At 44.9% G+C, this 121,975-nt stretch overlaps 2 protein-coding genes and 1 non-coding gene across 6 annotated transcripts; 2 read left to right on the forward strand and 1 right to left on the reverse strand.

The window, feature by feature from the left end:
* The first annotated feature begins 611 nt into the window (after positions 1 to 611).
* Positions 612 to 43,346, forward strand: RNF141 (ring finger protein 141). The gene is made up of 6 exons (XM_046637524.1): positions 612 to 749; positions 8,466 to 8,655; positions 11,779 to 11,887; positions 18,176 to 18,357; positions 23,305 to 23,412; positions 40,236 to 43,346. Exons 2-6 carry the CDS (start codon positions 8,513 to 8,515, stop codon positions 40,384 to 40,386), a joined length of 693 nt encoding a protein of 230 aa, XP_046493480.1. The 5' UTR covers positions 612 to 749; positions 8,466 to 8,512; the 3' UTR covers positions 40,387 to 43,346.
* On the forward strand, positions 11,964 to 12,145 carry LOC124225910 (U2 spliceosomal RNA). Its single transcript, XR_006885132.1, has one exon. It is a non-coding gene; the product is annotated as a U2 spliceosomal RNA (small nuclear RNA).
* A 1,837-nt stretch (positions 43,347 to 45,183) lies between the features above and the next one.
* Positions 45,184 to 89,316, reverse strand: AMPD3 (adenosine monophosphate deaminase 3). Of its 4 annotated transcripts, none has more exons than XM_046685501.1 (16): positions 89,182 to 89,316; positions 79,941 to 80,166; positions 70,414 to 70,618; positions 67,022 to 67,184; positions 64,365 to 64,584; positions 62,330 to 62,459; positions 58,271 to 58,465; positions 56,378 to 56,509; positions 55,756 to 55,919; positions 54,856 to 54,982; positions 51,934 to 52,097; positions 50,687 to 50,807; positions 50,183 to 50,296; positions 49,399 to 49,572; positions 47,676 to 47,786; positions 45,184 to 46,606 (listed from the first exon to the last, which is right to left on the reverse strand). In XM_046685501.1, exons 2-16 carry the CDS (start codon positions 80,159 to 80,161, stop codon positions 46,430 to 46,432), a joined length of 2,418 nt encoding a protein of 805 aa, XP_046541457.1. In that variant the 5' UTR covers positions 80,162 to 80,166; positions 89,182 to 89,316; the 3' UTR covers positions 45,184 to 46,429. The 4 variants fall into 4 exon arrangements, with proteins under 4 accessions (XP_046541457.1, XP_046541456.1, XP_046541455.1 ...); XM_046685500.1 differs by lacking the exon at positions 89,182 to 89,316 and adding an exon at positions 84,767 to 85,034; XM_046685499.1 differs by lacking the exon at positions 89,182 to 89,316 and adding an exon at positions 83,804 to 84,405.
* Between the last annotated feature and the right edge of the window lie 32,659 nt (positions 89,317 to 121,975).

A 121,975-nucleotide genomic window follows, 5' to 3' on the forward strand; every position in this document is an offset into this window, starting at 1 on the left:
TGAGCGAACTACTTAAACAAGAGCAAACTCAAGTGCCTTGCATCTTATCTGGCACACAACAGATGCTTAATGGATAAGCACTTATTGACTATGGACGTTCTGCAAAGCCATCATATCGCCAACATGTGTTCATAATAAGAGCTGCCATTTATCAGGGCTTACCATTTCGGACCCTGTGCTAGTTACTTTCCATATATTCTCTTTCATGCTTCTTAACCTAGCTTGGTGACCATAATCTGCCCCACTTCATGGTAAAGAAACGAGATGATCTCTACGTAGCTACGACCAGTGTGAGGTTGGAGGCCTAAGTGGCGGCTTGGAATCCAGCCCTTGACCAAACCGGGGCTCGCACTGGGTCCTTTGTCACCAGCTGGGCCCTGGACAGCCCGCTCGGGAGATGGCGCCAGGAGCCGGCAGTCGGCCAGGCTGTACCACCCCAGGCAGCCCCTGCCTCCAGGAGGTGCCAGGCGAGGCCTCTCCCGCCGCCACTTGGGCACGGCCCCCTCCTTCGCTCTCACGGGCCTGGGGGCTCCGGCCTCGAAGGTCTCCCGAGAAGCGGAGCCAGCGAGTCGAAGCAGAGCTCTGGGGAGGAAGGGTGGCACCGTCTCCCTGCAACGCGCTGGGGGCAGGGCTTCTGCGTCAGCGACGCGCGACCGGGGCGCCGACCGAGCCGCCGCCGCCGCCTGCAGGTCTGAGCTGCGGGCTGGGGCGGCGCCGCGGCCGCCGGAAGCGCGATGCCTTGAACTTGGGTGAGCTGCGCAGGCTGTCCTTCCGCCGCTTGTCTTCCTAGCTGCTCCACGACCCTCGGGCTGGAGCAGAAACGCCGGCCAGGCCTGACTGCCCGCCGGCCTTCAGTGGGGAGACGGGCCGGGCCCCGCCGCGCTCTCTAGGCCTCGGCTGAGGGAGCGGGGCTGGCTTGGGAGGCGTTTCCGTGGTCGCACCGTCCCCAGCCCGGTTTCCAGCGGCCGGGGGTGGAGGTGGCTGGTCCTGTCTAGGGGGTGGTTCTCGGGGCCGAGGAGAGAGTTTTTCCTCCTCGAGCCCGGAACCGCTTTTGAATGTTGCCGCCGGCGCAGTCAGGGGCCGCGGGCGCAGCTGTTGGTTCCAGGGCAGGTGCGCTCGAGGAGGGGCCGCGGCGGCGAGGGACGGCGAGCGCGAGGCCGGCCGGAGGGGGGCCCCGCTGCGCTTAGACACCCTGCGCGCCCCCGACCCCCCGGTTGGAAACCCTTTCATGGGGCCACAGCTCGGAAAAGGCCAAGTCGATCCACGTAGCCGGCCCTGCTTTTCTGAATTCGCTTGGGCTGCTCCCCTTCCCAGAGGCTTTGCCTTGTCGAACCAGCTGGCTCGAGACCCGGCTGCCACAGAACGTTTCCTTGCTAATCATTGTAGTAGTTATTCCTGGAAAGGAAACCTTCTGGGTTAGCTTTTGAAATGACTCCTCCTGTTATTTGTGTCGCGTTGCAAAATGTGGATTTACTATTATTAGTCAAGTTTATCCCCAGCCCTTTTGTTCAGTTGCAGCGTACATCCATATTCTGACCCCGTCCTATTTCACGGTGCCAAATGATTCTGTTCTTTCCTCTGGCGTGTTTATAAAGCTGCCGTAACACTTGCCATGGTTTATAATTGTTAGATCTTCTGCATAAAGTTACTCTTTTCCACTCCCCTCCGCCCATTCTTCTTGCTCTAAAATGAACTCCATCCATTCAAAATTTCATCTGGGGCGTGACGTGCCGCGAACCAACGATCTTAAATTAGTCACCTCTATATTGAAGTCATTTCTCTAAGAAGTGATGCTTTTTTAATTCAGAACTCAAAAATAGTATGGATTTTTCTCCTTTCCTTTGATGCTGACTGGCTGTCGTTTTTAAATATTTTCTTCCAGAATATGACTGTATGTTTCCAAAATGTGTTCTTTGTCATTTGATGTAAGTGAACTTTATATTTGATGTATGTAGCCGGGCCTTCTTAGATTACGTCTAAACACCCAACAGGCTTCCCCTTCTCCCAAAAAAGGCAGGGAAGGTCCAGAGAGAATTCTGACAAGTCTAGTTATGAAATGTATTTAGTAAACACACTGGTGCTGTCAGAAATCCATATTCTTAACCTTAATTCTTATCCTTTTGTGGTTTTTCTTTCTATAAAATTTTTTTCTGATTAGGATCTTTCATCCCAGAACAGGCACCCCAGACTCTCTAGTGACTCTGACTGGTCTAGTTGTTTCACTGTGTATCTGTTATATCTCCTGTTCATTTCTTGTCTTGCAGAACAGCTGATAATCTGTTTACAGATCTAGAGGTTGAGTAAGCAATGAGTAATAAAATAAATTATCCTTAGGGACCTCGTTTTTAGTACTTAGTTTTTATCACTGATGTTAAAGCTGACAGTGACGATAATTGATGATTATTTCAATTATAAATGTGTTTATGTAAGTAAAGAAGTTGATACAAAATTTCATGGAGAACAGGTTTCAGAGAGGTTTTCTAAATACTACAGTACTTGTGAGCTAGTCAACTTGTTCCCCTTTCAGGCTTTTCAACTTGCTTTAATCCTTTTATGAATGGATATGGTTTAAATTTTCACAGAAGTTTCTTTTTTTTTTTTTTTTTTGCTGATTACCCATGATGTAATTTTTATGTCTTTATAAAGACTATTTGAACTACAGCAATTCATTTGTTAGAAAAAGAAATAATCATGTGTATGTTACCACCCACTAGAGAATGTGGCATTTTTGGAATCCTTGATATGAGTTTCAAAATAACAATTGTTCTTTATTTAGAAAATCCTTCAAATGTTGCTTGAAAGCACATCATTATCCTTCTAGAAAGGACTGAATTATAGGTGGCACAATAGCATGAGAGCTGCTAGTTCTTTGAGAAATCTTGACCAGAGATTTATCTTTTGCTGAATTCTATGCCAGTGATTTGAAAATTGTGTTCCTATGCAATACTGCTATTCCATGATCTAGAGGGGAGTATGTTTCTAATATCAAATAGTGAATATTTCTCAATTTACTTAAACATTAATGATAAATTTTTACAATTTTGTATTTTTTATTTTAGGAATTTTTCTTAACTTCAGCTTCTCGCCAAGTTAGTACTAGTAGATGTCTGAACAAGTTAACGAGAGTCAAAAGAATACTAAGTGAATAATAAAACAATATTTACTGCATTACATAAACATTTATTGTATGCTTATGAATCTGCCAGAAAAGAGAACACAGCTGCTATGCTCAAAAAGCTTACAGAGGGGGATAGTCAAGTGACCTAACTGATGATATATGCTGTGATAGAAGAATGTGCAGAGTCACCAAAGAGGGACACTGAAAAAGCGGTGGCGAGTGACTAGAGCGTGGCCTAAACAGATTGTTTTTGTGAACACGCACTCTTGGTTGTGGTTTTATATTGCATATAGATCAGAGTCATATTTTTATGTTAAGGATTTAATATTTACCATTATTTTATGATATTCAAAATGAACTGTACATTCCAGGCTCTCGCCACTGAAGCAGGTTCAGAGCCACTGTTCCAGGCTCTGTTAGTAGTCCCTAGATAGTCTTCCCGTTTAATCCAAGGAGTTAGTGATCAGGTTTCCCAGATACCAAGTGCAACTGTAGGATAACAAGTTAATATGCTGCCTCAAATTATAAACCTTATCATTCAGTTAGGGCACCAGAACAAAACAATGCAGAAACAAAAGGGACCATTTTCTAACTCAATAATAAGCAACAAGGCTTCTTTTTAAATAACTGTTTGGTAAGCACACTGGTTAAATTATCATTGCATATTTTACACTAAATATTAAGACCATGTATTTCAAAGGTTTAATTTTTTTCTTTGTTAAGTTATGGAGGTGTAATTTACAGTTTTTGGTATGGTTGATTAGCATCTTTTATTGCATTTTGGTTGGACTGGTACAAGAAAGCTAGAGGAGATGTAAGTTTCTCCTTGGGAGTAAAATATTTGGTTAGAGGTTACCTACTAACTCCTCACCCAAGCAAAAATTCTTCTCTAAAATACTCATTGGGTGAACTACTCTTTGTTTAAATACCTCCACACTTACGATGAAAGCAAGCTCACCACATACATTATAAGACAGCCCTTAACACTTCTGGATAATTATGGATGTTGGAAATTCTTACATTGACCTGAAATCTGCCTAATTTACACTTAGTGGCCATTCTGTTTTCTGTAACTACATAAAATAAATCTTACTTCCTCTTCCACATGAAAGCTCTTCAAATGTTTGAACAAATCTATCATATTTCTTCGCATCGTTACTGAATGGTGATTATCTAGAATGAGTTGCTTTGTTTCCTTTTCTAGATCCTTAACATCTTGTGTGCTCTCCCAGATGTGTTCAGATGATGAATGCCCTTTCATCAAGTGCGACCGCGTGGAGCTGGTTACAGCGCTTCAATTGGGGGCCATTACAGAGTCAGCGGGATGGGGCTTTTGCTCTCGACGTCTGCTGCTAGCAAGAGTTTATTTTAGCATCTTTCTTGTCCCTATTTACTGTTGACCCTCTTTGACTGAAACCCTCAGACCTTTTATATTTTAACTGCTTTTAAGCCCATCTTACCCTTGTGTTTTTGTGCAGTTGGCTTTTCAAAACATATCCAAGATTTAACTTTTAGTCATGTTTGATATAGCATATTCTGTTTCAGAAGATCGGTACCTGTGTCAGTCTTGATTCTGATATTCAGTGGGCGTTATTCATTCATTTCCATGGTAGTCATCCGCAGATCGGGCAGCCTGCAGTCTTGTCTCAAAGTCATCAATAGAAATGGCAAACAGTCTATCTCGCTGCCAGTCTTTCTCCCTTCTGCCGCTCTGCTTTAGTCACTCTGCCCGGTTTTGTTAAATTAACTCAAAGGCAGCTTGCTCTCCTGTGTTAGGCACTTTCTGTTACCTCTGCCTGGAACGTCCTCCCGTCGCCATGCCTCTACCGCTCTTCTCTGGCTGACTCTGATCTCAAGTCAAATGTTTACCGCGGACTTCTTCCCTGACACGAGACTACGTCAAGTCCCCCTTTCATAGGCTTTCGTAGCAGCTTGTTTGGCTTAGTGCCTGTCATTTTGTAATTATATATTTATTGGTGTGATTGCTGCCTCTTCCCCACTGTCTCAGATGCTCCGTGGTGTCAAGAACCGTGTTTCTTTCACTCACTGTTGTATCCCCAGAACACATCAGAGCACCAGGCACGTGGTACTTGTTGAGAGTAATTTATAAAGAGGCATGTAACACAGTGGCTCCCTAACACCAGTCTGTAACCATGGGCTTCTGATGCTGCTTTCACACGTTTGGATTAGAACAAGAAAAATAAGGACAATGCTGTACATGGATGTATGCAGTCTATGTCAGTGTGAAGTTAATGCCTTCTTGGGAAAAACTTTTATTCTCATAATATATCCTTCTTTTCGGGTTACAAATTGTTCCTTTTTAAATTTCTGTTAAGTTTTGGGATTTTTAATTTATTTTTGGAAACTGTCCTTACTTACAATAAAAAAACACGGTTGCTTTGAGATTTTACTAGTCTGTGAAATCCAGAAATCACTAATGTTGAATACCCTAGAGACCGCCTCTAAGCTAAAATCTTTGTTTCTCTTTGGATACAGTTGCTATGAATCCATTTGACTATATTTAAGATATATAATTTTGCTTTCAGAGATTTTTTTTTAGTGGCCTGGATCTTGCTCAACCACTTTCATTTATCTCTGTAATATATTTATCATTGCCAAGTAGGCTCCAATTCAAAACAGTAATTGTTGAGTTTTTCTTTTTTAGTACAATAGTAGTTTTCGTGTATTTAATGTGACTAAAAGAATAAACCTCAAATACAGTACATAAAATTTTAATGCCCAAAGCAAATCTACATATTTATGGTTACTGAGAACTCTTATTATAAATGGTTTCATATTTTAAAGTTATATATTTTGTACTTTAGAATTATAGCTTTATTATTTTTTTGATTAAATGATGAGGCAGGTTTCCTGACAAAACTTTTCTCATAAAATTTTCACTATTTCACCTGCTTTATATGATATGAGTGTTAATTTGGTTGAGATAAAATGATAGTCCTTGATGCGTAAATAAAACGGAATTTCTTAAGTGGGAGGGATCATTTTTTTTTTAATTGTAATACATTTTTCTTTTTCTAACTTTGTTTTTTTTTAAACCGATTAGCTATGTGACTTTGTTACTTTAACCTCTCCGTGCTTGTTTCTTTAGCTATCCTGTTTCTTCATCTATAAAGTAGTTCTTATAGGGAGTTAAATGACTGAAATCGTGAATACATGTAAAGTGCTTATAAGAGTGTGTTACAAAATGGAAGTGATCAACAAATACTAGTTGCTTTTACTATTATTAGTAGTAGGGTTGGTGTTAAATAGGGATTTTCATACTCAGTTATAGAATACGTCAGCATAGATAAATACTAAAAATGTATATTATTTTCTATTCTAACCATATTCTCCATGCTTGATATTCTGATAAATCATTATTTACCAAAGGAAAACACTATCTAGAATAAACACATCCAACTCTTCTCTAGACACGATACATAGAATTATATCTTTCAAGACTTTAGAGTAAGTGGTTATTAAATAAATGTTTTGAGATTAAATTTTTAGGTCAATTCAGTAACATCGATTTATATTAATAGTAGATTATTAAAGTAGTGATCCAGCCTTTTAACTAAAATATCATCTTCATATTTAGAAAACAATTTACATAAATTTTAAGTTAACACCTAGAGGAGTTAAAAAGCACAAGAGCTGGCTTTTTTTTTTAAGCAGAAAATGTGAGGCGCTTAAATAATCTAACGTCATTTTCTTAGGTTTTTCAAACCAAAAATCTGCTTAATTTACATATATCTTACAATTAAAAATAAGTTACACATTTTTAAATAAAGTAATTCAACAACAAATATGGGTTTTTTTGTTTGTTTGTTTGTTTGTTTTGAGGAAGATTAGCCTGAGCTAACTACTGCCAATCGTCCTCTTTTTTCTGTGTCTCCCTGGAGGGAGAATTCTGTTTGACCTGGTCCCCGCTACCTCCATGCCTGGGTGCTGCCCTCTCAGGCAGCCTTCCTCTTGAATTTGCCTCCTGGACCTTGATGCCGGCTTGGGGAGCCCCTGCTGGACCCTAATGCTCAGTAACATCATCCCAGGGCTTCTATGCTCTGGATCTTGCGTACCTGGTGCCATTCCGGTCTCATCTGCAGAACTGAGCTGAGCCAGAACTCTAAAATGGCCAGATATCTGGGCAAAATTTCTAGAAGGAAGACAATGTCCCACACTGTTGTGTTAATGCCTGGTTACCCTTGCCCCTGGCACAGGCTGCCCCTCACCTGGCAGGAGTTGAGCTTCAGCAGCCAGGACTGCGTTTGTAAGTCATGCTCAGCCAGCCCCTGTCCCTGCCCGCTCCCGCGCTGTCTGCTCGAAGTCTCTCTCCCGGCTTTCATATCTCAGCCTGTTTGTTTCAGGCATGTCTCTACTTTTGGACCCTAGTTTACCTGCATCTCTGAACCCCATCCCACCATTTCAGCTCCAGGATTACAGCACGTCTATTCCCTCTTTATTTTATTTTATTTTTTAAAGAAAGATTAGCCCTGAGCTAACTGCTGCCAATCCTCCTCTTTTTGCTGAGGAAAATTGGCCCTGAGCTAACATGCATGCCCATCTTCCTCTACTTCATACGTGGGACGTTTGCCACAGCATGGCTTTTACAAGCGGTGCCATGTCCGCACCCGGGATCCGGGCCGCTGAATCGGAACGTGCGAACTTAACCGCTGCGCCACCGGGCCGGCCCCAACAACAAATGTTTTTCAGCTGGTGTAATCATATCATGATTATATATCATAGTATATCATAGTGGTTAAAAATATGAGCACCAGAATCTGAAAAACATGGGTTCAAAGTTCACTTCAACCACTTACCAACTGTTGAACTGTAGATAAATCACTTAGCTCTATCTCCTTATTTGTAAAATAGGAATATAATAAAGCCTACCTCTTAGGGCTGTTCTAAGAAATAAATGAGATAATATATGGAAAGCCCTTAGTCTGGAGTTTGACACATGGTAAGCAGTCAGGAAATGTTCTTAGAAAAATTATATAAGGTAAAGAAGCTTCCTGTTAAATACAGTCACTTAAATGCCTCCTTGTTTGTGCGCACGCACAGGCACATGATGGTTTCTGACTTGGCAAAATTAGAGAAGTTCGAGGTTCATCACTCTCCCAATAACATAAGTGAATCTTGTTTTCTCATTTAGCTGTGTAATCTTAAAAAATAGAAATATAAATCTTTACTTTAAAAGTATTGTTGTTTAAATAAATTCCACCTTAGGCTCGTGTAAGTCTACTGAGCTCTTAAAGATATTCCTAATTTTTCTTAATTTTCTTGAAGGGATGGGTGTATTGCTGTTTTTATATTACATATTAAAGTAACTTTTCTATGTATTTGACAGAAACTATGTGAAACAACACTCTGGATTTCAAAAGACATCATTTCATCATGGGACAGCAATTTTCAGATCAGACGCAGTTGGTTCTTAACAAGTTACCAGAAAAAGTAGCAAAACATGTCACATTGGTTCGAGAAAGTGGCTCCTTAACTTATGAAGAATTTCTTGGGAGAGTAGCTGAACTTAATGATGTGTAAGTCTTGCTATTTTTCATTTTGTTTTTCCCCCTGAAGTATGCCCCATACGTCATGACTGTCTGAGAGGTAACCAGAGGTTTTGATTGCTAAGACCATGTTTTCAGCAGCAGTTAGGAGATATTTATAGAGCGCCTACTATACGACTTTCTGTGTGGCTGTTTAGAAACATGTAATAGGAATAAAAGAGACGGAAGGAACTCAAAATTGAATTTTGAACATAGGCTTATAACTTTACTCCTTTTTGAAAGCACTAAAGGGATGCATAACAGAAGAGAATATGCCAATCAGTTGCTCTAGAGAAAGGATCCTAGGATAGTCAAAGGGCACTCAGGTTTCTGTACATCGACCGGTTCAGCTGGTTAATAAGGAAATCAGTCTTCTGGATCTGTTCACTGAGCCATTATTTTGCCAGAGAAATACATATATAGTAATATTTCATTTGTCATCACTGAAGAATAAAGTATTTTGTTTATTAATATTTTCTAATTAGCTAACATCTTTAAATCTCTACTTAATGCTTGAATAGATTTCTAAGATGGAATATGAATTTCTCAGCCATCTTACAGAGCACACCTAATAGAATTAGCGTTGTCTTTCTAAGTTTGTTCTTTATGATATCAATTGTAATACTGATCTGTGTAGAAGCTATTAAAACCCACAGGCCTGTGTCCCTGAATGACCCCAGATTGTTTGCTTTTAAAATCCTGCCTTGTTTGTGTGTTCTCCCCTGGTGACAGGTGAGCAGCTGTCACTTCTTTCTGTTAAGTCTCCGTCTAGCAGCACCCACACCCACCCCTCTCGCTGTCTTCCTGGGGGTATAATTATAGTTTATTCGCATTGCCTTTTAAATGAGACGTTAAAGCTTCTCTCTTTAGTCTATTCATTTTAGCTAACACTGAGGAAGGCACTCTGCTGAGGGTTGGACATTTTAACTGAGGCCTAAAATGCTTACCTAAGTATGGCAGATCCAGCTCTCCCTGAGTCTGGAGTTCTTTCCTCTATCCCACATTACCTCTCCTTAAACCCAGAAAAGGCCAAACAAAGTCACCTAGCAGTCTGGGACCACTTAGTATGTAAAAGCTTGTATTATAGTCACTATTAATAGTTTAGGGTAAGATACTCCCCAAGCTCTGTGGTGGCTGTATTGGATATGAGACATACTTGGCCATCTGGAACACGTTAGATAAAGAGAAGGAAATACAGTCTTTTTATGGACATGGCTCAGGTGTACTGTTATTAGCCAGTCATGAAGAATAAAGAATGTCTTATTATCTTAGAAGATCATTTCTTTTAAGAACACTGGATTTTGTTCATTAAAAACAAAACAAAACCCTGTATGGATATATGAACGGATCCTGTATGGATATAAATACATAAATGCATAGAAAATAAACCAGAAAGCTACACACTGGATCTCTGTGGAGTTGTTGGAAAAAGGGGGCAGTGAAAGGAGATTTTACATTTTACTATGTGTATTTGTGTACTGTCTGATCTTTTATAATAAAAATGTAGTCATGTGTTTTTAAAATTCTAGGATTTTACTTTTTTCTTTTTCTTAGATTGTCCAAATGGTAGTATTTGAAGCATTACTTCTGGGACCATATGCTTAAGGAATAAAATTGGATTGAGAATTTGATAGTATCACAAGCATGGAATGCTTTTTTGTGTTTATCGTTTCAACTCTTATGAAGAGTAAGCAATGACATTTGCTGTCCCTTTGGAGTCTTGGAACTTACATACATAAACCTAGTCTATTCTATAAAATTCGCCTCTTGGCCTAAAGTTATTGGATAAAATGTGCTCTATGAAAGCGTCCGCAAGCTAAGCTTACTGTGTAATACAGGGGTGATGATAAAGAGTATCTTCCTTTTGTTTATTTAGCACAGGACATTTCTGACTGGATTTGGTTCTTAAAACCAATTCCCATGGGTCAGATGTTGGGCATTTCACAAGTGCGGTGCTGTCTGAGAACCTTTTAAAGTTAAACCTATACAGAAGGAGCGTGGTTTGATAACTAGAAAACAGGACTGGAAACTGGCACAGCTGAGTGACTTTCACTGGCAGGCTTTGTTCCCCAGGGCTAGTAGCTTAATTTTCAATGGCTTCCATTTATTTAGCTGTAAGTCACTTAGCTGAACGTGATGTCCCCACTGGTGCTCGGAGAGAAAGGTGAATAATGATAAAAGGGAGCTGCAGTACTTAAATATGTCTTTGAACTGATTTAAATTGGCATTGATAGCATGATATTGAATTATCCTCTAAAAGTAGTATATTTTTATGTTAGAATCCTCTGGCTGTCTAAATTATAATTATTCTGCTAGGTATAGACAGTAAAGCTATATTTAAAGTGTCTCAAAATCATTTGCTTGATCCTGTCCCAAATTATCTATAAAACAGAAATTTTCAAAGAGATGTGTTAGTATTGTTGCTTAAATAAGGACTTAACCAAGAGCAAGATTTTTTTCACACTTTAAATACATCTGAGGCAATAGTCAAAATTTGGATAAGTAAAAGCAGCCATGCATTTTCTTTAAAAATCTGATTCCTCAGGGGGCTGGCCCCATGGCCGAGTGGTTAAGTTCACGCGCTCCGCTGCAGGCGGCTCAGTGTTTCGTTGGTTCTAATCCTGGGCGCGGACATGGCACCGCTTATTAAACCACGCTGAGGCAGCATCCCACATGCCACAACTAGAAGGACCCACAATGAAGAATATACAACTATGTACCGGGGGGCTTTGGGGAGAAAAAGGAAAAAAATAAAATCATAAAAAAAAAAAAAACAAATCTGATTCCTCAGGCATGTTTTTTCTAGATGTCTTTTTTAGAAATGTAATAACCATTGAGATATAAATATAACAAAAAGAGATTTATAAATATTATTGCACTATGCCATTGACTTTAAAAATCCTTGGAAATTAAATTGTATGTTTATAATCAAAACATTCTCTAGCCATGTGTTTCAAGAATCTAATTATTATAATCATTATTATTGTTGTCTTTGTGTGTCTTCTTCAAATTTCCTTCTCTGTTGTAAAGTGTTTCTCGAAATTGATTTCATAGCTCCATTATTTCATATGATGACTTTTCTTAAAATTAACAAATATATTTGTCTCTTTTCAGAACTGCTAAAGTAGCAGCTGGCCAGGAAAAACATCTTCTCTTTGAGGTACAGCCTGGATCTGATTCCTCTGCCTTTTGGAAAGTGGTTGTAAGAGTGGTCTGTACCAAGGTGAGAGTGGCAGAGACTTCCAGCTCTGAGCTTAAGCTATTTTGGTGTTAGAACCACATTTAATAGTGTAATATATATCACTTCTCGGCCTTTCCACTAAGATCAAGTGTAGTATCTTTTCTTATCAGTTTAATAATGTAATATAATATAGTGGAAATAAATGTTAATAATTTGGTTATCATTTATTTATAAAACTATGAAAAACATAGTTTTGATACTGTTACTGCCTTCCAGGTTAACTGTTTGAATCTCACTATTGTATAATTGCCATATAGCAGAGGTTTTAATAATTATGGAAGGTGGTACCAAACTCTCATCCTTGCCATCTCCTTCTCTTTTTGGATTTTAGCTGGCTATGGAATCTTAAGGTGACACACTATCTAGCTCTCAGATGACTCTTTAAAAAGTGAAGTTGTCTTAGGAGATCATTTCTTTAAGAACACTAGGTTTCGTTCATTTAATAAGAATTTTAAAAATCCATTAGAAAGTTTGGGTTATTTTGTTCTGTTTTAGTAATTTTTAGTCATGGAATGGATTTTTGACCATCAATGTACTGTGTCTCATAGTTCATCTTTTAATTTTGAATAATTAAATTTGTCAACACTGCTAAAAAATATAATAGCAGCTGCCGTAGAGTATTAGGAAGCCTCATCCAGCAGTGGGTAGATTAGAATAGGAGGTCCTTGACCTTTCTGAGGCCACAGACCTGGTAAAAAAGAAGGAACAAGTTTTCTTCGGCCTCCTCCTATCCCAGCCCCTGCTCTAAACAAACAAACAGTAAAATCATCCATATACACATAAACAATAAGTTGAACATTCATGAATGCCCTAAAGTCCATTCCTGATCAACCGTTGAGGACCTGGGTAAGGAGAATTTGTTACTTTGTGTTATGGACCTTGGGGGCTCCCCAATTAATAAGCCACATTTCCCCAGGGAGTTGATTACCACAACTCTAGTTTAAGTGTAGCAGGATTACTTATGGATAGCTGATTAAATTAGAAGTTATCATCAATTTAAGTAGTAAAGGAACTTTAAAGAGGATTAGAGGAGCAAAGACAGACGTTAATTCCAGACTTGACTAAGTGCTTGAAGTTGAATGGAGCTGCTTAAAGTTTACAGTTGATTTAGAGAAAATATATAATACAGCTTAATACCATTCAGCTGGGTCTGTTCACATCGAACATTTGCTTAGCTGATTTTTTTTAAAGTCCAAATGTTAGAGAGATAATAGCTGCCAGAGAACCATCATTCAAAAATTTTTTGCATTATTCATGACACAGGTAGCTAATGTGGTACTAGTATGGATAGCAGTGTAGCTTTGTATGATGTATAATGTGTTAGAAATCATAGTAATAGAAGACACATTGAAATACTGACAACTTGATCCAAGATCATGTTTTGTTATACTTCAATTCCTGGGATCAAAAATTGTACACTTATTTTTCCCGTTTTCTGTTTTTGTTGTTGTTGAGTTTATAGTATATTAAATTCATTAGGGATTTTTTACAGTGTTATAAATACACACACTCCCAAAAGAACTCTGGGAATCTGCAACTTTTGACTTTGCAAAGGAATAAAGTAAAGAAGAAGTGAAGAATTGGGCTAAAAAATGTAAAATCCATTCAAGTAGGCTCAGTATCTCCTATACTGCGCCATCCCACGGCTGCAAGTTTACCTGGCACATATTCTTTCAGAACTATTTGGAAGTCAACCTCAAGTGAATCATGGGTGGAATTTATAACAACTCTAATAAGAAAGGTCATTTCTGGAAAACATGCATTCTTTCTTCTTTTCTTGCCCTCTCCTCTACAGTAACCAGTAATCTGATCTTGTCATTTTACCTCTTACTAGGTTTTACTTCCAGTTTGTTCGTAAGACAAATTCCCTGCCCTCCAGGAGACTGTAACTACAGCTCAGGCCCCTCTTTCTTCTCATCCAGATTACCTTAGATTCTGTATTAATCTCCACACCTCCAGACTCTTCTATTTCTTTCTTTTTTTTCTTTTTTTGGCTGAGGAAGATTTGCCCTGAGCTAACATCCATGCCAGTCTTCCTCTATTTTGTATGTGGGTCACTACCATAGCATGGCTTGATGAGTGGTGTAGGTCCACAGCTGGGAACTGAACCTGGGGTACTGAAGCAGAGCACACTGAACTTAACCACTCGGCCACAGGGCCAGCCCCAGACTCTTGTATTTCTAATTAATGATGCTTTGAGATTAACCTTTCTCAAGCACAAGTCTCATCAGATCACCTCCCTGCTTAAAATTCTTCAACAGTTCCTCATTGGCTACAAAATAGTCCTGACTCCTTAACCTGGCAGTCAAGGTCCTCTACAATATGACGCTGAACTATCTTTTCTGCTTTATTCACTGCTATCCCCTTTTGCACTCCACAGTCTCTCACCAGGCTTAACTAATTTAAGGCGGTATAGCTGTTACCTTTCCCACCTTGGTGCCTCTGCTCTTTGAGTTCCCTCAACTAGAATGTCCATTCCTCTGTCATTTAAATTGCCATTAGCTACAAGTCACAGAAAACCCCTGTTCTGCCAATTTAAACAAAAACAGTATTTATTTTCTCACATCTCAAGAAATCTTGATATAAAGCAGCTCCTGGATTGGTTAATTCAAGGACCTAGCAGATCCCTCTTCCCAACTCGTTGGGTGAATATTAGCTCATGTCCCCTTCTTATGCCTACACTGACAGAGGGGATGTGATTACCGTAATTAAGATTAGACTAACCAGGATAGACTCCTGAGTCATTTCAGGTAGTGGTAGACACCAAAACAAAATCAGGGCTCTGCTGGCAATGAAAAGTAGGAATGACATTTGGGTAATCAACCAACGTTTTCTGCCACATCTTTTATTTCTCCGTAAACTTGATGTCTCTTTAAAGGCCCACCACAAATACCATCTCATCCATAAAGTCTTCCCTGACAGAAATTCTCTTGCCTCTTCTAAATTCTAGCAGCACTTTATTCGTACTTCATAATTAAATTCTATGTTAAGTATAAAGTTATTCATTTAGGTTCTTAGCTCCACTACTAGCTAGTAAGCTCCCGAGGGCAGGAACTCTGTCTAGATTCATCCTTGTATCTCTTACAGCCTATAGTGCTTTGCACCTCGTAGGAACTGAATATATTTTGAGTGAACAAAAATCTGTTGAAGAAATACTCTCATTCTAAATGACTGGGATGGGTTGAAACTTTCCTTCTTTATTGATACAGTGTAGTATCTAAATTACATTCCCTCTGTCTTTATTTCATAAAGGACTCAGCTCACATCGAAGAGGCCAGTATGCATTGTAGAAAGCTGTGAGGATATGAACATATCAGGTTTCTGATCCCTTAGTTTTCTGTTGCTCCTCTTTGGCAAACACAGAATTAATGTTTAATTTTACGATTAGTCAAACTCCTTTTTGCCTCAGTGTCTCTAACCATTGCATATGGTATGTGATTAAACATCTTCCTTAAAATAAGATCCTAAATAGAAAAACAGAAGACATATTGAAGACATAACCAATCAGATCTTTCATTTGTGTAATTGTTCTTGATTTTAGATTAGTCTAAAGAAGTGTTTCTATTTGCATTCCTTAAGTCTTTTTTGAAAGAATATGGTAAGTCAGTGTTTACATTAGGAAAAGAGTTGAAGGCCAATATGAAAAACTGATAGGAGACTGAAATTTCATATTTCTTAATCTTAAGAAACTTAAAAACAATGGTGCTGTACCCTTCTGTATTTACAATATGACCTCATCTTGACCATCTGCCATCTGTTATGATGATTATCCTCAACATTTAATTCATTATAAAAAATAATCTAAATGATGTTTAAATGGAATATTTTATAGGAACAAAGTTAGAAAAATTAATAGATTAATTAAAAAGTATGGGCTAAGGTGGCTGTTAAGAAACCTGATGAGTTACATTATCTTCATTCGTCTTGTTACTTAGACCAAAACCTTGGAGTGATCCTCAACTTCTTTTTTTCTCTTCTCTTCTCCCCACAGTCAACCCATAAGTAAATCCTGTCAGTTTTCTCTTCAAAATATATTCGGAACCTGGCCAGTTCTCACCATCTCCACTACTACCACCCTATTGCTGGCGACTGTCGTCTCTCACCAGGAATGTTCCAGTGGCCTCCTGACTGGTCTCCCTGCTTCTGTTCCTGCCCCCATTCTGTCTAGCCGAAGCATGACAGCCAGTCTTTGCCACTCTTAATCTGAAATGAAATCAGATCATATCACTCCTTGGCTCAAAACCCTCCAGTGACTTCCCATGCACTTGGAATAAATGCCAAAGTCATTACCATGATCAGCAAAGTCCTGTGCGTTCTGTTCCTGCCTCACCCTCTAACATTATCTTCTACCACTCTTTCCTCTCTCATTCTTTTCCAACCGCTCTGGGCTCCCTGCTGCACTCATTGTGCTCCTTGCCAGGTACACTTCTGCCTCACAGTCTTTGCACATCCTATTCGCTCAGCCTGGAATGATCTTTCCCCAGAGATCCATGACTCATTCCTGCACCTCTTCCCATTCTTAAATGTCACCTTCTCTCTTAGGCCTTCTCTACAGCCCGTCAACAGTTCCTCTCCTCCATTTAATCTTCTCTGTAACACTTATTTCCATCTTACCTAATCTATGTTTTATTTGTCTGTCTCTCCTATCTATAGTGTAGGATTTTTGTCTGTTTTATACACGCTATGTCACCAGTGCCTAGACTGGTGCACATAGTACCTGTACCATCCACATAATAGATACTCAATAAATATTTGTTGCAGGAATCCTATGATTATAATAGTTGTAGTTTGATAAATTTGCTGTTAAACACTAAGTTTATATAAATTATTTCCTAATTTCTTCTGCACTATGCAGTTCCAAAGGAAGACTGCCTCAGTTTCCTCAGCTCTGAAAGTCTATTTTGTAAGCCTGTATAAATTCCTATGACCTTTAATTCTGTTTATTTGTTCTCCCTCCCATGTATAATCTTTTATTACAAAGAATATTACATATTTTCAATTCTATATAGATCTTACCTTCCCAGAATTTAATCAATTTTCTGATTATTAGAGATAGTTGTACCATCTTTTTAGTATGGAATCTTGATTCATGCTTGACGCTCAATTTTTCTCTCACTGCCTTCTCAAATTGTAAACAATTAATAAATATTGGTTACAACTATTATTATATTCATTCCAAATATTGAAATGCTGCTATAGTAATGTTTTTTCAATATGTAACTTAACTACCTCACTTTCTCATATCCCCATTTCCATCAATATGTTTCCAAACCTTCTTCATTCACAATTTTAAGGCCTTCTATCTATATCTCTCCCTGCACTCTTCATTTCTTTCTAAATATTTTCTAATTTTGTTGTTCCATTTACTTTTATATGAACTTAATAGATTTCATCGCTTCCTCTGTTCCCACAGTTTTCCATTACCATCTCCTGTGCTGAAAGGAAGTCTTTCACTTCTCTAATCTGTCTCTGATTGGCTCAGGTTCTTCATCCAACAATATTACGCCCTCATCCTACTAGCTTTGGTCATTTCAAAAGAGAATGTATGCCCCACTCTATGATTTCTCAAATCTTATGAAAGCAATATTATCTCTCCTTACCTATTACCCAACACTTGCCACAAATATCTCCTCATACTAAGAATGTAAGCTAGAGTGGGGAGAGGTACAGCTTCTAGGCCACTGGTTCCACTTCACGTTAAACGAGTTTTTTGCTAAAGCTCAAAATGACCTTCTGGGAAAAATTCAACCACTTTTTGTTAGGATTAACTTTCATGTAATTTTTTTTTTGCTTTAATCTGGAAGTTTTGGTGTAAAGTAGAACTTAAGATATTAAAGAAAGCAAGCTGTTGTTTCAGTTATAGTAGAATGGCATGTGGTTGTTAGATTCGAATAAATCCTTTAAGAAATTCTTTAATTAAAAAATTAAAATGAAACGAATTGTCAATACTGATCTCTAAAATTCATTTCTTAAGTCTGGGAAAGTCACCTAACCTCATCAGCTCTAAACAGGATAATGCCTAACCAACCCTACAGAGTTGTTTTGAGAATCAAATGAGACAAATTTGTGTAAAAGTACTTTGAACCCTACAAATGTAGGGGACATGATAATATTCATTTGTTCAGATTCTTGCTGTCTTGTTAGGTAATTTGCAAATCTTGAAAACTTCTATTTCCTAGGATGTTTGACTAAATATTTGTTCCCCCTTTTTAGGAAAAATCCATCAGAGAAATAATCGACTTTTTTTTTTCATTTTCTTTGTATTTTTAGATTAACAAAAGCAGTGGCATTGTGGAAGCATCACGAATCATGAATTTGTACCAGTTTCTTCAGCTTTATAAAGACATCACAAGTCAAGCAGCAGGAGTATTGGCCCAGAGCTCCACCTCTGAAGACGCTGATGAAAACTCATCATCTGTCACATCCTGTCAGGCTAGTCTTTGGATGGGAAGGTAGACAAGGCATCATTACCGTGTTTCACTTATTTTCCAATATGCGAGCTACTGAAATCTCGTTAGTATGTTTGCTGGTGCTCTTTGTGATGTCTTAAATCACATTACTTTTTGTCTCAGTTGGTAATATATCCCAGATCAGTTTTTGGATTGTTCTGTGCTTCAGGACATCGTTAGAGTGCCAAATTAAAGAAAAACTGAAGTGACTCACACCAGGGAATGTTTTTGTCAACCCGGTTTCCATGAGTCCACTCTCCACTCTATGTATTTGCATTTAATGACAAAGAAGATAGTGCCTCTTTTATAGTTGATATTTAGCTTCTTAGGCAATCAAAGCCCTTCAGGGAATTAGGCTCAAGAATCTGGCAAAACCATCCCAGTTTTTCTTAAAAGTACCTGACTAATTGGAGCATTAAAATGTTAAATATTGGCTCCTGGACTTGGCAGCCCATTCAGGAACAAACAAGTATTTGGTGCACATATTGCGTATACTGAGCTACCAGAAGGAAATGAAGTCAGCCAGAGTTTTCTGTGATGGTACTTGTTTACTCAGGCCTAATATATTATTGTTCTATCTAAACGTTCTTTTCCTTCTCTATAATGCTTTTGGCATGTGAAAGCTGCCACCTGTTGCCATTTGACAACTATGACCATAATTTAAACTTGTAAATGCCTCATTGGAAAAAGTCTTATGTGTGTCCAGACCTGTTGACATCCTGTCTTATTGTCCTACTGGGCAGACAGCAGAAGTCTGTATTGACAGTGTCTTTTACCTTACAGATAAGAATATGCTTAACCAGAATTTCTCTTTTATTGCCCCATTTACAGTTGCATTTTCTGGTCCATTCTTAAACAACCGGTTTCCAAATACCATCTTGTAGTAAAATTGTATTTTCCATTTATCATTTCCTGTTTATCTTTAAAAGGATGATTTGGTTTTCCAGGTTTGGGCTGTAAAAGTGTTACTGAAATGCCAAATGAGTTTTAGAACATTATAGGCAGTGTTTAGGCTTATCTTTTCTGTATTTTGTAAAGTTAATCTTTCAAAGACAGGTGTCTGGTTTTCTGCTTTTTTTCCTCTCCCTCTTCAGAATGATGATTTTTTTTCCCTGAGGAAGAGTTTCCCTGAGCTAACATCTGTTGCCGATCTTCCTCTTTTTGCTTGAGGAAGATTCGCCCTGAGCTGATACTCATGCCGGTCTTGCTCTGTTTTGTATGTGGGTCACTGCCACAGCATGGCCACTGCTGAGTGGTATAAGTCCCTGCTTGGGAACCAAACCCAGGCCACCAAAGCAGAGCATGCCAAACTTAACCACTATGCCATGGGGCTGGCCCCAGGATGATGGCTTTTTTTAAAGTATTTTAAAAGCTGAGAATGGCATTTACCAGTGTATTTAAGCTCTGTGGTAGCAAATGAAAAGAAAGTAAAACTTTTTTCTTGTTGCAGTCATCTTAATGAAGAAGGTAAGTGTGTTATCCCTTTTCATGTTCCCTTGAGACTGGGAAACTTGATACCTGATTGGTAGGTTAGGGGTGCTTCTTGCCTTTGTGTTTTTTGGATTTTAGTTATACCCTGATAGAATAGTTCATAGGAAAACAGACTTTTCAGGATGAAAGGAATCTTAAGGGGTGCTTATTTGGTTCAAACTTACATCTGATGCATATTTCTACTAGTGGTTTATATTTCTTTAGTACTTACAGGGTATTAGGCATTGTGGTAAGTGCTTTTATGTATAAACTCATTGAATCCTCACAGCACCTCCATGGGAATTCACTTGTTGGCCCATTTCAGATGAAGAAACTGAGTTTAGACAAAGAAGTGACATGGCTAGAAATTGGCCTAGCTGAGACTCACATTCAGGGCTGTCTGCAATACAGCCGTGCTCTTAAGGTCTGCTTTGTCACCCTCTCGTGCATAAAGATCCTGTACTACAGCATGGGCTACAAGTGGTAGTCCAGCTCGTACTTGAACACCTGCAGTTGTGTGGGACTCACTGCCTCAGAGGAGCAAGCCTTTCCATATGCAGATGCCCTCATCACCATGGAATTTTCCCGTTTGCTTTAATATTCCTCGGAGTAGCCAAAATCCGGCCTTCTTGAGGCAGCATAGCCCAGACTGTAGAAGCAAATTGCCTGTGTTCAAATCCTGGCTCTACTGCTAACTGTATAACTTCGGACAAGTTATTAAATTCTCTTTCCTCAGTTTCCTCATCTTTTAAAAGAGGATGGTAGCAATAGTATCTGCTTCACAGGACTGTTGAGAGAGCTGAGTTAGTATATGTAAAATGCTTACAAGAGCGCTTGGCACATAATAATATGTCTGTAAGAGTTAACTATCATTATTATTAGATTATTACTGTATTCTACTTATTGCTTTCAGTGGCTGTGCCCTCTGGAATTCCACCAAACAGGTCTGCTATCTCTTCTAGCCCTTCAAATATTTGAAAAAAAATCTCCCCGAGCCTTTGTTCATATGAATCTCCTCCACATCCCAGAGCTGTCCTGGGTGATCCTTTATCTGTCGGTATATTTTTCAGAGTAGTGGACATAGAACGAACTACTCCACTCTACAAGTGGTCAAACAAGGACAAACAGAGCAAGACTCTTTCTCCTTTCTTCTTCTGATCATTGTGCTGCTAGGAAGGGAGCAAAACATCAAGTGAACATTGTACAGGTTCCACTGGCCGCTTCTGTGTCTCCTGCTCTTTCTTTAACCTCTATCCAGAATGCTGTTCTTCTTTGTAGCCCTGTGCTCCTCACTTTTAAGCTCTAATCTTCAGAATTCTGTCATTCTTCATGGATTCAGTTATATTCTCTGCTACTGCCACCCAAGTCTACATTCTTAGACATAAAATGTAAGCTCCTCAAAAGCAGAGATCCTAATTCATCTGGGTCTGGCACAGTATATGGCACCTAAAAGACACTTAAACGTTGAAGTGAATATATATAGAAAAAATCAAATACATTAGATCCATATCCACCTAGGTTTTCATTCAGTTTCCCCATTTCAATTCAGTGGCTGCCTTCTTTTGTGTATTACTAAAGCATAACATTTAATCTATTACCACATCCTGATGATTTGTCTTTTGTAATGCCCCTTACACAGGCCCTAATTGTCTCCCAGGTAAATTGCTGAAATGTGGATCTGATTGTTTCTCCTCCCTCTAGACTGCCCCTCTTACTGCACTCCCAATTAATCTTCCTAAAATACTGTTTCAGTGTGGGTTCACTTTCCCCTGGATCAAATTCTGATTCTAATTTGCCTGTCAGAACAAGTTTAAACTTACTATTTTGACATTCAGGGATCAGATTATCTCTACTATATTTAAGCAACCTTTTCTCTCAGTTTTCTCCCCAGAGCATCATGTCAGGCTCCTTGTTACACACACACATGCACACACGCACACACACATACACACACACACACACACACACACACAGCCACAGCCTTTTTTCTGCCTCCACAGCTTTGTTTATTCACCGAGAATGTCCTCTGTCTGTCGAAATCCTATCATTTTCTACCTCATCTTTCCAACATGTTTGAAATGTACTTTTATTCCTTCTCTACTTAGCCTGTAATACATGTAATACACATTTGACATTTTCTTATGTTCTATGTTCAAATCGACAAATTTTAAAGTGCTATTTCAATGTCTTATATACAGTGCTGTGGACACAGTAGGGAATAAAAACAAGTTAGAGATAGCTCCTACCCTTAAGAAGCTTACAGTCTAGTGTGTATACTTTGAAACATTCAATTTTTATGTAATTATAAAAGTAATACATGTGTGATGAAAAAAACCTAAAAATTACAGCATAGCACAAAGGATAAAAGCAAATTAAAATCACTTTAAGAAGTGTTTATTGAGAACCTAGACGAACTCCCTATATTCAGAGAGTTTATAGTGTATGGATAGACCAGCCAACAAACAGCCAGTTAAATGCAATGTTTAAGTCCTTAATTGAGGCAAATGTTGGTTTTGAGAACAGAGAGATGACATCTTGAGCCGAGTTGCTGCAGTTGGAGTTTACCAAACTCGCAAGGTGTCCCATGAAAGGGGAACACACAGGCAAAGGCACTTGGCTCATTCAGGGACTCTCTAAATTGTGGCTGGACTAAAAGATTCAGCCTCTCTTTTCCTCCCAAGATGAAAGGAAGAACTCCTTGAGGACAGAGACTTTGCTTTCTCTCTCTTTTGTATTTCCCATAGCACCTAATACTTAAGACCAAGCCATTCTTTCATTTACATGCCCATTATCAGCATCAGCCGAGGAAGACCCTGATGGCAAGGCCCGAGTTTTTGAGAGCTTTGTATCCTATGTGGCGAATAAATCATATATTGGTTGAATTTGTTTATGTAAATTCAGTATGATTCAAATGGACTAAGTTATTTTTAGAATGACCTGAATATTTCTAGTTTTTGTCTGTATTTTCTTTTTAACCATCACAGAATTTCTCTCTTATCCAATCTTTCTTTATAAAATTTGCCCCTCTTAGGACTTCCTTCCATAATATGTTTGCTATCCCTAAAATAGATATTCATTCAGTCTGATTTTGCATGAGTCATGTTGTGCTTTATACTGAGGGCACATAGATTTTTGTGTTTTTGTTTTTTTGTTCTTTTTAAAGATTTTATTTTTCCTTTTTCTCCCCAAAGCCCCCCGTTACATAGTTGTGTATTTTTAGTTGTGAGTCCTTCTAGTCGTGGCATGTGGGATGCCACCTCAGCATGGCTTGATGACCAGTGCCATGTCCTTGCCCAGGATTCGAACTGACGGAACCCTGGGCCGCCAAAGCAGAGTGCATGAACTTAACCGCTCAGCCATGGGGCCGGCCCCAGAGGGCACATAGGTGTTTGATAATGCTCTTTAAGGCAATGGAAACAAAGTTTAAAGCATAATGACAGTAGAGCATATCATTGCTCCAACTCAGTTTTCACATTGCAGAGTGAAGCAGCTGACTGATGAAGAGGAGTGTTGCATCTGTATGGATGGTCGAGTTGACCTCATCCTGCCTTGTGCCCACAGCTTCTGTCAGAAGTGTATTGATAAATGGTAAGTTGTCTGCTGCCTTCATGGGAGAGGCAGAGGTCAAATGAGAGAGTGTATATGAATAAACTTCAAAACATACAAGAATATTCTAGTTAAATGTAAGAAAGTTTGTTCTTTAGTGCCTTGAATTTTATGACATGCCTCCTACTGATTAAAAATATTTTTATTTTTCTACCTAAAGTTTATAAAATGTGGGGATATATCTTAGTTTTGACAGTTTACTTTTGTTCTAAGGAGATGTGTGCCTAACAAGTCTAGAATCAAACACTTCCCCTTTTCTTCCATTTTTCTCTTCATTTTTTTCTCTATATATGATTAGAAGGAATAATATGAATCCTTGAATATTGAGTATTGGACCTAGAAGGAACTTTAGAGATCAGCTAGTCAAGCTCATTATTTTACAAAATAAGAATCAAGCATTTAGGAGAATTTGTAATTGACGTAAAATAAACTACATATATTTAAAGTAGAATTTGATGTGTTTTGACATATACACACACCTGTAAAAACTGTCATCACAATCCAGATAGTAAACAAATCCATCACCCCCACAAGTTTCCTTGTGCCCCATTGTGCAGTCTCCTTCCCGCCCCCAGACAACTACTAATCCGCTTTCAGTCACTATAAAATAATTTTGATTTCCTAGGATTTTTATAAATGGAATTATACAGCATGTACTCTTTTTTCCTCTGGTTCTTTCATTCCTTATAATTACTTCGAGATTTATCCATGTTGTAGCATGTATCAGTAGTTCCTTCCTTTTTATTGCTGAGTAGTAGTCATTATATGGATATACCACAGCTTATTTATCCATTCGTCTGTCGATGGACATTGGGTTTTTTCCAATTTTTGTCTATTACAGATAAAGCTGCTGTATACATTTGTGGACAAGTCTTTTTATGGATGTATATTTTGTTTTGTTCTTGGGTAAATACCTTGAAGTGGAATGCTAGATGACATGGTAGATATGTTTAACTTTTTAAGAAACTGCCAGCTGTCTTCCAAAGTGGTTGTCCCTTTACACTCCCACCAGCAGTGGATGAGAGTTCCAGTTGCTCCGTATCCTAGCCAATACTTGGTGTGGTCAATCCTTTTAATTTTAGCCATTCTAAGAGATGTGTAGTGGTATCTCATTGTGGTTTTAATTTGCATTTCCCTGCTGGCTGATGATGTTGAGCATCTTTTCATATGCTAATTTACCATCTGTTTGTCTTCTTTGGGTATCCATTCAAATCTTTTGCCCTTTTCTTCTTTGGATTGTTTTCATGTTAAGTTTGGAAGTTCTTTGTATATTATGGATACATGTCCTTTATCAGGTATATGATTTGCAAATATTTTCTCTCACTTTGTGATTTGTCTTTTCATTCTCTTAAGATTGTCTTTTGAAGAGTAGGATTTTGATTTTGATGAGGTCCAATTTATCAGATAGTGATTTTTTAGGGTCATATCTAAGAAATCTTTGTCTAACCAAAGTCTCAAAGATTTTCTTCCGAAAGTTTTGTAGTTTTTAGGGTTTATATTTAGGTCTTTATTTTTGTATATGATGTGAGGTATGGATCAAAATGTTTTTTCTTTTTTGTGTGTGTATAGCTGTCCAGTTGCTCCAGTATAATTTGTTGAAAAGACTATGTTTTCTTCACTAAATTGTCTCTGCACCTTTATTGAAAATCAGTTGTTCAAATATGTGCATCTATTTCTGGACTCTCTTCTGTTCCCTTGATCTGTTTATCTATTTCACATCAATAGTGCATGACCTTGATTAATAAGCTTTGTAAGTCTTAAAATCAGGGAGTGTTAGTCCTGCAACTTTGTTCTTCCTTTTCTAAGTTGGTTTGGCTGTTCTAGGTCTTTTGTATTTCTGTATGAGGTTAGGATCAACTTGTCAATTTCTACAAAAAAACTAAGGATTTTGATTGGGATCGTGTCAGATAAATAGATTAATTTGGAAAGTATTAACTTCTAAACAATATTGAGTCTTCCAACCCACCAACATAGTATATTTCTCCATTAATTTAGGTCTTATTTCATTTTCTTTCATCAATTTTTGTAGCTTTCAGTGTTGCGTGTCTTTGACAGATTTAGCCCTAATAAGTATTTTATATTTTATGCTATTTTAAATATTTTTCATTTCAATTTCTGTTTGTTGCTAGTATATAGAAATACAATAGATTTTTGTGTATTAATCTTGTATCCTGAAACCTTACTAAATTCATTTATTAGTTCTAATACCTTTTCTGTAGATTCCATGGGATTTTCTTGAATGTCTAACATCATTTTTGAAAGATATATTTTCTGGATGTAGAATTCTAGACTAATAGTATTTTTTTTTCCAGTTACTTTAACGATGTTGCTCCACCCTCATCTTGCTTACATTGTTTCCTATGAGAAGTCTGCTCTCATCCTTATCTTTTTCCCTATGTAAGTAATATGCCTCTTTTTCTCTGGTTGCTTTTAAGGTGTGTTTTTTTTTTTTAATCTTTTCTTTTGAACAATTTGATTATGATGTACCTTAGAGTAGTTTTCTTCTTATTCCTTGTGCTTTAGCTTCATTGATCTCCTTGGATTTGTGGGTTTGTAGTATCATCAATTTTGGAAATTTTTCAACCATTCTTTTCTCAAATATTTTTTCTGTTCTCTTTCCCTCTCCTTCTGGGACTCCAGTTACACAAATATTAGACCACCTGAAGTTGTCCCACAGCTCACCGATGCCATTTTCCTTTTTCGTTTTCTTTTTTGAGTAATTTTTTCTGTGTTTCATTTTGGATAGTTAATATTCTATGTCTTTTCAAATTCACTAGTATTTTTTTCTGCAATGTCTAACTTGCCATTAATTCCACTTAGTGTGTTTTTTACTTCAGATATTGTAGTTTTCATCTCTAGAAGTTTGATTTGAGTTCTTTAATATCTTCCATGTCTCTATTTAATATATTTCGTCTTTCCTCTAGTTTTTTTAATGTATAGAATACAGTTATCATAACCTTTAATTTTCTTGTCTGCTAATTTTAACATCTGTGTCAGTTCCAGGTTGTTGTTTTTTTAATAGTATATTTTTTGTCCTTTTTTTGAGGTATAATTGACATAGGATATTATATTAGTTTCAGGCATACAACATAGTGATTCAATATTTTTATATGTTGCCAAATGATCACCACCATATGTCTAGTTACCATCTGTCACCATGCAAAGTTATTACAATATCATTGACTGTATTCCCTTTGTTGTACATTATGTCCTTGTGACTTACTCATTTTATGATTGGAAGTTTGTACTTTTTGATCCCTCTCACCTATTTCACTCCTCCCCTGACCCACCTTTCCTCTAGTGACCACCAATCTGTTCTCTGTATCTGTGAGTCTGTTTGTTTTATTTTGTTTTTTTAGATTCCACGTGTAAGTGAAATCATACAGTATTTGTCTTTGTCTGTTTGACTTATTTCACTTAGCATAATACCCTCTAGGTCCATCTGTATTGTCATGAATGGCAAGATTTCATTCTTTTTTATGACTGTGTAATATTCTATTGTGTATATTTACCACATCTTCTTTATCCATTCCTCTATCAATGAACACTTAATTTGTTTCCATATCTTAGCTATTGTAAGTAATGCTGCAGGAAACATAGGAGTTCATATCTTTTTGAATTAGTGTTTTCATTTTCTTCGGATATATACCCAGAAGTGGAGTTGCTGGATTGTATGGTAGTTCTATTTTTAATTTTTTGAGGAATCGCCATACTGTTTTCCATAGTGGCTGCACCAATTTGCATTCCCACCAACACTGCACAAGGGTTCCCTTTTCTCCACGTCCTCTTCAACACTTGTTATTTGTTGTCTTTTTGATAATAGCCATTCTGACAGGTGTGAGGTGATATCTCACTGTGGTTTTGATTTGCATTTCTCTGATGATTAGTGATGTTGAGGATCTTTTCATGTGCCTGTTGGCCATATGTATGTCATCTTTGAAAAAATGTCTATCCACATCCTCTGCCCATTTTTTAATAGATTGTTTGTTTTTTTCTATTGAGTTCTTTATATATTTTGGATGTTAACCCCTTATTGTATGTATCATTTGCATAAATATCTTCTTCCATTCAGTAGCTTCTCTTTTCATTTCATTGATGGTTTCCTTCACTGTGCAAAAGCTTTTGAGTTTGATGTAGTCCCATTTATTATTTTTGCTTTTTTTGCCCTTACCTAAGGAGTCATATTGAAAAAAATATTGCTAAGAGCAATGTCACAGAATTTCCTCCCTGTATTTTCTTCTAGGAGTTTTATGATTTCAGGTCTTACATTCAAATCTTTAATCCATTTTGAGTTTAGTTTTGTATATTGTGTATGATAGTGGTTCAGTTTCATTCTTCTTCATGTAGCTTTCTAGTTTTCCCGGCACCGTTTATTGAAGAGACCATCTTTTCCCCACTGTATATTCTTGCCTCCTTTGTTGTAGACTGATTGACCACATAAGCCTGGGTTTATTTCTGGGCTCTCTATTTTGTTCCATTGGTCTATGTATCTGTTTTGTGCCAGTACCATACTGTTTTGATTACTATAGCTTTGTAGTATAGTGTGAAATCAGGGAGTGTGATACTTCCAGCGTTGTTCTTCTTTCTCAAGATTGGTGTGGCTATTTGGGGTCTTTTGTTGTTCCATACAAATTTTAGATTATTTTTTCTAGTTTTGTGAAAAATACCATTGGTATTTTGATAGGGATTGAATCTGTAGATTGCTTTGGATAGTATGGACATTTTAACAATATTAATTCTCCCAATCCATGAGCACAGTATATCTTTCCATTTGTGTCATCTTCAGTTTGTTTCATCAGTGTCTTATGGTTTTCAGAGTACAAGTCTTTCACCTTCTTAGTTAAGTTTATTCCTAGGTATTTTATTCTTTTTGGTGCAATTATAAATGGGGTTCTTTTCTTAATTTCTCTTTCTGATAGTTCATTATTACTGTCTGGAAATGCAAAGATTTCTGTATAATAATTTTGTATCCTGCAAGTTTGCTGAATTCATTTCTTAATTCTAGTAGTTTTTTGGTGGAGTCTTTAGAGTTTTCTATATACAGTCATGCATCGTGTAAGAATGGGGATGTGTTCTGAGAAATATGTTGTTAGGCGATTTTGTCACTGTGCAAACATCATAGAGTGTACTTATGATGGTGTAGCCTACTGCACACCTAGACCATATGGTACTAATCTTATGGGACCACCATTGTATATGCAGTCCATTGCTGGTTGAAATGTTACACAGCATGTGACTGTATAGTATCATGTCATCTGCAAATGTTGGCAGTTTTACTTCTTCCTTTCCCGTTTGGATGCGTATTTCTTTTTCTTGGCTAATTGCTGTGGCTGGGACTTCCAATACTATGTTGAATAAAAGTAGCAAGAGTGAGCATCCTTGTCTTGTTCCTGATCTCAGAGGAAAAGCTTTCAGCTTTTCACCTTTGAGTATGATGTTAGCTGTGGGTTTGTCATATATGGCCTTTGTTAGGTTGAGGTACATTGCCTCTATACCCACTTTGCTAAGAATTTTTATCATAAAGGGATGTTGAATTTTGTCAAATGCTTTTTCTGCATCTATTAGATTATCCTATGATTTTTATCCTTTGTGGTTTTTTTTTTTAAGATTTTATTTTTCCTTTTTCTCCCCAAAGCACCCCAGTACATAATTGTGCATTTTTAGTTGTGGGTCCTTCTAGTTGTGGCATGTGGGATGCCGCCTCAGCATGGGTTGACGAGCAGTGCCATGTCCTTGCCCAGGATTTGAACTGGCGAAACCCTGGGCCACCGAAGCGGAGCTCTCGGACTTAACCACTCGGCCATGGGGCTGGCCCTATATCCTTTGTTTCGTTAACGTGCTCTATCACGTTGATTGATTTGCAGATGTCGAACCATCCTTGCATCCCTGGGAAAAAATCCCACTTCATCATGGTGTATGATCCTTTTAATGTGTTGTTGGATTCGGTTTGCTAATATTTTGTTGAGGATTTTTGCACCTATGTTCAACAGGGATATTGGCCTGTAGTTTTCTTTTTTGTAGTGTCTTTGGTTTTGTTATCAGGGTAATGCTGGGCTTATAAAATGAGTTTGTAAGTTCCCTCATCTTCTATTTTTTGGAGGAGTTTGAGAAGGATTGGTATTCTTTCTTTAAGTTTTGTACTAAGATTTCATCAGTGAGGCCATCTGGTCCTGAATTTTTATTTGTTGGTGGATTTTTTATTACTTATTCAATCTCCTTACTACTAATCGATCTGTTTAAATTTTCTATTTCTTCATGATTTCAGTCTTGGTAGGTTGTATGTTTCTAGGAATTTATGCATTTCTTCTAGGTTGTGAAAGACAGGCTAGGTCTTATACAGATATATACTAAGGTATATGTGTGCTAGTTGATATATTTTGGTGATGCTGGTGCACAGAATATCCATATTAGGTTCTATAAACTACATTAAAAACTGATAGCTCCTCTCTGTTCCAGGATCTTGGTCTTAATGTATTTTGATGCTCCTATATTGGGTGTGTATATATATTTATAAATGAATTTACTCCATTAACATTTAAAGTAATTATTGATAGGTATGTGCTTATTGCCATTTTGTTCATTGTTTTCTGGCTGTTTTTGTAGTTGCTCTCTGTTCCTTTCTTCTTCTCTGATGGTTTTCTTTGGTGGTATGTTTAGATTCCTTTCTCATTTTCTTTTATATATTTACTATAAGTTTTTTCTTTGTGGTTACTGTAACATTCACATAAAACATCCTATGTGTGCAACAGTCTCTTTTAAGTTAATAGCAACTTAAATTTCAACACATTCCAAAGTATAACATTTTTACTACTTCCCTGTTTTGGTTTTTTTTTTCTTCTTTATTGAGTTCATAATAGTTTACATCATTGTGAAATTTCAGTTGTATGTTATTTCTTGCCCGTCACCATATAAGTGCTCCCCTTCACCCCCTTTGCCAACCCTCCGTCCCCCCTTCCCCTGGTAACTGCTGAACAATTTTCTTTGTCCATGTGTTTGTTTATATTCCACATATCAGTGAAATCATATGGTGTTTGACTTTCTCAGTCTGGCTTATTTTGCTTAGTGTAATACCCTCCAGGTCCATCCATGTTGTTGCAAATGGGACGATTTTGTCTTTTGGTTTTGGATGATTTTGGCTGAGTAGTATTCCATTGTATATATATACACCACATCTTCTTTATCCAATCATTGGTCGATGGGCACTTGGATTGCTTCCATGTCTTGGCTATTGTGAATAGTGCTATGATGAGCATAGGTGTACATATGTCACTTTGGATTGTTGATTTCAAGTTGTTTGGGTAGATACCCAGTAGTGGGATAGCTGGGTCATATGGTATTTCTATTTTAAGTTCTTTGAGGAATCTCCATACGGTTTTCCATAGTGGCTGCACCAGTTTACATTCCCATCAGCAGTGTATGAGGGCTCCCTTTTCTCACACCCTCTCCAACATTTGTTGTTTTTAGTCTTAGTGATTATAACCATTTTGACAAGTGTAAGGTGGTATCTTAGCGTAGTTTTGATTTGCATTTCCCTGATAATTAGTCATGTTGAACATCTTTTCATGTGTGTATTGGCCATCTGTATATCTTCTTTGGAAAAAAGTCTGTTCATATCCTCTGCCCATTTTTTGATCGGCCTGTTTGTCTTTTTGTTGTTCGGTTGTGTGAGTTCCTTATATTTTATGAAGGTTAACCCTTTGTTGGATATATGATTTGCAAATATTTTCTCCCAATTGATGGATTGTCTTTTGGTTTTGATCCTAGTTTCTTTTGCATTGCAGAAGCTCTTTAGTCTGAAGTCCCACCTGTTTGTTTTTTCTTTTGTTTCCCTTGTCTGAGAAGACATGGTTTTCGAAAAGATACTTTTTAAGTTCAAGGTCAAAGAGTGTACTACCTATATTATCTTCTAGGAGTTTTATGGTTTCAGGACTTATCTTCAAGTCTTTGATCCATTTTAAGTTTATTTTTGTGTATGGCATGAGATAATGGTCTACTTTCACTCTTTTGCAAGTGGTTGTCCAGATTTCCCAACACCATTTATTGAAGAGACTGTCTTTTCTCCATTTTATTTTCTTGGCAGCTTTGTCAAAGATTAGCTGTCCATAGGTGTGCGGTTTTATTTATAGGCTTTCAGTTCTGATCCATTGATCTATGTGGCTGTTTTTGTACCAGTACCATGCTGTTTTGATTACTATGGCTTTGTAGTACATTTTGAAGTCAGGGATTGTGATGCCTTCAGCTTTGTTCTTCTCAAGATTGCTTTAGCAATTCGGGGTCTTTGGTTGCCCCATATGAATTTTAGGATTCTTTGTTCTGTTTCTGTGAAGATTGTCATTGGGATTCTGATTGGGATTGCATTGAATCTGTAGATTGCTTTGGGTAGTATGGACATTTTAACTATGTTTATTCTTCCAATCCGTGCACATGGAATCTCTTTCCATCTCCTTATATCATCATCTCTTTGTTTCAATAATATCTTATAGTTTCATTGTATAAGTCCTTCACCTCCTTGGTTAAATTTATTCCTAGATATTTTATTCGTTTTGTTGCAAGTAAATGGAATTGTATTCTAGAGTTCTTTTTCTGTAAGTTCATTATTAGAGTATAGAAATGCAACTGATTTTTGTAAGTTGATTTTGTACCCTGCAACTTTACTGTAGTTGTTAATTATTTCTAATGGTTTTCCAATGGATTCTTTAGGGTTTTCTATATATAAGATCATGTTGTCTGCAGACAGCAGGAGTTTCACTTCTTCGCTACTTGTTTGGATTCCTGTTATTCCTTTCTCTTGCCTAATAGGTCTGGCTAAAACCTCCAGTACTATATTGGAGTGAGAGTGTAATAGTGGGCATCCTTGTCTTGTTCCTGTTCTCAGAGCAATGGCGTTCAGTTTTTCCTTATTGAGTATGATGTTGGCTGTGGGTTTATCATACATAGCCTTTATTATGTTAAGGTAATTTCCTTCTATCCCCGTTTTTTTAAGCGTTTTTATCATAAATGGCTGTTAGATCTTGTCAAATGCTTTCTCTGTGTCTATTGAGATGATCATGTGGTTTTTATTCCTCATTTTGTTAATGTGGTGTATCACATTGATTGATTTGTGGATGTTGAACCATCCCTGTGTCCCTGGTATAAATCCCACTTGATCATGATGTATGATCTTTTTGATGTATTGCTGTATTCAGGTTGTCAATATCTTGTTGAGGATTTTTGCATCTATGTTCATCAGTGATATTGGCCTGTAATTTTCCTTTTTTGTCTTGTCCTTGTCAGGCTTTGGTATCAGAGTGATGATTGCCTCATGGAATGTGTTAGGAAGCATTCCATCTTCCCTAATTTTTTGGAACAGCTTGAGAAGGACAGGTATTAAATCTTCTCTGAAAGTTTGGTAGAATTCTCCAGGGAAGCCATCTGGTCCTGAGCTTTTATTTTTTGGGATGCTTTTGATTACTGATTCAATGTCTTCACTTGTGATTGGTCTGTTCGGATTATCTATTTCTTCTTGATTCAGCTTTGGGAGGTTGTAAGCGTCTAAGAATTTATCCATTTCTTCTAGATTGTCCATTTTGTTGGCATATAGCTTTTCATAGTATTCTCTTATGATCCTTTGTATTTCTGTGGTATATTGTTATTCCTTCTCTTTCATTTCTAATTTTATTTATCTGAGCTTCCTCTCTTTTTTTCTTTGTAAGTCTGGCAAGGGGTTTATCAATTTTTTTTATCTTCTCAAAGAACCAGCTCTTTGTTTCATTCATCCTTTCACTGCCTTTTTTGTTTCAATAGCATTTATTTCTGCTGTGATTTTTATTATTTCTCTCCTTCTGCTGACTTTGGGCTTTGTTTGTTCTTTTTCTAATTCAGTTAGGTATAATTTGAGATTACTTATTTGGGATTTTTCTTATTTGTTAAGGTGAGCCTGTATTGCAATGAATTTCCCTCTTAGTACTGCTTTTGCCACATCCCGTATGAGTTGGTATGGTACATTTTCATTTTCATTTGGCTCCAGATTTTTTTTATTTCTCCTTTAATTTCTTCAATGATCCATTGGTTGTTCAATAGCATGTTGTTTAGTCTCCACATCTTTGTGCCTTTCTCAGCTTTTTTCTTGTAATTAATTTCTAGCTTCATAGTGTTGTGATTGGAAAAGATGTTTATTATTTCAATCTTCTTAAATTTACTGAGGCTTGCCTTGTTTCCCAACATATCCTTGAGAATGTTCCGTACACACTTGAGAAGAATGTGTATTCTGCTGTTTTTGGATGGAGTGTTATATATATGTCTATTAGGTCCAACTGGTCTAGCTTTTCATTTAATTCCACTGTTTCCTTGTTAATTTTCTGTCTGGATGATCCATCCACTGATGTGAGTGGAGTGTTGAGGTCCCCTGCTATTATTGTGTTATTATTAATATCTCCTTTAAGGTTTGTTAGTAGTTGCTTTATGTACTTTGGTGATCCTGTGTTGGGTGCATAGGTATTTGTAAGTGTTATGTCTTCTTGGTGGAATGTCCCTTTGATCATTGTATATTACCCCTCTTTGTCTCTCTTTACCTGTCTTATCTTGAAGTCTACTTTTTCTGCTATAAGTACTGCAACACCTACTTTCTTTTGTTTGCCATTAGCTTGGAGTATCATCTTCCATCCCTTTACTCTGAGCCTGTGTTTGTCGTTGGAGCTGAGATGGGTTTCCTGGAGGCAGCATATTGTTGGGTCTTGTTCTTTAATCCATCTCGCCACTCTGTGTCTTTTTATCAGAGAATTCAATCCATTTACATTTAGGGTGATTATCAATATATAAGGGATAATTGCTGTCATTTTATCACTCATTTTCCGGTTCTCCTGTATTTCCTTTGTTTCTTGTGTTTCGATCTACCAATTGAGTTATGTAGTTTTTTTTATGTTGGGTTTCTTTGTTTTCTCCTTATATATTATTTGTGTTTCTGTTCTGCTTTTTTGCTTAGTGGTTACCATGGGGTTTCTATGCAAAATATCTTAGATAAGATAGTCCGTTTCTGATGCCTCTTATTTCCTTAGACCAAACCGATTCAGTGCCCTTCCTCTTCCCCTTCTATGTTGTTTTTGTCACATTTATTCCCTCTTGTGTTGTGAGTTTGTGGTTAAAATGACAAGATTATATTTGTTTTTGGTGTTTTCCTTCCCTTTATCTTTAATATTATACTCTAGTATTTGCTAACCTGTTCTGATGTATATCTACAATTTTCTCATTTTATCTATTTATGTTCTTACTCCGTGCTTTCTAACCCCTTTCTCCTTTTTTTTTTCAGGTATGAGGGCCTTCTTGAGGATTTCTTGGGGGGTGGGCAATCTTGTGGCTACAAACTCCCTTAACTTCTGTTTATCTGGGAAAGTTTTTATTCCTCCATCATATCTAAAGGATACTTTCGCTGGGTAGAGTATTCTTAGCTGAAAGTTTTTGTCCTTCAAAGATGTGGATATGTCATTCTGGTCTCTCCTAGCCTGTAAGGTTTCTGCAGAGAAATCCATTGAAAGCCTGATAGGGGTTCCTTTGTAGGTTATTTTCTTCTGCCTTGCTGCCCTTAGTGTTTTTTCTTTGTCATTCACTTTTCCAGTTTCACTACTATATGCCTTGCAGTAGGTCTTTTTACATTGAGATATTTAGGAGATCTACTGGCCTATTTCACGTGGATTTCCATCTCCTTCCCCAGGTTCAGGAAGTTCTCCGCTATTATTTCTTTGAACAAGCTTTCTGCTCCATTCTCCTCTTCTCCATTGGGAATACCTATAATTTTTATGTTGCATTTCCTAATTGAGTCAGATATTTCTGAGACTTTCTGCATTTCATTTTAGTCTTAGTTCTCTCTCCTTCTCTATCTGCAGCATTTCAATACGTCTGTCCTCTGTTATGCTGATTCACTCCTCTATGATGTCCACTCAAGCATTCAGGAAATCCATATTTTGTTTTATCTCTTCCATTGTATCTTTCATCTCCAATATTTCTTACTGGTTCTTCTTTTAGTTTCCATCTCTTTTGTGAAGTAGCTCGTAAACTCATTGATTTGTTTCTCTACATTCTCTTTTTAACTCGTTGAGTTTTTTGATGATAGCTATTTTTAATTCTCTGTCATTTAGATTACATATTTCTGTGACTTCAGGACTGATTTCTGGGTACTTGTCATTTTCCCTCTGGTCTGGAGATTTAATATAATTTTTGATACTGCTTTAGGGCATGGCTCTGTTTTTCTGCATCCTGGTATTGTTGATTGACATTACTACATATCGCCCACTGGGTGTGGGTCAAGAGATGCGTATTCTGAGCCCTCTGTGTTCCACGAGGATCCCAGGTCCTGGAGCCAGTGCTGGGAGTGAGGGTGGGGATGCTTTCTTCTGTGTGCTCTTGTGGGCTTACTTGTTCTGCCCTCACTATCTGCCCTCCTGGGGTGTTGGCTTGATGAAGTCACCCCCACAATAGCTATCACCTCAGTAGGAGGCTTTTCACTAGGCTGTGAGGGACCTCAGGGATCTTTGATGTTCCTGCTAACTAGCACTCCCTCTTCCCTTCCTTCCCTCTCAGAGGCCACCTGCAGTCCTGGATTGCAGTCTTTTCGGGAGGGAGCAAATGTTTTCTCTGACCCCATCCACCTCCTCCAAGGGGGGCTCCAGCCTCTCTGCCCTCCAACATATAGCTGCTTGGGTCTCACAGACGTCTTTTGAGTTGCATGGATGTCCTCTGTTGGAGTATGAATGTCTTTTTCGTTGTATCGTGGAGGGGAGAGATCACGTGAGAACTCACTCTGCCATGATGCTGACATCTGCCCCCATTTTGTTTTCGATGGCACATTTTACATCTTTTTATTTTATGCGTCCCTTAACTAATTATTGTAATTTTACTACTTTTGACCTTCATACTTGCTTTATAAGTGACTGATCCACTACCTTTAGTATAAATTTACCTTTTCCAGTAAGATTATTACTTTTGTATGTTTTCTTATTATGAGTTAGTCTTTCAGCTTAGAGAAGCCCCTTTAACATTTCTTGTAAGGCCAGTTTAGTGTTAATGAACTCCTTTAGCTTTTGCTTCTCTGGGAAACTCTTAATCTCTCCTTCAATTCTGAATGATAGCCTTGCTGGGTAGAGAATTTTTGGTTGGAAATTTTTTCCTTTCAGCAATTTGAACATGTCATGTCACTTCCTTCTGGCTTGTAAAGTTTCTGCTGAAAAATCTGCTAATAGCCTTATGGGGTTTCCCTTGTACATAATAAATTGCTTTCCTCTAGCTGCTTTTAAGATTCTCTTTATTCTTAACTTTTACCGTTTTAATTATAATGTGTCTTGGTGTGGGTCTCTTTGGGTTCATATATTTGAAGCCTGTGCTTCCTGGATCTGGATGTCTGTTTCTTTCCCCAGATTTGAGAAGTTTTCAGCCACTGTTTCTTCAGTACTTTTTCTGACCTTTTCTCTCTCTCTTCTCTTTCTGAGGCTGCTATAATGTGAATATTATTCCACTTGATGTTGTCCAAGAGATTCCTTAAGTATCCTCACTTTTTTAATTCTCTTTTCATTTTGCTGCTGTGCCTGGGTGAGATCCGTTGCCTTGTCTTCCAGTTCACTGATTCCTGATTCGACTTCATCCATTCTGTTGTTGAACCCCTCTAGTGTGTTTTTCAGTTCATTTATACCTTCTGATTAGTACGTTCCTATATTTTCTGTCTCTTTGTTGAAGTTCTCACTGTGTTCATCCATTCTTTTCCTGAGTTCAGTGAGCATCTTTACAACCATTGCTTTGAATTCTTTGTCAGGTGAGTTGCTTATCTCCATTTCGTTAAGGTCTTTTTCTGGGGATCTGTCTTGTTTTTTGGTTTGGAACACATTCTTTTGTCTCCTTATTTTGCCTGACTCTCTGTATTTGTCTATATGTAATAGGCAAAACAGCTACCTCTCCCAGTCTTGAAGGATTGGTTTTGTGTAGGAGATGATCCATGGGGCCCAGAAGTGCAATCTCCCCTGGCCTCCAGAGCCAGGCTCTTAAGGGGTGTCCCTCATGCAGCCTGTGTGCAGGGTTGTGGCTGCTGCACAGTGAGGGCAGGACGCAAAGCACTCATCTGCTGTGGTTGTGGTGTGGCTGCAGTGTGGGGTGGGCAGGGCTCAGGGCACTTGCCCTGCCTGGTTGTAGCACAGCTGCCACATGTGAGAGCTGGGTGCAAGCTATTCCCCCAGCCCCGTTGTGGCCCATTACTGCACAGAGTTGGCAGGGTGCAGGGCTCTTGGCCAGTCTGGTTGCTGGGAGGTTAGGCATGGTACACTCACGCATCCCGGTTGTGGCAGAGCTGCTGTGTGGGCTGGATGGGGCACAGAGCACACCCACCGGTGCTTGCAAGCTAGAGGGAAGGCACCTGCCAGTGTTTCCATCCCCAGAGAACTATAGGTTCCTGCCTCTCCAGCAGCCATTTTAGTATTAGTAAGTGGGTCTCTCTCTTATGGTCTTGGCACTTTGCAAACTGTTGCTTTTGCACTGAATCTTAGGACAAGTAGGTCTACATGCAAGCCCTTTAAGAGTGAGTTCTCCACTCCCTACATTTCCATATTTACCCTGGACTTAATCCCTGTTGATTTTCAAAACCAGACATTTGAGGGGCTCATCTTTCTGGCGTCAGACCTGGGGGTTGAGGTGCCTGATACATGGCACAGTCCCTTCTTTCCTTGGGAGAAAGTTCATATTTTGTGGAGATCCCTTCCCGATTGTGGGACACCACACCCGGGGTGGGGTGCTGAGCAAGACTGAGTCTCTGTCTCTCCTACCCTTCTCTATGTGTCTCTTTTATTCTTTTGAGAGGCACTGTTGTCCAGTTCTTGGGTCCTTTTCAGAGGAAAATTATTCCATATGTAGCTGTAAATTTCTTGTCTCCATGGGAAGAGGTGAGTTCAGAGTCTTTCTATGCCACCACCTTGAACTCCTCTCAGTTCTGGGTTGGTTTTCATTGATTTTTCTCTTCATTTTGGGTTGTATTTTTCTGCTTCTTTGTATGCCTGGTAGTTCCTGATTGGGTGCCAATTGTGATTTTTACCTTTTTGGGTACTGGATATTTTTGTATTCCTATAAATATTCTTGAGCTTTGTTCTGGAATATAGTTACTTGGAGACAGTTTGATCCTTTTGAGTCTTGGTTTTATGGTTTGTTAGACAGGACCAGGGCTGTGTTTAGTTTAGACCTAATTATGCCCTGCTAATGAGGCAAGACCCTTCAGAGTACTCTACTCAATGCTCTGCGAATTATGAGGTTTTCTAGTCTGGCTGGTTGGAACAGGCAATATCCCAGGCCCTGTGTGAGCTTTAGGTACTGTTCCCTCAAATCCTTTTGGATCATTCCTCAGCCTCCAGTGTTTCCTCATATGCATGCACTGGCCATTACTCTGCTGAATATACTCTGGGGGACTTTCAGTAGATTCCAGAATTCTCCGTATGTGCAGCTTTCTCCTCTCCATTAGTCTGCCCTGTGAACTCTAGCTGCCTTGGCCTCCTGAGAGTCTCAGCTCTCTGTCTCTTCAGGTCAGGGTGTCTGCCAGGCTTCATCTAGGTTTCCCCTGCTTGCTCTGCAGCCTGGAAATTCTCAAGGCAGAAGGCTGGGGCAATTTTAGGACTAACCTTCTTTTGCTTCTCATCTCTCAAGGATTATTGTCCTTTGTCATCTGATGTCCAGTGTTGAAAACCATTGTTTCATATACAATCATTCATCACTTAACAACAGGGCTACATTCTGAGAAACGCGTTGTTAAGTGATTTTGTCATGTGGACATCATGGACTGTACTTACACAACCCTAGACAGTACAGCCTGCTCCACCCCTAATATGCTAATCACATAGTGCTAATCTTATGGGACCACTGTTGTGCATGTGGTCTGTCATTGGCTAAAATGTCGTTATGTGGCACCTGACTATATTTTGTCCTGCATTTTAGTTGTTTTAAGTGGGAAGATAAATTTGGTTCCTGTTGGCCAGAAGCAGAAGTTGACTGTTTTAAAATTGTGACTTTTGTACACAGAAGAGCACACATAATTATCTTGTAAAATAGCTTGAGGAACCAGAAATGAACCTGAATAATATGTGCCAGCTCTAGCTTTCATATTTAGTTTATGGAACAGATTTCTAAATTTTTGCACAAAAGCCAAAGAGCAATTGATATAATTTAATTACTTTGGTCTCAGATTTCACTGAGAGATGAAGAGAAAAATATTTTCCCTGTATGACATGTTTCTGGCTCAAATATGGTATTTTTGAAATTTCCCAAAATAATGTTTGACAAGACCAAAAATCCCTTTGGAAAACATAGCCTTACTTAAGCTACAATATGTAAGTTCTTTGCCTGTCACAAAAATTATCTGTATGTAAAGTTCATCCTTTATTTGAAACCTTGAATGCTTCCATTCTGTTGTTTGTAGCAGCAAAAGACGGGAAAAACCTAAATGGCCATCTATGGGAGACTGGTTAAGTGAATCATGGCGTGTCCACACAGTGGATGCTTAAAAAGACTAGACAGTTCTAACGTAATGTCCTACAAGATACATGGACAAGTAAAAAGAGCAGCGATGTAAATCCGCACACCAGCTTGATCATGCTTTAATCTGTGTGTAGAATATGTGAGAAACTGGTAACAGTTGTTACCCTGGGGATAAGAATTAAAGATTGAGTGGGAGGGAGAGATTTATTTTCACTGTATACTTTTATGCTGTTTACGTTTTAAAACAAATATGTACATGTATTACTTTTTAAACAAACCAGTTTTTTAAAAAGAAGAAAAAGAAACAAACTGTTCTTTGACTTCTCTAATAGGAGTGATCGACACAGGAATTGCCCTATTTGTCGCCTACAGATGACTGGAGCAAATGAATCTTGGGTAGTGTCAGATGCACCCACTGAAGATGATATGGCTAACTATATTCTTAACATGGCTGATGAGGCAGGCCAGCCCCACAGGCCATGACCTTGGGGTGAAGCGTTCTGCTGCTACTGTGGGCTGTAAACACTCTGGTCGCGAGGGAAGAACACAGGGATGTTGTGGCACAGACAAAGAAATCAATTTTCCCCACTCTTATTTTCGCTCTTCTGAAAATTTCCCCCCTTTCTTTTGATAAACTTTCTATGTCTTCCATTTATGGTCAACTAAAATTTGCTACTATTTTAGGCCATATTTTTCTGTTATTTATCTGTTCTAATATATATTAGAACTAATTGCTCTTGAATCCTTCGCTGAGGTAACAGCAACATTTCCAGAGGCTTCTGAAATGCTAATATTTTTCAGGCCAGGAGTATTCTGGAATCTATTTAGTTAGGTTTAAAATAAACCTTGAATGTTAAAAAATTGTAGCCATCTGAGAGAAAATTTTAAATGACTGAAAATGTAGAATATATCAACGTGCATGTTACTACTTAAATTAGTCTTTCTGCTGGAATCGAAGGAGTATGTATGCCCCCTTGTGGTTAGTTATTGCTCCTTTAATAATTTTTACTTGAAATGATCCATAATTATTTCATAACTTTAGCAATGTGTTTTGGAACTACATGTTTTTTTACTTAAAACTCTTTTTTTTTCATGTTGTATAATTTTGGTAAGGACTATAAAGTTGGGCGTGACTTTGTCTTGTAAATAGATATCTACTGGGGAATCTTCTCGGCTGTTCTGGAAATGCTTTCCCACAGCTGGGAAATTGTTCTAAATAGCTTTTGATAATACTCATGCATCTTGGAGTTTCAGAAGGAAATTTTTCTCAATCACAGATCATAAATTTCATATTTCCAAATTATAAATCATTCAATATTGGTTTATGGTGCTTTTCTTTTCTTAACTTGAAGGCATCTTTCCGAAGTCTCAAAGTCCTCAAATTTCTTAGATTAAGAGAGAAGAAAATAGGATGTAGCCTTTTAACCATATGTTCATAAAACACCTTTGAAAATTAGGAGATAATTTGACTTTCTTACTGTTTCACTGTACTTCCTTTGAAATACTCTGAAAGAGTATAGTTATAATGGAATTAGATGTTCAGTTGGCTCTTGAACCATTTTTTTAAAATTTTGCTTACAATGTAAAATTTTTGTTTTATGCTAAACATTAACATTTCAGTATATAATAAAACTAGGGCCTGATGTCTCCTTTAAAAAGTATGTTAACATTCCATGTCACTTTTCTGACTTATTATTGGTAAGTTGCAAATACTACTATTTCCCAAAGTACCAAAGTACACCATTTAACTTGTTGCTTATTGGTGGCAGAACTTTTGGATACTAGAATTTTAATAGGCATGCAAATTAAGTAATTCATTTCTAGGAGAAATGTCTGACCAAAGGTAGCTTGATTTTACCCCCAAAACACTGATAACTAATTGGTTGACATTCATGATGGGGGCAGCTCAGTAGCAAATAGCTAAACACTCACTGTGGTGGTTTGTGCAAGCAGAGTACTGGGGGCTCCATCAGGTTGTGTGACCTTGAGAAAGTCCCTTTCTCTGGTTTGTAGGTTCCTGCTTCAGAAACTGAGTCTTTACCTATGGTTTTCACACTTTATTTCAGCAGTAGAACCTTTTTCTTTTTCAAGTAAAATCTTACTCAGAATCCCTACACACACACCCTATCCCACTATATAAAAGTCATATTTCATTAACACAAACTTCTTTATATAAAGTTTATATACTGTAATAACTAAATATTATAAAGTCAACCAATGAAAATATGTATTAATGCATTGATGATAATCCAGTATAATATAATTTGGTCAGTAACACAAGTTGTATGATGGGACCTTTTCTAAATTATTTGTTTTTCAAAATAAAAATTTTTTTAATTAAACAAGTCAAACGTCCAGAACCCTGAATCTCCTCCGTGGCTTCTTAGTCTTCCATGGAATATATTTGGAAAACCTTGTGATAGGTGATCCTCTGAGATCTTTTCCAGCTCCAAGATTTTTAAGTGTCTTTTTGGATTAGACTTGCTGAGTCTAATTCAGATTGCCTAATTTAAGAATGTCTCTGAAAATGAACAAAGTTGCTTTACAGATTTTGGGATCTTTCCAGGTAGAACCAATGATTTTATTCCCCAGAATCCTTCACCTTTCAAGGAATTATTTAACAGTGAGCCCAGTGACGTGATATTGCCCAAACCTTCTTATTTTCCAGTATGAACTCCAAGATACTAACTGATCTACTGTGAAATATGGAACGTTTTTATTAGCCTTCTCAAATAAATGAGCACAGTTTTTTGCTCACTCCATTAAACTGAGCGATAATTCTTTAGATGTGAATGTTAGGAATGTTCTACTGTAACAACTAATTATAAAAGTTGTAAATTTGTTTAATGGATGAAATGTACACTTTTTGTATTCTGTACAGCTTTATCTTTTTTTAATATGAAGTACTTAAATGAACTTACTATGATAGGAAATATAATGTGTGCCTTCTAGGATTTGTGAAATGGTTTCATGAACTCTAAGGAATTTGTTTTATAAGTTATAAAGTTTTCCCTATCCTAACTCAGTAACAAAGGATTTATAATGCTATATAGAACTTTAGTTTGAGAAAATGGATTTGACTATGTACTGAATTTAGAAGTTGAGAATAATAGTATCTGTTTTATTCTTAGGACAAACTGATATATTGTGCAATAAATAATCTTTAGCAAGTAAATTTTAGCTAATTGAAGAGATTTCTTTCTTATCGTGTAGTTTCACATTCTTATCTACTAAATGTTTACATTCCTTGAAGGACTATTTTGTATTGTGCTCTGGGGGTTGTGATGTTTGTGTGCTATGTTTTAAAATTCATTTCAAATTGGATCGATTTCCTGGCACCTAATATATGTCTGGGAAATAAGTCTGCTTAAAAATATCTCCCGGTTCAGTGATTTTTAACATTGGCAAGTTGGATCCATTAAAAGGCAGTCCGAAGAATTTAACTGGTTTTTTCTTCATTAAGTCAAGCTTACTTTGTCTATCTAGAAATAAGAAAACTACTTGGAGATTAGGGAAATCAGCGAGTCACCCGCATTTACGATAGGCAACACAATGACAATATAATAGAAACAAGCGACAACAGACTTTCATCTGTTTTCATGTCTTTTTACCCTAATGGACAGTAAAAATAATCGATAAAATACTCCAATCAGTAAAATAATCGATAAAAAGTAGTTTTGATGTTTGCTTTATAAAATCATTTCCATTAAAAGAATATAATTAGGGAAGCATGTTAGAGACTAGTGCTGAGAAGAGGAAAGCCATTCATAAGGAGTGGCAGTTTGTCATTCAATTTACTGATGTGTGTCATCGTGGAGAAATACCCATTTTGGTATCAAAGGACATAGAAGCCTCCTCAGAGATGTATTTTGATACTTGAGGCTGTTTATAGTCCTACTCTCTGGCATCCTCTCTCTTTCTAATAAAATATTTATTTAGAGGTTGAGGGTATAAAAATTTCCAGGGAACTGTATTTGTCTACTTAGCGTTCCTTTTACTGCAGGTAGTTACACTTGGTCTTTCTATCAGTCATAGTTTCAGGTATAGAATACTCAGGGGTATTACCAACATAGCACCTTCAGTTGAGTCTTCAAACCCAGAAAAGGATGAGCATTGCTTCCCCAATTCAGCACTCAAACAAGTAAAGAGAAAGCCAGAGGGATATGCTTTCACCCAAGGTAAGAGGAAGTGAAGACCCGAGACAGGCTTGGTGAGCACCAACCCAGGAGCTGTGACTTGGTTTCCTGTGGCAGAGAGCAGTGACATTGATCGTTCCGCAGTGCAGTGTGAAGGAACACATACCGTGAACTTGAGCCTTTTAGAGTAAGGGATAACATGCCTCAAGAACCGTTCTCTTAGAAATGCAGGCCAGTATACAATTGCCTTTGACTCCAACTGCAAACACAAAAGAAAGTAGGGAGGGATTCACCCCCCCGAAAAGGCCAATTAGGTACAATGATGTAATCAAAGTGCAGAGTGCTATAGAAAAAGGTGTCTGAAAAGTTTGCAGGACAGGTAAAATCCAGCAAGGGTGGGCTGAACAGACTAGAGTAGCGCCCATGGAATAGGAAATGAATGTGTATGGCTTGCTCACGAACTGTAACGGGGCAGAGGGAAGGGGAAAAGATAGCAAAGGTTCACTTTCAGGCTCTGGTGAGCTCCAGTTTGAAAATTTTGAGTTTTCCTAGTGAATGTCATTCATGTCTGAGTCTTAGTAAAAGATAAATTACAAGTTATTATTGATAGCTCTTCAGGATGCCCAATCTTTTCTTAATGTAAAAAACTTAAACACTTGCTTTAAATAGTATTACTTTGAAATCATTGAGTCACAGTCCTAACAGACTTTATTTAATAATTAAAAACGAATACTTGATACAGATAAAATGACAATGAAAAACTATGATACTTGCTATGTTAGGACAAATGTATACAAATAGTGGCTTTTCAAAAATAATGAATGCCTAAGATAAATGCTGGGTTTTCATTCAATTTCATGATTAGCTGTAAGATAGCATGTATGTTTGCCTAGTAAAAAGACATTTATTGTTCCATATGCTGAGTTGACCAGTGGAGGGAACGAGCATTATAAAGTCATAGGACAAGACAATCTAAAGTCAGATAAGCATTTTCACAGGCAAAAATAGGGTTCTTCTAACTCTAATGATTCAGAAGGACTTCCCATAGTCTCATTTGCCCACAGAAATAGACAGGAAGGTCCTTGAGCAGCTTGTTAAGTACTAGGAGTACATATCCTTAAAAAGTTGCCAAAAGAGAAATTCCTTCAGTTATTCAATATACATTTATTGAGCACCTACTATGTACCAGGCACTAGTCACACAGATGAAGAGTACATTGGTAAAACTTAAATTCAGATCGATCTTAAAAAATGCTTTCTACCTGGCTTCTGGGACCACTTATATCTTCTGAAGAAGTCTGCGTGTTAGGTAAGGGAGAGATTTCACCTTAAAAAAAAATGCACTAGGTTACAGTGATAAAAATTCTACCATTTGTGAGGCCTAATGGAAGAGTGGGGCAAGGCCTGGATTAGCAGTAGAGAAACCTGGTTCTAGTCCTATTACTTATTAGCTGTGTGACCTTAAGCACGTTTACGTTTCACTTCTCTGGCCCTGGGTCTTCATAAGTGAAGTAATAATTGGGCTGCCGTCATAGAATATTTGAGCCAAGAGGAACACGGATCATCTAGTCCTGTGCTTTTCCAAGTCCTTAGTTCAAAGGAAAATATGTAGAAACTCCAATGTCAAACTGATGAAACAAAGTCGCTTTGAGGAAGCACCCAGAACCTCACTCCCCACAGCCCGCCCTCCCCGACCCTAAAGTGGTCCTGGAGGGGCGTTGACAGAACATTGTTCGAAAACCACTCGTCTAGTCCCAACCCTCACTTTTCAGATGAGGAAACAAAGACAAAGATAGGAGTGATTGTTTCAATGTGCACATTTGGCTTCCTAAATAGAAAGGAGGGAGGAGGGCTAAATAAAACTTTAAGAAAGTCATAAAAAACACAAATTGTCAAGAAGGAAGTTTTCTATTTTAATTCTCTCAAAGTAGCTCCTTTATGAAAGGGAGCTCTGAAATTGATTTTGTTTAAGGCAACCAGCCAGCCAGAGGCTGAAATAAACAACTACCAACTAGCCTGCAGGGCCAATGGAGGACTATGGCAGAAAACCACACAGACCTCACGTCAGTGGGCATTGGACCATGGAAGATCCTGGCCCCAAGGATGCAAGCACTAGCGGTTTCAAGAGAAATATTTGGAAAATCAGGAAGGAGTACAGACAAGTGTCCAGCTCCCAGATCTCCAAGGAGGAGTCACCGTCTATTACTCAGAAATATCAACAGAAGTGGGCACGTTATATCTTAAAGTGAACAGTGCAACCAAAATCACTAGTTGGAAAGTTCTTCAGAGGCGTCCTCTCCGTGGGAAGTCCTAATTTGGTATCTTGACCACTGTTAATCACAGCAGACTTGGAATTAAACCAGAAGCTAAATTGCATGTCCAGTGCTGGACCTATTTGGTCAGGGCTGTGATCTCTTCTGATTTCATGGCATCAGACAGGAAGCTGAGTTCATTGCATAAGGTCTCGTATCGGAACGCCATCCGGATCTGAGCAACATTTGTCTTTCGAATATCATTTCCTTCAGGTCCTTCTTTATAATAATTTTGTCCCAGAAACCTTTGCTTTTCCTGCAGACCAAGAGAAAGACAAATGAAACCATATACCTTAGATTCACTTTCTATATCCGCACGTCATCTTTGATATTAGCCACACCAAATCAGAATACTCCCCCCTGAAGCTGATGTGTATCTTTCCCCACAAGGCTCTCATAAGATCCTCCTGGCCTCCGTGTCCTCAAGGATGTCACCCTGACAGCCCCATTCATTCCCGACATTTCTGACTGTGCTTTTCTTGATCAGAAAGGAAAGATAAGAACTGCAAGAGCTGCTGGCAATGAGGAAGGCAAAGTGGAGGCCTCGAGACTCAAAGAAGTCCCTCCAGAGAGCTACCCAGGGCACACAGGTGTTTCGGGGGAGGGCCAGTCCAAAGTTTGCACAAATTGAATCTCGAGCCTGTAACTCTTCTCTGCATCAGCACCCAACAAGAGTAGCACTGATGCAGCCCTCTTCCTGTACCAATGACAGCCCCCAGGGGAGGCACCCAGGGACCTAAGACACCATCTAAAGCAATGGTTCTCAACTCTGGCTCAATCAGAATCAACTAGGGAACTGTAAAAAAAAAAAAAAAGACTGATATCCAGGTCCCATCCCTAGAGTATTTTAATTCAGTCTCGGTACTATTCACCTATTCAAGAAATAGTGAGTGCCTGCTGTGTGCCAGGGACTATTCTAGGCATAGTGCTGAACAAAACAATCTCTACCCTTACATTCTAGAAGAAAAGACAGGAAAATGCATAACTACATATCACAGTGTCAGTGGTAATAAACGTTATGAAGAAAAACAAGGGATGGAGAATGATGGCAAGTGTGTGTCTAGTGTAGAATGGGTGATCAGGGAAGGCCTCTCTGAGGAGGTGACATTTGAGCAGAGGTTTGAAAAGGGTGACAGAGCAGCCATGAGGATTCAAGAGTCTCCCCAGGATCCTCCCCTAGAATATGAGTTTCAGTGTGACAGAGACCCTGCTTGTTCTGTTCATCACTGATCCCAGTGCCTAGAAAGTGCCTGGCACACAGCAGGCATTCACCGTACACATGCTGAAAGCACGGGGGAAGGAGGGCAGCGCCGTCACACACGTACCTGATGCGAGAGGCCGCTCTGCAGCACGCTGTTCCTGGCAATTTCGCAGAGGTCACACGTGCTCAGCTTCCACACTTGGGCTGCAATTGCATATTCTTCCATAAGTGCTTCCTAGATTCCCCCAAAAGTAAACATATTAGATGGCAGAATAGCCATTTCAAGTCTTCACATATTTCCAAAGCTAGAAACATCGGACAGGCATTGCAGATTTCATTCATCTTTACTGTCTGGCACCTGGGTAACCAAAACAACATCCCCCCTTAAATTATGAACTCCTAAGATGTTTTTTGTGTGCAATCTTAGATTTCCACAGAGAGATGTATCAAAGAAGACCTACACATTTATTTGTTGACCCGCACACGTTCGAAACCCTGTGCCAGGCATGGGGATGCCAGCCTCTGCTCTCCTGTGGCAATCTTGCAGGTCTTGCACATTTTTAGTACCTTCTCTATAGCTTCGCTTTTCATGTAACACATCATTTTCTTAAGATTGTCCAAAAATAAAAGGGAATCTGAGTAAAGTACTAAGAGCAGAGGCGGAACATTAAATAAGAATGAGAATGATCAAGTGTAAGACAGTTTAACCCTACGAGGATCTGGGTTTGAGCTGCGCTTCACTGTGTCTTCTGGGATGTGAATTGTCCGACATGACTCGCAAGCCCTTCCGTTAGCTCTTCTGCACCCATCGCCTCGGTGCCCTAGAGCAGCGGTTCTCACACTGGTCCAAAGACCCCTGGGCGTCCGCAAGGCCTTTTGAAAGGTCATCCCTTTCCGACGATGCGTCTTTGTGAGGCAAGAGTTTCTTCATACACTTTAATAAAATAATCTATCACAGACTGACTGCAGGAGCAGAGAGGAGAATCCAGCTTTTTTCTATTAAACCAGACACTAAAGAGATTTGCAAAAATTTAAAACAATGCCATTTTTGTTTGGGGGAATATGGTTATTTTTCAGAAAAACCACTTATGTTAACATTTAATAGGTTTATTAATGTTATTTTTAAACGAGTTAATATTTTTCAGTTTCTCATTAGTTTCTAACACAGTGAAATATCAGTAGATATAACCCATGTAAACAACTACACTCTCAGTGCCTCCAGTAAAAGGGGTCCTGGGACCAAAAGCTTGGAGAATTTGCTCTAGAAGCCTCTGGCATTTCTATTGTTACTAATCAGTGGCTGGTCTTAGCAATACCACCAAAATGTGCTAGGCAGAAAGATGGCTAGTCCCCACACAATGATCTCGCTTTTCCCTTCTCTTTTTCCCCAGAGATCCAAAGTCTAAGAGTAATGACAGTATTAATAAAAATGGCAGCTAACATTTTGAATACATGCTATATGCAGACACTATATTCGACTCTTTGATTCATTATCTTAATAAATCCCACAATGTAGATGTAGAGACAATTTTATCCCTATTTTACACATGAAGAGGAATAAGATACAGAGAGGTCAAGTAACTTTACCAACATCACAGAGCTAGTAAATGTCAAAGAAAGGGAAAATAGGGAAAAGCAAAGAAATGAAATGGTGGCCTCAAGCATTCAAGGGCCCCAAAGACAGGGCTCCTGGAAAGAACACTTTTCCCTCACCAGGAGCTTCTTGTCTTCACTAGGCCACCAACCTCCCCCTCCCCGCCCCTCCCCCTGTGAAAGCAGAACCGAGCCACGCGCTCACTGAGAGGAGAGGCCAGGACTGGTGGCTGCTGGGGCACCTGAGTCCTCACCTTCGTGTAATGGAACTGCATGGGGTCATCAGTGGAGAGAGAGACATGCAGGCCCTTGTGCAGGAATTCCCTCAGGGGGTTTTTGGAATATTCGAGAAACAGACTGTTGTTGCTAAGAGGAGACATGGCAATGGGGATCTGAGCCAGATAGTAGAGATACTGCAACACGGGACTCTGCAAAACAAACACCAATCTCAGGTGACAGGTGCCAGAGATGGGAGGGAGGGGAGGAGAAGCAGTCATCAGTGGAAAGCAACCTCTGGGCAGTGTCTGTGCCAGTCGCTAACCAAACCCGAGTCCCCCAAAGCCAGGACGCCCGACCCACCCCGCCTTCCCCACCTCTACGTCCACCGCATCCCCACCTCACACGCCCGTCCCTCCTGCCCACTGTAGGCAGTGCTCCCTCTTGGCTCCAGGCTCAGGGCACAGCTCAGGGTGGGAAGGGCAGCTGCAAGGCCCTGGGCTGACCCCCAGCCTATGTACTCAGCTCCCCTCCCCGACGCTGACCCCCAACTCGTCAGTCCAGGTTTGCTGTTTTGTTGCTTTGACTGCAAACATTCAGGTTGAGGTTGTAAACACCCCGGCTCCTAGGAGATGGGAAGGGGCAGACCTGACTGGGCTGGAGTGGTTTTCTGATGTAGCACCCGCCCTACACAGAAATGTGTCACAGATTAGACGTCACAGGGACCAGGACAGGAGGAGTTTGACCAAACACCGTTCCTATGGAAGCGATCCAAACTATGGAGAAGACCGAATGCACCAAGCTCATGGTAGCATTATTTACACGAGTGAAAAGTTCGATGGAGTCTGTCCAACAAGTGGAGATTGGCTGAATCAATTCAGACCATCCAAGTGGCGGGCCGCCTTCCAACAGCCTTTCCAACGAGGAGCACAGACACTGTATTACGTTACAGCACAGAAAAATGGATGTTATGGAAAGTTAAGGGACAAAGCAGCCACCAAGAATCTGTGGTCATTATGGTAATAAGCCCATTAGAAATATGCTCTGGTAAAAAAGAGAATTATAAATACTAAAATGCTAATAATGGCTGTTTCTATTAATATCAGTAGGGTTTTTTTTTTCCCATTTCTCCAGTTTTGAAAAATCCAAATTGTGTTGTGTTTGATTACATTGCTTTCATAATTAAATATGAAACCAAGATGACTACAGACAGGCCAGCCCAGAAAAAGGTCCTGATGCTTTTAGCATCACTGGCCAGAGGGGTGGACAGGCGATCTCATTTCTCCCCAGGGGAGCCCCGGGCAGGGCCATGAGGGGCCTGGTTACCTTCTTGAGGAGCAGCCCATGGGAAATGTTGTCAGCAGTCAGGAACGCAGACACCAGGTGGGTTATGGAGCCAGCCTCCCCACAGTGCGGCCGGAACAGGAAGGTGCTCAGGCCTCGTTCCCTGCAGGAGAAGCGAGGCTCTGGTCAGCAAGGACCCCTGGTCCACCCTGCCCAGGGCCCGCAGGCCTAAGGCCTGCACTCCCAGCTCAGGCCTACTCCAGGGGAGACAGTCACCCACAACAGGGTCAGCACAGCTGACACAGGGCACCCTGGAAACTACCCCTCCAAAATGCAGAGGCCCAGGCCCAGAGCTCCTCAGCACCAAGAGCCACCATCTCTGGGGAACAGAGAGGGGGCGAGTGGTAGAAAGAGAGCCTGCCCTGTCCTCCGTTGACTCCCGTCCCTCCCCTCTGCACCAGGCCTTGTGGCCCAGACTCACAGACCTTCAGAGCAGGGAAAGCCGTGAGAAACCATCAAGTCCAACCTCTGTTACAAAAATGGGCAAACCCAGCGAGTGGAGTCAGACGTTAGAATCCACTGCGCAGGTCAGTGGCAGAGCCAGAACTAGAGCCCCCATCTCCCTGCTCAGCCCAGGACTGCCCCCACCCCCACCCCAACACCAGGCCCTCTTCTTGCCATCATGGCCCATTCAAAACCTCCACTCCCACAAACCAGCGTTGGCGGAGGCTGAGCTATGAGGCCCACCCAGGCCCAGCAGGGGCGGGAGGTATGCTAGAGGCACAAGCAGGGGAGCGAAAGGCTCAGCGTCCTGCCACCCGGGGCCCTGACACCTGCCATGTGTGTCACATGTGTGTGTGCTTTGGTGGAAGCCTGTGCATGTGACACTATGGGATGTAGTTCCATGAGGGCACAGATTTGTTTTGTTCCCTATTATATGCCCAGTGCCTCGGACAGTGCCTGTCACACAGCAGGTGCAGTAATTTGTTGCACGAATAAATGCACGTGTGAACACTGTGAGTGTGGTGGTGAACACGCGTGTGTGTTGGCACAGCCCGTCTGTATCAGCAGGGATGGACAGGTACGCATGTAGGTGTTGGTGGGTGTGTGTGGACACGTGTGTGGTCAGGCATGGGGTTTGGCTGCACTGTATGTAGGATGGTGCTGTGTTGTAGAGGACATGCCTGCATGTGTATGTGGCCCTGTGGACACGGGCCCTGTGCCGTGCGCTGGGCTGTATCCCTGGGTTTGAGGTGTGCGGCGTGGGGGAGGGTGGCGAGCTCACGCACCTGCGGAGGTTGTTGAGCACCATGATGTTGGCATACATGTAGTAGAGGTAGTAGCTGTAGGGCGGGTTCTGCTCACTGGTCCAGACGTCTGGGCTGGGGCTCTTTTCCGAGAACATGTGCTCGCTGTGCTTGGACTCGTCATCCACGCTGTCGAACCCCGTCACCTGGGCGGGAGGAGGGGTCCTGCATCAAGTCAAGGCAGATGAGCTGCCAAAGGCCTTGGAGTCTCAGCTTCACACCTCAGCTGGGGACCCCGTGGTCTGCTGAGGCCACATTCCTCCAGGGATGGGGAGTGGGCACGATGCCACAGCCTGTCCTTCCAGGGCTCCTGAAGGTACCCAGGAGGCCAGACAGGAGAGTGTCAAGCCCCTGCATGGGAGTGGCGATGGTGAGGGGACACTCAGACCGGGCCAGGTGAACAGTGAGGCGGCCATACCCACCACCCATCCCTCTGCTGCACCAGAAAGGAGGCCAGCATGGCAAGGGAGCCAGCAGCCACTGCCATTAACAGCAGTAGTAACAGATGTGAGGGGGAAAGGGCCAGGCATTTCCCAGCACCTACTGTAGTCAGACCCTGCCTGAAGCACTGACCACACAATTTAATACTTAGAGTGACCCTGAGAGGGAGGGGTTGGCTGTGAGCAAACCAAGGCCAACGCCGTTAAGGAGTTGCCCAAGTGAGATATCCGGGCTCTGACACTAAATGGGCTCAGGGTAGGGCCTCTCTGGGGCTGTAGGTGGAGGATGCCCCAGGGCATGCCCCAGGGCATGTCCCAGGTGTGGTCACGAGAAACCAGCCCGGATGCCTCACAAACAGGCCAAGGCAAGCCCCATCCAAGAGGGTCCCTTGGAAGGCTGAGCCCTGATTCCCAGGAGGGAGGCACCTTTGCTCCCTGCCTCTTCCCTGGTCAGAGGAGCTCAGGAGACTCGCACCCTTCCACTGCAGTGACAACTCAGCTGGGGCGCAGTCCACGCCCCCAGGGGCCCCACCCTAGTCACAGGCTTCCCAGTCACCTGCTCCCAGGGGTCAGGCCCTGACCACGAATGTACCGACAAAGGACACAGCCTCTCAGCCAAGCACGTGGGGGCAGTTTTGCAAACACATCTCCCTCCTGTTACTCAGCCACAGCAGTGCTTTGGGAGGGGCCTCTGAAACACTGTCCACCTCGCTCCACGCTGGCCCAAACTGGGGGGCTCCAGCCCAAGCCTAGGCCCTGGCCGGGTCTGCCAGTCTCTCCCATTCCTATATGGGCAGTAAGGGCCCAGAGGAGCAAGGGACCAAGGGTCTTGACAGTCTTCCCTGTCACAGAGCCATATGTGTCAAAGGAAACAACAGGGTGGTCACCACAGCTCTCAGCACAGCCTGGATGGGGCTGGGGGGCTTGGGGAGACCTGAGCTCTGCTCTGCGCTCACTAGCTCCTGCCTCACCTGGACCCTCGGGGCCTTGGCCTGGGGGTAATGTCAGCCCCTCTCCTGAGCTCTGTATCCAGCTGACGCAGGGCCTCAAACTGGACCTCTCACTGGCCTCGAGCACAAAATATGGCCAAACACCAACTCTCCCTCCTCCCCAAGTCTGCTCGTCCCCTGCTTGCTGTTGGCAGTGACCTCTGCAGGGTGCGCCATCCGCTCTCTGCGGTGCTGGGGGGCAGCCTGCTCTCTTCCTTCTTGCTCCCTGTCAGGGTCCGCCCAGGCCCCGCCATGCCACACCCACCACGCCCAGAGTCCCTGGCCTGCCAGGTGTATACTTCTCACTTTTCTTACTTGGGAAGCAGTATAGTGTGACGACAATGACCCCTGCTCTGGAGTCAGGCTGCCTGAGTATGAATTCCAGTTCTGCCACTCTTTAGCTTTGTGAGCTCTCAGTTTTAATTTCCTCGTGTGTAAATTGGAGCTAGTCACTTCATAGTGCTCTGTGAGGATTAAATGCGACACTCCATGGGGACCGCTGAACACAGGGCCTAACACACAGCAAGCACATAATAATTCTGCTTATTATGAACACCAACCAAACGGTGTGAAGTGGGGTGACTGTGAGGCTGAAGGAGAGCATGTCACGGCGTGGCTCATTGGGGCTGGCAGCAAACGCTCAAATAAATGTGAGCTGTTCCTGCTGCATCATCCATCTCCATCGCTGGAGCAGGAGCTCTGACTCTCACCCTGCCCCTATCCCCCACCTCCAGCTACCTCTGTTTCAGGCCTTTCTCCACACAACAGCCAGAATGGTGTTTGTCTAGAACATAAATTCAGTGGTGTCCCTTGGCCCATCCAAACACTTTCCTGGCAGCCCCCAAACACACACACAGACTCAATCAGCCCATCCCCACACCCCTAGCCTTCTGGAATCTTCCCTGCCTCCCCCCTGTCAGAAATTGTCCCCATAACCTCCACGGGGAACTGGACTTGCTTCTCCCTGTCTGCAGCCCCCTGTATTCCGGGCACCCAGAGGGAGGAACCACCACCTGCCCCGACCCCATGCCCTTTCTGGTTAAGTCCTCCACCCCTTCTCTCCCTCTCCCATAACTAACCAGATAAATATATTTTGTGGGGCTTGTCTACTTAACCAAAAAAGGTGTGAGGACCATTGCTTCTAGGCAAAAGCAGGAGCGCTGGCATGTCTGCATTTCTGAAGACCCGAGGCTGCTCGGCGTCGCTGAGAGCCAGACCCAGGCTTTCGGGCCCCGCCTGGCCCGGAGCTGGCTGCTCCGTCTTTCCCACTGCTGCCTTACCAACACCCTGCCCAACTGGGACGCCCCCTCCTAGAGCCAGCTCACTCTTGCAGAAATTCGGCTTCTTGGGGCTAGCACCCCAAGCCCGGGGCACACAAGTGACAGGATCTGAGAAGGGAAGCCAGACCAAGCCACATGGAACTCCCTCCCCGCTCCACCACTGTGCCCATCGCCGCAGGCGCCACCCACGCTTACATATTTGAGGAAGAGGTGAAGCTCTCGGTGATCTTGGGGGTTGATTGTGGCCTCGAAAAGGGGCAGGAAGATGTTCTCCAGCATCTTCCCAAAGCTTGGCAGCAGGTTCTTTGATCTAAATATGTCACTGGGGGAAAGCAAACACTCTGATTAAGGTGGGCCCAGGAGCCCCCTTGGCCTGTCAGAGACCCGCCCCAGCCCCTTCCTCAGACAGCTCGTGATCACATGTAAACCCCCAGGGAAGAGTCCAAGATGTGGCTAGAACACAGATCCCTCCCCTCCTCTCCAACCCCCGGCAAGTTCCATGATACTAGGCCTTGGTTTGCAACCTCAACAGCCACCCCTGCCCATCTGAGAGCTTTCTCAAGCTGGAGGCCATGCTGGGAGTGCGGTGCTGGGATTCAGGCTGACCAAGGGTCTGAAGGATGAGTCCTCAAATGTTTCAGTGATCCAAACTCTCTCCCACTCAGCTCAGTTCCCGACTAAAGCACACATCCCAGCCCATCCATGAGCCATGAGCCCACACCGGCCAGGCTGGAGAGGACAATGGTGGTCTGAGTCATATCCAGGGAGAGGACCAGCAATGTAGACCACCACCAGGTCACTCATACCCCAGGGCTCACCCAAAAGGATAATTCATCTTCAAACCCCAGTGAGAAGAAGATGGGCTGTGGTTCCCTCCAGGCCTTTGTACACATATGTTCTTCAAAAAACAAGAGACTAAGTGTCATGAGGCCAGCTTTGCCAATCACCCCTCCCTGTAGGAAAATCCCTGGGGAGGAGAGGCCTAAGCTGACACTGGACCAGGCCCCACCCCTAAATAGTGCAGACTCAGCAGCCCATGCAGGACAGGTTGGCATCCCCAGAGGGCACGGGCAGACAGCAGGCCGCCCCACTTACTAGATCCGGGGCACCTGGATGATCCAGCGCATGTTGGGAGAGTAGACCTTGTGCTGGATGAACCAGCGGGCCAGGCTGAGCCACTCCTCGGCACTGCGGCCATAGATGGAGAGTCGCGGCTCTGAGTACTGGTACTTGCTCTCCTCTAGCTCCCGGGCCACTTCCTGGAAGCAAGAAGAGCCAGGTCAGCCCAAAAGCGCCCCAGCTGCTGGATCCTGCAGCTCCCTCAACCACCTGCCCCAGGGCTGAGAAGGCCTGATCTACACCCCCTTGCTGTCCTGTAAGCACTCGCTCTGCCTCAGCGGCGGCTCCTTCCTGGAGAGGAAGGCCTGGGGTCTGACAGTCACAGGCATAACCAGGCCAGGCAGCAGAAGCATCTCCAAATGGAGCTAACCTGCAACCAGCCAAGTTCAGGCCACAAACAGGGCAGCAAGCCTGGACGCTGTGACCGCTGCCACGATAGACAGCCTCCCCCACCTCTGGGCCTTGCCTGAGCTGGATGATGGATGCACGGGGATTCAGGGAGGGAAAGGAGGGAGGGGGTCGTGCCGGGCCCCCACTTTTGAAGGCGGATGCTGCCAGGTATCTGAGGAGAGCTTGGAGAGGTCAAGAGCTCACTCACCTTGACCATCCGAGCAAGGTACTCGCCTCCCAGGTAGTTTTCAGTTTTCAAATACAGGTCACGCAGCTCACTGGCCCCCACAGGGTTGTATTTGGAGTTGAACTTGTCAAAGCGATGGAATGTCTGCCGGCCCTGGAGAGAGGAGACCGCCAATGAGATCACCACATTGTTCTACAGCCCCCACACACATGCCCCTCTCCAGGCCTTTTCAAGGTGGCCTTACGTGCGGCCACACGGAAGGATGTCTTCCATGTCAGTTCTTACATGAAATCTTGGAAAGTCCTGGGGCCAGGACCATGTGTCCTCACTTGGTCAGCCTTGGGGTCCTTCTGCGAGGCCCTCTGTGAAGGGGCCTCATGCTCCCAGGTATCATGGCTAGGAGCATGGCTGGCTGAGTGAGCAGAGAATACTAACCTATCAAACAATCGATAATAAAGTATGTCCTAGTCCTGCTTAGGGCCAGTCCTCGTGGACTAGTAGTTAAGATTTGGCACTCTCACCACTGCGGCCTGGGTTCGTTTCCCAGTCAGGGAACCACACCACCCATCTGGCAGTTGTCATACTCTGGTGGCTGTGTGTTGCTGTGATGCTGAAAGCTGTGCCATGGGTATGTCAAATACCAGCAGGGTCACCCATGGTGGACAGGTGTCAGCGGAGCTTCCAGACTAGACAGACTAGGAAGAAGGACCTGGCCACCACTTCCCAAAAACTTAGCCATGAAAACTCTATGATACAGCGCTGGAAGGTGACAGGACAGCACAAGAAGACCGGGCAGGGTTCCGCTCTGCAGTACACAGGGTCACTAGGAGTCTGAAGTAACTCAATGGCAGTAACAACAACAAATTACTGCTTAGACATCATAACGCACTTTCTCCACATTATCTCATTCAGTGTTTTGTTTGTTTTTAACTGAGATTTTTTTTTTATTGTGGTAAAATATACATAACACAAAATTAACCACCTTAACCATTTTAAGTGTACAGTTCAGTGGTGTTAAATACATTCATTATGCTGTGCAACCATCACCACCATCCACCTCAATCCTTTCCATCTTGAAAATGGCAACTCCATACCCATTAAATGGTCACTGCCCTCCCCCAGCCCCTGGTAGCCTCCATTCTCCTTTCGGTCTCTGTGAAGTTGCCTAGTCTAGGTACCTCATACAAGTGGAATCATCCAGTATTTGTCCTTTTGTGTCTGGCTTCTTCGACTTAGCATACTGTTTTCAAGGTTCATCCATGTTGTAGCAGGTATCACTACTTTATTCCTTCTTCTAAGGCTGAATAATATTCCATTGTATGGACACCCACAGTTTGTGTATCCAGTCACCCACTGATGGACACTTGGGTTGCTTCCACCTTTCGGCCATTGTAAATAATGCTGCTAGAAGCATTGACATGTAGGTATCTGTTTTAGTCCCTGCTTTCAATTCTTCAGGGCATCAGGTGTATACCCAAAAGTAGAATTGTTGGAACATATGGTAATTCTGTGTTTCACTTTTTGAGGAAACTCCATATGTTTTCTATAGCAGCTGCACCATCACTTAGTATTTTAATAACTTTGCCACATCAATAAGGCACGTGGCATTCACCATTTTATAAGCAAGGAAATAAAAGCTTAAGTGAGTTGCTTAAGGGCATACAACTCCTAAGTGGCAGAAGTGGAATTAGAACTGGGACCTGTCAGACTCCAAGTTATGCATCTTTTCCCCCGTCCCATGGCTGCTCCAGCTCTGTGACTCTCTGAGACCAAATTCCCTCTCACAGTCTCCGTGACGAGAAAAGACAGAGCTGCCTACACAGCCTCCTCTCTGCAAGCACAGCCACGGCTGCTTCCCAGGGCGCTGAGTCCCCGGCCAGGACTGCTCAAGGCCCCAGGCAGAAGCTCACTCACCGCGTGGACGTCCAGCGAGTCCACAGTGAGGTAGTACGGGTCCATGTGCAGGCTGTCGAACACCTGCCTCAGGGTGATCTTCCGGCCCCGCTTCTCGGCCACAATCCTGTCAGGCTCTGTCTGGTACGTGTGCTTGATGAAGCGCAGCAAGTGCTTCTGGTTCATGCAGGCAGCCACGTGGATGTGCGTGTCCACCTGTAACACAGTGTCCCTCAGCCCAGGAGCCAGGCCGCCTCCCCCGGCAACAAGAGTTAGGACACCCAACCTCAATGAGGAGCGCAGAGCCCCAGCACCTCACGGCCACGGAGCCAGCACCAACCAATGCCTGGATCCCCCTCCACATTTCTGCTCTAGACTTTGGAACTGGTCTTCCTCCCTCTAACCTTGCTGCCCAATCCACCTCCTTACAGCATCAAGAGACCTTTTCAAAGCGTAGAATGGATTCAGCCACTCCCCTGTTAACAAAGCATCCATGGCCCCCAAGTCTTCATGATAAAGCCCAAGCCCCCAGCTGGGGATTCAAGGCTTACTTCAAACCCTGACTCTCACCTTGCCACTGCCCTGCTCTACGCTCCAGCCACCAACCACTTATAGGTGCCCGAGGCACCATGCTATTCCACACTGTGTCACTTGGCCCATGCATTTCCTCACCCTGGCATGCCTTCCTTCCTCCTCACCAGTCTCATCCACCTGGAAATGTCCTACGACTTCCTCCGCTTAGAAGCCAATCCTTACACCCCAAGCACAATGGAGCAGTTTTTCCCTTGCCCAACTGGGAACCTAGCAGAGCCACTCCCATTACTGTACATGTCCTCCTGATCCACTCTAATAATTTTCTGCTACGCTGTCATTAGACTGGGAGCTCAGTCCTCAAAGACAGGGACCACAGCTGATGCACCTAAGTCTCCAGCACCCATGCCACAGCCTGGTATGACGTGTCAGTTGAATCAATGGATGAACGGATGAACAAATGAGCAGGTGTGGTAGGTTCCAACAGTTTCAGTAATATCCACATCCTCATCTAACCCTGAGGGCCCACCAAATGCCCCGTGAAATCCCACTCTTGCCATTGACCTGTCTTGGAATCCCCAGAACCTTCCTTTTAGCCACCAGTCCTAAAGAAATGGAGCCCTGGGTAAGCTGAGGGATGGCCTGAAGTGGGCATCCTGACTCCCCTTCCATGAGCCCAAGGGACCTACAGGAGGTCCCCAGGGAGGGTGGCAGCAGCCTCACAGGCCAGACTGCACTCTGCCGTTACTGCTGTGGCCAGTAGGGCACTCTGCCAGGGCTGGGGTGAGGAGGTGCCTGACCTCCGGCCAGGGAATGCTGTCCACAGCTGGCCAGGCATCTCCAGGTCATGCCAGACCAGACATTTGATCTACATTAGACCAGCCAGCCCATGTCGTTGACCACAACACTCACTCATCAGGGCCATTAATCCTGCCAATCCCACCAGAAAAACAGACCGCTAGACATCAGAGAAATGAAACAATTCAAAGGACCAAAAGCTAAAACATCACCCAAAGCACAGTGAAAAGACTCAGGTACCTCAGGGACAGGCTGGTCTCATGTGGGACACACAGAGAAGGTCAGCCAGCTTAGCTCTGCCGGACACAGCTGGGCTCAACCACCTCAGCATGACTTAGCACATTCTGGGCTTTCTGGTTGTGTCCTCCAGCATACCAATGACACACCACAGGGGGTGCAGCCTGTCCTGACCCCCATGAGTCACAAGATGAGGGAGCAAAACAACTGGACAATCCAGGAGGCATCTGATCCAAACTTCAGAATCTCCAAGGTGATTATTTTAGGAACAAGTGAAAGAGCCTGGCATTGGATACCAGTGTTTTCAACTCACCAGAAGATCCGAGCACACTTCTCACTCTCACCTAAGACGCAATTCTAAACAAACAGCAGTTTCCAAATAAGGCTGGCCAACACCTGGCCCCTAAGCCACCGCTGACCATGTCCATACCCAGGGCAGACATCAATAATCGATTACAGCACTCATTTCACTAAGCTTTGAGAGAAGCCTCAGGTAGCCACTCCTAAGTGGTCAAGTTTGGCACTGAAGATGAAACCTATTTGTTATCCCTGACACAACATTTAAACCAAAGTAGATAAAGCTTAACCCTACCCATCCCAAGCAGCAAACAGAAAACAAGTGTTCCAGTTACACAGTCCTGCTGGTTAGGTCCCATGGTGTCATAACCCACGACCTGCTGTGAAGCTGCAGGTGCTTTCACAAATGCCACCCACACAGACCCATGGCCAGGCACAGCTCCTGCCTCAGAGCAGGCCCTGCTTGGCCCAGGAACCGTCACTGGGGCCCCGCCTCAGGAGCAAACAGTGTCAGAGCCAGTGCAGTCAACAAGGACCCCTCGGCCCCAGGCAGCAAGAAGCAGTCAGGCCCAGAGCATTAACGTACGCAGAGGCCAGGGCTGTGCTGGGCTAGGCAAGGAGTTTCTTTGGAAGCCCATCTAGGCACTTGCTGGGGATGTAGGGTGCGCTCAGGCAGGGCTGAGGGGAGCTGCCACAGTGACCGAGGCACCCACCTGTCTGAACACCCAAGGCTCACACAGAAGGAACACACGGTACTTGAAGGTGAAAATACCAGATAGGCAGTGTCTAAAACACATCCTTTCACCCCTGTCTAGCAATCCCCAAGACACTTCCTCAAGTCTCACAGCCCAGGAGCAGGAGCCAAACTTTCACTCTTAAGGGTCTTGATCCCACCAGGTGGGAATCCATGTCTGACCTCATGACACTTAAAAGAGGTGATCCTGGAATCTCCCTGGAGGGGGCCTCCCTTCGAGCATTGCTGAGTGCTCCCAGCAGGAGGACAGGGAGGCCTGAGCTGGGCTTCCCTGGAGAAGACACATCCTCCCCTGTTCTACGCTCCCTTATCAAAGCTGACCCCAGGGAGGGGCAGTCCTCAAGTTCTGAGACAGAGGCCCCTCTGAAGATGAGGACCCCACCGTGACTCAGCTCAGGTTTGGCCATCCCTCCTCCGGGCACAGCCTAGTCCCCACCCTTCCCCCACGAGCTTCCCTCCCAGCTCACTACCATACCCCGGCCCGCCTCTCCACTTCCTCTGAGAAACCCCCGGGCCCCAGCATGATCCAGAACCTCACCTACTCTGCAGCCTCACCCTCCCCACAGCCCACACTGCCCTCTCCCCAAGCCCTGAGCTCCAGCCACACTGCACTGCTGGCAGTTATGTCAGAGCACTGCTCAGTCTCTCTCCTGTCACACACTCTCTCTCCCGTGGTATTTGCATATGCTGTTCCTTTGCCTGGAATGCCGTCACTTCCACTCCCCTACCCCACCCTCTGCCTGGCTAACTCCTAATCTCGCTTTAAGTCAGCTCAGTTCTGGCCTCTTCCTGAAAGCCACCTCTGTCACAACACATCACTCTAATAGTAATATGCTGGGAACTCCTTGTGGACAGGAAGTGACTTTTGTTCAACGCCAAATGCCACATGCTTAGCACTGATCCCATGCCTCACGATATGTTAGTGAAATGGAAGAAAATGTAAAAGCTGGAGGCCATGATCACTTAACACCCACATCTGCCCCGGGAGCAGCCCCTGCAGGCTGCGGGCCCCTGAGCCCAGGCCATGGCTGCTCGTCCGCGCCGGACCCAGAAGGAGGCAAGACCACAGACTCCCAAGTCCAAAGACTTCTTAACAACTTTTTCTCTCCATGATGAATTTAATACATCCTCTACCTTAAAAGCAGCCTGGCCTCAACTCTTACGACCAGTTAACGGTCATGCCTTATTTTCTGAGGAAGAGGGCACATTCCAACAGAAACGCAACATGGACAAAGGTTTCCACCTAGAGCCATACCAGTCACTCCAGGCACCATCTGAGGCACAGCCTGACACACGGAAGGCAACTCGCCGGGCTTCCTTCTGCACATACACAACCTACTCCTCTGGCCAAGGAAGGCCGCATGGGGGACTAGCCCCAGACTGGCTCAGGGCAGCCCAGTGGGTTGGGAATGGGACTGGGGGTGGGGGTGGGGCTGGCTCTGAACACCGGTCCACTGACGCACCTTTCTCACGTTATAGAAGTCTCGGTGGGGGTTGCTCTTCAACTCTTTGAACTCGGACATTTCATTTAACATCTCGTGAAGGCTGAACTTGGATTCCAGAAAGTTCAGTCGCCGGTGACAATACGTCTTCCTGCAGGTTGGGAAGGGGGAGAAACCACAGTTAAAGAGAAATCACATCAAGCTCTCCAGTTTGGAGACCTCCAGTGTCTGCGGGGACCGACTCTCGAGTGGACGGTCAGGGTAGGGCAGGGAGGGCTGAGGAGGTCCCAGCTTTCTATACACCCCGTTGAACTGTGTAACCATGTCCACGTGCCCTATGAAATGGTGGAGAGTCAAGACATGGGGCAGCAGAGTGCTGACTTTGCAACCTTTGACTTCTGGCTTCATGTGCTTAGGCAATTGACCTGAGCCTCTGTTTGCCATAAACAAAGATGGCGATAGTAATGCCCAAGGTTGAAGTAAGGGTTAAACTGGCTTATGCCAGAGGTGAAGGACCTACCTCTGCGTATAGTGGACACTTAATAAAAGTCTCCCTCCTCCATCCCGTCCTTCTTTCTATCCTCCCATCTATCCTCAGCCACCTTTGATTCCTTGAAAGGAGTCTAACTTCTGCCCAGATGATCGGCAGTACTACCAAACTATAAGGTGTGACCTGCCCAGCTTGGTGTGCAGAGGAACCACCCTCTGACCAAGTGACATACCCCAAACCCCAAGACCCAAGGACCTCCCAACTCTGAGATTTCAGGACAAAAGGAGGATGTTTTGCACTGTGGGCAGATTCAAAATGCAGGGGTGTTTGTCACTAGGACAGAAATCTCTACAAGGACTGATGCCCCCCCAGCCGGCAAAGGCTGTTGGAGGCGGGAGTGCTCACTGCTCTCCACCAGCCGCCAGCCACACCCAGCCCAGGTGCCTGGCCACGCGCCTGTGTCCACAGCCACACGGAACCTTCAACCGCAGTGCATGCTACCCTACTTCCTTGGGCCCCCACACAAACAGCAGCTCCCTTGGCATCCAATCCCTCTGACTTTCCTATGGAGCGGCTGCCGCCCCTGGAACAGCACCATCACCTGTCTGCTGAGAGAAGCCCCAGAGCGGAGCACAGGAGTCTCAGAGACACTCCCCTCGACAGCCTCTGGAACAAGACAGTCACTGCTCACACCCCCTCTTTCCCTCCCTCCCAAGGCTTCCCCTTGCAGCTCCTCCTCACATTGACTGTAGTGAGCCTCCCGGAACTGCCCCGTCCCCTCCTAGGTCTCAGCTCTGCCCTCGGAACAGCGAGGACCAAGACCCATGCTGCCCATCCCCCTGGCACCCACTCTCCTCCCTTGGAGACTGCCATCGCACCCATTCTCGGCAAAACCCAAAAGACAGGGTAAGAGAGAAGTTCCTGAGCCATGACCTCCCTCCTCCCCCTCCCCTAGACTCCCAGTCCTGCCTGGGCACTCCCAGCACAGCCACTTGGAGGCTCAGGGTCCTGGCATCCTGAACCCCCATCACAGATGAGCTTAAGTGCCCCCCAAGAAGTGAGAGGCCAAATTCAGGAGGAAGACTGCCTACCACGTTGGTTCAAGCCAAGCCCACGAGCATCAGGGGCGTCATGGCACGAAGCTCCCAGACCCCCTGCACTCTCCCCTCCAGAAACACAGAAAACCCAACATCTGAAGAACAGCCTTCATCACTCCTCCACCATCTACAATAATGCCCCAGACTGGCAACTCTCTGCAAGGCTGCCGTCCTGCCTGGGGACAGGAGTGACAGCCATTTTACAGCGCCCCAGTGGCCACCGCCAAACAGAAGCTCCACATTACACATGCAGAAGGGACAGGAAGCACCACCTCTAGGAACATGCCAGCCTATGATGGAAAATTGTTGCACTGGGAAAAGGGGAAGCCACGCTTTTTCTAGGATGGTTTAAACTTGGGAAAGCCCAGAGCAAAGGGGTGACCTGGCCGGCCTTTCCCAGCTTCCTCCTATCCATGCACCCACCCAGCACTCATGCAAAAAGAGGCAGACTCAGGGAATGCTGGCTTACGTGGGGCCATCAGTGATGAGAGCCAGGATGTGGCTCATGTCCACCGTATAGGTCACCAGGTCAGGGTAGGGCAGGCTGTGGGGCTCCTGGCACTCCAGCATCTTCTGGTTATCGTACACGAAGAGGATGCCCCCCTGCATGCGGACCAGGTAGCCCAGGTTGGGGGGAGCATCATCCAGGCGATACGGGTCTTCCGGGGGCTCTGGAGGAGGGTGGAAGTCTGCAAAACAGGATTGACTGACAGCAAAGAACCCTTCACCTTGTGATCTTGCGTGGACTCAAAAGTCACATTCTCCGTGTGGCCTGCCCTGGTCATTCTGTCTAAAACCCAACCGCCCCCCAGCCCCCACCAGCCCCGACATCTCACACCCTCCTCCCTGCTTCCTTTTGTCTCCTTAGCACTTACCGCTATGTAAAATAATTTCCCCTATTGATCTTGGGACATGTATGTCTGTCTGTTCATCGCTGCAGCCACACTGCCTAGAACAGTCCTGGCACACGGCTGGTACTTCATTACATTTTGTTTTTTAAAGATTTTATTTTTCTTTTTTCTCCCCAAAGCCCCCCGGTACATAGTTGTATATTCTTCGTTGTGGGTCCTTCTAGTTCTGGCATGTAGGACGCTGCCTCAGCGTGGTTTGATGAGCAGTGCCATGTCCGCGCCCAGGATGCGAACCAACGAAACACTGGGCCGCCTGCAGCGGAGCGCGCGAACTTAACCACTCAACCACGGGGCCAGCCCCCTTCACTACATTTTTTTAATTTAACTGAAATGAGCTTCAGCCTCCTGGACCCTTCAGGGACGCCAGGCATATCAAAGAGGGCAGCTGAGTCTTCTCCTAATGAGAGAATAGACAGTACCTGGGACTGCCCAGAGGGAATAATTGTCCCTGTCCTCCCACAGCTTCTGGAGCCCAGGACAGCGAAGGGGCTAGATGAAGAAGCCAGCCCCCGAATCACACCCCGCAGTGAGCAGAGAATAGGGAGCTGGTCTCCCACCGATCAGGGAATGCCAACGACAGAGCTGTCTGTCCCCATGGCTGCAGGCTGAGTTAGGCCACGGGAGGAGAAAACATCTCTTTCCTGTTTCCCAGCTGTGAGATCTTGAGCAAACCACTTTACCTCTCTGATTCTGGCTGCTCATCTGAGGACAACACCCGCCGCCTTAAGGGGCTGTTGTGAGGGCTGCAATATTGGGTACAGGAAAACGCTTTGTAAACAGTAATGCCCGACACATAATTATAGGGCACTATTCTCACTACTCTCATAATGACTTTTCCTGACTCTCCATAAGCTCTGTCTCTGGACAAGGAATAGGTTATTGCTAAATAGCAGAACCGGGGGCTTCAATTCTGAACACCAGCCAACCCCACATACGGTCGAGCTGCCCAGCAGCCTGCCCAGCAGCCAGCCCAGGCAGGAGGAGACCCTGGCATCCTCATCAAAGGATGCAACTAAGGCGGGGTGACCCACCTGGGAGCCCCCATCAGTGCTTGGAACAGGCTGCCCCTGGAGCAGATGTGAGGCGTCACAGGGGCCAAGGCAGAGCAGGGCTGGGGACTGATGTCCTCCCGACAGGCAGAGCCCAGGCCAGCTCAGGAGTCCCTGAAGTGTGCCAGTGGCCTGTGGCATGCAGGCAGTACAAGGCCTGGGTGAAGCCACGGCCTCCACCTCACCACACTCGGCCTAGGACCCCTGGGTACTCTATTTTGCACAAAGTACACATTTGGTCGTTCCTGTCTGTCTTTGCCAAAATGGGGTGGGTGGGATTAACTTCCCTCACACAGACAGGGAAACGGGCCCAGAAAGGCTGCGATTTGCCCAGTGCCCCAGGTGGCAACAGATGCTCAAAGTCCAGGTCTCAGAGCTTCAAGGAAGCCAGAGACAGGAGCCATGTTGGCACCAACTACACCCAGGAGGCAGCCAGGGTCCTGGGCACTGGCACAGAATACCAGGCCCTCATCTGATCCCCCACCACCAACTTTCAAGATCAAGGTTTCCTGTTGTCTTCATTCATATCACTTACAGCATCTACTGCTGCTGGGTCCTTCGCAGGCCAAACAGGCTCCCCCAGAAACCATCCTGCCCTCTCTGATCTCCCCTCACCCCAACTCCACAGCATAAACGTAGCTGCCGTGTACTGAGCACATGAGGTGCCAGCACTGCACTAAGTCCCTCACATGCATTCTCCCATTTACTCCTCACAACAGGCCCAGGGGAGAGATACTATTAGTATTCCCATTTTACAGACTGAGAAACTGAGGTTTGGAGAAATGCCCAAGAAAATGGCAGAGCTTAGATCAGAATGCAGACATGTTTGATTCCAGAACCTGCTTTTGATTCGACGTTTACTGTCTGATCGTGTTGCTTTAAGGATCCAGCATGGGACTGACCAATTCCCTAGGGAACTCCCAAGATCAGGGCCTCTCCTTCATCTCTCTCGCTTAGCTTCTACAGCTCAGCTCTCCCCAAGGCAAGGCCCACAGTGCCTCAAATCAATCCGTGGGGAAGCCAGCAAACATCAGTGTAGGAGAAGCCAGTACAAGGGCTCTGCCCTTAAAACATCCTCTGGGGGAAATACATCCAGTCAGCAAAAAGTGCTGAACAGCTCGGGGCCGTGCCCCACTCGGGACCCCACCGTGGCCACAGCACCATACCTGGGAGGCCCTCTTCCAGAGGGGTGGTGTCTGCCCACGGCTGACCCAGGTACTGGGCAGTGGTCCGTGGGAAGCGGTGATAGGCGAGCCGGGCATACTTCTCGCGGATCATCAGGGCCTTGGCCAGGCTCTTGGCAGCCTGCTCATAGTCCTCCACTGTGATCTGAAGAAGGGAGTGCGCAGAAAAGCGTTCACACAGCAGACCTGGGACCCCGTCCTTAGCAAGATCTGCTGCAACGCTGGCCCTTGGCTGGCAGTTGGAAACTTGCGGGTTTTTTCAGGAGCATTCCCACCATCCCCTGACTAATCAGAGTCACTCGCTGGGCCTAACCTGTTCGTACAAACCCTATGGTTTATGCTGAACACCTGATTCCTTCTGAGAGTCTGGGATTTGGGGATGTGCTCTGCAGAGGTGGGACCAGCCCCAGTAAAAACCTTGGATGCTGAGTCTCTAGTGAGCTCCATGGTAGATGGCACTTGACACACGTCACAATTCGATGCTGAAGGAATTAGGTGTGTTCTGGACTCCACTGGGCAAGGGCCTTGTGAAGCTCACGGCTGGCCCCCTGCAGACCCCGCCCCACGTACCCTTCCCTGTGCTGGCTTTGCTCTGCATCCTTTCACTGTAATAAATTCTAGTCATGAGTACAGCCATGTGCTGAGTCCTAGGAGTCCTCCTAGCAAATCACTGAACCCCAGGGGTGGCCTTGGGGACCCTCGACACCGGAGACTTAACGGCTGCAGGGAGAGAGGCGGTACTCGGCCTGCACACCCTAAGGCCAGCCTCGAGTGCTGCCGGCCAAACCACAAACCTGCTGTTGCACCCGGCACACGGAGGCAAAGCCTTGACCACAACCCTAACGAGGGTGAGGACCATCATTTTCAGCTGAGAAAATACAAGGGTCCTTCGGAGGTAAAAATAAAAGCTTCCGCGTGCTCGGTTTGCTGTTTTGCCAACCCCAGGCTTCCGATCCATCTGGTATCACCCCAATTCCCGCAATCAAAAACCACTTATTGACAAGTGTCACGCGCCAGACCCTTGCTGTAGATTTCATTCCAGTCCTCGCTGCAACCCATCTTACAAATGGGGAAACCGAGACCAGGGAGGATAAATCACTCGCCGGGAAGTTACCAAGTCAAACTTCAGACCCTGAACTGATCGATTCCCAAAGCCTCAGGATGTTCTGCTTTCCCAGCGCTGCCTCGGACTCAAAGATGAATGAGATAAATTCCCACCTTCCAGCAGCCTCGTTAATCTTTGTTGGGGAAGGATGTCTGTGGCAGAAATCCAAACGTGCCTAGGGAGGCAAGCAGCTAACCAGCAGTCATAACAGGGACACGTGACACAGCGGAGGGAGGTACAGGATGCTGGGAGGGCTGGGGCCTGGAAGTGTCCTTCTCTGCTTTAATTAAACAATCATGTTTTGTTTTGACATATTTTAAACAAACAGACAAGCACTGAAGAGAATATGACAGACACCCATGAATCTACCTTCCAGGGCTAAGAATTTCAATATTTTTCATCATTGTTTCAGATCTCTTATATGCTTAAAAAAATAAACCATCACAGATACAGCTAAAACTCTTCCCTCCCCCCTCCTCCACGCGACTCCATCCTCAGAGGAAGGGAGCTGGTCTATATCTTTCCCACGCATGCTTTTATACGTTTACTAAATGTTACTCTTTGCTTTTGGGTAAGGAAGTAGCTTCTCTTTCCTGATTCCAAGCCTCCCCCGTGAGGGTGTGTTAATTCCTTTTTGCACCTTCCCGTGGATGGCTTCTGAGAGCGGCAGGAGTCGGGAGCAGATGCAAACACCCTGCCCACGACAAAGCCAAACACTGTGTGCAGAACTGACGGACTCAGCATGGCAAGGGACCCAGGCCACAGCGGAAGATATCAGAGAGGGTACTTAGGATCCCAGTGAACCAGCAGCCACCAGCCAACTTGTAGGCACTGCAGGCCGCATGCCCGGTAGCAGACCACTAGGGGCCAAGGTAACCTGTAAGGTCCTCCTGCATCTCATGGACTTGGAGCTCTCTGCGGACCAATTGGCCAGTTCAGGGGCTCTGGGTCCTACTACATACCAGCCCGGAGACTGACTGAAAGGAGCTAGTTAATGCACCAGGCTGAGGTCCTCCGGTTCAGCTGGCTGTCAGCCCACCTCTACTCTCCCTTCCTACCAGCTAGGTGGACACCAAGGCTCCTGGTCAGGATGCTGCATCTTCATACAAGGCCTGCATTGTTTCCAATCCAACCAAAACTCCCATCCCTAGGAACTTAAATAAAATAAAGTACGGTACATCCACATGGCAGAATACCACCCACTTGTAAAAAATAACAATGAAGTTCTTTACATATTGATATGGCATTATCTCCAAGATACACGGTTAAGTGAAAAAAACTGGGCTCAGTATAATGTGTGTCGTAAATTTTCATTTGTGTACAAATAAATAAATTATGTGTGCATAACTAATTTTAAGTACATAGGCCATCTATGTGAGAACACACAAGAAACTGAAGCCAAGGGTTGCCTCTGAGGAGGGGAATTGGGTGGCTGGAGGACTGACATAATTTTTGTACCTTTTAAATTGTATACCGTATACAAGGGTTCTCTACTGCACAGAATTTTTTTAAAACTAGGAGAAAATTTATAGGGAGAGTAGTAAACCACTTTTCTTTCTCAGATCTACTATATATTCCAAAACTACTGTTAAGAAGAAGAGAGAATAACAAGGCCAACTGAGGCGTGGGCAGTTGAGGGCCAGGGAGATCGAACCAGACTTCACGTCGGCACCATGGGGTACTTCTCTTCAAGAAATAAGCAATAAAAATGCATCATCCACCAGGGCAAATTAGCACATTTTCAGTGACTGAGTGAACTGACTTGGTGTAAACCAAGCTTGTTCACTTTCTCCTCAAGGCCCACTCTTCCAGGTTGGGAGGGTCCAGCCTGCATTTAAGGATGCTAAGTCTAAGCACTTAGGAAGAGCTGAGTCAGCAATAACTGACTAACACAAATCAGTCAACACCAGGATTTGGCGGGAGCTGGCACCTTCCTCAATGGGCTACAGGGACAGACAGCAGCATTTGGGCCCAGAGAACATACGGAACGTACAGGCCACAGCCACAGTGTGCCAGCCTGCAGCCCTAGGTCCTCCTCACAGGGATGAGCAGTGCCCTAGACACACCCACGCTCCACAACCTTGCCTACGACCCTCCTTCTCTTCAGACTCCTCTGCCTCCTGCCCGCCACCTCCCAGACGCTCACAAACCAGGCCAGGTTTCAGGGCTGAGCGTGACCCCAGTGGCCCAAGGGCCCCAGCCTCTGCACAAAGCACAGACATCCCAGCCCCAGGAGCCCACGGAGAGCAGGGCGGGAGAGGCTCCTTACCCCGGCACAGTAATCTCCGCTGATGGTGACCCGCTGGAACTCAGGCATGGCATAGGGCGCTGGCATGAGCTGGGACGTGGCCCCAGGGAGCACAGGGGTTGTGGGAGATATGGCCGGACTGATTGTCGGGAGCCCCTTCCAATCTTGCGGCGTCGGTATTTGCAGAGACAGGGACTGGGACCGAATCATCTTGAAACTTTTCTTTCTAAAAGCCAAGGACAAGGAAAAGTGGGAGACATCAGCAGCTAACCGGGGCTAGTAAGAAAAAGTCTTTGTTATGTACATGGAAGAATTGTGCTCTGATTAATTACTGGTGCTGGCCCTACCATGAAGAAGTTTCTGATTATCTATGCCCTCCTCTTAACACAGGTCTCTGTGCATGAGGTAGAGAACAACCCTCCAGACACCCCTCCATGAGGCCACTAGGAACTGCCGTGGGCTGTGCCTGCACAGCACAGAGCACTGACGTGGGCAAACATCCCAGAAGATAGAGGACAGACCACGCTGCGGGGCAGGGAAAGTGCGGACGATGTCAAACCAACCAGCACGCTATCTTAACCCCACACTAAGGCCCAGCACGTGAGCAGTCTCAGGAAGGACTATGAACAGGATCACAGAGAGACAATCTCACTGTATTCTAGAGTTAGAAATTTGGGGTGTTGGAGCCAATGCCACAGAGAGATCGTGACGATCAACTAGTCCCACCTCCTTTTTTCATAAAGAAGGAGTCAGGGGCTCAGAGATGGAAAAGGGCTTACACAAAGACACATGGCAAAGTGGGAGCTGGCCCTTAGCCTCCCACCTCCCTGGTACTCGCTCTACCCTGTCACCCCAGCTGCTCCTTCCTCAAGCCTTCCATGTGCCATCCTGGCTGCTGCTGCTGCTGGGGCAGGCACAGATCTGTATCCTGTTATGGGAAAGGGCTTGATCAGCATCAATTTCAGGTCCCTCTGGACCTGTTACCTTAGCACCAAAAGACAACTTCACTAACTCTTGGGGAGGTGCGCACAAGGTTGGGTTAAAATGCCACAGGCTCAGGCTGATCTGCAATGCTGATTTGGGAACACTCACCTTCTTCATTAAGTAAATAGTAGCACTTCCAGTGGCACCGCCCCAAGTCCTAGAATCCCCAGGAAGGGAGTTAACCAGCAGTGAGGGGAGGCCATCCGCATTCCCCTCCCCCAAGTCTCCTTCTGCCTCCAAGGGAGCCGAGCCCAGCATCACCACCCAGAGGTGTCCAATGCCAGAAACTAGCTGACCACCTGCCCTATCTTGTGCCAGAGGGCCCAGCAGCCTCCTGGGTACTTATCCCATCACAATCACGGCCAACAGCCAGCAGCAAAGGACTCAGTGACAATCACAACCCACCAGAGCCCAGCAGACCCCTCCTCTTCAGGGACACCTGTAAGGGGTGGAGAAATCGGTTGATCCCCAAACAGACCTATGACTCATCCGGAAGCAGTTGTGTTCCTCCTGGTTCTCGGCCAGGTCTCCTTCTCATAGACCCACTGCCGATTTTTCAGGAACCACAGTTCCCTCCCCTATCTATACACCCACCTCTTGCCATGGCTCTCTGGTCTGTCCATGACATTATCACCTGTTTGGGGACAAGGCTGTTTACACCTAGAAAATGGAGGTGGCCCCTTTTCAGGAGTCTTTGCCCTGCCCCTGGCCCTGCATAACAGAAGCATCGGGTTCAGGAAACTCAGCCTGAGCTCCAGGAGCCTCCGGCCCAGGCTTTCCCCAGCCTGGCATCCACCCATCACACGGAGTTGAGCCAAGCATCCTGCCCCAAGGAAGATGCCAGCTCTAGCCAGTCAATCATTCCTCAGAGGCAGATTCACCTTGAGCAATGAGGTTCTCACTTTGGCATCTTTTGGATGTTCATACCTAGAGGAAGAGCCATTACTTGTCACATTCTGACAGGTTCAGCCAGGTCCCATGAGACACTGGCCTCTGTGTCACTCACATACCTGCCAGGTCATTGTTTTAATCTCTGTGCCAACTTCACCCTCACATCCTCAGCCAATGCTGCCTAAGGGCCAGTCCTGCCGGGATGACATCTAAGGTGAGCAACAGGTAAGAAAGGAAAAAAACCCCACCACAATCATAAATCTGGAAGGCTGCCTAAGCCAAGAGTCTACCAGGCTTGTCCTAGGAATGTCCCTATTCTTGTGCCCCAGTGAGGAAGCCAATACCCACCAGCTAGTGCCCAGAGAATTCTCCTTGAAGACATACATTGTGGCTCCAGGCTGGTCTTCAGGTGACCTCCAGATTGTCATCCGTGGGATGGCAGCCCAGACTTTGCAGGCACAAGGGACGGGTTTAACAACAGATGGAGTAACTCCTCAAGGCCCACTCACCGTGGGCAAGAGCTTGGAATAAGCAGTACTAACCACTGAGCTTGTATCTAAGAAATTGGAAAAGCTAAATGGAGCCCAAGAAAAGGGCCCCGTGTTCATTTTCTATGGCTGCATAACAAATTCCCACAAGCCTGACGGCTTCAAACAATACCCATGTACTGGCTCACAGTTCTGTGGGTGAGAAGTCTGCGTGGCCTTGGCTGGGCTCTATGCTTAGGGTATCAAAAGGCCAAAATCAAGATATTGGCCACACTGGGCTCTTATGTGGAAAGAATCCACTTCCAAGCTCATTCAGGTTGTTGGCAGAATTCAGTTCCCTGTGGCCATAGACCAAGGTCTCGGGTCCCTTGCTGGTTACTGGGCAGGGGTCACTCTCTGATTCTTGCACACAGCCCCACCATCTTCAAAGCCAGGCATGGCGCATGGTTCTCGTGCTCTGAATCTCTTTGACTTTCCCCTCTACTATCAGCCTGAGAAAGCTCTCTGCTCTAAGGGCTCACACGATTAGGTCAGGTCCATCCTAGTCACTTCCCTATCTTCAAGTCCACTGTGCCACATACCACAGCATAAGCTCGGGAGTGACGTCTCATCATATTCAAAGGGGCTGGAGATTAGGCAGGGGAGATATTCTAGAAATTGTCCCTTCCATAGGCCCATATCCAGTATCCATTCTATACAACTGAGGCTCAGCCAACAAAGGTGGAGAACGGCAGCTAAGTGACTCTGTGTGTGTGTGTCCACACACTCCTGTCCTTCTTTCCCTCTCAAGGCTATCTGAAGCCCCACATGTGTCATAATAATAAAAGAAGTTCTCATAAGCTTTATCTGAATTATATAACCATAGGGTGTCCTGGCTGGAACGAACTTTAAAGTCTACACACCCCAATCCTCTAAGACAGCCTTTGCTTGAATACCTCCAGTGACAAAGAGCTCACTACATTTCTGAACAAGACATCAGCATTCAATGATTTATTCAAAAAACATTTACCAAGCACCTACTCTGGGCCAGGCCAGTGCTAAGCACACAAACAAGATGAACAAAACATGATCTGTTGCCACTGCTAGAAAGCATTTCCTTATGATGGGCCAAGATCTGTCTGTCCACAGTCCCACCTGTGGCACCTCGTGCTAACCCTTGGGGCACCAGAGTAAGCCAGCTCGCTCTGCCACTGCTGGCATGCCTCCCTCCCCCACCCACATGTCCACCTGGCAGAAACTCACTCCTGCCAAAGAGCTGGCAGCATGTGCGGCTGTGAGGACACCAGCTCCAGGCCAAGCCTGAGGGCCTGCAGGGCGGAGAGCAGCTCCATCATCCCTGAAGTGGACAGTCCTCTTGGCCACAGGGACCCTCTTGCCCGAGCAGGCCAGCAACACAGGGCGGGAACTGGTCACGTGGGCTGTTGTTACAGCATCTCTCAGCACCTGTCTGGTACCTCCACCCACTCTGTGGCCCTTGGCTGCTCCTGCCATTCACTGTGTCCCCATCCTTATCCCGAGCCACTTCTGGCCCTCCTCAGCTCCCAGGCACCCCCCCAGAGCCTTCCCGTTACAACACTGATTCAAATGCTAAACCCGAGTTAAGAGCTCCAGGCTCCAGAGAAGAGCCAGCCTCTTCCCAGCGGCCTTCTGAAGCCCACCGGCCTCTGTAGTCCGTCCAGAGGACTTCACGCCACAACAAACCTTTCACCAAAGACCCTCACCTGAGTACAGCGAGGCAGGGGGGCCACATGTGTATCCCATTTTATTCAGTAAACTACTCTGTGCCAGGCCCGGGGGTGTATGGTAGGTAAAACATACCCCCCGACTCCAGGGGCTGACTGGTGAAAGCCCAGATGACTGGACAGTTCAACAGATTGTCATCACACACTGTGGTCGGTGTGTTGAGACACCCCGGATACTTGGGGATCCCAGAGGAGACACCTAATCCAGACCGGGGGTGGGAGCAGTGGAGCATCAGAGTCAGAGAGGGCTCCTGCATCACTCCCAGAGTGAGAGGGGAACATTCCAGAATGGGGAGGCCTGTTTGAACCCCTCCCCACACACACACTCAGATCATTCTGGCAGCCCCTACTCCTCCAGAGGAGAACTACCCCTCCAAAGGTGGGAGGGAGGCAGGAGTCACGAACCAGCGTGGCGTTTTATTAACAGTCTGAACCTGAACGCAGCGGGCATTCACCTGCCCCCACCCGCCTCCCGTTCCCGAGTCCTTCCCAGCTGCCCTTCCCCTCGAAGACCCCCGGGGTCAAAATGAGGTATGCTCTTTACTACCGTTTAAATTAACTTTCAAACTCTCTATTCTTAACTTTAAAAGCAGAGGAATTGAACTGTTTCAAAGGAAGCTCCTTTGTCAATGGCCCGGAATTTAAAAATGTTACCTTCCTCTGATTTAAGAAGCTTCATAAAACAAAATAATTTAACCACACTCTAGCTATGCTATGATCATTCATAACAAATATCTGCTTATCTATTCTACTCCTGGAAGCAGCTGTTCCAAGGAGCTAAGCTTTTCAGATAAAGTCCCCTTTCCATCCTAATTTAAAAAAAAAAAAAAGCCTCAGTGTGGCTTTTTAAAATGAAATTATAACTCCTGTATCTTAACCAGAGCACACCAATCATAATTTAATTTAAAGCTGTCCCGATGACTCAGGGTCATCACTGCATTAGCCAGTGCCCATCTTAGAGGTATTCTGTCCCAGGCTGCTGTGCTGCGCATTCTTCTGTCTGCTTTTCATAACTATCCTGTTTCCTCCCTCACTACTGACCGTCAAATAATAACAAACACAGGCACACTAATGAGGTCCCAAGCTCAGGGCTAAGCAGTCATGATTATTAGCTCATCTCATTCTGAGAAGGTAGGTCCTCTCATTAGCCTCATTTTGCAGATCAGGAAACAGTTAAGAGCCTGCCCAAGGCCATCAGTGAGAGATAGGGCTGCCTCTGAAGCCGGAGCCCAGGCTCAGCGCACGACACGCTCATGACTCCGCCTGCTGACAGCCCTCTCCCCACTTCTTGTTGGCTTCCTTACGTCTGTCCCAGGATAGGAAACAAGAGGACCAAGCTTACCCGAATTCTGTGTAAAGTAGGAATAAACAGGAGATGAGATGGGAACATGGGAGGACGACAGCTAAAAGGTACAGGGTTTCTTTGGGGAATGATAAAAGTGACTCTGCAAACATCATAAAAAGCATTGACTTGTGCACTTTAAGTGGGTGGATTGTACGCTATGTGAATTATATCTCAATAAAACAGTTTAAACAGAAGAAGAAATAGGAGAGCTAGGGGGAGCACTAATGTGCATTTTGGTTGCTGAGAAATTTTCACCTTGTCGTCAGCGTTGGCCAAGTTCCAGCTGGGTGCTTTTGTAGACAGGCAAACTCTAGCTTGGCAACATGATAAGATTCAAAGCGAATAAAAGACAGCTTCTGGCTACCACCAGGGGTTTCCTATCTTCTCGTCTGTGCCTCCTCACTTGATTCCATAGATAGCACCCCCTCCCTCTCACCGTGACCCAGCCTGGGTCCCAGTAGAGACCGGGCCAATGTCAGCTTCCTAAGGAGCCAGCGCCTGTGGCAAGCTGTCCCCGCTGGCCTCCTGACTGGGGCCTGGCCTGCAAAATGAGAGCTTCTCTGAGCAGCCTGGGGCACTGGCTCCCTGGAGTCGGCCCCAATCCCAGAAAGGTTATGTCTGAACCCAGCTCAGCTCTGACAGCTGCTCCCAGGCTTTAGGTGCTCATCTTTCTTACAGCCCCAGTTTTTCGTCTTTTTGTAGGAAGCTGTTTCACTTCCTGGTTTTAGTTTGTGCCTTTACATTAGACTTAGAATAGTCTGTTTTTTTCCAATAAGAGAGAAGAAGACAATGGTTATAAAGAAAAGCCTTGTCCAAGGGCCAGGAATATTCAGGCTTGTCAGAGGAGCCAGGGCGAGGGAGGGCTTTTTCAAACTGGAAACCCCATCTTACGTCACAGTTTGAAACCCAACCCACAGACTCTGGGTATCTGGAGACCTGCTGCTGCCTCCAGGCCTGTGGGCTCCTCACAAGAAGGCTCCAGATCACCATTTCTGCTCCAGAATGTCAGCGAGGAGCCAGAGACAGAGGGGAAGCTGGGGAGAGGGCTCCTCCCGAAACTGTTCGCTTCTGAATATTTGCATAATGAAGCCTCTACTGAGCAGTGAAGCTGAAAGACAAAACTGGGGGTGCACAGTCCAGAGGACACTGGGACATCTGAGGGGTAGTCCAGGGATGGGGCCGCCCTTTGGCAGAAAAGAAGCCAGTGGGCAGGGGGGAGCTTTGGCCTCGCTTCCCTCCATTTCATTCAGAAGCTGGCAACTATATCCTGGGGAGAGGCACCCAAAGCCCCCCCCCGACTGGAGACAGCCTTGTGACCAAATGTGGGGTTCTTGATTCAAAAGATGTGGGTTTCAGTTCCTGCTCTGTCACTCACTCGCTATGTGTCCTTGTGCAAGTTAATTTACCTTCTCTGAGCCTTAGTGCCCTCATCTGCAAAACTGAGATCATAGACATCCACCAGGTAAGTGTGGTGTGGGGATTAAAGAACGGGGGTGAGCTGCACAGCCCCGCACTTGGGCCACCGTACGCAGAGCTGCTATTGCTGCCCGTCTCCACAGCAGGAAGGTGGATAAAGAGTTTACATTTACAGGGGGCTCACTGTGACCCAAGCACTGTCCTAAGCCTTTCACATATGTTAATTCCCTCATTCCTCACAACACCCCATGAAAGTAGATCCTACTACCATCCCCACTTTATAAACAAGGAAGAAACTGGGACACAGAGAGGTTTCCTAATCTGCCCAAGGTCACGGAGGGTACTAGTGAGCGGCAGAACCCAGTGATCAAGGGAGCTGCGGCCACCCTGATGTGGTATCTGTGGTGGCAGTGGAGAAACAGGACATCTTTCCTCTGCCACATATCCACAGCTCACCAACACAGGCTGAGTCCTGGGCTGGATCCCGGGGAGGCAGTAGGAGCCAGGTACAGTCCTCCAGGAGCAGCCGGCCAAAAGGGGCAGGGATGCAAACCGAGACCACCACATCTAGTAAGTAGGGACAGGATCAAATTTCTGGAGAGGAGTTCGCAGAGGAATTTCTGGAAACCCTGGAGCACAGCTGGACTCCCAGTGAGAAGGCTTCCATCTTGCCGTGAGACTGGGCACTGACAGGAGGAAAACAGTCTCCTCCTGCAGACGTCAGGCCGTGTCACTCTGTAACAGACACTGGCCTCAGAAACCTATTATTCCCAGTAATAAAAAAATGCCAGGACTCCTTCTGTTCTTATTATGACGGGTCTAAAATGCTCAGTTCATCAGACACAGAAGGTCCTGCAGACCGCTCAGTTCATCGTCAGCCCTGTTAAGCTCAGGCAGCACGGACAAGATCTCTGCAGTCACGCTCTGCTTCACCCTCAGGGGTGACCATGCTGGGCCTGGGGCCACCACCACACCTCACCCGACACGAGGCTGGCACTTGAGCTGGCTGATGGCACCAATGCCCCCCCTTCAGGGGCACAGCGCCTCGGAGGAAGGAAAGCACTTATTTTAACGATGGTGAGGCTCTGTTCTTGCTTTTATACCAGTACTCCACTTTTTACTTCTTTACCAAAAAAGTTAAGGAAACAGTGCAATTCCATATTCCCAAGAAAGGAAAGGACTTGCCTTTAAAAATAAGGAGGTAGCTTAGGAAGGCCCTGATGGCTGACCAGGTCTCAGAGAGGGCTCATGTCCCACTGCGTTAGCCGTTGAGGTCTGCAGTGTGCTGGCCAAGCAGGCGCCAGCTACAGCTCCACTGGACGCTTCCTCAAAGCTTTCTATTCTTTAATTCTGCTGTCCCAGGTAAGATAAACTGTGAAAGGGTGAGGGCTTCCCCACTGCGCTTGGACTAAGATGCAAACTCCTTATCAGGGTGCACAAGGCCAGTGGATCTGGGCCCTGCCCACCCCTCCAGCCTCAGGTCAGGGCACTGCCCCCCGGACCACACCTCTGCCTACAGGGCTCCTTGAAGACACTTGAGGGCCTTTGTCCTGGCTCCTCCAACCCAGCTCTGTGCATAGCCAGCTCCTCTGCACCCTTTAAGTATCAGCTACCATGTCACCTTGAGAGTCCTTCCCCAACTAGCTAATGGGAAAAAGGACTCTCACACCCCTCATTCCCCCCCACCCCCTTCTCTCTCCACTCCCTATTCATCTCCTTCCTAGCACCTCTGCTGGGCCTGGGCCTGTTTGTCCTCAGATCCTCTCTCGTCCTCCCCTGTGTTTACAGCTATCTGTCAGCTGGCTTCCGGCCAGGTTTGGCTAATGGTAACAACTGGGGGAAATTGGAAGGCGGCAGAAGGATTAAAGCCAGGTGACTTCTGCCTCCATCACTGCCTTGGGAGGCGTCTCTGCAGCTGTTGCCTCTCCTTGGCTCCAGTTTCCATTGGAAAGGCCCCCACAGTTCCAACCTCTCCACCCTGGGCTCCGGCCACACCACCTCTTTCCATTGTCTCTCCAGCCTAGGCGGGTAGCTGCTTCCTGCTGTGTCTAATCTCTGGGCTGCTCCCCTCACCTGCTCGTCTCCTCAGTTCTCCACCTCTGTAACCAATTCCCTGTATTCAAATCCTATTTCCATTGCTCAACTGGTTTCTGTATTTCTAGTTAGACACTGACTGACACAGCATTTATGATAACTCAGCATTTTTAAATTAATTTGTCCAGTTAATTACTGTCTGGACCAACTGTAAGCTCTACAGGGCGGGGACGGTATCTACCCTGTTCATTGGTGCACCCCAGTGCCCACCTGGCAAATGCTGAGCTGAGTTAATCAATAAGGCAAAGTACTTGTCAGGGGAAGAAGGAAGTAAAATCGATGTTTCCCAAGAAATCCTCAAATTTCCAAAAGGAAAATGGAAATGTCTTTTAGAAAGGGTGTGTATTTATGATTTGCTACTAAAGCAGCAGCAGAGAGATAGCGGTTTTTGACCTTTTCAACCAAACAGAGCCACCAAAATGTCCTTCAAAAAATAAGTGATGAATTAAGCAGCCTCGGTTAAGAAATCATGCAGCTCTCGGGCATAGGCCAGTCCCCAGGAGGGGCCTCACCTCAGGATGCACACCCACAGCCTGCCTGGATCTCACAACCGTGCACCCGGGAGCTGAGTCGTGGGAAGGAACAAACCTTTTTGCAGTCTCCACAGACTTCTGCTCTGCCAGCTCCTTCTGCAGCTCCCTCTCCTTGGCCTCCTTCTGCCCGATGGGGCAGTCCTCGGGGACGGTGAACAGGGACAGAGCATCTTTGCTGTCCTCTTCTCGGAGCACTTTAGCAAACACCTTCTCGGCCAGGAGCCGGACTTGCTCATCCACCTCAGAGATGTTCAGCTTGGGGAACTGGCGCGGCATCTCGGCTGGCGGGAAAAGAACAAGCATTGAGCTTCACGAGTTACGGGATGGCGTGAACCACGGGGGGGGGAGGAGGAGAATGTCCTGAAACGAGGGCCCGGCCCCCCTGGTCCTTGGGGTCCGCTGTCTACTCAGGAATTCCCCAGACCAAACCCAGCCCGCCAACTTTAAAAACTAGCTCAATGAGTCGCTCGGATGTCAAGAGTGTGGGGTCACTTATATTTCAGGAGGAAACAAAGGATCGGAAGGCCAAGAGGAGCTGTCCAACCAAGTGTGCCTCCATTTTCCCGAACTCGGGGAAGCCGCCGCACGCTGGCAGCCCTACCTTTCTCGACTTTGTTTCCACGATGGAAAAGGGAGAGAAGAGTTCAGAACTGGCCTCCTGCAGACCGTTCCGGGAGGCCGTTCCAGTGCAACAATGACCAAACCTTGCTCCCACTGCACAGAGGGGAAGACCGAGGCCCAAGGAGTCTAAGGATAACTTGAGGTCCCAGAGATGACAGCGGATCCCTGGGGAACCCAAAGCTGCCTTCTTCATTTCATAAATGGGGACCTTTGCTGAAAAAAAAGAATCTGCAAATACAGTTCCCCCATCTCCCAAACCCCCCAGAACTTCTTACAAGACACAGCAAATAAGACAAAGGTTTGAGACAAGGACACCCTCGACTTTCACAACGCAGCTGAAGACTCACTTCCTCAAGAAAGCCTGCCCTCAGCCACCTCTCTGATTGGTTCCTTACTGTCAGCAGCTGGCCTAGCCACCTGGTTGGTTCCTTTCTTTTCTTTCTGTCTGTCTTTCTTTCAACAGTTATATAGCACCTACGTACACCCTGCCAAGCCCTTCATACTTATGAACTCAGTTAGTCTTATTATTCCCACTTTACAGATGAGAAAATGAAGGCACAGAGAGTTATCTTGCCAAGGGCACACCTTCAATAGGTGGCAGAGACCAGTGCTGTCCTCAGCCTTTGGCTCCCCAGTCACGTTCCTCTCTGAGGCCCTGCTCAGGGATTTGAACCCTGGCACCTGGTTCCAGCACCTGTATTCTTAACCACTACGCTGTGCTGCTTCTCTTTGTCCATTTGGGTGTCCGGGCAGGTCTCCTCGCTGTCCCCAGCCTCACACGTGTGGAACAGGTGAATACCACATCTTTTCGACAAGCCGCCTCCACCAGGAGCAGCTCTGGAAGAGGAGCTTCCTGTCCCCCTACTACCATAATTTCTTTAAGGAAGGTTCAAAGAGAGAAGTGTTGGGTTTTGTCAGCCCGACAGATGAGGAAGAAGGTAAGACCAGGCCCAGCTGCTGTCTGGCAGGGAGAGGAAGCAATGGCAGGTCAGGAGGGACACACTGAGCAGCCTTGGGACAGTCATTCTCTGCTCCTCACAATTCTCTCACCTGTGGGATGAAGGAATTGGACTAAATGGGCTCCAAGGCCCACTTAAGTGGTGGAATTCTCGATACCAGACAGGTTTCGGTGCCACGGAGGCCTGCTGCCCTGGTCATCTCTCATTCATGACACAGACAGGAAGGAGGAAGCCGGGCTGGTAACGGGCAGTCAAAGCACATCTCCGGGCCCCTTGGCTCTGACACCAATTTCCTCCTTCCCTCCACACCCAGGGCCGTGCCTTTCCTGGGCCTCCTCACCCTCAGGGGGAGGGGGAGGGAGCTGATGAGGACAGTGGCACCTCGGCACCAAATGTACTGGTCTGTGCAGCAGAGGCCAGGACGGCAAAGGCCTGTCCTGCAAAGAGGAAGAGGAGCCGCACTGACCGTGGAGATTTCCACGTCCCGATAGGAGAGAGAAGGGGAAGCTGGAAACCATCAGAGGAGACACTGGGAGAAGAAAGTGACAGAGGAGAGAAAGACAAAGAACTGGACCCAGGAGGAGCTGTGAGGCCAGAACAAAGCTGGACCCCCACCCCCAAGTCGCAGGCCAAGGTCAAGTGCGGCATTCCAAAACCTCACATGGCACCTCAGAAGTAGACAGCAGACAGGCCCAGGCGAGGTGCAGCCAATACCGGCAAGCACCCACCCCATCTGACAGAGTAAACTCGCTTCTAGAAACTGCTTCTAAGAAAAGAATCTGAAGGAAGGAAAAAGCACAACGATGTTTGCCTGCACTCTTTACATAAATAGTTAAAAACGTCCAAATAAAAGCACACTCGCTTGAAAGAAAAGTTAAGCAAGCAAAATTATAATTATGAGGACAGTGCAATCACATAAATATCTTGTGAAATAACAGTAAATGAAAAAATTAATACATAAAACTGTACCCGCCCTTTGGTTACAATGATATGAAAATGGATCCCCTTATGGACAAGGGCTGCATGAGGGACACACACTCAAATGGCCAGGTGGCAGATTGCCTGTGGGTGAGGCAGTCCCTGGTTTCGATAGCTAATGCTATTATAATGTCATTTTAACAAATACAAAGAAGATAGAAAGAAAATGAACAGACTTAAGAGTTTATAAAAAAAGAAAAATAGGAAACAAATCAAAGTTCTACATCCCAGGTTTTGGCAAGTAGGGTCCTCTCCCACCTAACCCACACAGAGAGAGGGCAGCCCAAGGAAACTACACCACTGAGACCCAGCTCCGCGTTAGCTCTTGTCCTGGACTGGAAGCCGCCCACCACAACCTTTCCACCCCCTCCCCTGACCCCCACAAACACACATGGCCTGACCTAGCCACTGCACCAGGCCCCCTCAGAAATGGGCATGTGGGGAGCCCTTTGTGTCTGACGGCTGTTATGCCAGATCCTGCCATGTTTTTCCATGAGGCATTTTTAGCTTGCTCAAGTCAACTACACATACTTTTCGGAATGTATCTTTCTACAAAAGATCTTCCTTTTTTTTTAGCTTAAAAAGCTTAAATCAGCCTTTTCCAAACTGGGTCCCATGAGACGTCAATGCCTCTTGCTGGTAAAACAGGTCCTGTGGTCAGTTATTAGGAAGATTCTGCTTTCCACAGCCCCTCACCCCAGAGTCACAAGGCACATCAAAGACTCGAGGATCATAGAGTAGCATTTCCCCATAGACCCTTTTTTTTACCCACATGAATCTCTTGCAGAATTACTACCAATGTCTTAAATAATTGGTGACAACTTCATGCCATGCCTTAATATGGACCACATAACCCAGGTGGAGTACTGGGTTAAGTCAGTGGGCCTTAGAAGTCGTCTGGACATTTACTGTCTTCTGGACATCCTTAGCGGACAGCTCCCACCTGCCAACCCCTCGCTCCAGAGCTTGTCTCCCTTCTCAGACCCACAGACCCCTGCCTGGCCAGGATGCCTAGGAAAGCTCACTCTACAAATACCAAGCAGAGCTTCAGTGCCCACTGCTTGTTCAAGCCTGGCTTTCAACTGTTTGTCGGCTGATGCCAAAAGGCTTGGGAGGCTCAACCGAATTTACCAGCATCGCCAGTGATACGGCTTATCTCGTTGTTACACACGACACCCTCCAACGAGCTTATAGAAGTGTCCCAAAGTTAGAAAGCAGTAAAATGCCACCAATTTCAATAAACGGTAACTTTTCAACCCTCCAAAAAGAAAGCACAGTGCCACTTAAATCCCCTCCCGACACAGATGGAGCTGCTTCTTGCTCTTGCCGGACTCCCTTCATCAGAACCCATGACACAGACCTGAGGCTGGCACCGGAGACTCCATGGCTGATCCTGAGGATGCCACACGGGCGATGCACGCGTGCTGCCCTGAGGCTGAGCTGAGTCAGTGTGTAAGGCAGCTAGCTGGGTCCTGCCTGCCGCTGCTAAGGTGGGAGGTCTCTGCTTTGCATGTTGGTGAAGCAGCCAGTGAGCAAGAGCAGGAAAAGCCTGGGCTGGAAATTCTTCCGTGAATGTGAAATGTAATGTAAGTGGAAAATTCCCAAGGGTCCTAAAGGGCCCAGGTAAGGCCCGGGAGCCGCAGCTGCTGTATCCTGAATGCAGGGTCCTGGCCCTGTTTGCCACCCTCTCCAGAGCGAGAAACTGAAGCCGCCGCTGCCCCAGCACAGCAGCACAGTCCGCCTTCCTGACTGACCACAGAAGATAAGCCGAAGCCTCCCTCTAACGCCCAGACCCCTCCTGAGAGCAGAGCAGCAACGTGCACGCCTGCGATACCATCGCCTCTGCTGCCTCCGTGTTGAACAGCACTTCAGGCTGGGCTAGCAACAGGGCTCATCTGACCAAGGGGATTCATCTACAGCACAGCCTGCCCACCCTCCCTTAGAGGGCCCCCCAAAAGCAACTGTCCTGAGGGCACCCGGGACTGGCAGGGGGAGCTCTGAGCCCAGCTGCCAATACAAGCTCCTCCCTCCCCTCCTCCTCTAAAAGGGGGAAGGACCATGAATGGCTCCCTCCCCTCCCAGGAAAGGACAGAGACTCAGGGAGGGGGACACCTCAGCGCAGGAGCAGGCCAGAATGAAAAGCTGGCATGCCTTGTCCCACTCCTTCCTTTCTTCCCTGAAGGAAGCCGCACATCACAGGTGACTGGGCAGTCTGACGAGCTCCACCAGGGCGTGCATGCGCGCACACACACATACACACACGCACACACAGAAAAGTGCGCCCCACCGGAGCCACCTGAGCCCATCCACCTCCCCTTCTTACTGCCGTCCACCGTTCCCACGTGGACCTCCAGCTCTGAGAAGCCTCCTGAGCACCGGCTGGACTCGGCCACCCTGCCACCAGCAGCTGTCACTCTCCCTGGGGAAGGTGGAGCCACTTTAAATGGCCCACAGGAGCAGTCCTCTAACAGCAAGCAGGGTGAATTGAAACAGCATCACAGGGGCACAAAGCTCCGTTCCTCCCTTTAGGAGAAGGACAGTCCTGTGTGGGAAGGCTCAGAACAGACACACGGCCTCCCAGTGACTTAGACAAATGGCGTGGGTCTGGGAAATAACCATGAGCAAAATGGCTATTTCTGTGGTGCTGTTGAAATCCTGGGGAGAAGAGCCGAGGAAGGATGGGTCAGTTGTTTACTGCAAGGCTAGCTCTAGCCCTGACTGGGGCCTGAGTCACCTCCTCATGTCCAATCGTGAGGTTGTGCCTTCCTGAGCCCACATAATAATTCCTGTGCATGCGGAGCAGGATTACAGCGTTGACACACAATCCTCAGGCCGCTGCTGGGCTTTACTACCCAGAGATTATGACCCACCTGTCCTCACAGCTGTTTTATAAACAGTGCAACCAGCAGGCTACAAGCAACCTCGAGGGAGGGTAATATTTAGTCTTTAAATAATTAAGTGGACTTAAAGCATGGAGCGAAAAAAACCCAAGCCCTTAGTACTGTTCTGCCAGAAGGGAGGAGGGGCAAATGATTCCTTCTGCTGGCAGGATGGAGGTTGCAATGGGAGCATCTTAGCACGTGCTTCTGGGAACCTCCCTGGACCCAACACATTCAGGGAACTTTATTCTGCACCTTTAACCAGACCGTGGATAGCCTTAGTCTAAAGGAGCATTTCCGAAGTATAGTTTGTAGAACATAAAAGGTCAGAAGGCTTGGAAAATACTGCTTACCATAGGCCCTTACGGGGACTCACGCACAAGTCCTACTAGCAGATTCTAAACACCCGAGAAGTCCTGCAGTAAGAAAGCTGCTTAACTTTGTTTCACCCAACACACTTATTTGACCCTCCCACCACTGCCACCATAGGAAAAGCACCTATTAATATCCCATGGCATGGGCTTTGGAAAATGCCTTCCATTCTGAGCCTTTGTTTTCCAACCTAGACAAAGCTGCCTTCCTGGGGCCCAGCTATGGATGTGACTCCATCAGGTCCAGACAGAGATGGGCAGCAGCCCCACTAAGATGACACAGGGTGGGGCAATGGCCAAGGGTCCCACTGAACCAAAGGGATGCAAGATCCTTCCAAACAGTGGCAGTTCAGCAGCACACTGTGGCTCTGTCTTGGGAGGGCAAACTTCGCTCGGGACCTCACAATTCCACCTGAGTCTAACATGCCACTGCTTCTCGTGGCCTGGAAGTTCCTTTGGAGTAGGGAGCACTGGTTCCAAGCTCAGAGCCTCATTTCCCTTTTGAAGGAACACTAAGATGATCTATGATAACCCAGCCCAGGGCCTGCATCTCCTGCGCAGGAGACCAGTCAGCAATCACTTTTATCACTTAAGGGAGCCTTACAAACCCCAAAAGACAGGAGAGGCTGGAATCAAATTATGTCTCATCAGGAAAGATACTACTCTGCCCCCCCACAAAAGGATTCTGTGGGCTTGCCTACAGGCATCCATTGTCTCTCTCATTTCTGAGGTGTGCGTGACTCACGCGGGAGTTGGGCAAAGGGGCTTCACCTGCCAAACATCAGCCCCATGACAGACCTTGCCCACCTCCTTCACTATTGTATCCCCATGCCTGGGATATGTAGGCATCAATAAATGTTTGTTGAATGCATGAAATAATGAATGAGTGAATGTGCTAAGTGATGAATCCACCTATGCAATCTCAAGAGTCAGTACAGTGTATGGTTAAGAATATGGACTCAAGCCAGACTAGCTGGGTTTGCATCCTCTTCCAGCACCTAGCTGCACGACCTTAGGCAAGATACAGTACTCAACTTCTCTGGCTCAGCTTTATCCCCTAAAAAATGGCGATAATAATAGTACTGATCTCACAGGTGGCCATGACAATTAAATAGTATACGCGCAGTGCTTAGAATAGTATCCGGCCCATAGTATGTGCTTCATAAGTATTATCCATGAACATCATTGTCATCACTGTCACCACGAAATCAGATACAAGAGAGTCCAACTGAGAAAATGAACATGAAGTTTCATCTAGACATGGAATCCTCTTATTCAACATTATTTACTGAGCACTATTATGTGCCAGGTACTCTCTCAAGTTCCTGTTTGGGTGCAAGAAGAAGGAAATCATGTTTAAATGTGAAAACAAATCAGGAGAAATAGCTTTCTCCTCTATGAATGAAACTTCCTGCTGACTTTCCACAGCCAGCACTCCAGCCATGAGCCCATCCTCTTACGTGTCAGCCCCTTATATATCACAGCCCAAAGCCATGGTCCCCTGTCCTAGATATGCAGCCGGCACACGGAAAAACTAAGAGATTCATACATTTGAGGGAAGAACCAGGAAAGCCAATGAGTAGTTTTAGGGGAGAAAGGTCTCTCCCTGCTTAACCCTAAGGCTTGTTCTCACCTGCCCATGATATTTTCAAGATCTGGGATTGATTTTGAGGCCATTTGAAGAGAGATTCACCTAGAATAAGGATAAGAAAAACAGGCCTCATCTCTCAAAGAACTTCTTGACTTAGCTAAGAGCCACTCACCCCTTACCCAAGATCCCAGAAGGACTGAGGTTGGGCTGAGGGTGGAGCTGAGAGGTCCAGGCGTCTCCCAGCAACCCACCCAAGCGAGCCCCATGATTCTCAGACAAGGCAGCCCCATAACACCACCTTCAGAGCAAGCAGGCCCCTCAGAGCTGCAGCCAGAGTTGCAGCCAGGCCAGACTAACTACCCTAAACCTGCTGTCAACACTCCAGGAGGTGAGAGCTGACAGGGGCTCCGTCTGCCTGGCTCATGGGCGCGCTACCACTCGGCACTGACCCTTCACAGCCCAGGGAAGAAGTTCTCCTCTGAAAGTTCCAGCTGCAGCCAGCTTTTCCCTGAAGATGGTCAAACGTTGGTCCCCACATCCAGGCGGATGGATAGCCAGCAAGGGCTCAGGATCATGCTAAAATTCCTCCCAGTGTTCCAACTTTCACCCAGCCCCTCTGCTAATTTGTCAACACCGAGCTTCCAGCCACATGCAAGGACATAACAGTTGTGGGAGATGACACTCTAGTTAGCAAGCCTCTCTGACTCCAGGGCCTCTCAAAGCTCACCCCAGAGGCCTCTGTCAGCCAAGACAAGCCATTAGCAGCTCCGCTGGCAAAGCAGCTCCCAGGAAGTTCAAGGGCAGAAAGCAGACTGCCAGCGCGCCGGCCGCCTCCCTTGCCGGGACAGAGCCAAAGAAGTAGGGATGAAGGCCTCAAACGACCCCGTCACCCTGTCACCCGTCCATCCTCCTCCGGAAGTCCACCACAGCCATTGGCACCAGGCCTGTCCTCAAGCACCTAGAAACCTGTCCCGGCGCTTAAGTGGCGGCAAGTCCCGGGTCCCTTAATTTCTCTAAACCTTGCGAATCCACTGTAGGCCGCCAGGGAGCTGAGATGCGGCTGGCTCACCTGCGGCCTCTGGAGCCCAGGCCACCGCAGGGACAGCGGCAGGACCACAGGCAGGGATGAGCCCGGGGTCGGCGCCGCCTCCTCGGTGAGCCGGGAAGCCCGGAGCCGAGGAGCCGAGCCCGGGGAGCTCCCGTCCTGGGCCGCGGGGGGCGCGGGGCGCCGGCCCAAGGTCAGCGGCGCAGCATCGCGCGCATTCACCGGGTTCAGGGGACAGGGCCATGCCGCGGGCCCGAAGGGGACGGCCCGCAGGGCTGGAGCGCAGGTGGCGGCGCCGGGCAGGGCGCACGGCAGGCGCCGCGGAGGGGACTGCCCAGCCCCACAGCCAGCCGGGCCAGGCCGCGCCCCCTCGCCCGGTGCCCACCGTGCAGCCCGCGGCAGGAGCCGAGGGCACAGCGCTGCAGAGCCCAGGCCCCTGAGCCTCGGGCCTGGCCAGCGCGAGGGGGAGGGCCGCCCGCGCAGGGAAGGCGCCCGCCGGCCGCGCGCCGCCCCAGCCGTGCCCTACCTGGGCGCGGGGCAGAGGAGAGGCGACAAGCTGGCCGCAGAGGGGCGCGGGCCGCCGCCGCCAGACGCTCCCTGAAACTCCCGGGCCGCGCTGCCACAGGAAACCTGAGCGCGCCAGGGGCCCGGCGGCCACCCTGTCCCTCGGCCGGAAGCGCGCCCGCCGCAGCCCGGGGTCAGACTCCAGCCAGGTCCCCGGACCTCGCCTCCACCGCCACCCGCCGGGCCCGAGGGCGCTGCCCACGGGCTTCGGATTTGCCCGCCCCCCGCCCTGCCCGGACTTTTCCCAGGTGAGATTTTGGGGCCACGGCCCCCAAACAGGTGACTTACTCCCTGTGGCTGAACGGCCCCGCAAGCCTTGGTTTACTCCTGGGCGTCGGTCTGGTCCCTTGAATCACCTTCCTGCCCCTCCCAATACACACACACACGCGCGCTCACACACACACGTCTTCTCCAACCCTCTGCTCTTGGGCCTATCGACCCGCCCCTCCAAGTCCTGACTGACCTCCCAATTGACAAAGCCAGTGGGAGCCGGTTGCTCTCCCCAGCCGGTGAACCTGCTGACCACGCCCTCCTTCCTGGAACGATGGGAGGACAGTTTCCAGAGTTGGCCCTGCGGCCCCTCCCTCTCACTCCCTCCAAATTTTCCACATACCTTGGTGAGCACAGGTTCTCGGCCTCCACGCCCTGGCTTTTTTGTTGCGGCGTTCCCCGGGGTCCCACCGCTGCCTGCCGCCTCCCAGTCTGCTGGCCCACTCCGGGGATCTCACCCACTCCCACGGTTTTAACAACTTCCTGCGTGCTAATGCCTCTTGAACCTCATCTCCAGCCCAGAGTGCTCCACAGCTGCGGATGGTGATGCGACTTCCTGGGGCACCCGTGGAAAGGTATCCAAACTCAGACTCCTAATATCCTCCCAGGAACGCGCCGGAACCTGCTCCTGCTCCCGGGCTTCCAGTCTTAGTCAGCGACACCGCCACCACCACCCTCTCCCCCAGGCCACACTTGGGAGCCATCCTTGACTTTCTTTCTCTGTTTCATCTCTCACACCAAATTTGTCACCAAGGGGGAAACGAAACCATTCACTGGTGAGCACCCGCCACGTGTCCTCAGGGTGCCGGCTGCTTTCACACGGTCGTCTCCTTTAAGTACCAAGTTTTATTCTTTCTATCTTGTAGCCTGGTACTTATAACTTATTTATAAATGATATGCACATGCAACTTATTAATCTGTTATATATTATAAAGCACACTAAAAACCATTAAAGGACGTGGTGAAGATGGAACAATAATTTAACATTTTTTTTAATGAATGGTACAATATACCTTTTTCTTTTCAATTTAAAGTTATTAGCAAAAATATGTTTTGTGAGAGCAACGTGATTAAAAATGGTTTAATAAATCTTAGTTCAATGTTTTATGAGACTTGAAAGTATGCTTTTAAGGTCAGTTAATGTCAATACTTAGTCCTAATGGCTGTTATTGCCTATATATATATACACATGTGTATATGAATATATCTATATATGACAAAGATAAATAGAGCCAAATAGAAGATTTCCATCTTTGACTACACTTATTAAACTATAATTCTTACTGTTTGAATCTCATCCACCAATTTGCAAACATGAAATTCTACCAGAAAACGCTTCTCTGTCCGTGATGCCAGTGTTCTCAACGATATTTTCATCAGTTGTTCTTGAGAATATTTTTAACCAGAGGATTTTTTAAACTCCTGAAACTCTTCGTCTGGAAGATCTTAAAATGAATTTAAAAGTGTATTTCTTAATTTTGAAGGCTGTGGCTATGAGAGTCTGTATAGGTGGCTCTGACGTGCTTCATCTTGGCATTAAAATCACATGATAATGGAAACAGTTCCCAACATCAATTTTCGAAGTGCTTTCCCCATAACCTGATTTTCCTAAAGCTGTTATTTTCTCAATTCCTTGCTAAAATGTCACCTCTACCTGAAAGGATACATTGTGTGTGCACTTGTGACACTCAGCCAGCACATCAGAGGTTAGCAAATTTAGTATACTTGTCCTTGTGTCAAAGAAATGAATCTTTAAATTCCGCAACTTTTAAGTTCTTTGCCTTGAGATAATCAGCAAACCTTTGAGTAATATAAAAGATTTTCATAGTCTCATTCCAGATCTCATTACAAAGTATTGTAAAGATTCTGTTGTATTTTCTGGGTTTTTTTTCTAAATTAACCGTATTATTGACATCCTGTGGTATTTTGTGCTCTTCTAACTTCAACTTCTTTATTGTTGTGGTTTGTAAATGGATGATGCAATTGATGAGTTTCATATATAGTCCTTCCCTGCCCCCACCCCGGGTTTTTTGTTGCAGTCAGGGCGGCCACCCATCCGTGATTACTCTTACACATAAAAACCACAGCATGTTACACTAAATAAGCCTTTCACACTATAAACACATCTTTCCTTTAGTAGATCACAAGAAGTATTTCTTTATGAATGCCATTTGAAAAGTATGCAAAGACAAAGTGAAACATAGTAGCAACTTACAACCAACCATATAGCCCACCTTCTCAACATGTGGTGTGTTCAAAACCTTTTCTTCAAATCTTTGACAACAGTTTCTGCATGTCTTTAACAGAATATTTATTGTTGCCATCTTCTCTCTGTACTAATTTAGTCAAATACAACAGGGTTTTTTACAATAATATTGACTGACATTTTGCCTTGTAGCATTAAGTAAGAAACCTCAAAAGAACTGTCTAAACATGTTTATTACATTTTAATAATATTTCACAAAAATATACAACTAAGTATTGCATGACTTAGCATATCTCCCCAAAAATTGTAGAGGTTTATCTTCATGCTCTAGGTGTTTAGAATTTACATGTCTTGCTGATCATGATGGCATATTTATATTATTATTAGCTAATACCTCAAGGCCCAATATACACTCAGATTGGTTGTTGACATAGTGATGTAAATCCATATTTCAAGTAGTCTTTTTTATAAATTTGAACTTTTCCCCCGTCAACTCCCTTGTCAGAGATGACTATATCATAATGGATCTCATGTGAGTAGTAGAAAATTGTTGGCTCTGCCATTTTTCTGGGTCTCCTTTTGCTTGCACTATTCATGTTATTTTCAATCTATAGATTTCTTTGCAGGAATCTTTTCAAACCACTTATCCTTTTTGTGAGAATTTGTTTCTTTAAATGATAGTTGATACAATCTGTGTATCTACCTCCTGGGTTGCAAGTAATTCGTCATACCTCGTGATTCACTTGAAAGCAGCAGGACCAGGGGGGTGCCACTGGCCACCCCCATACTCTGTGTTGTGGAATACCCCCTCTTCCCTGAGGCTGCCTCCACGACAACACATGACATGGACACCTGACACAGGGTTAACTAAGGGTGCCTGTGTCAATCCATACAGTTAATATTGGTGAATCTTAATTTCTTTATTTTCACGCTAAAAAGTAACATGACAAGAAGTTTAATTTTTCTTCTGCATTCCAACGGATCATCCTGCCCACCCTACTTTGGTGACCACTGATGTAATCCACCCCTCCCATTGCCTCAGTTCATTGTGAACACCACCTAACTAGTCTCTGCCAACACAGCCCCCTCCCCCGCCACTCCCCCCAGCAGCAGCACCAGTGTCTTCATGCTTCTGCCACCAGGGGCAGACATCCTGCGTCCTCTCCTCTTCTCCTCCAATCGACCAGATGCTCCAATGATTCAGACTGGAACACCCGGAGAGCATGGGGACCAGAGCTGTGGGTGACCTCCGACAGTGAGAGGATGGGGCTTATTCAAGCATTTTTGGAAACCCAGAGGTGTTTGGGGTCTGTGCTCCCGCACACCCACTAAAGCTCTCCTCTGTTGTTCCACAATGCACACACACATCCAACACGGGCATGGCAGCCTCCAAATACCCAATTTCTCTGTCTTGCTTTTACAGTCTTCCCAGCTACAGAAATCAAAATCTCCCCCCAGGGGACAATAAGAGAGGAGCTCTGCTTCTGAGAGCGCTTTAGCAGAGCCTCATCAGATACATCCAGTTTTCAAACCAAAGTGCCCTGGGGCCTTCTACTAATTGAGTGGACTGAAATCATGGCAGATGGTCTGACAACGGGGCAGAGATAGATTCATCACGAGTCCACGGTGACCGGAAGAAGAGCACCCAGAGCAGTGTTCCCGGGCATGGAAGGGCCTTGCGGCCCCCCGCTGCTGTGGCATAAGAGAAGCACAGCCTTCCCGACACCTGCCTCTCCACTCTAGCCCGAGCCTCAGTCCCCTCGCCAGGCACTTACCGCCCACGTAGTCAGTCAGCCCTGAGCACGCTGGAGTCTGTCAGTGGGCACAGCAGTCCCCTTACTACTAACAGCTGCTTCCTTCATTCCGAAATGGGTTTCTGGAAAGGAGAGAATCAAACCTGAGCACTTTGCAAATTAGTGTGAATGAGAGCTGGGCCCTATACCCAGAGCACATGCAGGCAGGATTGAAAATGGAGCTGTCTGACAGGAAGTAGCGGGAGGATGTCCTGGGCACCATCCCCAGGCCAGAACAGGGAGAGGGAGGGAGCTCAAGAGAGGACTGGGGTTGAGTTTTGGGGTGATTGGGGACCTTGGGCTTAGACTTCCTCCATCACTCCTCTCTGGACTGGAGTAAAGGAGGGTCCATAGGTGGGGATTTGAGTCTTGGGTCCGTGGCATGTGACCACAGAATGCTTTCTGGGTAGTCAGGGGCTGAGGCTCCCCAGGTCAGGCCTGTCTGCTGAGAGGCACACGGTCTCTGTAATTAAATGGAAGTCTGGGAGTTAGCAGTCCCCTGCTCCATCTAAGAATGGCCTGTGGTCTCTGCCTTTCCTCTGGGACTCTGTACAAGATAATCCTAGGCTGTTGTTCTAACTCCCCACTAGCTCATTCCCATGTTTGCGTGTATTTCCTACTCTCCAAAACTCCACCATCAGCCTAATCATTACACCATTCTGGTGAGACTCTGCAGCTGTTCTTCTGTAGATGAGAATCACAGCCTCAAACAGGCTTGAACACTAAACTCACTGTCTGAACTCCCCAAATCATCTGCCCCCAACTCTCTTCATCTCTTACCTTATAATTTGAAATTCGGATGTCAAATTGTAGCATGACTGTAGCCCTCTAGAATTATTTGGGAGGAGCCAGAGACAGGCAGGCAGAATAGAGTCTCAGCTGAGGCTGTGACCTCTGTCTCCCAGAGATACAGTCTTCCCCCATTGCCCCCTACACACACACACACACACACACACACACACACACATGTACACACATACACATATACACACATTCCCCTTAGGCCGTACTCATTCTCGACATCCCTCCTGGCTGCAGCTTCTGGCATTCCCAGTCCCTGTCTGCCCTCTTCCCGATCCCTGGTTCAGAACTGCCTGCCCAACCATTCAGTGAGCAATAGGGTCCAAGGCCGATCCAGGAGCAAGAGTATGTAGCTATCCTATCCCATGGTGTCTGCTCTCCTGCTGAGTGTCAGACTCCAGAAGGCCAGCCACCATCAGTCCTCGACAGGACTGGTGACACCCAATCCATCCTCAGCTCCGTGGATTCTACCAGAGGCATCTGGAGGAATGGGAGCAGCCTAAATGGCGTCAGAGGGAAGCATAAGAATTTTTTCAGTTCCTGATTTCTTGTTATGTAAGACTGAGCCTAACTGTGATCTCACTGAGGATAATCACACCTCTGGGTGAGGGAGGAGGACTCTGCATAAGAATTTGATTTGGGAAATCAAAAATCAAAAAATTGTGATAGTTGCACAACATTGTGACTGTGTTAATGCCACTGAATTGTACATACAAAAATGTGCACATAAAATGGTACACATTAAAATAGCAATTTTTATGTTCTACATATTTTACTACAATAAAAAATTTGTTGAAAGAACAAAAAACAAAATAAATTTTTTTTTAAAAAAACTGTTACTTCACAGCCCCACTGTTTCTTCGCATCATTTAGTGTGAACAGGCCCAGGCCAAATGGCTCTTTATCAACCATCCAACTATCCCCGAACTATCAGGCCACGTGGTATAAGAGGGGCTCTGAGGGAACAAAGAAGGAAGAGATCTGCTCCACACTGGAACAGAAAAGACAAGAAGGAAAAAAGAAAAGAAGAAAAGGAAAGAAGGGAGAGAAGCTCCGGGAGGAAAGAGGATTAGCACATAACAAGGAATGAAAACCCAGACGTCACCATGACACAGGAGCTCCTTCCAGGAATCCTCAGTAATCTCAGAGAGAACACAAGATGACCCAAAACAGCTTAGGCTGGGCAAAAGTTCCCATTGCTCATGGTTGGTCCTAAGGGTGAGTCTTCAAGAAAGAGAAATACATGGGTTGGAAGTCACTGGTATCTATCACCTGTCAGCTGTTCCTGAAAGGTAACCCCCAGCCACTACCCCATCTGCGTATTTCATTTCTATAGCACATTCCAGATAATCCCACCTGAGCTAGATCAATTCCCAGCAACCTATGGCAAAGTTCAGATCCTTTCTAAATAAACATAGTGAAAGCGTGTGTTTTACCAATCATCTGGTATTCCCAAATGTATTAGTCAGAATTAGGCTCAGCTGAAGGTAACAGAGACCCAAAATAACAAAGAGATAAATAAGAGAAAAGTTTCTTTCTCTCTGTCTTTCACGAAACAGTCCAGTTGAGAATCACAGGCCCTTCACAAATCCTCAGGCTCCTTCCAGCCACCACTCTACCATCCCTCCAGGGTGGCCCTCGTCCTTGTGGGAATTAGCAGTCCCCCTTCCTTTGCTAAGAAGAACCTACAGCTAGATCTTCAGCCATTATAGCCATGTTTCATGGAGCAAGAAGGAGGAAGGGTCATATGGGAGTTCTATTTTTCATTCTTTTGAGGAACCTCTGTATTTTTCACAGCAGCTGCACCAGTTTGCATTTCCACCAACCACGTACAAGGGTTCTAATTTTTCCGTATCCTTGCCAACACTTGTTATCTTTTGTTTTTTTGATAACAGCCACCCTGACAGGTGTGAGGTGATGTCTCATTGTGGTTTTGATTTGCATTTCCCTGATGAGTAGTGATGTCAAGCATCTTTTCACATACCTGTTGGCCGTTTGTATATCTTCTTTGGAGAACTATCTATTCAAGTCTTTAGCCCATTTTTACATCAGGTTATCAGGTTTTTGGCTACTGAGTTGTACTGCCATATGATCCAGCAATCTCACTTCTGCATATTCATCCAAAAGAATTGAAATCAGACTCTCGAAGAGATGTTAGCACTCCCACGTTCATCGCACCCCTATTCACAATAGCCAAGATGTGGATGCAACATAAATGTCCATCGACAGATGAGTGGACAAAGAAAATGTGATATATACATAAAGTGAAATATCATTCAGCCTTAAAAAATAAGGAAATCCTGCAACATGTGACAACATGGATGAACCTTAAAGACATTCTGCTAAGTGAAATAAGCCAGTCACAGAAGGACAAATGCTGGATGATTCCACTTATATGAGTAATCTGAAATAGTCAAACTCATAGAAGCAAAGAATAGAATGGTTGTTGCCAGGGACCAGGGGGAGAGGAAAATGGGAAATTGCTAATCAACATGTATAAAATATCAGTTATGCAAGATGAATAAGTTCTGGAGATCTGCCGTTCAACGTTGTGCCTGTAGACAGCAATACTATATTGTATACTTAAAAATCTGTTAAGAGGGTAGACCTCGTGTTAAGTGTTCTTACCACAAAAAAGAAAAAAGAAAAAAGAAGGAGGGATTGAAGAGTAACAGGCAGAGGGCATGTGCCAAATGTCTTTTAATGAAGCCACCATATTACACTTCCTCTTACCTCCCATTGGCCACACCGAGCAGCTCCGTAACGTCACTGACCAATGACACTGGTATTTCTTCTCTCCCATGTAACTTCACCAAGGCATACCTTCCTTTCCAAACATAACTGCCAGAATTTTCATGATTAACCTGATTATACCGGGCCTAAAATCTCACATCAAAGAAAGCAGAGAAAAATATCAACACAGTGCTGTTTCGATATCCTCACCACCTCAGAACTTCTCCAAGTGGGTCTTGGTGCACCATGATATTTGCAGAGTTGTAGCAGTCACCCCAAGACCCAAGACCTCTGAGGTATGTGAAAGCCTTTGGCAATTTCAGGGAAATCAAAGGAGTTGTGTGTCTCTCGTGCCTCGAGGGCAGGACTCTATCTGCTTGAAGTCCTTACTACCCCTCCTCGTGAAGTCCTGATGTCAACAGTTACCATGCTAGTATCACATGCTCCCACTCAGCTAGTGTGGTATCAGATAAAGGTCTTTACACAGAGAAATGCAGGCAAGATAGGCCTGAGGTTGCCAGAATTCTATATCGTGCTTCACCTTTTCTTATTTGGGAAATCAGTCTTAACCTGACATGCTCTGAAAGTCCTTCAGGCAGTCATCCGTGAAATATCTATGGAGCCTCTGGCAGACGTCAGGCACTAGATCCTAGAACAACAATGGTGATCAGAATACAGCTCTTGCCTTCCTGGAGGTTATCAGCTAAGGAGAAAGACAGGATGATGATCAAATGATCACACCAAAACATGACTTCCAACAGTGATGGTGCTGTGAAGGAAAAACACAAGGGTTGTCTCAGAGCATAACAAGAAAATCTGACCTCCTTCCTGGTGTCAGGAGGGAGAAGAAGGCTCCAAACATTGGGAATAGCATGTGCAAAGGCCCTGGGAGAATTTAGAGGAACAATACTTGAGTCATTTTCCTCCCATTTTATTTCTGTCATGTGTTCATGATTGTACGTTCTGTTAAGTTTGCACAATAAAACCTCAATTTCCAAAGTGTATAAATTCCTTGTTTTACTAAGAGAAGCACCACATGGCCTGGGTAAATAGAACCAGATTTAGTGCTTCAGGGTGGCGTTGTTTTTAAATTAACTTTTCCAAGTCCTGTCACTTTTCCAGCGCTTATTAAATTCATAACAAACCTGTTTTAAAATTCCTCATGCCCACCCACAGCCCCTTGTGTTTTCTGAATATTTCCAGTTCTGTCTCTCTCAAACATTCCTTCCATGTGAGTACATTCTGGAAGTCAGTGGAGAAGCATGTCCTTCTCCCCATGCTGTTTTGTAAGCATCTTTATTTCTTCAGCCAAAATTATAGAGGGGCCCACGGGGGCCAGACCCTGTGTGGGCACTCCTGTGCCAGGTACCACCCATGCCATCCTCCTCCTTCTTCAGTGGGCTCTAGCTTTAATCATTCATCCTCCCCTCATGTCTGGCCTTCTGTTCAGCCCTTCTCCAGAAAACGAGTGAAATAAGATCTGGGTGACGTTAATGGCTCTGGGCTCCAGTCTTCCTCTAGCCTTCCTGCCTTCTAACACCACCACCCCTTCCTGCTTCAAATCAGACCTATCTAACTTTACCCATCCCCGTGAGTTAGACCTAAACGTGTTGCCAAATTCCGTTTCTGCCAGGGATCTCTCAAGTATGTCATTAAAGTCACAGTCTGTATCCTTACCTTCTGGGCTTTCCTCAGACACCTCCCCTGCAGGAGTCCACCAATTAAACCCCTGTCCCCATCCTCCATCTCCAGAGCTGGCTGCTGAGAGCCAGAGTCCCATTGGGCCTCCCCAAAGCCACCAACAGAATAGCTTCTGGGTCAGCAGCAAACGGATGGTAAATTCATGCTAGGATAGTTGATTTAATAGGTAATTTAATAGAGGGACTCTTAGAGACATAGATAATAGTAGATAATTTAATAGAGGAACATATTAGGATGATTGATTGAATAGATAATTTAACAAAGGGACTATTTACAAAGATGTGGGAAGGGTGTAGGGAACCATAAGGATTTGTATGATCCTCAAGGGCTGGTAACAGCAGGGCGTTTCCTCCCTGGGCCTGAAGGGGCAAGGCGAAAGAGCCACTATGCTGATTACATGATTCCATAAAGCCGGATTCCCAGTCATCTCATTGTCTCGTGTTACCTGGCCAACTCCTTTGGGCCTGTTAGGCCCTTTCCCTCACAGCCCTAGCGTCTATCTCCAGAATCCTCCCTAAGCCCCTATGCTGGGGTTACTCTTCAGCATAGGGTTTACCTGTCTTTAACCCGGCCTGCGGCCTTCTTATGAACCCGATGGCTATAGACACCTGGCTGAGCCCACCTGCCCATCTAGCTTCTCTCTCCCCCTCTATTGAAGATCTGGGAACAGTGCTAAAAGTCACCACCCTGGCCCTCTGACCTCTGACCTTTTCATTAGCTGGTGACTGGTACCCAATCAGGCTGAACTTTGCAGTCACAGCCAGTTCTTATGGCAGCCTGATGTGGTCCTTTTCCAGACCAGCATAGTTTGGTCCAGCTCGTGGCTCAGGCAGCTGTGTCCAGTCTGTTTCCCAGAGTTATCTACCACGAGGGGAGGGATCCCTCCCGCCCTGCTGCCAACCTCCATGGGTCACTACTACAGAGAGCACAAAGCAAGGTGGCCTGATACCCCCACAGAAATGTCCGTGAAACAGCCTTGCTTTTATTCACTTTCCATTACAGCCCCTCCCTCTGAGGATAGGCCAGGGCAACGTGAGCAACACGCACAGGCTGGACCCCACCAAGAGGTTCCTAGGTCTCTCTGAGAACAGGCTGCTGCCTGCCCCACTCCCCATAGCGGCTGCAGACAGAGCCAGATGATCTGAATCTGGCAGTCCTGAGTCTCAGGACACCAGGCTGTCCCGCCAGGACCATGCCCTGGTACAGTTTGATAAGGGACCACCCTGTCCAAGCAGTCACTCCAAAGACTTCCTGAGTATTCTTCTTTCTGTCCAGCAGCCGGCAGCCAAAGCCGGGCAGCCCAGTTTGTTAAACGCTCTCTGTACAGTGGCTGGGATTTCAGGGAATTGCATCTCCTTCTTACACCCCTTAAGACTGATAAGCGTGTTTTTAAATAGGAAAAAAAACGTGAATATAAAAAGATGTTTACCAAGATCATAGAGTAACATAATAAATGCTTATGATAGAACATTAAGTTATAAAAGTAGGACACAGCATGACTTCCGTTATATGAAAAATAAAATAAAATAAATTAAAACATGAGCATGGAAAAAAAAAGTGGCAGAAAAATTTTCAAAAAATATAACTCTAGATTCTGGGGAATAAAACCTCTCAGCTTGGAGGGCCTGCCCCACAGCCGCATTTCTGCCCCAGACCTCTGGGTGTGCTGTGGTCAGTAGAAAAGACACCGTGACTAGGAATTTGATTTTATGCAAGATAAAGAAAAACTGGAGAAAGAGCTGGAGAGTTTGGGAGCGCTCTGGAATAGGAGGGATGGGAAGAAGAAAGAATCTGAATTGTGACGGAAAAGTCTAAATGGAGAAGAGAACCCAAAAACTTGGCAACAGGGCAAGGCCAAACCAAAAGGACAATGAAAAATTCCCTGTGGAATGGAGGGGAAAGCATATTAAATTTAAAGGTGTTTCCTGTTGTATGTTGTACCGTAACGCCCCTTCATTCCCCCCCTCATCTTCATAAAAACCTCTTATAACAACAATCTTGTAATATTGATATTTGGGGGAATAAAAGAGAAGTCATGGCAAACGCAACATGGACAGAGACAGGAGCTGATGTAAGACAAGCTGAGATAGGCTAGGCTATACAGGCCTATACAACACAAACAAACCTACAAAACTCAGTAGTTCAACGCATCAAAGTTCTGTTTCTTGCTTATATCACAAGCCAATGCAAGTCAGGCGCTCTCCTGCATGGCTTTCCTCCAAACAGTGACTCAGATTCACGCAGGTTCCATCCTGCATTCCCACCGTCTGTGAGTCTTTCACTACTTGCTGTGTGGGAGAAGGGAGGTGGTATGGCCGATCCCACACCCAAAGCTGTGCCTAGAAGAAAGCTTGTATCTTTAAATCTGTATGTTAGAAATAAGAAAGGTTGAAAACCAATGATCCAAGTTTCCAACTCAAAAGCTAAAAAAAGAATAGCAAATTAAACTTAAAAAAGTAGAAGGGAGGAATAAAGATAAGAGCAGGAATCATTGAAATAGAAAAAAGACATATAATAGAGAAAACCAAAAAAGTCAAAAGTTTATTCTTTGAGAAGATTCATATAATTAATAAAGCCCTAGCAAGATAAACCAAGAAAAAAAAAAGAGAGAGAGAACACAAATACCAAAATCAGGTATGAAAAATGCGATATCATTACAGACTTTACAGACATTAAAAGGAAAATGAGAGGCTATTATAAACATATTATAAAAAATGGATCAACATTCTATGTGCCAATATTCATATTAATAAATTGGAAATTTTAGGTGAAATATGTAAGTTCCTTAAAATGCAAATTGCCCAAACTACCACAAGAAGAAATAGAAAATACCAGCAGTCCTGTATCTATGAAAGATACTGAATCTGACATTAAACTCTTCCCACAGAGAAAACAGCAGGCCCAAATGCCCTCATAAAAATTTAAGGAATGAAGAATACTGATCTAAACAAATGCATTCAGAGAATGGAAGAAGAGGGGAAACATCCAAACTCATTTTATAAGCCTTGCAAAACCTTGATACCGAAAGCTCACAAAGACGTTACAAGAAAGGAAAATGACTAGTCAACATCTTAGGCTGGGAAATTTCGAGGAGCACATGGCGAGCCCATCTGGTGAGCAACAGCAGTCTCCACCACGGTGCCCTCTTCTGCTCATTAAACATCCTTGGTTTCCTTCCTCCCACGAGTAGAACACCTTCAACTGCTTCTCATGGAAGACATCCAAAATCCAACCTGTCAGTGTGCTTCGTAGTCATCTCCCTTCAGAAACACATCTGACTTATCTCAGCCTAAAGACCTGTGAACTAAAAAGGCAAGCTGTCTGACTCATATCCAAGCCAACGTACAATATGCAACGATGGAACAGGAATAGGTAGCTTCACTAAACACTCCCATTCCGAAAGGGGAAGACTGAGAGACCCACAGTGTTCACAGTCCTACAGATACACTGGAAGTGCAGCCCTGACATAGCAATAGGCAGAGGTTATAAAGGCTGCCCAACCTGGGGCAGGAACTCCCTCCTCCTTGTTCTTTGTGATCCTCGGCACCAGCCCTGAGGGTCTTCCTCCTGGTCCCTTTGGGCCACATCTCAAGAGGGAGCTGGGGAGACTGCTGGCCTTGGGAGTTGTGCAACTTCCTGCCAGAGGTTGTTTTAAGGCTTCACTAACGGATTCATGTTTTTACACAGGCTTGTGGTTTCTTTGACAACACAGTTTCCTCAAAAATTTGGTAAGCTTCTGATCTATTTGCATCCAGATGGTTCCATTTGCCAATATCCCCACTCAATTTTCCTTTTGTAAGCCTGTTTTCAAATTTGCTTTATTCTTTTGCCTTCTTGCCCCTGTGCTCTCTCTTGCAATGTGACAATGATTTCCTTGAATCAGCTGGAACCAAAAGAACACATCTTTAATCAGATATTTTTTACGATTCACTTTAATCAACTGAGACATTTTCTTGGGCCTTTGTCATGCAAAGCCTTTTAAATTCCCATCTTTTACTGCTTGGGAGCTAGCAGCGATCAACTTTTCTACCTCTGTAGGCCACAATATCTAGACTTTATTTATTCCATTTAATTTTCGCTGGCAAAACAGTCAACTATTTTTTTTAGTTGAGATATAACTCGCATACCATAATATTTACTCTTTTAAAATGTACACTTCGGTGGTTTTTAGCATATTCACAAAATTGTGCAACCATCACCGCTACCTAATTTCAGAACATCTTCATCATCTCTGAAAGAAACCTTGTAACCATTAGCAATCACTACCCATTTCCCGCTCCCTCTGTCTCCTGGAAACCATTAATCTACTTTCTGTCTCTGGATTTGCCTATTACAGACGTCTCAGATAAATGGAATCATATACTGTACCGTCTTGTGTGTGGTTTCTTTCACGTGGCATAATGTTCATTCATGTTGCAATATGAATCATTACTTCACTTCTTTTTATGGCTGGATAATATTAAATTGTATAGATATGCCATATTTTGTTTATCTGTTCATCTGTTGATAGACATGGAGGTTGTTTCCACTTTGGGGCTATTATGATCGTTTGTGTACAAGTTTTTTGTGTGGACATATGTTTTCATTTCTCTTGGATAGATACCTGGGAGTGGAATTGATGGGCCATATGGGAACTCTATGTTTAACATTTTGAAGAACTGGCAAACTGGTTTCCAAAGTGGCCATGCCATATGACATTCTCACCAGCGATATATGAGCCTTCCAATTTCTCCATATCTTCACCAGCGCTTATCATTGTCTCTATTTGATCATAGCCAGGTCAATGTGTAGGAAGTTGTATCTCATACTTTTAATTTGCATTTCCCTAATGACTAATGATGTTGAACGTCTTTTCATGTGTTTATTGGCCGTTTGTATATCTTATTTGGAGAATAAGATCTATCAGGTCTATCAGATCATTTGCCCATTTTTAAATTAGGTGATTTCTCTTTTTATTGTTGATTTATAATAGCTCTTTATATATCCTGGACTTTTGACCTTTATCAGATATAAATGATTTACAAATATTTTCTCCTATTCTGTGGGTTGTGTTTTCACTTTCTTTAGGATGTCCTTTGAAACACCTCATAGTGTCCTTTAATTTTGATGAGTCTATTTTTCTTTTGTTGCTTTTGCTTTTGGTATTGTACATAGGAAACTATTGCCTAATCCAAGGTCATGAAGATTACACCTGTGTTTTATTCTAAGAATTTTATAGTTTTAGCTCTTAAATTTAGGCCTTTGTAAATTTTGAGTTAATTTTGTGTATGGTGTGGAGTAGAGGTCCAACTTCATTCTTTTGCATGTGGTTTTCCCAACACCATTTGTTAAGAAACTATTGGTTCTTCATTGAATGGTTTTGGCATTCTTGTCACAAATCAGTTGACCATAAATGTGCGGATTTACTTCTGGACTATCAACTCTATTCCGTTGATCTGTGTGTCTATCCGTATGCCAGTAACACACTGTCTTAATTGATGTAGTTTCGTAGTAAGTTTTAAAATCAGGAAATGTGAATCCTTCAAGTTTGTCCTTCTTTCTCAAGATCACTTTGGCTATTCTGGATCCCTTGTGTTTCCACATGAATTTTAGGAGCAGCTTGTCAATTCTGAAAAAATCCAGCCAAGATTTTGATAGCAATTACTTTAAATCTGTAGATCAATTTGGAGAGAACTGTCATCTTAACAATATTAAGTCTTCAAATTCATGAACTTCGGATATCTTTCCATTTGTTTAGGTCTTCTCTAATTTCTTTCAACAACGTTTTATTGTTTTCAGGGTACAAGCATTGCACTTCTTTTGATAAATTTATCCCTAAATATTTTATTATTTTTGATGCTACTATAAACGGAATTGTTTTCTTAATTTCATTTTTGGATTGTTCATTACTAGTATACAGAAATACATCTGATTTTTCTATATCGCTCTTATCTCCTGAAATCTTGCTGAATTCATTGTTAGCTCTGAGAGTTTTTTTGTGAATTCCTTTGAATTTTCTATATTCAAGAATATGTCATCTGCAAACAGAGATCATTTTATTTCTTCTGTTCAAATCTGGATGCCTTTTCTTTCTTTTTCTTGACTAAGTCCCCTGGCTAGAACATATGGTGCAATGTTGAAGAGAAGTTGCAAGAGTGGACATGCTTATTTTAATCCTGATCTTAGAGAGAAAGCTTTCAGTCTTTCATTATGAAGTATGACGTTAACTGTGGGGTTTTCATAGATGCAGATGAAGAAAGTTCCCTTCTATTCCTAGTTTGTTGAGTGTCTTTATCATGAAAGGGTGTTGGATTTTGTCCGATGCTTTTCCTACATTTATTGAGATGATAATGTGGTTTTTGTCCTTTATGCTATTAATATGGTTTATTATATTTATTGATTTTTGTATGTTGAACCAATCTTGCATTCCTGAGATAAATCCCACTTGGTCTTGGTATATAATACTTTTTACACGTAGCTGGATTTGGTTTGCTGATGTTTTGTTGAAGACTTTTGCATCTATATTCAAAGGGACATTGGTCTGTAGCTTTCTCTGCTTGTGATATCTTATTCTGCCTTTGGCATCAGAGTAACACAAAGTAATGACTCAGAAAATGTTCCCTCTTCTTATATTTTTAGGGAGTATTTGTGAAGTATTGGGGTTAGCTCTTCTTTAAATATTTGGTAGAATTTACTAGTGAAGCCATCTGTCCTCTACTTATCTCTGTGGCAAGTTTTTTGATTACTAATCAATCTCTTTACTTGTTACAAGTTTGTTCTAATTTTCTACTTCTTCTTGAGTCAGTTTCAATAGTTTATGTCTTTCTAGGAATTTATTCCTAGAACATACATTATGTGTGTACCTGGGACATACATTATTCCAATTAGTTTATCTAATTTGTTGTCATACAAGTTTTCACAGTGTTCCTTTATATTCCTTTTTATTTTTGCAAGGTCAGTAGTAATGTCCTCGCTTTCATTTCTGATTTTAGTAATTTGAGCCTTCTCTCTTTTTTTCTTGGTCATTCAAGGTAAAAGTTTGTCAATTTTGTTTATCTTTTCAAAGAAACAGCTTTTGGGTTTATTGATTTTCTCTACAGTTTTTCTATTTATATTTCATTTATTTCTCCTCTAATCTTCATTATTTCCTTCCTTCTGCATGTTTTGAATTTAGTTTGTGCTTCTTTTTCTACTCCATAAAGGTGAAAGGATAGGTTATTGATTTGAGATCTTTTTCTCTGTTAATATAGGTGTTTACAGTTATAAATTTCCCTTGAACTGCTCTAATTCTTTCCCATAAGTTTTGATACGTGATGTTTTCATTTCCAATCATATCAAAGTATTTTCTAATTTCCCTTGGGATTTCTTGTTTGACCCATTGACTATTCAGAAGAAATATGTTTAATTTATACGTGTTTGTGAATTTCCTTCTGTTATTGCTTTCTAACTTCATTCTATTGTAGGCCGGGGGCATGTATTATTCCAAACCTTTTAAGTTTATCGAGATTTGTTTTATGGCTTGACATATGGTTCATCCTGGAGAATGTTCCATGTTTGCTTGAGAAGAATGTATATTCTGCTGCAGTTGAAAGGAGAGATCTATTGCTGTCTGTTAGGTCTAGTTTCTTTATTTTGTTGTTCAAGTCTCTATTTCCTTATTGATCTTCTGTTCGGTGTTCTATCTGTTATCGAAAGTAGGCTATTGAAATCTTCAATTAGTATTGTACAACTATTTCTTCACTTCTGTTGGGTTTTGCTTCATACATTTTGGGGCTCTCTTGTTAGACTCACATATGTTTATAATGTTTATATCTTCTTGATGGATTGATTCTTCTTTAATAATAAAAGAATATAAATGTTCTTCTTTGTCTCTAGCAACAATTTTTGTCTTAAAAACTATTTTGTCTGATACTAGTATAGCCATTCTAGCTTTCTTTTAGTTACTATTTGCGTGATGTATCTTTTTCCATCCTTTTACTTTCAATTTATTTCTGTATTTGAATTTAACATGAGTCTCTCGCAGACAGCGCAAAGTTAGATCATGGGATTTTGTTTGTTTTTTACCCATTCTGCCAGTCTCTGGCCAATTCTATTCTGAGCTCATTTTTTTCTTGTAATACTTTGACAAGTGCAACCATTGGTAGCCAACATGCACTGCTAATGTTCTGTTTTTCAATCTCTTCTCCTAGAGATGTCATGTAAGTACACAAGGGTTCTGCCTCCCAAGTTAGATCAGTTGATAGTGTTTCAGCACTACGTGGCATGCATCGGGATATTTCCAGTCTTCAACTTAGTTTTTCTCTCAGAATGCCACCAGATCATTAAGTTGTTAGAGCAGTGCCCTACTTTGAGGTACCAATATTTCTATTAATGTAATACATATTAGTACAATAATATAATATTTATATTAGTCAGAGTACAATAAGCTATACTGTGGTAATAAATAAACCCCAAAATCTAAGTGGTCTAACCCAACAAAGATTTATTTCTCATTACTGTCACCATCCATTGATGGTCAGGTAACTCTCCTGCACGACTCTCTCCAAGCAGAAACAGCCTCCTTACGCAGGGCAATGTAGCCATCTCAGAGTTCTTCCCTTCTGGAATCATAGACAGGGGCGACAGAGAGTGGCCGATAGTGCAAGGGAGTTATTGCCAAGCTCAAAAATGGCACGTATCACTTCTGCCTACATCTAATGGGCCAGACATAGTGGCCCCAATTCAACTTTAATGGAAAAGGAAACCAATTTACAGGAACACATTGATATTTGGTGATCACTGGTAGTCTCCACGACACCCCTATTCCCTAAACATACCAGAAGTTCACCGTGAAGGGGGAGAACAATGATGGGGGCCCACTATTTTAGGAATGTAGGCCGTCCAGAACACGAGGAGGCATCGTGGTTAAGAGGTGTGGGCTCTGGAGCCAGGCTGTCTGGATTCAAACGTTAGAATGTTAGATTTACTGCTTAATAATTACGTCACCTAAGGCGTCATACTTAACCCTGTGAGCTCCAGTTTCCTCATCTGTAAAGTGGGCATTAAGTAGCACCTACCTCCTAGGTTTGTTGTCAAGATGAAATGAGACAATCCATGTAAATGCAGTTCAGTGCCTAATGCACAGTAAGTGTGTAATAGACGTCACCTGTCATTAGTTAAAGAGCTGGAAAATAATGGGACAGGAAATAAGACCATACAGCAAATGCGATTGCTGTTAACAATATTTCTCTCTGCATGCCTGATTGGAAATGTGCTTGTCTGGGGAGTCCAAGCAGTGGCAAGAAAGCGCATGGCCAGGTAGCTGAGGCCTTAATGCATCTCCTTATATGAGATGAGGAGGCATCTGATAATGGTATCAGCTCTCACAAGTGTGCGGTCCGAGCCTGAGATTGCGCCCCTGAGGACTTAGAGAGGAGAGGCCTAATTGGAGTGCAATTTAAATCTCCATCACAGCCCCGCCCACAGGAGAGTGGAGCTGCCTGCACCACGGCAGCAAGCTTGACTCCACTTTGCCTCTGGTATTCGAAGCCACAAGCTCTGTCCAAGCTCTGCACAGCCCAGGATGAGGGGCTGGAAGGAAACCAGCAAGTGTGAATCTGCCAGCACCTCTCTGAGGGCGCTGGACTGTGGGCCTTGTCGCTGCTGCAGCTAAGAGGTGATATTGCAAGGGAACCAGAAGGATATAGTTCTCATCTGTGCTGCGTGGGGTCAATCCAGTGTTTGAACTCTGGGTTTTCATCTGAGAGGCGACAGAGCACAGGGTTAAAAGCACAGGACCTAGAGTCAGACTAACTGAGTTCAGACTCCGACTCTGATTCTGAATTAACTGTGTGAATCTAAACCAGTCTCCAACTCCTCCAAAGGTCGGTCTTCATCCGTCAGCTGGGACTGATGTCACTGTGTTGGCTGTCCTCTATCCGCCCATCCATATCCACTCTGCACCCTTCTCTCCACACCCTGAGCTGTAAGAACCATAGCGAGGGATTCTCTTACTCTCCGGCTTCTGGTGTGCTTCTGGGCAGGTGGGAGGAGAGTGAAATTTAGTATTTATTTCCCTGGATCCGCCACTGCTGCACTGCTGAGGGTTGAGGCGACCCTCTCCCAAAGACCACAGCCACTTTTCAGGCAGCTTCTCCTCACAGCTTTCTCCACAGGTTGCAGAAACTACTTCCTCCTCTTTCCTCTCCAGGCCTGGGATGGTAACAGCTCTCACGTCACCAGCCCCCACATACTCTAACATCCCTCCTTGCTTTCCCTAAATTCTCCCCCACTTAATCTCCTTATTAAATGCTTTTCAATTACCCACTTTGGGATGTGCCAGGACCCTGACTGATACAACTGTGTGCTTGCAGTAGATACCCTTTTGGGTGGCTAACTGGTTCACAGTGATTCCCTTTCTCTGAGAACAGCCCACATGCAAAAGGGAGGGCCCCCAGTGGCCATGGCTGTGCTACACGGCCCTGCAATCTGATTGGTCCAGGGATAGACACCTGACCCCAGGTGGGCAATCAGACGTCCCCTCAAAGAAAGGCGGTATTTGGACAAAGAGAGAACAGGGACAGGAGCCACTAGGACTGCACCAGGTTTATCCCCAAATCCACCTTGGAAGGAGCAAACAAAAGCTGGCGTGTGTGGGTTCCTATCCTTCCAAGTTTGGATTGTTCCTCTCTTTCTCCTATCCCATGAGATACCCTATTATCCTTTCAGTACATTTCTTCTTTACTTGGCTAGCCAGAGTAGGCTCCTGCTGCTTGCAGTCTAAAGAACTTCAATAAACACGGCCCTTCACGGAATTTTTATGAGACAATATATGTGGGGAGTAGCACAGTGCCCGGGATGTGGGAAGCTCTCAATAACTTGTAGCATTTATTGTCTATAAAAGCAGAGCTAATAAGAGGATGAGAAGACAAGCTGCAGATCAAGAGAAAATATTTGCAAAAGACGTATCTGGTAAAGGACTGTTATCCAAATTATACACAGAGCTCTTAAAACTCAATAATAACAAAATGAATTCGATTAAAAAATGGGCAAAAGACTTTAACAGACTCCTAACCAAAGAAGATACACACATGGCAAATAAGCATATGAAAAGATGCTCCACCTCATACGTCATTAGGGAATTGCAAATTAAAACAACAATGAAGTCTACTACATGCCTATTAGAATGGCCAAAATCCAAAACATGGATAACACCAAATGCTGATGAGGATGGGGAGCAACAGGAACTCTCATTCATCACTGGAAGGAATGCAAAATGGTACAGCCGCTTTGGAAGACAGTGTGGCAGTTTCTTACAGAATCCCACACACTCTGACCATAAGATCCAGCTGTCACACTCCTTGGTATTTTCCCACATAAGTCGAAAACATATGTTCACACAAAAATCAGCCCGTGGATGTTTATAGCATCTTTATTCATAATTCCAAAAACTTGGACGCAACCAAGATGTCCTTCAGTAGTGGAATAGGTAAATAAACTGGTACATCCAGACAATGGAATATTATTCAGCTCTAAAAAGAAATGAGTTATCCAGCCATGAAAAGACATGGAGGAAACAAATGCCTGTTAGTTTTTTTTCCAAATGCATATTACTGAGGGAAAGAAGCCAGTCTGAAAAGGCCATATACTATGTGATTCCAACTATATGACATTCTGGAAAAGGCAAAACTACGGAGACAATGAAAGATTAGTCATTGCCAGTGGTTGGGGGAAGGAGGGATGAATAGTCGGAGCATAGAGGATTTTTAGGGCAGTGGAACTATTCTGTAGGATACTATCATTGTGGACATATGTCCTTATACATTTGTCAAAACCCATAGAATGAACGACACCAAGCGCAAACACTAAGGGAAACTACGGACGTTGAGTGATAATGATGTGTCCGTGTAGGTTCACTGGCTGTAAAAAAGGTACCGCTGTGGGGAGGGAGGTTGATGGTGGTGGAGATTGGAGGGGTGAGCAGAGGTACATTAGAGCGTTCTGCACTTTCCACTCAATTTGGCTGTGAACCTAAAACTCTAAAAATGAAGTTTACTAATTTTTTTTTAAAGCGGAAAAAACAGTGGAACTAATGATTGCCTCACTGATTTTGTGAAAATTAGCTAAGTTCATATGGTCTGTACTGCACTCTCATGGGCTCCCTTAGGACTCAGGTCTGGAAAGCCAAGTGGAGGTTCTGAGCAAATCTCGCTTGGTTCTAACCGCTTGCAAGAGAGACAATGGTAACAACGTCTCTGACTGGATCATTCTGGGGGTGGACATGGTATTTGGTCTGTTTGTGTTTTCTCATCTGAAAACTGCCCTCCCTCTTTTCCAGGGGAGTCTTGTGGGACTGTCAATCAAGTCCTGGGGAGGCAAATGATCAAGCTGGCCAAACAGAGCACTCAGGGAAATCCAAGACAACTAAGCAAGGACTAATTAGAGTCTTCTGAGGAATTGGTTGAGTTATTAGGAAGAGTCTCTCTTCTTCTAAGGTCACAAACATATGAGTCCTGAAAGCTGGAGTCTCTGAGTTCTTTCAACGTGTGGGGAAAGTGTGCTAGAAAAAAAATCCAACATAGAAGAAAGCCGTCCCAAGAGATTGAGGAAAATAGAGAAACAGATTCCTGGCAAAATTTTTGGGTTCCTTGATCCAGCTATGCCTGAAGCTGAAACCTGGAGTTTTCAGTTATGAGAACCAATACATTTTCTTTTTGTCTAGGCTAACTTGAGATAAATACATGTTATTTGCAGCTCAGATAGTCCTATCATTATATAAGCCTTTCTTCTAAAAAATTTAGCCACTTTCAGAGTTCTTTCCTTTTGTCTTAATAAAAGCCCTGGGAAATGAACAGGTGTGGAAATTTTTCTTCTCATTTTCTGGCAGAAAAAGACGAATATGTTAAGAAACATCCAAATTTACACAGCAAGTCAATGTTGGTGTCAAATGCAGAGCACCAGTCCCCTCAGGGCCACGTTATGACTTTCATGAACCCCAGAGACTTTTTGTCTTCAGGAGCAACTTCTGCCATAAAATGATATTTAAATTGCGTTTTATGAATGCATTGGTGTAAAGACAAACATAATCCAGATTGAGTTCATTGTTATATACTAATGATTTTTATGGGGTTTTTTGCTCTGTTTTAAAAGACATAAAAATTAAAACATTTTCATGGGCCCTTGGCCCTAATTAGCCTAATGGGTAAGTTGACCCCAAGTCTTGTTTGCAAAAGAAAATAGAAAGAAGTGTGGAAATGAGATGATGTATGTGAATACACTAAGGTACCCTGTTGACCAGAAATCACTGAACAAATGTGAGGACTGTTAATTACCGCAAGGGTGCTCTCAGGATGATGTAAATATGTGGCCCACGCATGTGGTCATGAAATGATTGAACACCCAAACCCCAAGTGGCTGCAGATGGGAGATGCTTAATGGTAGGAGCAGTAAGGAGCCTTTCGCAAATCAGCATCCACCCCTGTCACCTGGCCCCATGCTCATGGCACGGCCAATCTTGGGCACAGCTGGAGGCTGGCAGAGACACTCGGATGCGTCCAGGTCCTGCTCTTCAACTGGACAAGCTGGCAGAGGCCACCTAGAGGGATCTGAGCCAAGGAGGAGCTTTGAGAGCAAGGCTGGGAAGAGAGTCTTTACCCAGGTGGCCATCAGCAGAGTGCAGCCAGCAACATGGACCAAATGTCAGGTGCAAAAGGTAAAATGAGGCCAAAGATGGGGGAAGATGCCAGGGCAGGAGCAGGAGGGATCAGGAGCAAGCCAGAACACAGTGTGTGGAGCTGTCAGGACAGGTTCAGGTCCAAAGCCGTGAACCAGAGGAACTTCGGTGCCTGTTTTAATGTCGTGCTGACTCTGTGACCCAAAGGCCATCCCTGGTATCTTAAGGAGTCCATGCAAAGCCAGATACATTGGATGAAATTAAACCTCCTCCAAAACATAGCCACTGAAGGTTTGCTCCTTTGCTGTGAACTTGGAGCAACGGCTGATGGTGAGAATGGGAATTCTCCACTCCTGATATTAAACCCCATTTTAAGAAAAGTAAATCATTTCAGTGTAGACAATGTGGTATGCAGACAGCTTGAGATGCAGAAGAGGATTAAGAAATGAAACCAGGCTAAGACAACCAAAGAAGATGATGCTGACAGAATTAAGATGGAGATGATTTCCTCGGCCACATCTGACTATAGTTGTCACAGTCCCCTAGTGAAGAGGGCTTAGCATCAGTAACTGAATGACACTCCATCTTCTTTGTGGTTACTTGTGTCCACACATTTGCGTAAGGCCACTTGTAGAATTCTCATCCCCCAGCGTCAGCTCAGTCATTCTGGACTAACCTTTGTGTCGTCATTGTCTTTAAAGACTTCCATGAGAAAGCCCTTCTCTGGACATGGTAATAGGGGACACCCGTTATTGTAGAAAGACATCTTGGCCAGGCAAGTTCCAACTGGCAGACACTTCTTAGATCCTGGGGCCCAGATTGAGCAGACCAGGTAAGTGGTCTCCCCTTCCACATCCTTAGAAACTACAAAACAAGCCAGAACATTAGAGAACAAGGCCGCAACAGGCCTCATTACTATGTGGGTGTGCCACATATTACATAAGCACATAGATTAATTAAGAAGCAAGGTCTGGACTAAGAATTGGGTCAGACGCGACAGGGCCCAAGAAACAAGTTCTCAGATCAAAGAAAACGTAACATGGAACTTGCCAGCCAGCTGTGCTAAGTCAATAAGAATGTGTTGCCGGGAGATGCCCAGTATCTGCAAGATGACTGAGCATTTTCCTCACACTGCCTCTTCCCTGAGTCGCCAAAGGAGTGGCAATCACAGCCCCAGGACTGCAGGCATGTTGGGAGGGAGGTGGGGGGCCTCTGCGGAAGCCCCCACTTTGTGAGGGTGGGGGCCACGGCTGGTTCGTGCCACTGCCCTGGGACGTGGGCAGGGGAAGAGAAGCGGAGGTTTCAAAAGCTTGACCCCCACTTCCTCAGTTCTGTAAAAATTCTGTGGGAGTGCTGTGACCCCTCGAGAGCCTTGAGTCACCCATAAAGGAGATGTGCTCCGGCGCCTGGCTTCCCTCTTTGCCGTCTCCAAATGGGTTAAAGTTTTCTCTCTCCCTCTCTTTTTTTATAAATATGTTTGTTGCTATTTTTTCTTTTGTTTTTCCCCCGCAAACCAAAACCTTCAATAACCACAGAGAAACACAAAGGAAAGGAAACTGTGATAAATAGTCATTTCCCAGACTACAGCCCAAACTCCTGGGGAGAATTTGTGTCTTGACATCTGCTCTGAGCTGCAGACCGCAGATTCCAGTTTTAACTTGGAGGCAAAAGGGGCTTCTTCTAACCATTGTCTTTAAAAAGAGCCACAAAGGGACATCCCGGGTGCCGCACTCCTGGATTCTCCCACACGAAGGGGAGCTGGGGATCAGTATGTGGTGCAAACACACGCCACGCGCTCCCTCTGAGGGTCTCAGGGCCCCCCACCATTCTCATGGTGGCACTTGATGGAGCCAACTGACCATCTGGAAACTTACTCAAAAAGCTGTGAAGGAAAATTGCGCAGAAAGTTACAGAAGGTCGCAGTGGAAAACTGTGCTGCTTGGGGTGGAGGAACAGAGCAAAATCTTTGCAAAGCTGTGCCACTGAACACCACCGCTTCCCAGCTCCTTGTCCTCACTTTTACTCTTCAATTTCTGCTCGCTTACCCCTTATAAAATTGCCAGACTTCACGTAATGCTCTGGCCTCGAGTAAGGAAAAGAAGCAAAAGTTCGAGAGAGGTTTAGAGGTGACTGTTCTGCCCACATCCTTTTCTCCGAGAACCGTCCCTGCTCCTACTCCCTTTATCTTAACTGGTTATTCATTCACTTATTGCACGTGTATTTATTGAGCACCTACTGTATTCCAAGCACTGTGGTAGGTGGAGATACAAAAAATGAACAAGACAGACAAAGACCCTTCCTTACAGAGGTAATTTTTTAAGGGCAAGAGTTAGATGATACACAAGTAAACAAATATATAACAAGATAATTTTGCATAATCTTACCTGCTATGAATTTTTAAAAATACAAACAAAACAAAGTGATGTTCTAGAGAGTGATTTGGGAGAAGGGCTGCCTACCCTAGATAAAATAAACTAGGAAAACCCCTCTGGAAAGGTAAATATGAGCCTACACATGAATGATGAGCAGTTATGGCTGCAATGAACATTCTGGATAGAAGGAAGAGCAAGTGTAAAGGTCCTGGGGTAGATATGGGAGAGCAACAGAAAGGCCAGTCTGGCTGAAGCCTGTAAAACAAGGGAAGGTGGTGAAAGGAGTTTGCAGAAGAGCAGAGGCCTTGGTAAGGAGTTTGGCTTTATTTTAAAGGCAGCAGGAAATCATTGGAGAATCTTAAACAAGAGTGGCATAACCTGATAGACATTGTTTTTAGTATAAACTCTCTTTCGTATTTTATTTTCTAAGGTGGAGCTAATTTCTGAATTAAGAACATGCTTACAAGAAAGGTTAGGAAGTCATTCACTCCAATCCATTAGTAAGTCTGGTTTTGACTGAACTTTTAAATAACTTTTGATAATCAGTGCATCTTATTTCCTACATTTCAAAAGAGATGAAAGAAGCTGCTTTCTTTTTTATTTAGAATTACGGTACATTTAGCATAGTCTAAAGAGTTTCTTTCAATGAGACATTTTGGAAAATTCCTTAATTCTCACAGGAAATCACATGCTGACTGTATACTCCCCTCACCAAATTTTAAATGGTCAAAGTGTTGGATAGTATTTGTGATTAGATCAGGGATCAGTAAATTTTTTCTGTAAAGATCTAGACAGTAAATATTTTAGGCTTTGAGGCCATGTGGTCTCTGTCACAACCTCTCAACTCTGCCATCATAGTGTGAAAGCAGCCACAGACAGTACATAAACGACTGCATGTAGCTGTGTTCCAATACAATTTTTTTTATGAAAACTAAAATTTGAATTTCTTATAATTTTCATGTGATGTGACATATTATTCTACTTGTGATTGTTTTTTCAAGATATAAACACCATTCTTGGCTTATGGTTCATGAAGAAACAGATGGCAGGTCAGATTTATCCAGTAGGCCATGGTTTCCTGACTCCTGATTCAGGTGACTTGGGCTCTGACAGACATTTTTAAGGGAATCATTTCATCTACAGTGTGGAAGGTGGATCATGGATGTGGGGGGTGGGGTGGAGGCAATGGTGGAAGCAGGGAAATCAATCAAGGTGGAAGCAGGGAAATCAATCAAGGAGGTAATTGACATAGTCCAAGCAAGACATAAGGCTGCCTTGACAGGGGCAGTCAGCAGTGGAGTGGGAAAGAAGTGGACACAATGGCGCATTGTGGAGGCACTGACAGGGCTTGCTGATATAGCAAATGCAAGCAGAGAAGAGAAGAGCAAAGAGAAGCATGATCTTGGGTTTTGCTTAAACAACTGGATACATGGACATGTCATTCACTTAGATGGAGAACACTAGGAAGAAACACATTTAGGAGGAAAGCCAAGAATTCTGGTTTACTCAAGTTAAGTTTAAGATGCCCATTACGTATCCAAATGGAGATGTCCAGGAAGCAGGTAGAGTTCAGGGAAGACTTTAGGGCTTGAGATAGATATGTGAGAGCCTTCACCATATAGGAGGTATTTAAAGCCCCAGGACTAGATCAGATCAACTGGGGAAAGTGTATAGACAGGGAAGAGAAGAGGAGCAAGGAAAGAGTCCATGAGAATTCCCAGAAGAGGAAGAATTAGGAAAGAGTGAAGGAAGCCAGGGGATGAAGCAGACGAATCAAAAGAATGTTTTAATCACGAAGGTCAAAAGAAGCAAGTTTGTCACGAGGAAGGGCCTGGTCAAGTGTGTGGGATGCTGCTGAGAGACTGTGTTGTGAGGTCAATGAAGTGACCATCAGATTTGGCAACACGGAAAAATGTGTGTCCTTGACAAGAAGAGCTTCAAAGGACCGATGGTGAGGAAAGAGCGTGTTGAATGGTGACTGGGACTCCGGTCATGCATGGGGTTTAACACAAGTGTATCTCCATTCCCCCCGGACACTCACTAAAGTAAAAGTAGTGAGATAAAAAAGAGGGGACCCACGAGAACAAAGAGAATGGCATGGAGGTGACAGAGGAAAAGGAAGTCAATAAACTGTCGCAATAGGTAAGAGGCTGGATAATGGTAACTAACAACATAGCAGGTAGAGTTGAAACCAACGCCCTGTGAAGGACGGGGTGCCAACAAGAAGCAAGCTGGTTCCAACCACTGAACCCCGGAAAGGCTGAGGAATTTGAGCCAAGGTGAGAAATGGAGCTGAAAACAGAAGGATAGGGAGAAAGTCCTTCTAAGGAAGCAGTGACTCCCCCAGAGCCCCTCCCTAAGCCAGCACTGCCAGGAAACTCTCCTGGTGGGAAATGAATGGTATAGTCTCTGCAGAAACGGATCCAGAGAGACTCAAGGATGAGAGATCCCTGGCACTGAACTGAAAGCAGGGCATTAAGTAAAATTTACACACTGAACGGTGAGCCTCCTGTCACCCACCCAGCTCCGGAGTCAGCCAAGCTCACAGATCTCTCTCTATAGCGACTGAGGAGCTGTGTGTCACACCCATGCCAGGCTGGTGGCCGGGTTGGCTGTGTGCAAGCAGAGGAGGCCAGTCCAGAGGAGAGGAGAGAGACAGCAGCAGAGATGAAAGATGCTGCTGCCCCCGGGAAATGGAGACAGTTTCAGGTGCCAGCCTCCGGCCAGGACCAGGCAGTCCTTCCGGTTCCAGGCTGTGAGATTGCCCAGTGTATGATCACAACAGACATCCTCACTGGAACAGCTTGCATGCCTCTGACCTTGACCTGGTAGCCAAATGATGCCCCACAAAGTCAGGGGACATCCTGTAGAAGACTGATTCTCCACCCCCTGTCCAAGCTCCATCTGCAGTCTTCCTGGGTAATCATTATGCACGGGTGGCCAGCTGAGCCCCAGGCAGCCCCTTCCCCAGCGACTCTAGAATGGCCAGGAGGAGCCCGCCTGCAGATCTGGAGGTTCTGGAAAGGCAAGCAGTGGTCCCACCTCACAGAAGGCCAGGTTGTGAGACAATATCTTGTGTAACCTCCACATTTTACAGACAGGGAAGGTAATGCCCAGGGGAGTGAAGCAATTTGCCTAAAGTCACGGACTTTTTGTCGAAAGAACTGGTTGGGGAGGAAATCCAGTCTCGACTTCCAGTCCCTGACTCTCCCCTGCCCCACATCCCCCGCATCGTGTTCAAAGTCTACTTTGACAAGTGGGATTTGGTTATTTCCATGGCACTACTGAAACCGAAATACTAAAACATGAAACTTTAGACTCATCATTGTGTAGGAGACAACATGCTGAGTGCAGAGTCCAGCGATGTGGGTTCTAGTCCCACCCCCACCTCTTGTTCCGTGGTATCACTTAGGCAAGTCACTGACCCACCTCTTTGGACCTGTTTTCCTCATTCATAAAATGTGGAGAGAGCGACAGTGAAGAGCAAGGGGAAAAAATGCAAATCCCAAGGGTCTGGGAGGACAGCCTGACTATGCCTCTGAGACTCGAGATTTCTGCCAGGGCTCCCTAGTCACCTAAACATTTATGCAAATTTTGCATTCTATTCCTATACATACATTTGTCTTAATATAAACATAGGCAGGAGTGGCATCCCCCACAAATAATTCACATCAAATTGATGCTCCAGGAAGATGGTCCATATTAATCCCAGTTTTGCTTATCCTGGGCATAGTATTACATATCCCAGTTTGAGAAGTCCAGGACAAGATCTCCAAGAGAATGGTCAGCTCTTAACATTCTTTAAAATTTCTCAAACTTCAACAAGCTCAATCTCCATTCTGCCAAGATGGGCACCAACATCCCCAAACCATCCATTCCTGGAATAGGAGTCAAGCCTTGATGCTGTTAAGCTCATCCAACACCTGCGCTGGGACCAGGACTCACAGGGGACATCCTGGTGAATGTACTGCCATCTTAGACGCGGTGAGACCAGAGCAGACACAGGTGTTATGTAGGAGCTGGCCCCACATTCTTTCAGGAGGTCCACACCCACCAGACATCCACAATCTAACCCAGTAGTGACCATTACCATGGCTGTCACACCCAGGAACCTGCTTTGAGCCTCTCTCTCTCGTACTCCAAGGCTTTCTCTAAGGGCTGCGGTTGGGGCTTGGGGGAGGAGAGGAAGGAGTGGGGGACTGCCCTGCCGTAGACTGGAAGGGTAGAATGCCTGCCTTGGGCATGACAGCCAGCATCTCCTTTCCTGGGGGCTTTAGTGAAAGCTAGAGCATTTATCCCTTTCAGAGCTCCCTCCCCCACAGTGCTGACCATACCCCAAACGGTGGGATGCTTGGGGGTTCTTAAACAGGGGGGTGGGTGTGTGTGTGTACGTGTATGTATGTTTGGAAGAGGTTCACCCTGGGTTACCATCCCCAGCACTGGCATCAAAGCTTCCTGACTGCCTGAAGGGATGGGCAAGGGAGCTCTTTCACTTCCACGCCTTTGCAAATGCTGTTCCCTCTGGTTGGAATTCCTATCCTCCTGCCTCCCCACTCCCCCATCTGCAAAAGCGCCATCTGCTCTGGGCACGTGTCCTCAACAGCCCCACCTCCAGGCAGAGTTGGACACCACCCCCCAGCCCCTCCTCATCATTTGGTACAGTTCCCTATTAAAGCACATGTTACCTGCTTTCTCACCCATCCTCTCTCCACGCTCTGGGCTTTGAGCTTCCTATCAGAGCCTGACACAGAGCCCAATGCTAGAAGATCACCTTTTAACGTCCTTCTTCGTCCTTCGTGAAGGAAAAAACAAACGCGTTAAGATGAAAGCAGCAGAGACAACTCAGGCCTTTGCCCAGAGGACCAAACTGTGTGGTCCTGCCCACCAATTTTCCAAGGCCTCGCAGGTGCCTCACTCAATCCACAAAACACTGGGTCCCAGAGAAATCCCCTGCCTGCACCCCAAATTGCCCTTTCCCACACCAATTATCCTGCAGAGCCCTCCGCAGGGGAAATCTGAGAGTTGAAACTCCCTCTTGTAAGACCCCAAGGGAGGGGAGAGCCTGGGACTCCAGCCTCGTAACTAGACCCCGGAGAGCCGAAGGAGGCCTCACACGCCTGCTGGCCACACCTGGCTCTCCCTGGGGGAAGGAGCTAGCTTCTCTCCCCTGAGGACAGGCCCCAGAGGAAACCCAGGCCCAAGGCAGGGGCGCAGTCTCACTTCCCCTATACTCTGCTTCCTCCTCTCTCTGCCCCTGCCCCGTGTCAGTGTTCCAGCCAATTCCCTTTCTGTAACCCTGACCTTATCCCTGCCATCTCCACCTCTGTCTGCCCTGTGGTGTTACAGGCTCCCTCCTTGGCCCCCATTCCTCCCGCCCAGGGATGCTCTGTTTGTAAACATGACAGAGTGTTCCGGAGTACAGTGACTGGCAGGCATTCCCAGTGGCTGAGGGCCCTTGAGGACATGGCAGCAGGAGCTGGCTAAAGCCCCAGTCTCCGGCCCAACTGGGCAGATCTTGGAGTGAACTGCTGATTCAATTCCAGCCAACAAACATTATCGAGACCCACCCTGGGCCCCGGCCTTGTTCTAGGTCCTGGAAGGATTCACGCAGCCCAGCCCAGCCCCTGAGGGGAAGCAGGCCTGAGAACCCACAATTATAATCTGTTGACTACAGAGAGAAGATACGTAGCGGCTGGGCAAGGGCAGACGGAGGGAGGGAAGGGGCAGAGAAGAAATGTTGGTGGCCAGCCCTCCTATGGCCACACCAGCCAAGGAGCAGGACTCTGGCGGCTGGCTCCAATAGTGGAGCAAGAGAAGGGGACTAGCTTCACTACTCCTGAGCCAAATGAAATTTCCACTCACTCAGTTCACAAACAGCAGGCCCAGGAGGCCCCCAGTGACCAGGGTGGGAGGGCCAGGAGCTGTGCAACAGTGCCGTCCCACGGTACCAATTCCTGAGTTCAGCAAAACCCCCCAAGAACAAAACCAAAAAGACTGAGAGCACTTCTGGGTTCCACACAAAGCAAATAAGAACCAAGAACATCCCAGCAAAGCTAAAGGTCACGGCTTCCTTAGCTACATTGAAACCCAGAAATCCAAGAGCCATCCCATTCCAGAAGCCCTGCCCCCTCAGAATCCCCCATATTAACACACCCCTCTAGACTAGGAGTTGGCAAGCAATGCCCCGCCAGCTAAATCCAGCCCGCCACCTGTTTTGTAAGGCCTGTGAGCTAAGAATTTTTTTTACATTTTTAAATGGTTGGGAAAAAAATCAGAAGAAGAATTCTATTTTGTGACACACGAAAATTTCATGAATTCAAATTTCGGCATCCATCAATAGATTGTATTAGACCACAACCACATTCATTCATGACATTGCAGAGTCAAGTAGTTGCAACAGAGACCAGACGACCTGAAAACCTAAAATATTTACTATCTGGCCCTTTGCAGAAAAGTGTGCCGACCCCTGCTCCAGCCCAAAGTGCAGAAAGGAAATGTAGACCCCTATGTCTGACTGCTCTACTTCTCTCTCCCTCCTGGCCTCCTCCTTTCCTCTCTCATGCTCCCTCTCCTTCTTCCTCAGGCTGAAGCCTCAGGGATGAGCATCGGTACCCTCCCCAGGCCAGAGCTGTCAAGTGGGAGGGCCTTAAACGGTGTGTTCATTCTGCAGCTAAGTGGTGTGACGATGCCCTCAGTCCTCAAGTGAGGGGCAGCTGGAGTGCCTGGGCTGGTCACTCCCAGGACAGCCTCACCTACAGGCCAGCCCCCTGAAGCTGTGATCTTCCCCCAAGCAGTGAGTGAGGCCTCCACCACCTGGACATGTCCTTTAGCAGCCAGCTGCAGAGTGTGCCCTGCCCACTGGGGACAAGGAAGATTGTGTGTCCCACATGCTCAGGGAGCGGAGAGGCCAAAGGGGTGGGGCAGGGGCAGGGAGAGCAGGAGGAGCTCCCGGTGGGCACAGCATCAGAGGGCAGCCCTGGATCTCTCTCTTCACACATCCGTGCAGAAACCATGTCATTTATTGTCCAAACTGGGGCACTTGCTTCTTTTTAAATCAACTGTAATGAGGCATAATTTACATACAATAAAATGCACCCATTTTAAATATGCAGTACTATGAGTTTTGACAGATGTGTATGTGGGTGACCCACCAGTGTAACCACTACCACAGTCAAGACAGAAAACCCTGCCATTGCCTCGCGTAGCTCCTGGGTACCCTTTACGGTCGCCCCTCTCTCCCCGCCCACCACCGCCCCAGACAACTGCTCATCTGCTTTCCATCACAACAAATTAGTTGTGTCTGCTCTAGAATTTCAAATAAATGAAATCAATCATACAGCATGTACTTTTTTGTGTCTGGCTTCTTTCACTCAGGATAATGTTTTTGAGATTCGTCCACGTTATGTGTATCACCAAACTGATACGTTTTGGGGGTTTTTTTTTTGGATTGAAAGGAGGCTCTGTGAATAGTCACGTCAGGTAAGAAGGCGTAAATCAGACCCTTCAGGATGAATCATGACAATGGCCACTCTGTGTAGACGGGCTGTTTCTGACTTTCGCAGCAGCTCGTCTGTGT

The sequence above is a fragment of the Equus quagga genome, chromosome 14 (assembly GCF_021613505.1).
Source record: "Equus quagga isolate Etosha38 chromosome 14, UCLA_HA_Equagga_1.0, whole genome shotgun sequence".
NCBI lineage: Eukaryota > Metazoa > Chordata > Mammalia > Perissodactyla > Equidae > Equus > Equus quagga.

Excerpts from the sequence above, each read along its gene's own strand:
- AMPD3 (XM_046685499.1), bottom strand. The coding sequence starts at position 83,828 with ATGGAGTCTCCGGTGCCAGCCTCAG. Across the intron at positions 70,619-79,940 it reads TCTGTGGAGACTGCAAAAAG|AAAGAAAAGTTTCAAGATGA; the intron begins GTTTGTTCCTTC and ends CTTGGCTTTTAG. Across the intron at positions 50,297-50,686 it reads ATGGGCTGCTCCTCAAGAAG|TGTCTGTGCTCCTCGTTGGA; the intron begins GTAACCAGGCCC and ends AACGTAATACAG.
- RNF141 (XM_046637524.1), top strand. The coding sequence starts at position 8,513 with ATGGGACAGCAATTTTCAGATCAGACGCAGTTGGTTCTTAACAAGTTA. Across the intron at positions 8,656-11,778 it reads GTAGCTGAACTTAATGATGT|AACTGCTAAAGTAGCAGCTG; the intron begins GTAAGTCTTGCT and ends GTCTCTTTTCAG. Across the intron at positions 11,888-18,175 it reads TAAGAGTGGTCTGTACCAAG|ATTAACAAAAGCAGTGGCAT; the intron begins GTGAGAGTGGCA and ends TTGTATTTTTAG.